The 121,896-nt window shown below is 33.3% G+C and overlaps 17 protein-coding genes, 1 long non-coding RNA gene and 1 other non-coding gene across 27 annotated transcripts; 9 read left to right on the forward strand and 10 right to left on the reverse strand.

Moving 5' to 3' along the window:
• The first annotated feature begins 5,584 nt into the window (after positions 1-5,584).
• LOC133694940 (uncharacterized) lies at positions 5,585-8,169 on the forward strand. Its single transcript, XM_062116630.1, has one exon. The coding sequence runs from the start codon at positions 5,999-6,001 to the stop codon at positions 7,976-7,978; it is 1,980 nt and encodes a 659-aa protein (XP_061972614.1). The 5' UTR covers positions 5,585-5,998; the 3' UTR covers positions 7,979-8,169.
• Positions 8,170-12,042: 3,873 nt separating this feature from the next.
• LOC133695420 (ferredoxin--NADP reductase, leaf isozyme, chloroplastic) lies at positions 12,043-14,769 on the forward strand. The gene is made up of 9 exons (XM_062117412.1): positions 12,043-12,299; positions 12,399-12,633; positions 12,910-13,043; positions 13,283-13,361; positions 13,536-13,627; positions 13,775-13,852; positions 13,960-14,022; positions 14,132-14,366; positions 14,462-14,769. Exons 1-9 carry the CDS (start codon positions 12,192-12,194, stop codon positions 14,527-14,529), a joined length of 1,092 nt encoding a protein of 363 aa, XP_061973396.1. The 5' UTR covers positions 12,043-12,191; the 3' UTR covers positions 14,530-14,769.
• Positions 14,770-18,609: 3,840 nt separating this feature from the next.
• Positions 18,610-19,687, forward strand: LOC133693934 (cold shock domain-containing protein 3-like). Its single transcript, XM_062115318.1, has one exon. The coding sequence runs from the start codon at positions 18,706-18,708 to the stop codon at positions 19,411-19,413; it is 708 nt and encodes a 235-aa protein (XP_061971302.1). The 5' UTR covers positions 18,610-18,705; the 3' UTR covers positions 19,414-19,687.
• Positions 19,688-23,905: 4,218 nt separating this feature from the next.
• Positions 23,906-26,168, forward strand: LOC133694121 (thaumatin-like protein 1). Its single transcript, XM_062115569.1, has 3 exons — positions 23,906-24,084; positions 24,200-24,896; positions 25,596-26,168. Exons 1-3 carry the CDS (start codon positions 24,024-24,026, stop codon positions 25,720-25,722), a joined length of 885 nt encoding a protein of 294 aa, XP_061971553.1. The 5' UTR covers positions 23,906-24,023; the 3' UTR covers positions 25,723-26,168.
• Positions 26,169-36,974: 10,806 nt separating this feature from the next.
• On the forward strand, positions 36,975-38,925 carry LOC133695336 (thaumatin-like protein 1). Its single transcript, XM_062117277.1, has 3 exons — positions 36,975-37,500; positions 37,589-38,249; positions 38,477-38,925. The coding sequence occupies exons 1-3, from the start codon at positions 37,425-37,427 to the stop codon at positions 38,715-38,717; spliced, it is 978 nt and encodes a 325-aa protein (XP_061973261.1). The 5' UTR covers positions 36,975-37,424; the 3' UTR covers positions 38,718-38,925.
• Positions 38,926-41,633: 2,708 nt separating this feature from the next.
• Positions 41,634-45,183, reverse strand: LOC133693641 (calmodulin-lysine N-methyltransferase-like). Of its 4 annotated transcripts, none has more exons than XR_009842146.1 (3): positions 44,861-45,040; positions 43,334-44,711; positions 41,634-42,193 (listed from the first exon to the last, which is right to left on the reverse strand). XR_009842146.1 is itself a non-coding variant. In XM_062114891.1 (3 exons), the coding sequence occupies exons 1-3, from the start codon at positions 44,961-44,963 to the stop codon at positions 42,190-42,192; spliced, it is 240 nt and encodes a 79-aa protein (XP_061970875.1). In that variant the 5' UTR covers positions 44,964-45,107; the 3' UTR covers positions 41,634-42,189. The 4 variants fall into 4 exon arrangements, 2 of the variants coding, with proteins under 2 accessions (XP_061970875.1, XP_061970874.1); XM_062114891.1 differs by having other exon boundaries at positions 43,334-43,466; positions 44,861-45,107; XM_062114890.1 differs by lacking the exon at positions 41,634-42,193 and adding an exon at positions 42,233-42,833 and having other exon boundaries at positions 43,334-43,466; positions 44,861-45,149.
• A 504-nt stretch (positions 45,184-45,687) lies between these two features.
• On the reverse strand, positions 45,688-47,720 carry LOC133693326 (protein NUCLEAR FUSION DEFECTIVE 4-like). Its single transcript, XM_062114519.1, has 3 exons — positions 47,321-47,720; positions 46,353-47,191; positions 45,688-46,251 (listed from the first exon to the last, which is right to left on the reverse strand). The coding sequence occupies exons 1-3, from the start codon at positions 47,648-47,650 to the stop codon at positions 45,780-45,782; spliced, it is 1,641 nt and encodes a 546-aa protein (XP_061970503.1). The 5' UTR covers positions 47,651-47,720; the 3' UTR covers positions 45,688-45,779.
• Positions 47,721-50,248: 2,528 nt separating this feature from the next.
• On the reverse strand, positions 50,249-54,142 carry LOC133693745 (protein ALTERED PHOSPHATE STARVATION RESPONSE 1-like). The gene is made up of 4 exons (XM_062115033.1): positions 53,046-54,142; positions 52,686-52,888; positions 52,250-52,473; positions 50,249-51,406 (listed from the first exon to the last, which is right to left on the reverse strand). The coding sequence occupies exons 1-4, from the start codon at positions 53,728-53,730 to the stop codon at positions 50,623-50,625; spliced, it is 1,896 nt and encodes a 631-aa protein (XP_061971017.1). The 5' UTR covers positions 53,731-54,142; the 3' UTR covers positions 50,249-50,622.
• Positions 54,143-61,571: 7,429 nt separating this feature from the next.
• LOC133694156 (L-ascorbate peroxidase 3-like) lies at positions 61,572-63,991 on the forward strand. Of its 2 annotated transcripts, XM_062115616.1 has the most exons (10): positions 61,572-61,957; positions 62,135-62,259; positions 62,395-62,444; positions 62,648-62,713; positions 62,784-62,832; positions 62,923-63,005; positions 63,082-63,161; positions 63,271-63,373; positions 63,469-63,515; positions 63,623-63,855. In XM_062115616.1, the coding sequence occupies exons 1-9, from the start codon at positions 61,845-61,847 to the stop codon at positions 63,493-63,495; spliced, it is 696 nt and encodes a 231-aa protein (XP_061971600.1). In that variant the 5' UTR covers positions 61,572-61,844; the 3' UTR covers positions 63,496-63,515; positions 63,623-63,855. The 2 variants fall into 2 exon arrangements, with proteins under 2 accessions (XP_061971600.1, XP_061971599.1); XM_062115615.1 differs by lacking the exon at positions 63,469-63,515 and having other exon boundaries at positions 61,576-61,957; positions 63,623-63,991.
• A 1,603-nt stretch (positions 63,992-65,594) lies between these two features.
• LOC133693981 (protein POLLENLESS 3-LIKE 2-like) lies at positions 65,595-67,760 on the reverse strand. The gene is made up of 4 exons (XM_062115375.1): positions 67,486-67,760; positions 67,154-67,366; positions 66,894-67,049; positions 65,595-66,802 (listed from the first exon to the last, which is right to left on the reverse strand). The coding sequence occupies exons 1-4, from the start codon at positions 67,651-67,653 to the stop codon at positions 65,888-65,890; spliced, it is 1,452 nt and encodes a 483-aa protein (XP_061971359.1). The 5' UTR covers positions 67,654-67,760; the 3' UTR covers positions 65,595-65,887.
• A 2,202-nt stretch (positions 67,761-69,962) lies between these two features.
• LOC133693481 (MYB-like transcription factor 4) lies at positions 69,963-71,136 on the forward strand. Its single transcript, XM_062114701.1, has 2 exons — positions 69,963-70,454; positions 70,538-71,136. The coding sequence occupies exons 1-2, from the start codon at positions 70,192-70,194 to the stop codon at positions 70,962-70,964; spliced, it is 690 nt and encodes a 229-aa protein (XP_061970685.1). The 5' UTR covers positions 69,963-70,191; the 3' UTR covers positions 70,965-71,136.
• Positions 71,137-72,610: 1,474 nt separating this feature from the next.
• LOC133693482 (uncharacterized) lies at positions 72,611-74,354 on the reverse strand. 2 transcript variants are annotated; one of them, XM_062114702.1, is made up of 3 exons: positions 74,216-74,354; positions 73,349-73,462; positions 72,611-72,982 (listed from the first exon to the last, which is right to left on the reverse strand). In XM_062114702.1, the coding sequence occupies exons 1-3, from the start codon at positions 74,231-74,233 to the stop codon at positions 72,851-72,853; spliced, it is 264 nt and encodes an 87-aa protein (XP_061970686.1). In that variant the 5' UTR covers positions 74,234-74,354; the 3' UTR covers positions 72,611-72,850. The 2 variants fall into 2 exon arrangements, with proteins under 2 accessions (XP_061970686.1, XP_061970687.1); XM_062114703.1 differs by having other exon boundaries at positions 74,209-74,251.
• Positions 74,355-74,358: 4 nt separating this feature from the next.
• Positions 74,359-74,432, forward strand: TRNAI-AAU (transfer RNA isoleucine (anticodon AAU)). The gene has a single exon. It is a non-coding gene; the product is annotated as a tRNA-Ile (tRNA).
• Positions 74,433-79,682: 5,250 nt separating this feature from the next.
• On the forward strand, positions 79,683-81,051 carry LOC133694827 (probable indole-3-pyruvate monooxygenase YUCCA11). The gene is made up of 3 exons (XM_062116529.1): positions 79,683-80,531; positions 80,632-80,754; positions 80,848-81,051. The coding sequence occupies exons 1-3, from the start codon at positions 79,683-79,685 to the stop codon at positions 81,049-81,051; spliced, it is 1,176 nt and encodes a 391-aa protein (XP_061972513.1).
• Positions 81,052-88,952: 7,901 nt separating this feature from the next.
• On the reverse strand, positions 88,953-95,426 carry LOC133693393 (histidine kinase 1-like). Of its 2 annotated transcripts, none has more exons than XM_062114598.1 (13): positions 94,731-95,426; positions 94,062-94,304; positions 93,151-93,948; positions 92,759-93,006; positions 92,438-92,597; positions 92,162-92,288; positions 91,962-92,051; positions 91,614-91,805; positions 91,459-91,528; positions 91,231-91,273; positions 90,783-90,923; positions 89,452-90,627; positions 88,953-89,353 (listed from the first exon to the last, which is right to left on the reverse strand). In XM_062114598.1, exons 1-13 carry the CDS (start codon positions 95,001-95,003, stop codon positions 89,138-89,140), a joined length of 3,777 nt encoding a protein of 1,258 aa, XP_061970582.1. In that variant the 5' UTR covers positions 95,004-95,426; the 3' UTR covers positions 88,953-89,137. The 2 variants fall into 2 exon arrangements, with proteins under 2 accessions (XP_061970582.1, XP_061970580.1); XM_062114596.1 differs by having other exon boundaries at positions 94,059-94,304.
• Positions 95,427-99,316: 3,890 nt separating this feature from the next.
• On the reverse strand, positions 99,317-103,598 carry LOC133694500 (protein EARLY-RESPONSIVE TO DEHYDRATION 7, chloroplastic). 2 transcript variants are annotated; one of them, XM_062116035.1, is made up of 4 exons: positions 102,380-103,592; positions 101,926-102,092; positions 100,472-100,556; positions 99,317-99,694 (listed from the first exon to the last, which is right to left on the reverse strand). In XM_062116035.1, the coding sequence occupies exons 1-4, from the start codon at positions 103,336-103,338 to the stop codon at positions 99,505-99,507; spliced, it is 1,401 nt and encodes a 466-aa protein (XP_061972019.1). In that variant the 5' UTR covers positions 103,339-103,592; the 3' UTR covers positions 99,317-99,504. The 2 variants fall into 2 exon arrangements, with proteins under 2 accessions (XP_061972019.1, XP_061972020.1); XM_062116036.1 differs by lacking the exons at positions 99,317-99,694; positions 100,472-100,556 and having other exon boundaries at positions 101,960-102,109; positions 102,380-103,598.
• A 3,464-nt stretch (positions 103,599-107,062) lies between these two features.
• LOC133693555 (MLO-like protein 4) lies at positions 107,063-112,269 on the reverse strand. 2 transcript variants are annotated; one of them, XM_062114787.1, is made up of 15 exons: positions 111,633-112,268; positions 111,404-111,461; positions 111,078-111,301; positions 110,785-110,901; positions 110,627-110,687; positions 110,396-110,496; positions 109,860-109,934; positions 109,591-109,676; positions 109,183-109,232; positions 108,875-108,915; positions 108,604-108,774; positions 108,487-108,522; positions 108,160-108,227; positions 108,006-108,066; positions 107,063-107,922 (listed from the first exon to the last, which is right to left on the reverse strand). In XM_062114787.1, exons 1-15 carry the CDS (start codon positions 111,744-111,746, stop codon positions 107,548-107,550), a joined length of 1,638 nt encoding a protein of 545 aa, XP_061970771.1. In that variant the 5' UTR covers positions 111,747-112,268; the 3' UTR covers positions 107,063-107,547. The 2 variants fall into 2 exon arrangements, with proteins under 2 accessions (XP_061970771.1, XP_061970772.1); XM_062114788.1 differs by lacking the exon at positions 109,860-109,934 and having other exon boundaries at positions 111,633-112,269.
• Positions 112,270-113,242: 973 nt separating this feature from the next.
• LOC133694828 (receptor homology region, transmembrane domain- and RING domain-containing protein 1) lies at positions 113,243-119,691 on the reverse strand. Its single transcript, XM_062116530.1, has 13 exons — positions 119,500-119,691; positions 119,174-119,398; positions 118,144-118,539; positions 117,860-117,957; positions 116,780-116,840; positions 116,647-116,714; positions 116,246-116,347; positions 115,041-115,114; positions 114,838-114,918; positions 114,633-114,712; positions 114,455-114,525; positions 114,317-114,370; positions 113,243-113,674 (listed from the first exon to the last, which is right to left on the reverse strand). Exons 1-13 carry the CDS (start codon positions 119,621-119,623, stop codon positions 113,576-113,578), a joined length of 1,533 nt encoding a protein of 510 aa, XP_061972514.1. The 5' UTR covers positions 119,624-119,691; the 3' UTR covers positions 113,243-113,575.
• On the reverse strand, positions 116,088-116,640 carry LOC133694075 (uncharacterized). The gene is made up of 2 exons (XR_009842230.1): positions 116,504-116,640; positions 116,088-116,347 (listed from the first exon to the last, which is right to left on the reverse strand). It is a non-coding gene; the product is annotated as an uncharacterized LOC133694075 (long non-coding RNA).
• Positions 119,692-121,896: the final 2,205 nt, after the last annotated feature.

Here is a 121,896-nt window from a genome sequence, read left to right on the forward strand (position 1 = left end):
TTAAGCTTAATTTATAGTTAGTGCAGTAGAAAGATAAAATCAAAAACAAATATTGATAGTGAAATAGAGAAAATTAGAGGATAGATAAAAAACAAAAAAACACCTTTATTACAATCCACAAACCCCCCCCCCCCCCACCCACAGTGAAAATGCATGCACACCTTCCAGCCTTATCTATGAAACTTAAAAATATCGTTGTCCTTTTTAACAAAAAGAAGATTTGCTAAGCATGTATAAGAAAATAAGAAGATTAAAGCTTAAATATAACACCTAAAAATACCTCGCTTGTGATAGATTGTTCGATCTTTTTCGTTCAATAGCCATTTGCAAAAAATTAACTTTTATGATCTGTTTATGTATTAAGATAAGTATTTACTTAAATGGTAGCCTTCCTTCAAGTACCATGCATGCATGGTTTGTCAAAATTCCTGATTTTTCTTGAGGAAATTTCTCAGTGAGGTAGAAGTGTTGTTTTTTGTGGAGGTAATGTCTGGCGAAGAATGATTATCAAATTTCGTATGCACCATTCGAGTAACAGAAGCATAGCTCTCCCTCGATTGGGATGTTTCCTTCTTGTATAATACAGATAGCTTGTAGAGCTCGATCGATTTCTAAACATATACACAAATTTCGTATGCACCATTCGAGTAACAGAAGCATAGCTCTCTCTCGATTGGGATGTTTCCTTCTTGTATAATACAGATAGCTTGTAGAGCACAAATACACAAATACGTCAAGATGATTAATGGATTTTTCCCCCTTCATTTATATATATATATATATATATATATATATATATATATATATATATATATATATAAAAGAAAATTAAAAAACTGTCTCCTACGCAGAGAATTGTGGAAAATCAGAATAGGTTCGTGAGAAGCACAACGCAGGAGCACACCATGAAGTTGCCAACTCATATCTTTGAGTCCTCTCTCCGAAAGAAATAAATTAACCAAAAACATAAGAATCGAACTGAGAATAGGACTAAACAATGATCAGTGGAGACCCATTCCTGCAGCAGAATTGTTCCTAAATCTCGAACATACTTATATCTATTCTTGTGGGACTGCCAAGCTTTTTTAGGTGGGAAAAAAACAAAAAAGAAAGGGGCATGAGCCAGCTCCTTTGACAAGCCCACGTATTTCATGCCTGCTGCTATCATGTTCTCAAGAACTGAAAGGAAAGATCTTAATTTCTCCAAAATAATGTTTATATATCTCAAATTGATTCTTTCAATATTTGAACAGGACAGGAGAAGGAACAAGAAGCCTCATTGGGTGTGCGGGCTGTTGCGGACTGACTGAGCCCGTGGTCTAATAATGCCTAACTCTATAAAGTTCGGGCTATTTAAATTGTTAGATAGGTTTAATATATAATAATTTCAAACAATTTTTTTTTTATTCAAGCTGCAGTGTTGGAGTCCTTGTAAACCAGTAAAAATCTAATGTGATTGTAGGTATTTATTCTTGCAATGATGAACTTCAACAAAGAAATTAAAAAAAGCTAACTATCCATTGGTCACATAAAAAAGAATTCAACCAAAAAATTGAATATGATAGTGTCTCATACACCTTTTTTAACATAAAAAAATTTAATCATAAATTTAACAGAATGTGTATATATCTAATTAAATAAATCAAAAATTATGTATACAATTGAAATAAATTATGAAACTCAATTCTTAACCAATAAAAACTAAAATTGTTTATTTTTTAACCCCGAGTAAACCAGACACATCAGCGGTCTAGATCATTCATTCTATTCAAATTAAACAGTTTATTTTTTTTCAAAATTGTTTTTCATTTAACTATACCCCTTAACTAGTGCATGGGGTTTTTTTTTCATGCAAAAGAAAAAATAGAAAAAATAGGAGTGTCTCGGGGGACTAAAATAAAAGACATGCCTAATCTTTTTAAAGTTTAATAGAAAAAAAAGGATATGTTTAGGTCCAAGAGGCTGAAAATACCAAAATAAAAAAACAACAAGGACAATTAAATACCAAATAAAGGATGCGATATTTTTTTTAAGTCCAAGAGGTTGAAAATATCAGTGCTATAAAACTCAAGCCAACTCGGCAGGCTGACTTATGACTTGGAGCCTAGACCAGGTCGGATTTAAAAACAAGAAAGGAATTGACTTGATGTAACACGCTCAAAAACCGAGGTTGACTTATTACCTAGCCGTCTCAAGTAAAACCTGGTCAAAATTCAATACAAAACCTATTGCTTTTTTATAAGAAAAAACTAAAAATAATATCATTTTGATTTCAAAAAAGCTTTTCTTTTTGTAGCCAAAATCTGGTTGATTTCTCTCTCTCTCTCTTCTCCAACTAGGAACCGAGAAATATGAAAAAAATAAAGCTTGTATATTCATTTTTATTTTTAATCCTAAATATATTCATTTTATGAAGATTAGTATGAATAATAATGACCATTTTATCTAGTTATATACTATATATTATTGATATGAAATACATAAATAAGTTCTCCTTTATAGGATTTTTAAATTGAAATAAATACAAGTATCAAATTACTATTAGATTAATATTACATTTCAAATTTAAAAATAAGATAAATGTTTTAATTAATTTAGCAACTAAAAATCTTATAATTAGTTTACATATTTTATTATAAATATTAACCTTGTAAGTAAAAAAAATATTAACTTTTGTCAAGTGGCTTTTAGAAATTTTTATTTTCCAAGCACAATTAAATTATTAAACTGTCATGGGAAGAAATAAAAATAAAGTTTCATTCTAAGGGATTTTTTTTTATTTTTTTTATAATCAAGTTGACAGGAGAATAAATTGGTTTTTCTTAGATATTAAAATATTAATAGACAAGAAAAGTGGTTGGCCAAATTATTGGACTATCCTACCATATATATTTCATATCCAATTTAGTCATCATTATTTTTATTGCTATTTTTTTATTGATTTTTTTTTTCAATTTCATCCCTGATCATTAGGTTTTATTTGATTTTTAATTGAAGTTTGATGCTTATTTTTTAAAATATTTTTATATTCATTCAATAATTAAATTTTGTTTCAATTTTATCCCTTATCATTTGATTTTAAATTTTTTTCATGTCGAATTTGACCTCATTATATTTAATGATGTTTATTTTTTTTTGGATCTTTATTTTATTTTAATTTTTTAAATTTTATCCCTTGATATTTTTTTATTAGATTACAAGTTTCGAAAGTTAACACGATTTGACTTTAGTTTTTAGATCCTTTTATAAAATTATTTTTTTTCAATTTTATTATTAAATATTTAATTTTTCTGGAATTGATCTTTGTTCTTTTTTTTTCTATAAGATTATCCAAATTTTATGTCCGTGGTCACGAGGTCGATGGGTTAACACGAGTTGACTTGGATTTTTTTTTATTTTTGTTTAAGTTATTTTTTTCAATTTCATGCCTCAACATTTTTTATTGAGTATTTTATTTTGTTATTTTTTGGATTTGCTTTCTATGTGCTTAGTCTCAGCTTCATGACGACAATCACGAGTTTCGAAGGTTAAAACCAGTTAGCTTTGGTCTGTTTTATGTCCTTTTTTAATATTATTTTTCAATTTCATCCTTCAATATTTATTTTTTTAAGAGTTGGTCTATGCTTTTTTTTTTCTCTCTTTGCTTTTTATAGGGTTATCCCAATCATATTCCCATAGGTTGACTCAAATCTTTTTTTTTCTGTTGTTTTTTTCTTAGAATTTTTTATTGAGAATTTTTCGTCATTGTTTGTTTGGGTTTTCCTTCTACACAATTAGTCTCTAGCTCATGATCAAGGTCACAAGTTTCAAAAGTTAACATGAGTTGATATTAGTTTTTTTAGGTTATTTTTTCAAATTGTTTTTAATTTCATCCTTCAATTTTTATTTTTATTTTTGGTATTGGTCATCTTTTTTTTTCTTATCTATAGGGTTATGCTAATTATGTACTCATTATCGCAGGGTTAACAGGTTAACACGGGTTAACCCATATTTTTTTTAATTATTTATTTTTTAGTTTCATCGTTCAACTTTAAATTGTTTTACAGTTGAGTTTCATAATTTGATTTAATTTGCTTTTATTTAGGGGTTTTTTTTTACCTTTCATTGACATAGATAATTATGTGATGAAATAATAAATTAACAAAAAACTAAAAGAGGTGTTGTTTTTACTTTGCACCACCTCACAAAATATTATTCATTGTAATAATGTTTTGTTTTTTTTTATTTTTCTTTGTTTTTTATTTGTTATATCTGTGTTTTTAATTTTATCATTTAATATTTAATTTATTAAAAATTAGGCTTTATGATTTATTGTGTTTGCTTTTCTGTATTATTATCTTAGTCTCCCAACCTGTGTTGCGGGTATGACGTGTTAACCTAATTGACTCGAGTTTTTTTTAATTAGCATCTTTTTCCAACATCATCATTCAACATTGAGTTTATTATGAATTAAGCTTCATGATTTGTTTTGGTAATTGAGTTTCATGATTTGTTTTAATTTATTTTCTATAGAGTTATCCCAATTTCATGACCCGAGTAACGGGTTTGGCATGTTAACCTAAATTGACTCAAATCATTGTTTTTTTATTTACTTTCTATAAGATTATCTCAATCTCATGATCCAGGTCTTGAGTTTGGCAGGTTAATGTAAGTTAACTCGAGTCTTTTTTGTTTCTTTTTTTTAATTGATTTCTTCCCAGTTTCATCATTCAACATTATGCTAATTAGGAATTAGTCTTCAAAATTTATTTCAATTTATTTTATATGGGGTTATCTGGTATCATGACCTAAGTTGTTGGTTTGACAAGTATATTAGGGTTGTTTTTTTATCTATTTTTTAATTTTATCTTTAAATGAATGAGAATTGAGTTTTTAAAAGATATCATTTTGAAAAAAACATTGTTTTGAATTTTTTTTAGTTAAACTATATTTTATTGCTCATTTAGGTTGCCTTTAAACTATCAAGTCAGTCAGGTTATGTTAAATACATCAATAATGATTAAATAATTTTTTATGATTAAAATAATTTATCTGACTCATCACAATATAGCAAAGGTAAACAATCTAGTTAAACTACTAAAATTATAGAGGCTATGGTTTTTTTTTTATCTGATTTTTTTTATAGGGAATTTTGCATACGCGTTTTTTTATTTGTACAAAAGAGGAATATGAATCCAAGTATACATAGTAATTTCTCTCAAATAAATTTTTGGATGATTTTTGTATATTAAGATTGATTGTTTTTTTATTCAAAGATGGGCATTGTATTTAAATTAACTTACTAAGTATTTTTTCTATACAAAAAAACATCTCACGTTATTTTTCCAAGTATTGATATAAACTCAAGAAGTCAAACCTCTTCAATCACCAAGTGAATTAGGATTGATTTCCTAGATGATGAATTCAATATTTTTTGAGAAAATCCAAAACTATTTAACTATCAAAATGTATATTCCTTTTCAAAAAAAAAAAACAAAGTTTAAATCAACTAATGTGTTCCATTTAGAAAGAGGAAAAAAAAAAAACTAAGCAAATAGGGTGGCTATGTATGCCTTGGGGGTGGGGGGGCGGCGTTTGTATAAGAAGAAAGAAGAGGGCGAGAAAGGAAAAACGCGTTTGACCTTGGTAAAACCCATCCACCATTAAACAAGTCTGGACTCTCTTCCTTAATTCTACAGCTCACAAACCTGTCTTTCCCTCTATCATCTCCTTCAATCAAGCCAATCATACTCCTCTCCTTCTCTCTCTCTTCCTTGATCTAGTTCAACAAATATTGTGTGGGGGGGTGTTTCTCTTGCTTTCCTTCCTTTTCTTTTCGTTTTTTCACTTCAAGATTGCTTTAGCTTTCTTGATTTGATCAAAGATTTTGTGGGGGTGTTGTGTTTCTCTTTATTTGTCTGTTGGGGAGATTAGATTTGTACTAGGAAGTCTTTCGTAGTTTTTCGCAGTTTTCTTGATAGGTTCAGATTTGTGTTTGTTTTAATAGTCCGCCGTGCCCATGGCGGACTTAGTGAAGCAAATCTTGGCAAAACCAATCCAGTTAGCTGACCAAGTGATCAAAGTCGCTGATGAGGCTAGTTCTTTTAAGCAAGAATGTGGAGAACTCAAATCCAAGACTGAAAAATTAGCAACCCTTCTTCGTCAAGCAGCAAGAGCTAGTTCTGATCTCTATGAGCGCCCCGCACGCAGAATCATAGAGGATACTGAACAAGTTCTTGACAAGGCCTTGATTCTCGTTATCAAATGCCGAGCGAATGGTCTGATGAAACGTGTTTTTACTATCATTCCTGCGGCTGCTTTTCGGAAAATGGGCTCTCAGTTGGAGAATTCTATTGGAGATGTGTCTTGGCTGTTGCGAGTGTCTGCATCAGCTGATGATCGTGATGATGAGTACTTGGGGCTCCCTCCTATTGCTGCAAATGAGCCAATTTTGTGTTTGATATGGGAGCAGATTGCAATTCTTTATACTGGGTCTGTTGAAGATAGATCTGATGCTGCTGCTTCCCTTGTTTCGCTTGCTAGAGACAACGATCGGTATGGGAAGTTGATTATTGAAGAGGGTGGAGTTCCTCCTTTGTTAAAGTTGGTGAAAGAAGGGAAATTGGAAGGTCAAGAGAATGCTGCAAGAGCAATTGGGTTGTTGGGTCGTGACCCGGAAAGCGTGGAGCATATGATTGTTGCTGGTGTTTGTTCAGTGTTTGCGAAAATACTCAAAGAAGGTCCTATGAAGGTCCAGGTTGTTGTCGCTTGGGCTGTGTCGGAGTTTGCTGCTAATTATCCTAAATGTCAAGATCTTTTTGCTCAGCATAATATAATCCGGTTGCTGGTGGGTCATATTGCGTTCGAGACGGTTCAAGAGCATAGTAAGTATGCTATTGTTAGTAAGGCTACTTCAATCCATGCTCTTGTTATTGCTAGCAATAATTCGAATGTTACTAATGATGTAAATAAGCAAGTAGTTGATGAGGATCAAAGTCGAATTCCTTATCCTACGCGGGATAAGAGCCCGAATCAATTGCATACTGTGGTCACCAATACTATGGCAATGAATGCTGCGACCAAGCGGCCTCTACAAAAGCCAGGGGCCAATACTAATGGTGCTACTGTTGTAAACTTTGCCAAGAGTAATGGTAGCAACAATTTGAAGCAAAATTATCAGCCCCATCATCAGCATAATCATTCAATTTCGGGGGTTAGTGTTAAGGGGAGGGAGCTTGAAGATCCTGCTACGAAGGCCAATATGAAAGCAGTGGCAGCAAGAGCACTTTGGCATCTTGCCAAGGGAAACTCTCCAATTTGCCGCAGCATAACTGAATCTAGAGCGCTCTTGTGTTTTGCGGTGTTATTAGAGAAGGGACCTGAAGATGTTCAATACAATTGTGCCATGGCTTTGATGGAAATCACAGCGGTTGCAGAGAAAGATGCTGATTTGAGAAGATCAGCGTTCAAGCCTAATTCACCGGCTTGCAAAGCTGTTATTGATCAAATGTTGAAGATTATTGAAAAAGCTGACTCTGAACTCCTCATTCCTTGCATCAGAGCTATTGGGAATTTGGCAAGGACATTTCGAGCAACAGAGACAAGGATGATCTCCCCATTGGTTAGACTTCTTGACGAGAGAGAAGCAGAGGTCTCTAGGGAAGCTGCAATTGCCCTCACAAAGTTTGCCTGCAAAGAAAACTACCTCCACCTCGACCACTCCAAGGCCATTATAAGTGCTGGAGGGGCGAAGCACTTAATCCAGCTTGTTTACTTTGGTGAAATAATTGTTCAGCTCGCAGCATTGCCTCTCCTATGCTATATTGCACTTCATGTCCCGGATAGCGAGGAGCTTGCCCAGGCAGAGGTTCTCACTGTCCTAGAATGGGCATCCAAGCACTCTTCCATGGTTCAAGACGAAAAATTGGAAGCATTGTTGCCAGAGGCTAAAAGTAGATTGGAGCTTTATCAATCCAGAGGTTCAAGGGGATTCCATTGATTCATATTAATGTTTAATGTAGTTTGTTGCTGCATTGATTTTTCTCTTATTTATGTTCAGTCTTTGCAATGGAGTGTACATAAATGGTAGCTGCATTTCGTTCTTTTACAAAGCTGCTATTGCTTTATTATGTGTTATCTTCATTTGTTAACACCCATTATTCAATATTTATATTCATGTTCATTTGTTAACACCCATTATTCAATATTTATATTCATGTTCACGGTTAATCTCAAGGCCAGCAGATCCCAGATGAATTTATGGGTTATCTTGGTTCTTCACTGTCTATTCGCGTTTCCACCATGTATTCCACCATTGTTTAGGTTTTATTATTGAAACGCCTCAGATAATTCACTGCTGCCTCAGCATAGTTGTTGTATGCGCATACTCGCTGGCAGTCGATCCTGTTCTTGGGATTCGGCCTTGTTACGATTCTCTTCTCTATAATGACCGACCACATTCCGTTCTGCTGTTCGCAGCAAATTTGTTCATTTTCTTTAAAAAAAAAATAAAAAAAATTGATGATTGATGGAATTATTGGCATGTTGGTGATAAAGCAGCTTAGCTGGAATTGCCATAAAAGGAGACAAGGTGGGGAAAACACGTCTAAAATGGTTAGGATACGAGTAGAAGGCGGGGAAATGACTTTTAAGAAATTGATCAGAAAGTGAACTAGGTATGGTTTTATTGACCTGAGATTTTTACTCTGGTTTTTGGCCTCCATGGAAGAATTATTCAACCTCGTGTCTTGGACAATTTCAAACAAGCTACTATATAAATTATACACAGATATCTGCTTCTGTCATGTGATGCTCAACAGATTTTCTATTTTTTTTTTACAGGCTGTTTATTGTTCAACGTATGCGAAAAGTAATGTGACTTTAGCATTTAATTCTTGAAACCCAGTCGAGAAATGAACTAGTTCACCTTGCTACTCAATTCCACCAAATTAACATGATAATTACAGTTAATTTCATGAAGCTGCTTCCCATATTCAGTTAGTTTAATTTGTTTTATAGCTAATTATTTGGTTATACGTGACATTATTATATTTATATAAATACATATTCATGATTAATAAAAACTTAACTTACCTTCAATATTCATATAATATTAGATTAATAAATTTAATATTTCATTTATGAATTTAGAGTAAAGAAAAGTTCATATAACAAAAATATTTTGCATATGAAATTATTATAATTATGAAATTCTTATTGCATCAAAACATCATTTCTAAAATGTTTCTAGCCGATATTCTTAAATACTAGATATTCAATAGAGTCGTAGAGATTGATACATATTATATTCTTTTCTTTATAAAAGGTAACAAATGTTCTCATAAGCTGAGGTATAGGAGATACCTAGAACTAATATGTAGGTGCTTCTCATAAAACATATACACTAAACTGACTCGCATGAAAATTTCATGCAGGTAATCCTTAGACTTAATATCACTAAATTATCTTATATAAAGAATGTTATGTTTTGATCTAGTTACATGTTATAGTAAAGGTAACAAATGAACAGACAACTATATAAAAGTATTTGAGTGATCAGGAGATGATTCATCACTATAGGTTAATTGAGTAAAATGTTCCAAATGTTCTCAAAAAAAGTTTCAAATTATACTCAAATGATCAATGATTATAATGCTGCGAATAAATATGATTTGACATGAAAAATAAACTTCATGCTAAAATATCTAAATTGAAACATTATTGATGAAAGGATAATAATTACACAAAGAAACTGGTCACTAAAAGGTTAAGTCAAACTACTTATAACTTTTCTGATATTTGGAGAATCATGACAAGTTGTTAGACGGTACACTTTATCTTTAAATATAAATTAATCAATTATTAAATTGATAATAAATTAAATTGTTTGATTTATTTAATTCTATTTATTTAGAATTATAATTTATATTTGGGTCAATATATTAAAAACCTAATGGGTCACACACATTAAGAACTATTAATCAGAAATTAAACTGAGACAATAAATTAAATGTAACTTGATTGAAAATAATTTTAGAAATTAAACACTAGAATGTATTTAATTCAGGGATTATAATTTTAATCCTAAAATAATCAAGTAGAGACTTGATTGATTAAATTTCTAAAATTATTTTTATATAATATATGAATATTATTTAAGGGGAAAATAAATATTTTGTTATTTATAGAGTTTTTAGGATTCCCTATAAATATAAAGATACGCATCTTATTTTTTAAAAAAGTTTTTTGTTAGACAGAAAAAAAACTACATAAATCACAAAATAAAGAGTTAGCATTCTAAGCATAGCAATTCCTCTCTTCTAATTAAATAGGGATTTAGGAGATTTTTTTACTGATGGTTCGTGTGGATTACAGTTGGAAGTCAAACAATTTGATGATTTGTGATTTGCGATAATCCTACCTTTAAAAAATTATTTAAAACTAGAGAAGATTAGATTTTCAGGTAATAAATCTCTAAACAACTCTAGATCTGTCTAACGAGATTCTAAAAAATTCCAAATATTATTTTAAATTTATTCTTTTCACTGTATATATATATATGTATAATGGGAATCCAACATATTCATCTTTTTCCTTTTATCTCCCAACAAATTCATTCACTTGTCACTATGTTTTGGGCTAGATTGTCTTCCATAAATTATTATTCACCTCATTCTGAACTCCTTGTTTTATTATGCTTTTAATGTTATTTAAGAAAACCTTAAAATGTATCGAGACGGCTAGTGATAAAAATCCATTACATGGGCCACAATGTTTCTGGGTATCTAGTACTTCTGCCTCTAGTCTAGGGTTACCACAAATCGAGCATGATACGAAGTCTCTACAAAGGCATGTGTTATCGGGGTTCCACTCCCCACCAAGTGCCTAGAATAAAATATTGCATTTGAAAATCTCTGTGCCTGAGACTGCCCATATAAACATAACTGAAAACAATTCATGTGTTAACCTGTCTGTCATATGGGACACTCTTGTTCATAGACATAGGTATCATATTGCAAAATCTCTTGTCTAATGAGCATCTCCATGAAAATATAAAAGCAAATAATTGCGTGTTATTGTTTACGATAGAGAGTATTTTTCAAAATAATTTTTATTTAATATATAAAAATAATTTTTTTATCCTTTCAAAATGATTTTTTTTTTTAAATCAAAACTTTTCAAAAATATATATAAAAAAAAGACAGTTCAACTAATCCGTTGACAGCATACCATGAATATTCCCAATTTCCCGTAGTCGTGAAACAAGTTTCTAAATGCTTGACGATAACCAGTTGACAGGTAGTTTTGCATTGGAACTTGTCATGAACAAGACCAAATCTCACATTTTTTATTCAACTTGTGCATAACAAAGACATTAGAAAAAGACTGGTTGAACTAATCCACAGGACGCTGAATAGAACTAATAATACAACCATGGCTAGTGGCGTGTAGAAAGAACTTGTGCCTATGTTCTAAGAAGCCTGTTATAATATCACCACAGAAAATTAAATGATATTTAAGAAAATAATATCTAAATCATATCCTTAAAAAGAAATTCTAAGGCAATGTTTCCAGAAGAGGTGCTGAGAACATAGTAACTAGAAAAAAGGGTTATACATTTGTTTTATTGTTGAATTTGATCCTCAAATATTCAATTTTTTAGCCAATAAACTCCAACTCAATCTTGCTAAATCAAGCAGCTTGAACTATCAGAGTACCATTGCACTCCAATGACTCCAGAGTCCATAGACACAGCAAATTTCTCCCTTTCCAAACCACCACAGGCCTTCACATCTTGAACCCTTCTATGGGCTAACATCTGAAAGTTGTAGTAAGCCCATCAGCAACACAATCCATTTATTTTCACTTTGTTGGGAGGCCTCAAGGCTTCTACATCTTGGACCCTCCATGGGCACAGAAACATTTTCCGTAGGTGTTGTAAATCGAAAGGTCAAAACAGGACAAGTGGCAGGCAGGAAGACTACAATGGATCGTTGGAGGGAATGAGAGTCATTCATTACACCGAACACTTATCCTCACTTCAACCACTGCATTTGCTTCCAAATCTCATCCATTCATCCCATAATCCATTACCAGCCTAGAAAACAAGAAGATCATACTGCTTACACTCTTCTGTCACTAATACAACTTCGCTCTCTTTCCTCTTCTTCTTTTTACCTCTTTCTTTCTTTAGCCTCGTCATCATCACAACCATGGCAGCTGCAGTAACTGCTGCAGTCTCCTTTCCTTCCTCTACCAAGTCTACCTCTCTTTCTTCAAGAACCACTCTCATTGCACCAGAAAGAATCACCTTGAAAAAGGTACTGGCTTATTTGATATAGCACTTCTTTTTTTTTTATATGGAGCTTGTCTGAGGTGAAGTTTTTTTTTTTTTTTTCTGGCTTCGGCCGTATCTTCAGGCGCCAGTTTACTACAGAGATGCGTCTGCTAGTGGAAGAGTGATTTCCATCAGAGCCCAAGTCACCACAGAGGCTCCAGCTAAGGTTCAGAAGGTATCAAAGAAGGATGATGAGGGAGTGGTTGTTAACAAGTTCAAGCCTAAGAACCCTTACACTGGAAGATGTCTTTTGAACACTAAGATCACTGGTGATGATGCTCCTGGTGAAACTTGGCACATGGTCTTCAGCACTGAAGGTATGCCTGGCCTCCAATTCTCATCTAGCTAAATCATCCACCTTATAAATGTATAGTTAGTTAAAATCAAACAGTTGGTTTATATATGGAAAATGCATCGATATTGGACTGACTCATTTATGATATGGTAATTGAATGTCGGAAATGACTGATAAATTGCTCGATTGTCAATGTCTTATATGCAAATTAACAAAATAAACTTCGCACATTTTAGCTAAATCATTAGTACTATATGAATTGATCTTCTTGGTTGATTGGTTACTTGGGGTGGTTTAGGAGAGGTACCCTATAGAGAAGGGCAATCAATTGGAGTAATTCCAGATGGTATTGATAAGAACGGGAAGCCTCATAAACTAAGATTATATTCAATTGCCAGCAGTGCTATTGGTGACTTTGGAGACTCCAAAACTGTGAGTTTTTCATCCGATTTTCCTTTCATATTTTTCTTGCACGTACGAGTTTCTAGCATATTCTAAAAAAATGATCTTGAGTTCATGTAAAATTGATGCGTATTTGCTCTCATGTTTAACAGATGCCAAATTAGCAAGTTCAATTAATTGTCAGAATGTTCCGCTTGCTATCCTTTTTCTTAGCAATGCCAGGTTTTAAGTTTAACTCATTTTGGTGAGGATGATTCATCCTCGTTCAGGTTTCTTTGTGTGTGAAGAGGCTTGTCTACACCAATGAACAAGGAGAAATTGTAAAAGGAGTTTGCTCAAATTTCTTGTGTAAGGCTCCAGGACACTCTATAAGCATTTTTTTTGTCCAAATTTAAAAAGTAGGCTACCTGTGTTAAAGATCATTGGCATATGGGACGAGAGAGAGAATTGTGACAAATCAGTAACAATGAATCAAGAGACCTCAGCTAACATCCAGAATTGGATGAATGGCATACATTTCAGGTGACTTGAAACCTGGAGCTGAAGTACAGATTACAGGGCCTGTTGGGAAAGAAATGCTTATGCCAAAAGATCCAAATGCCACTATCATTATGGTATTATCCACTTATATATATATATATATATATATATATATATATATATATATATATTAAGCAAATTCATAATCATCCTTTTGAATATAACTCCATTGTGGTCAATACTATTCCTTGAACTAAAATTCTTATGCATTGAATCTGCAGCTTGGAACTGGAACTGGTATTGCTCCTTTCCGATCGTTCTTGTGGAAAATGTTCTTTGAGAAGCACGATGACTACAAGGTAAAACAAAAGCAACCATTTCCTGCTCTTTGCGAATATGAGGATTTCGTCAATTAGCTGATAAACGTCATACGATTAACTTGGTTAAAAATCGCAATGGTTTGTAGTTCAATGGTCTGGCATGGCTCTTCCTGGGTGTCCCGACAAGTAGCTCATTGCTCTACAAGGAGGTGAGGCAAACAAATCATTTCACTACTCTAGCTGCTTTAATCCTTGGACTCCAGGAGCGAAATAAACATTGGAATAGTGTTAGTGAAATTCCCTTTATTCGGTGGACAGGAATTTGAGAAAATGAAGGAGAAAGCCCCCGACAACTTCAGGCTGGACTTCGCAGTCAGTAGAGAGCAAACAAACGACAAAGGAGAAAAGATGTACATCCAAACCCGGATGGCAGAATACGCAGAAGAGCTGTGGGAATTACTAAAGAAAGACAACACTTATGTCTATATGTGTGGGTTGAAGGGAATGGAGAAGGGAATTGATGAAATAATGGTGTCATTGGCTGCTAAAGATGGTAAGAAATAACAAATCATTTCGCTTAATTCTATAGCGATGATTTATTTGAATCATGCTTCCGATTCCACTGCTGTCTTTTGCTTTGTTTTGCAGGCATTGATTGGCTTGAGTACAAAAGAAGTTTGAAGAAAGCAGAGCAATGGAATGTGGAAGTCTATTGATGCTTTGATTACTTGTACAGATATTTCCCCTCTTTTCTGGTTATTACAAGCAATCATCTTCCTGTAATGATTTCCACTGCATTGTTGTAGATAGGTAATATGCATGGTTTGTAGTTTTTGGCTAGAAAATCCTTTTCGTTTTTTTCTTTTTTAATGAATGAAGCGAATGTATTTTATGGCATTTGGAAACAAGAGTTATTATTTCTTGAGCAATCACAGTATGCAAAACATTTATATGCATGAGTCAGCTTCTATGATCTCTGCTGTATGATTGTTCTGATTTCTTCTGAATCTGTCAATTTCAAGCACACTTTTTTGTTGATTTCCTCTAATTTGGGATGAGTTCAGGATACCTAAGTTTTGGGCACAGACACAATCAGCCAGAACTCCTAGCCTAGCCATGCACGTCATGATATTTAATATTTCTTTATCCCTAAAATTATTTTTATTTAATTATTCAATAATAAAACGCATGGGAATTCTTTTGCATGGAATATTGTTTTTTTTAAAAAAAAAAAATAACTAGGACAGGCGCTTGATAGATCGCAAAAATAGACTTATTTTTTTTTAAGCTAAATAAAAATAAAGGCTTTTTTTAATTTTAAGTTAAATAAAAAAAATTGACCATTTAGTTATAAATGGTGAAATTGTATTTTTTTAAAAAAAATTAAGAGACAAAAATGCATTAATTAACAAAAAAAATTATGCTAAAGGGTAAAATGTGAGAAACAAAGAAAAAAAAGGCAAGTTAGGCACCCTTTAGCCCCTTTAGCCCTTTTTGGCACACAAGTCTCTTATTGTGTTTTGATTTAAATTGAAAAAAATAAAAAAAAAACAACTGCAACCCCAAAATTTAAATATTGAAGGGTTGCCAAAAAATCAAGCCAGAGGTTTTTTATGCTCAAAACCTTGATTTTCAATTTATTTAGATAAAAAATACCTAATAAACACTCTATGGACTTCCATTAACCAATTTGTGGATTTAAACAACTCAAAAAATGATTAAAAAACCCAAAACACTTTGAATTCAAAAAAAATCTCAAGCTTAGATCTATCATCTCAGCGATATTGATGGCAAAGAACACTCTAATGGAAACATCTTCATTGAATAGAATTATTTAACATCAAAATCTACCATTTTGATCATCGAAGTCGGTATCAACCAAAACTTTTTTTCTTTATCGACTGGAAAGCATATCCAATGATCTAGATGAGTATAGATATTACTTACACTACTAAAACACTTAGGTTTGGTCATGGAGCTTCATTGTCATATGAACAGTGAAGCTCCTTTAAGAAAAAAATTCTATTTTTTTTTGTTTAATTTTCATCCTTTATTTCTTATTTTTTTTCTTATATAGCCTTTTTATGCCCTAATTAGATGAGATTAAGTTTGAAATTGTATTAGGAAAAAAATGTTTAAATAAAGAGAACTTATTTTGTTTAATTTTAATCCTCCAATGTTTTTTAATTTTTCTTGATTTAGTCCTTTTATGGCCTAATTAGATGAGATTAAGTTTGAAATTGTGTTAAAAAGAAAATATTTAAAGAAAAAGGACTTAGATTTAAAACATGAAGAAAATACATGACCAGTCATAAATTCATGACAATTTCCATTTTGATCCATAAACTCATTTTATTTATTTTCTAGTGCATGAGTTAGAAAGAGGAGAGAGACTTTCTAGATAATGATAAGGAGAGAGAAAGTTATCAGTTGATCACAATTCAACCATAAAAGAAGAAGAAGAAGAAAGATCTTTGTGTTAACGGGTTCTTCTTTTCGAGAGGAGTTTCATTAGAGGTGTTTTTTCCCTTTAAAAATGGCAAAAATGGCAAACTGAGTTTCATTTGGATTTTTTGAATTCATTTGATTTTTTTTATAGTAATTTTGAGTTGTTTTACGGTTATCTGATGGTTTAAATAAATTTTTTATGGTTTTTTGAAGTGTTTTTGATTGAAAATAGGTTTGAAAATGAAATTTTAGAGCCATCTCCCTTCTAATTTTCTAAACACCACAATGGTGACCGAATCCTAAGTAATAGCAGATAATGTATTACATGTTTTTTTATATAAAAAAAAATTAGTATGAGTGGACTGCATGTTGTTCACCTTTTTTTTAAAAAAAAAAAAAAAGTAACTCCTCAGCCATGAGATATACCAAAATTTCCATTTCATGTTCCTTAAACCCCTCCAGGAGGTGCTTCTCCTTCAACTCAAGCTCTTTATCTTTGTATGAACAGTAAAAACACTAAATCATTTAGTTTATTTGTAATTTGACACACGTTTATTCATTTTTTTTCATTTTCTTACCATTATATCACAATTCATTTGGTTTTTGTTGGTTTTTGCAATGGATAAATCTTCAATCCACAAAGCAAGATTCGTCAAAAGATGTATCTTTTTAAAGATCACCAATTCGAGTCTCACAAATCTCAGGACCACTGGAGGTTTACATGGTCATTAATTTCAGGACTCATGAAATTAATCGAGGTGCACGCAAGTTAACCCGGATACCTACGTTAAAAAAAAAAAAAATGTATCCCCCTTGACTTTCTTCTATGTTAACATTTTAGACAATATGCTATTTGAAAAGGAGATTTATATATATATATAATCTACTAGAGATTTAATAGTGAAATTTAGATTGTTTTTATGTGATGTCAAGGTTTGACTTGGTTTTTATTGCTATTGTTAACTATGGATAAGACATAGCTAAAAATATCACAACAAATAATTAAAAAATACATTTCATGATTGTATTAAAAATTAACCCTTTACCTGATTCATAGTTGTAGAAACTTGAACTTAAACAATGGAAGTGACTTTGTGAACATATTAGCTAGATTATTCATAGTATTAATCTTTTCTATAATAATATCATTCAAAGTAATAATATCTTAAATAAAATGATGTTTAATTTCAGTGTGTTTTATCTTTTCATGAAACATATAGATACCTGACATTTTTATTATCACAATACGAAACAATCGTTGTAATGGAGCTCATTCAATATATCTCTTAGTCAAATAGTTTTTTTTTTAAAAAAAAAACAATATCTTTAACTTTTAAATATTTTTCTAAGTGTGTGTTTGATAATAGAGATGTTTTTGTAAAATTATTATTTAAAAAAAATACATTAAATTAATAATTTTTTAATTTTTAATATGAGCACACTAAAACTATTAAAAAAACATTTTAAAAAATAAGTTAAACTGCATAAACAAACACCCCCTCGAATAAACAATGCTACTACTGCCAAGTATTTTTCCTTATCAAACAATTAGGATTCCATATCCTTATATTAAAGGAACTCTCCTCCCTTTGTGTAAAAATCATTGTCATTAAACCCGCCTTCTTGCAATAGATTGATACAGAACTTGACTAACTTTTTCCAAGATTAATGTCAAAAAATATCAACTTAAAATTGACTCAAACAACTCATTATGACCTGTTTGTTTAATAAAAAATAACTTAATAGAAATTACTTTTTAAACTTTTTCATATTTATTTATTTTTAGAAAATTAATTAATGAAAAATAAAAAATACAATGTTATATTAAATATAGTTTTCAATCTTTTGATTGCTATATATTTTGTTTTTAATCTTTTATTTTCGTTCAATTTTATCCTTTAAAATTTGATTTAATTTGAATTTTATATTAATTTTAGTTCTTATTTTTTTAATTGTTATTTTTTCTCTTCTTGTTTTCTTAATTAAATTTTATTTTATCTATCATGTTTTGTTTTTATTTTTTATTACTATTTATTTTATTTAAAATAATTTATGAAACTGGAGTTTTTTTAAATTCCATCATCTTTCAACTTTTTTATCTATCAGATTTGATCTCAATTCTTTTTATTACTATTTGTTTATTTAAAATAATTTATTTTTTATAAAGCACTTAAAAAACTATTTTTTTGGCAAACAAATAAATTCTAAATTAACTCTTTGCATAGTCAAAATTCAACTTCACCCTTTATAATATTGTTTTGATATTTTATTTATTAACCCGGGTCACCTAAGGTGAATTTACCCGACTCGGACCCGAACCTCACGCTGAATAATAACTATGATTAAAAACACCCCTGGCGCCCTTACAAATCTTCTGGGTCTGAGAGAAAAAGAAAAAAGAAAAAAGGAAGCCCTACTATCTCTCTCGAATTAATCAATCATAAATGGCGGAGGAGCAAGTGGCGGCGACCAAGGAGGAGAGATCGACCGGCAGGGTGGTTCGTTTCAGCGACAAGAAAGGATTTGGATTCATCAAACCTGATGCCGGCGACAAAGATCTCTTCGTTCACCACTCCGCCATCAAATCCGACGGTGGATACCGTACTCTTTACGAAGACGACGTCGTCGAGTTCACCATTCTACTGAACGACGAAAAGTACCAAGCGGTTGACGTCACTGCCCCCGGTGGCGGACCTATAAAACGCCGCACTACCTTCTCCGGTGGATTCAACCGCCGCAACAGCAATACCAACGGTGGTGGCTGCTTCAATTGTGGGAATCCTGGCCACATAGCTAGGGAGTGCAACAATAACAGTAGTAAGAGTTACAATTACAATAATAATAACAATCGCACCGGCGGCGGCGGCGGCGATTTTGGTTGCTACAAGTGTGGGAACAGTGGGCATTTTGCGAGGGAGTGTACGAAGGGGAATAATAATAATGGGTGTTACAGTTGTGGAGGGTTTGGACATGTTGCGAGGGACTGCCCGGGTGGGAGTGGAGCTTGCTATAACTGCGGTGGGCATGGACATTTGGCTAGGGATTGCACCAGTGCGAGAGGAAGTGGTGGAGGAAGGTTTGGTAGTGGTAATACCGGCGGGTGTTTTAATTGTGGGAAGGATGGGCATTTTGCTAGGGATTGTCCTGAATGAAAGATGGATGATGGTAATTGTTGCTGTTACTTATGGGTTTATCTATGCTGGTTGCTTCTTTTTTGGGTTCATGATATAGATAGGATTGTGTTGCGGTTCCACCCAGTTTTGACACAATATATGTGATAAATTCGGATTAAAAGTTAGGTTTTTTTCTTTTCTTTTCTAATTTCTATCATTGTGACATTGGAGTAGTTCTCTAATTGAGCGGTTCTATTTTTTGTCAAGTGTTAATTATGGGATTTTAATGTGATGGTTTGATGCTTTTTTGGTATTGCTGTTATGGGAAGTCGATGGTTCTTATTCTGTCATTGTTTGGTTCGATGATGAATTCTCCAACTGCAGCTTCTCCTTTTAGTGTGGGACTTTTGCAATGTGTTCCATATTCAGGTTGATATGTTGTTTATGCAATAGACTCTTTGGTCGGAATCTTTAACGTAGTGCTTTTCTGATGTGAGTATATGACTGAGAGTTTGGAATAATGATTTAGAAGTACTGATGTCCCACTCTGATATGAATTCGTCTTTCTGTTCGCTGGTTGATTGGGTTAGGAGAGATATCAGGGAATTCCTGATCTCTGTCTCTTTCAGATTAGCTTTAACGTGAAAGGGTTGTGTTTAGAGAAACTTGATTTCACAACCATGTCCCTTCTTAAAGCATGTCGAAGTTCAAGTCCATGGCAGTCTGCTTTGGATGGTTTGCCTTGTATTTCTCCCATGTTTCAAAAGGAATGTTTGTTCCTGGGTGACATCGTCGATTGCTTGATGTGATGTTTTGATATGAATCAAAGTTTTATGATTCCTCATTTAAGATTTTCTTACTTCCATCGAGGCTTTCTTTACTGAATCCCAAACTGCCAAACGCTACAAGTAGAGAAGCTTTTAGGGCAGTTGAGTTTGGCTTTAGTTGAGAGTTGAGAGTTGAGCTTGGGCTGTGAAATTGTACAAGGATCATAAGATCATGAGAGCTGCCACTTGTGGCTGTATGTAGTTCAGCGGCGTGTGTGATAGGCCAGTAAAGTTGTGAAGATATCATGATTTCAGTTTTTTATACTTCACAATTTTTGGGAATGGGGTTGTTATTGATGAAGTTTTAGGTTGCCACTGATATAGGAATTGTTGTGGCGTAAAGGTAAGCTCTTGTATAAGCACAACTTTGTTTATGGATCGCCACTCCCAATGCATAGATGATGCCATCCTTAACTTCAACACTAAAATTTAATTATGTTCGAGATTTAGACCAAAGAAATTCAAGAAAATAATTAATGAATTTCTTACGATACATGGGTTAAGTAAGTTAGATTTTAAAAGGATATTAAAGAATAAAAAACAAGTTTTAATTAATTTGATTCGCTTGTAAAGAAGCTTTCAGAAATTATAAAAACAACATTGGAATAAGATGATTTAAATATGCTAATTTTGACCTTTTGTCATTGTATTGGTCATAATTGGAGCTACACAATGAATTTTGACGCGATTTCAGTTGTATTGAAAGCTAAACATTCATATATTTTCAATGGCATATGATAAACCTTCTATTTCATTAAGATGATGGAGAATCTTTTGTTTGAAGTTGGGCTTCAATTCTACCAGCAAATTACAAAATTAGCTTGTTTTAATTAGTTGAGTTATTTATCTTTGAGATTGTTATAGGGTTTGCGTCATTTAAGGGTTATTTAGGTTAGATTTTATTTTATTATTTTAGTTATTTTTTGCTTTTAATGTATTAATGTCATTTATAAAGTTTTGATTCATTAAATCAAATTAGGGTTGACTTTCTATTATATAAACCACATGTTAATATTATTTTGAGATTGATGAATTTTATCTACAAGTTGTCGCATATTGTGTGTTTATTTCTCTTTGTGTGGTTGAATGATTCTCACACTAAGTTCTTGATTGAACTTGCAAACTTTTCGAATTATTAATCAAATTTGTTGTGATTTATACTTCTCATTCGTGTCTTATTATAGGCATAGGGTGAGGGTGATCAATTGTATATAACTTTAGTTTTTCAAGGCAAGGTTTTTATTGAGTCAAGTTGCAAACTTTTCTTCAAACCTCTAATTAGCAATTTAAGAAACAATTCTGCATCAGTTTGGTATCAGAGCACAACTAATTTTAGGTTATATCTCTTTAATTTTCATTGTTACAAGTAATTCTAGGGTTTTCTTTAGATCTTGCCATATCTAGGGTTTGTTTTCTTGTTTTTTGTAGTTTCTTTCTCTTTAGGGTTTTGACAAATAACCAAAAAAAAAAGAAGAAGAGAGATTGGTTCTTGATTAATCTTTGTGGTGATTAAGTTTTTTTTCTAAAAAAAGAAGAAGATAATCGGTTTCTTACAAGGAAAAAGTATTGAAGTTGTTGAAAAATTTGTATACAAATAACAAATTATATTCATCTTTGTGACTTGAAAATTTTAAGATGTATTTTTAAAAAAAAGAAAGGAAAAAAATTGCAAATCTTGAAAGGGGATCCTTGGAGAAGCAATTTGAAAATTTTAGATCTTATATGAACAAGGATTTAGCCGAAACTTATCTTGAAATTTATTGATGGTCTTAATTGAACTTGCAAACTCTTTGAAGTATTGATCAATTCCGTTGTGATTTATACTTTTTATTCGCGTCTTATTATAGATGCAGAGTGAGAATAATCAATTGTATATAACTTTGGTTCTCCAAGACAATGTTCTTATTTAGGCAAGTCTTTGAATCTTAAATTAATAATCTAAAGGAAAATTTTGCATCAATTGAATAACTTTTTCACTTGTCATCAAATATTTCTTTGGCTTTTGAATGTTGATGATAAAGTGGGTTTCTTACATTTTGGATACAGGGGGATTGTTTTTAGCTAAATGTAACCTTCTTTACTAGAAATTTAGTTGTGTGGAAGTGGAAATTGTTGTTGTCATTTTGCACATGTAATTGCAGGGGCATGTTAGCGGTACAGGACTCCTTAGCGAAGCTGCAGGAAAAGAACTTCACTGTAGATTTGATGATCTCTGCCCTTATGCAATACGGGGATATTGCAGGTATGGAGAAGCCTTTCCTATATTGGATAGCCTGTAAGTGATATTTCTCGTTTTTGAGAACAGTTATGTGGACTTGATTGGGACGAGTCTTCCATATAAAAAAAGCTTCAACATGAAGCACTTTTGCCACTTATTTCTTTCATGAGAATGACCGTAACGACCTTTTCGTGTCTGGCAGTGGGCAGTGCAATTTGAATACGAATACAGTAATGGAAGAATTATCTTCCCAAAGTATTTTCCATTAAGAAGTTGTGTCTAAAACATGAGTTCAGCTCTATGTCCATGGAATCTTGGAGATTTCAGGTGAGGATTCGCGAGCTGAAGTTCTCAAATTTGCACCTTCTGTTAGGTGGAACCCAAGCAGTCCCATGTTTGACTGGCTTCGAATTTCAGGCCTTTCTGCTGGGCTTATGAAGTATCAACGTTCAGGGCTTTTGATGATTTAAGCAGTCACCATGGTGGGTTGGGTTTAGATTCATGCATTGCTGTCTGCTTTAGGATTTTCGTTGATCAACGCAAGAACCATTGAACAACAAGTTTCTCAAACCCAGAAAAGAGAAGAAAAAAAAAGATATCCTATGAGTGTCAAGTTGCTAACTTGTGCAAGTGAAACAATAGCACCGTGATAGATTAATATAGACGTCTTATATTTATCGATTGAGACGAGCCCTTTCCATTCTCCCAAGAGACACCATAAACAAAATTGACAAAGGACTTCATTTCCTTTTTACGATGATATGGGTTTCCACTTGCCAGAGGATAAGATTTCTAGATGAAATGGAATTTAAGAATATTTAAAAACCACAAGGGCTGCATTAGAGTATGAACAGTGGTAGTCACACATGTCCCATCTCACTGGGCATCATCCTTCCTCCCGTGTGAGCCATGCACGGCTCAAACGGGGTAATGGAAGCCCTGATCAGTTTGTACGAGGTCAATGGTAAAAGAAAACTTTAGACTGGTGTTGACCTTTGAAGACTAAAGAAACCGGCGGTCTGAACTTCAAGGGCATTGTAATCCTAGTATATCTACAGTCAATCAATCATGTGCACAATCGCGCAGCACTTATTGAATTGTTTCCGATTTCATCATACCTTTGTAGGTATTGAAATTTGGAATCTTCTGCCTGCCGCCCCTTCTGTAACTATACAAGATGGAGTTAAAATCCATAAGAGTGCAGAACCCCAACGCATCCTTTGCTAACATCCAAGAGCCTATAAATAATAATAATAATATTCATCGCCATTACTTTATTGTTATTATTCACACTCTGGCAGTACCCTGGCATTGGCTCAACCTCCCCTCAGAATACGATGTTTCCCTTTGCCCTAAGCAAGCTTGGCAATTTGTACACGATAACCGACCTCTTACTGTGACGGCCTCTGTGCACGTGCTCGTATATTGGGCCCTAGACGCGTATATATACTGCCCCACAGTCCTTGCTGCTAGCACATGATACTCACTTTCTTTATATATAGGACGACAGGTTTCTCCCCAGACAAACCAATCCTTACAAACTTCCAAGTTCCACCAATCAAAACAAACAGAAAACCTCTCTAAATTCTCAAATTCATTCATCAATGGCTAGGCCTCAACCTTACATTTCTCTATTCTTTTTCGGTTTCCTTCTCATTGTTTCAGGTAACAGCAATATGAACAATCTTTGATTCCTCTTTCTTTATTGTGTAGTCAAATGCTCTGAAACTTTTTTTTTTTTTTGTCACGTATTTATGTGGTGAACTTATGTGTCACGCAGGTGGCTATTCATCAACGTTTACGATAATAAACAAGTGCAATTACCAAGTTTGGCCTGGCATGCTATCAAACGCGGGTACCCCACAACTTCCCACTACAGGTTTTGTTCTCCAACCCGGTGAATCAAATTCAATTTCCTTCCCAGAGTCTTGGTCCGGCCGCTTATGGGGCCGAACCCTATGCACCCAGGATTCCACCGCGGGCAAATTCTCTTGCCTCACAGGCGATTGTGGCTCTTCTACTCTAGAATGTTCCGGTGGAGGCGCTGCCCCTCCTGCCACTCTGGCTGAATTCACTCTGAATGGCGCGGACGGACTAGATTTTTACGATGTTAGCCTTGTGGATGGCTATAATCTCCCAATGTTAATAACCCCACAGAGTGGCACAGGAGGGAATTGCACGGCAACCGGCTGTGTAGTAGACTTGAACAATGCCTGTCCGAACGAGCTTAAAGTTATTGATAGTGGTAATGGTGAGAATTTAGCGTGCAGAAGTGCATGTGATGCGTTCGGAGATCCGGAATATTGCTGCAGTGGTGCATATGCAACTCCTGATGCATGCAAGCCAAGCTCATACTCCCAATTTTTCAAAAATGCCTGCCCCCGAGCTTACAGTTATGCTTATGATGATGGAACAAGCACTTTCACTTGTGCCGGGGCCGATTATGTTATCACTTTCTGCCCAGCTCCTACAACCAGGTAACATTGCCATTTCAATTCAATCGAACTTTTTTTTTTTTTTTTTATCACATTAAGACCCTTCTAGTCGGCTTGACATATATACACAGCTGTTTTTTACCCCCCAGTCATTAGGAAATTGGAGTTGATCATGTCAGTCTTTCAGACATCTTGTAGCATTTATTAATGTCTTTGTTTTCAGTTGGAAAAATGAAGACTTTGTTTCTGAATGCTTCGGATATTTAAGGCTAGTTGACCTTTAGAAGGTCGGCTCTTGTTTAGATATTCCAAGGGGGACCGATTTATAGTTTTTTATTCAAGAATATGCTCTGCTTCACACTTTTTCTTAAAAAAAAATAAAAAAAATCACGAGTGCTACTCCGCGTTGTCGACATAGGAAGCTTTAAATTTATTTATTTTAATTATTTTTTTTGATGTTTTTAAATAATATTAAAAATAAGTTTTAAAAAATATTATTTTGATATATTTTTAAATAAAAAATACTTTAAAAAATAATTACTAACACGATACCAAACACCCGTAACATCTAATTATTGGGACACCACTCATCCTAAAATCCTTTCCCTTATCTCTTAATTAGAATTTCTTCACGTTGAAATTGGTGATATGCATGTTGTTTCTCCTTGTGTCAATTCTTTTCATCGATGGTATATTAGAGTGAATATTTATTGATGACCGGTGGTTCGTGGCTGTTTGCAGTCAAAAGTCGGCAAATGGGCAGCAGAATCTGCTGGCAGCGCACGTCTCAGCCGGCTCGCACAACACGTCACCCTATTTCATTGGCGGTTTCATCACAATTGCAGTAGCAATTTGGCAGCTCTTCTGATCACACCAGGGAACATGACCACCGCTAGGTGCCATATCCAGGAATAACATTTCCCAGAGCCACATGAAAATAATCTGGAGCATGGGATGTTTCCATTGGGGCCCACTTTCTGGGGGCCACAGTTTTGTCTTTGGAGCCTGATGGAGTTAAGTTGCTAGCCTGCAGAATTTTGGATCTCTTCAAGTGTGAAAACAGGGAATGGAAATGGTGACCGGAAGGGGCAGATCATCATGCATCAGCAGCCACATTTATGGCCCGGACAAGCAAGAGAAAATAAAAGGACAGAAGATCAGATGCTGGCATGTTGATTTTGTTTTCATTTTTTTGTATTTTGTGATAAAAATAATACAAGTAGAGGAGGTTTCTTGGATTGATTCGTGTATTTTCTCTTCTTTTCTTCGATTACTTCATATTTTTTTAAGTCATTTCTCTTGTTTTCTTTCTTTGATGACAGTTGCAATTTTATTTAACGCTAAGCTTGTTGGTGGTGGGTTACGCGGTAGGAAGTTGTATCTATCATGCAACCATATCAGATGATCTCTCTCTTGAGTGTTTATTTTTTTTTTATTTTTTAATTTGTGGCTGTGCTTTTATAAAAAAACATACTGGCCGCTGATGGGTATTTGATTTTCAGTTATTTGTTTCTTGCTGAAAGCTTCGTAGGGTTGGTTAGCAGGTGGATTTAGAATCTAGATGCCTTTTTCTTTTCCATGTAGACGCAAGAAATTTAGAATTGAAGAATTGGTTTGCCATAGGTTTTTAGTTTAAAACTTTAATTTAGGGAAATCTAATCAAATAATTGGGTTTTTAGTGGTTTTGTTCGTCTGGTTAAACTAAACTCCATATATTTATATAGATTATTTTTCAAAATATTTTATACTTAAAGATATATCAAAATAATATTTTTTATCAGTATATTAAAACGATCAAAAAATATCAAAAATTTAATTTGAAATAAATAAAAAAAATTAAAATTTTATAAAAAATATATTTTAAAACACAAAAACAAATATGTTAAATTTACAAATTCATTTTGACTTGCACGCAAGACTATCCTCCCTGTTTATGTAAGGTTTCATGATATAATTTATATTATTCTCTAATATATCTTCTTAAGTAAAAACTCTTTGGGTTTGAAACTTGTTTAGGCTCATATTATTTCGTGTTTAATTTTATTAAATAAATAGAGATGGTGAGATTCAAACTCGTGATCACTTGATCATCAAAACTCTAATACCATATCAAAAAACTATTTTAATTATTAAATAAAATAACATAATATAATTTATATTATTATACGATAACCCCCTCCTCCTAATCGTCTCTCTGATTGCTAAGTTGAACAAAGCTTGCTAGAGTTCGTCTTCTCTCCCTCGTCCTTGAGTCGTAAATAATGAGGGATACGGTTAGACATTTTTGTTTGATTCCATTTGACCTCCATTGGAAGAGTATCTGTCATGATCTATCCACCATTGACGAGTGTAAGGCATGATAGCCTCGTTTGTGATCGATCTTGCCAAATTTCCAAGGAAAACCACGTTTTAATTCACGGCCTCCAAAAATCGAAAAGCTTTTTCGCTTCATTTTTTCCTTCTTTCTTTTCTTTGGTAGCTTCATGTTCTGGTGGTTGTCAACTCGTATCATCCGTCATTCATACAGTGGTGGACCAGCAGGACGGAGTTATGTAGAAGAGAATGGAGCAATTCCCTCCTCAATATTTTCAAAATATTCATTTTAGTCCTCTTTGATTTTATCTCTTCAAATTTGCCCTCTTCTTTTTAGATTTTTGCCCCCCTTTTGATTCCCAAGTTCACATAAGCTGTGGCTCTGCCACCCCCACAGTCCATTTTCAATGCCATGGTCATGGTTGTACTAGAGAACAAAACTATTGACAATTTCACATCGAAGTAGCATAGGACCATCTATAGAAGCCGACGATAAATTAAAGAGAGTAGTTGTTTTTTTTAATTAAGTTTTTTAAAAATACTATGGTATCAAGAGTTCACAAAGTGACCATAATGTTTAGCCTTATTCAAAGTAATAATTTTCAATAAATTAAATTGATTGGTGTTATAAATAAGTTAGTGTTCACGTAATTATCAAAAGAAGATAAGATAGAGTTTAATTTGTATAATGATTTATCATCTACTCTTCTTATCTGATATAAATTTAGATTTAATTATTATATGAAACCTTAACTATGTAACAATATAAATGTGTTTTTTTTTTTTTTTTACAAATTCCCTTTATTTTCTACACTTTAATTCCTGAAATTTTGTTTTCTTTGGAGACGTGTAATTAAGGGTTCAAGATTTGAAGCCTTATATAGTATTATTTGATTAGACGTATTGGGTCTAATGTAAGAATTATTTGAGCAAGTTGTACACCAATTTTCAACCATGGACCAAACATATGACCATGACTTTTCCCTTTAATTAATCCTTGCCTTTGAATTATAGAGTATGGTACGTAGCTGTCATTTTAGATACACGTATCTATGTGTTGTCGTGTTGAATTGCAGACAGCATTCCCAGAGTTCTTCCAAACAAGATTAGAGAGACTGCCCGTAAAACAGTCAAAGAGACGCCAATATTTAAGGTTTTTTTTTAAAAAAAGGCCTTTAATCACGTGGATTGTTAAAATTAATAGCTTTCAACTAAAATTGCCACAGTGCACCTCAGGCTGGTCCCTCCTTTAATTTTGGTCCTTGAACAATTATCACCTCGGTTAATAGATCCCTTTTTTCTTTTTAATTTCATCCTTTTATCTTATATATGTTCGCACGGTTTAAAACCTGACAATTTGTTTTGGTTCATATGTAACATCGTATTTGCGATGTCGAAAAATATCCCACAAATATTTGATTTTATTGATTGGAAAAACCAAAACATCAAGGATCAAAATTGACAGAGCAAAATAAACACCTTTGTTTTCCTTTTTTTTTTTCTATTCACGAGGTGCAAAAAATTACAATTTAAGCCTTAAAGTATTTACCTTTTCATTTTAGGTCCCTTTTAAGGGTTTTATTTGTTCATGAATATTTTTCATAGAAATGCGTGAAAATAATTGATTCACATTTTTTTAATTTTATAATTAAGACTTCCTTTCATTATCATAATAAGGTTTTACTTAAAAAACAACAGTTAAAATAAAAAGTTTTTTCTAGAATAAAAAGAGATGCTTGAATAAGAAAATAGATTTTGGATTAAAAATATATGTTTTTTCCTTTTTAGTTCATATCATTATGATTTTTTTAATAGTTTTTTGGAATGTTATTGATTTTTATTCAATTAACTATGTTTTTAATAAAAAAAATATCTTATTATCAAAAATATATTACACGAATCAAAAAAAGATATTTTTATGAAAAAATACATGTCTCTTTTATAATGTTATTCATTTTCTTTCCTGAGAATTGAGAATGTATGTTTTTATTAGTATATAATTAAATAAAAATTAATTTTAAAAAATAAAGTTATTAAAATTAATCTTATAATTAAAATCCAAATTTTATTTCAATCAATTCAAAATATTATTATTTTAATATTAAAATAATATCATCTTAAATAATCATACAAGATTTTAATCTATCTACCTAGTCACACGAAATCAACTCCTACTCTATTTATCCTGACACTTAGCCCATGTTAGATCCGAAAGTTTAATAATAACATTATCATGAAATCTCAGCGGCATCACACGCAACCATTACGAGTTACGTCCAGTTTAACATAACTTCACTTGCTAATAAAAGTGTAATGATGACACCATCAGCGGCGAAGATAGGCGGCTGCAACGGGCTCCGACTGCCGCAAGAATTTATTATTTATTATTGTTAAAATGATGTCGCCTTGAGCAATTCTAAGTTTTGGCCCTAAATATAGTAAAATCTAAATTCTGCCCTCCTGAATTTGTTTTCCCTAATCTGGCCCCTGGATATCATGATCGAGCAACATTTAGTGTAAAATAAAATCACTAGCATTGAAGGCAATTTGGGTAGGTTAATCTAGACAGAGATAAAAGGAGAATAAAATTAGAAAAGTTAAAAAAAAAAAAAAAGCACTTTCAACAACCATATCTTGATAAGGCATAAAACCTAAAGCCATTTTTACACCACTTTGTCCCTCGACGCAGCTTCCACATCACATTTCTATCCTTTGACCTCCTCCCCATATTTTAATCCCTTGTTTTCTCTTTCTTTTTCACCACACACTGTCTCATTGAGATGCGAAGCCTCCCGTTCATCGTTAATTATGCGCATAAAACAAGCCCTTTCTGGATTTATGAACAAGTTGCTGGCAAAGAAAGAAAAGCTTCAAGAAACAAAGGATTCGGCAACCCTTTTCGAAAAGAATGTTTTTTCTATCGAGACAGCGGTGGTGGGATGACGCAAAACTTTAATAAAGAAACGATGGATTGGAGGAAGAAAAGCGGTAAAGGGGAGAAGATGCTGCTCATAAAAAAGGAAGAAAGATCGATCAGACACCTTATCCAAATATTCTTTACACGACATGGAGGGGCCTGAAGATGTTGATAGAAGTATCGGCATCCAAAAGGGAGGAAGCAGCAGCCTTCTTGTTGATATGAAGGCTGGAATTTGCACTAAAATCTATGATAACTCCATGAAATTATCACAAGTTTCTCTTATGAATGAAACTCTCTGTTTGCGCGCTTTACAATAACGAAACACACTAATATTGTCAATTTTCACAGAAAAACAATAAAACCTTTTTTTTTTTTTTTTTTTGAGAACCATCGTTATTCACTTGATCTGATAAGGTATGCATTTCTTTTCCCTCTTTTAATTAATTCGAAACATGAATGCAAACCATTTTTCTAATTAGCCAAGGATGCTATTAGACTGGACGTTCTGTGGTTATGTTTCAGTGGGGGGTGTTTCGTGTTTGGGATTGATAAACCAAAAAAAAAAAATAAAAAAAAATTATTATTTTTTTATTATTTTGATATGCTAATATTAAAATTAAAATTTAAAAATTAAACCTAGAAGGCCATGCCTAGACAATTGTTTAGTTATGTTTTTACTCAAAAAAGCAACTTCAGTAACTTTATTTTCAACACTAAAATACTTTAAAATCAGTCTAAAAACCAAAACTCATACTAAATTAAAAAAAAAAAACTTTTATGAGTAGCAATTTGTTTTCTTATAGGCACGGTTAAAGAAAAAAATCAAGTATATTGAACTTCTATCTCCAAGATAAACCTATGAATACCAAAATCATCTTTCTTTCTTTTTTATGTTTGGAAAGTGACGAATTAAACTTTTCTTTTTTTGACAACTTTTTTCACCTTTCTTAACATTCAAGCATTTAAACATAATAGATATAAAGTTTAAGAATGAAACATAAATACCTCAAACTATATAAATCAAATATGAAAAATTCAAAAAATTGAGGGATCAAATTATAGTTTTACACATTTAAAAATAATTAAATTAAATTATGAATGAATTATAGTAATCCGCAACACGTCCATGTTTACTTCTATAATAGCTAGCTAAATAAATGTGCTACCTCTTTTAGTTTTTTTTTATTTAAAAAAAAACAAATTTAATATATACTATTATGTTGTCTACATGAGTGTTTTGGCTACATTACAGGCACTAATTAATAACATAAATACCTCATTTCTTTTCTTTACCATACCCTTCTCTCTTTATATTTTATAATAGAAAAATAATCTAAATATAATTAATATCTAGATTTATATTACACGTATAATATTACTATTTTTTTTTATCTTTGAAAAGTCAATTAATAGCAAATTATTATTTTTTTGGGAGAAAAGGATTGAACAAGAATGAGAAAATAGCTTTATTGATATATGATATATGTTCATAAAGTTTATGTATTGTTATATAAATCTAGATATGATAGCATGTGATGTATAATTGGAAGTAGACAATAAAAGAACATGACAGCATGTGACTTGCCCGCTGCTTTCAAAACAACGTTGCTGCGAAGGTATAGCTTATGGCAATGACCACAGCCTCCGATGAACAAAACGCCGTGTTGGTTAGCTGACCCAATGGCCGGATTTTGAAGTGCTTTTTAAGACGCACATCATGTTCTTTAAATGGAAGGAGAATCTGCTTTAATAAAAGCGGGCAGTGCTTTGGGATTGTTTGATTGAGAATGTAATAATAATTATATTTTAAAATGTGTTTTATTTGTAAATATATTAAAATAATTTTTTATTTTTTAAAAATTATTTTTAATATCACCGTATCAAAATAATTTTAAAATATTAAAATAATATTAATTTAAAATAAATAAAATAATTTTTTTTATTTTTTTCAAAAACTCTTTAGACGTGGTGTTACGTGGGCCCGGATTCCAATTGTCTCCTTCCACGTTGCTCCCACATCCACGTGTTTCTGTTCTTGAATGGAATTAGGATATATTTAGTTTATGAATTCTTTTTTATTTTCGCAAGAAATGCATTGCAAAAAAAAGAAAAAATTATATAGCCAAAGATAGACAACAACAACAACATCATCACAGATTCAAGGCAATATTATCAACACAAAAGCAGTCAAGTCTCTTATAATCCCAGCAAATCTTGTTCCTGAGTGAGAAAGGTTTGAGCACCAAACATGCTCAGACCAGCCGCAACAGGTCTAAAAGAATGTATTTTCATAAGCTCAGTCGTAACGAAGTGTATCCAATATACCACAAAAAGGCGAGACATCAAGAAATCCCATATAAATCCGAAGAACAAAATTCTAGTTTGTAACAATGCAAAGCAGAACACCGTAGTAAACTGGAAATGAAAAGGCGTACGAGGAGAAAATGAAAAAAAATAATTATTATTTTTCCTTTTTTTTGCACTTATTTATAACTCTGATCAGTCCTGGTATTCTAATTTTTTCTGGTTTGCAAGATGGCAAGAAAAAAAAAAAAAGGTTGAGAGGTCCGCACCTATAAATTCTTGGAAATAACCAGAACCTGCTTACGGCTACAAATGTACTAGAAAGCGAGAGTAACGTTAAAAGAAAAGCTTGACAAGCAATGCAAAGTAACCTAAAAATATTTCTTGATTTCCAAGTTTTCTTAGTGGCTATGGCACGCGAGGATTACACGTTCATTTCTAAACTAAAAACTTCCTCTCTTTTTTTTTTTTTTGGTCAATTCGTTTTGGTTCATCAAAAGAAATTATTCAGTTATTTTAAGTTTTACAATTATATAAAAGTGAACTTCTTAAATTAAATTTCAGATTTATCAATATTGAAGCTGCTTGTTTCATCCCTTCTATAATAAAATAGTTATTTGAATAATCTTTGTTTCAAAAGAGTCAATTTCATAACTATCATGAATGGATGTGTGTGTGTGTGTGATAGATACTTGGTGGTAAAATGTTAAGGTTAGATAAATAATCTATAATTTGTTTTAAGAAAAATTTACAATGCACTCAATATTCAATTAACAAAATAAAAATAAAAAATCTCATGGTTCAATGAGCAAACACACTGGAGGAGGGATTCGGTTTATCCATCACGTAAAATGCCTAGTAAGAGCTCATTGTTATATATTTTATTATTTTTCTTGAAGTTTTAATTATGTATTTATCAATGAGACTTCTAACAAATTATTTAATTTGTAGAAAAAATAGCATAAGTTAGAACCAACTCAAATTGAGTTATACGAGAAAACTAATATAAAGAAAGGGATATGGGAGAACGAGAAAACATGTGTTAATACAAGAGCAAAAGCATTAGTTGTAAGTATTTTGATAGTAAATAAGCAATTAAGATTGTTTATTTGCATCAACAATATAAAATGTAATTGAATTTAGAAATTTGACTTTTTGTATTTTATTAACACCAACATGGTTGCAAAAGTTAACGATGACATTTCCACTCATCCTCCTTACGATCCTCAAATATGGTTGGAAGCTCTTATAAGTGATAAACCCGATAGAAATCAGGTTTATGATTTATCCATGACATTAGCCTGGGAACTTAATTAGGGCGAACTGCACTATTTCAACTATAGGCACACCACATTCTAGCCCAAGTTATAAATCAGAGGACTTTGATGAGATTGTGCAGAAAAGGATTCATGAACAATGATTGTTGAGATGAAGAGTATGAGAGCAGAAATACGTACTATAACAAAATAAGATATATCGGGCTCAACTAAATGCAATTATGGTGTACTTTTTCCTCCCCCTTCTTAACCTTGTAGTTCAGGTTTTTTTCTTCCCTCTCTATCTTCTTTAGCACCTCTGATGTGTTATATCAAGTATATATACTTTACATTGTTGATTTGATTGTATTTTAATTGGAATTTTAATGGTTTCTTACTGGAATTTTAATGTAGTGTTCATTTCTATTTTTTTTTTTTTAATGTTTGTGCATGAAATTCTACCTATCTCATTGTTATGTATTATTTATATAAATTTGCTACTTAAATCTTTTAATTGTGAAAACTCATAGGTCTATGTAATCCATTTAGCATTATTCATTATGAAATTTGTATAAGTCAATTTTCAAGAATGCTTTTTTGTTATTGTTGTAGGTTTATTATGAGCATGCAATTGTTGACTTAGGGATCATAACAAAAAAATAATATTTAAAATCTTTGATGGAATCTCCAATGAAAAAGCTATTCCATTGGTATTTTCAACGGAAATCTTGCACTCATTTTAAAATTTTTTTGTAAAACTTATAAAATATGCAGCAGCTTTCCAACAAAATAGGCAATGAAAAACTCTATCAAGAAAATAAACAACGATAGAATTCTTGATGAAAAATGAGCGATAAAAATTGATTTTTAGACATGAATATTTCATCGACAATTCTATTGCTAATTCTAAATCTCAACTAAATTATTGACAAAATTAACAAGATATTTTCTGACAATAATATTTTGTTGCTAATTCTGATGATATTTTTCAAAGTGGACAGAATCTTTACTATATGCTTTCATAATATTCCATCAATATATTTTAATTTTCTTGTAGGGAGAAATATTGAATTTGTAAAATGAAGGATCTTGAAGTTAAATACACATATAAAAGCATTTCCAAATATCTAAAAGCGAAGTTTTGTTATTATTGTTAATTTTTAATGCCTTTGATAAATATTCAGTTATATAATATGATATGAATACATTAAATATTCACAGTTAGATTTATTCATGTATATGATATGATATGATATTAAGTAATAAGCTAAAAGGTGTGGAGAATTCACTGTTCACCCATACCCAATACACCGTGGATTACAATAGTAATCCACAGTGTATTGCTATTTTTTTTACTTTTTTGTTTTATTTTTCACTTTCTCTATTTTTTTTCCTCAAAATTATCTTTGTCAATTTTACTTTTTTAATATTGAACTAGTTAAAAATTTTGCTTTGTAATTTTTTTCCTTTAAAATACTGTGGATTGCTATGGTGTTTTTTCACATGGTTTTTCTATTTTATTTTTTTATTTTTCAAAATTATATTTTTTGATTTTATTTTTTAAATATTGAATTGATTGAGAATTTAGTTTTGTAATTTTTTTTCTTTAAAACATTGTTGATTGCTATAGTGTTTCTCCACATGGTTTTTTTTTATAATTTTCTTCAAAATTATCTTTTTTGATTTTATTTTTTAATATTGAACTGGTTAAGAATTATAGTTACAATATGTGAGGAAAGCACTGTAGCTTTCCTCGCAAATTACTGTGGATTGTTACAGTGTTTTTTTCCAGATGATTTTTTTTCTAAAATTGTCTTTATTAATTTTATTTCTTAAATATTAAGCTGGTTAAGAATTACAATTACAAGTAAATACAAGTAAAACTAACTTATATGGGGAAAACACTGTAACTTTCATCACAAAACACTATGGATTGATACAGTTTTTCCTCACATGGTTTTGTGTCTTTTGTGTTTTCTTTTTTTGGAATATTTTTTTTCTAAAATTATCTTTGTCGATTTTATTTTTCTTTCACGTGATTGTTTTTATGATTTTTTAAAAAATTATCTTTGTCGATTTTTTTTAATATTGAGTTAGTTAAGAATTATAATTACAATAAAACTAAATCATATGGGAAAAGCGTTGTTGGTTTACTCACAAAACACTGTGGATTGCTACAATATTTTTCTAAATGGTTTTTTTATGATTTTTTCTAAAATTGTTTTTGTCGATTTTTTTGAAGAAAGCATTGTAGTTTTCCTCACAAAACATTATCAATTGCTACAATGTTTTTTCTCATGGGTGTTTTTCCCTTCCTAAAGTATCTTTGTCGATTTTTTTTAATATTAAGTTGGTGGAGAATTTAGCTTTGTAATTTTTTTTTATTTTTTATTAACAGAAAAGCTAAATCATATGGCAAAAGCATTGTATCTTTCCTCACAAAACACTGTGGATTACTACAAATCATTTTATTCAATCTCTAAGTTTTTTATCACCAACACAACTTTTTTTTCGTCATAAAATATTGGCTCCATCATACTTTTAGTTTTTATTACTTATCTAGCGCTGGTTCATAATTATAATACTATTAAATATATTTGTTTTATAAACTCGTGAATGTGGAAGCACATGCCATCTCGTGAATATATAAAAGAACTAGTATTGATGTAGAACTGGTTCGGTTAGATCAATGAAAAGACTTGCTTAGTTTTTTTATTAAAATATCATTTAGGTTTATTTTTTCTTAAAGTAAAAAATTGGATAAGCATCCAGCTCGTGACCTGACCCGAGCTTTGGGTCAAGTCAAGCTCCTAATTGGTTCATTTTATCTTCAAAAGCTGAACAAGAGGTGGGGAGAGAAGATATTGGGTAACTTGGCAATTTTTTCTCCTCCACAAACTCATTGCAGGTTTGTTTGACATTTCTTGTAGCAAAGATCAAATTTTCTGGATCACCAATTAAGCATGAACAATTCGGGTCATGATCGTATTCATTATTTGTCAACACTTAGCCAAGTAAGAGTATAGAGCAACTGGTGCTCTCTAGAGGTTAATTAGTTAATTAGTTAATTAGTTAGATCATGAGTTTGTTTTATAGAAATTATTAGTTTGAGTCTCATAAATCTCTGAAATATTAGAGATTTACATGGTTATTAACTTTAAAATCTGTAAAATTAGTTGAGATATGTATAAACTGGTCCAAATATCTATATTAATTTAAAAAAAAATACATAGAGCAAGAGAAAATAGAGAGAACTAAGGCTTTAAATGGTAGGTGAGGATTCCTGCAGTGACTATTTAGTGATGTGTCTTTTTTTCTCTGCTTTGCAAATAGTTCTTTGTAAATAAATAAGAAATGGAACAAGTGCATGACTGATGATTGAGATTCTCCACCACTACTAGCTTAGCCGCCCGTCATCCATTCTTTTAAAAAACAAAAAAGAAAGCAAGTGAAGGTGTGGGTGATTAGCCAAATTTAGTGGAGGTTTTATGGGTGGTAATCACAAGCATTTCTTGCTTTCATCCTCCATCTATCAAAGCAAAAAAACCTGTACTGGCTATTGTTCTTCTTCTCCTTCCTATTTAATTGATCCTTTCTTTACTTGTCTCCGAGAAATGTATCACCAAATTTTATTAGTCCATTGCCAATAATTGAGCTAATCTTTCTACTATTAGTACAAATAGCAAAATTTCATCTCTCTCAGTCAAAACAAAGGCCACCCTATTCTTGTTACTGTCCTTTGATTCTATCAGAACATAGGAGAGAAAGAAAGCTCAAATGGATTTACTCTCATTCTCACAAAATCACCCCCATTATTGTGCTGCTTTCCTAAGCCTGCTCTTCATTTTTGAAGGTAAAGAAAGTCGGTTTGATTTCCTGAATTGCATTGAAACTACATTAAATTAAATGCTGAGAAGATTTGTTCATGCTTTCCTTTTCAGGTGTTTCAGGCGCTAAATTCACATTTGTTAACAAATGTGATTTCTCAGTCTGGCCAGGAATCCTAGGCAGTCCAGAACTAGATAGCACTGGCTTTGAGCTTAGGAAAGGTAGTTCTCGCTCCTTCCAAGCCCCAACAGGCTGGTCTGGTCGCTTCTGGGGCCGAACAGGCTGCAATTTCGACTCCTCAGGCCATGGTTCCTGTGTTACTGCAGACTGTGGCTCTGGCCAAGTGGAGTGCAATGGTGCAGGAGCCACACCGCCTGCCACTTTAGCTGAATTCACTCTGGGCTCAGGCTCCCAGGATTTTTATGATGTTAGTCTTGTTGATGGATACAATTTGCCAATGATTGTAGAAGTGAGTGGGGGTTCAGGGGAGTGCGCGTCGACAGGGTGTGTCACGGACCTTAATAGGAAGTGCCCGACGGAGCTGAGAACTGAGGGCGGCAGTGCTTGTAGGAGCGCCTGTGAGGCATTTGGGAAGCCTGAGTACTGCTGCAGCGGCGAGTACAACTCACCAGCATCTTGCAAGCCTTCCATGTATTCTCAAGTGTTCAAGAGTGCCTGTCCGAAGTCGTATAGCTACGCGTACGATGATGCGACTAGCACTTTTACATGTACAGGCGCAGATTACACCATCACATTCTGCCCCAATTTCCATAGGTAAAATCGTTATTATCTGCTATTGGAGAATTATTGAAAGCATTTGGATAATCGTTCACGATTCTTGTCTGTTTATGTGAGTCTGCTCCGTGACAATTAATAAACAGGCGGCGACTGCTTTAAGTATTTTAATTAATCAATGTTCATGATTGGATATTTTAATTAATCTATGTTCATGATTGGATATGACGTTTTGATTAATTTGGAATATATTCTTCTTGTTGCAGTCTAAAGTCTTCAAGTGATGCGTCTCCACAAGCAATCGGGGGCACAGCCATTGGTGGGTCAGGGACAGAGATAGGAGGGACGGTCACCGGATCCTCAGCACAGGGAGCTGAATTACAAAGTTCATGGCTGGCAAGTTTGGCCATTGGAGAGTCAACAGGAACCCAAACCCACCATTCTTTTGTTCTCCAATTTGCATTAGTTTTGGCCACATCTCTCATTCTTTCCTACTCTCACTTGTAGTCACTACTTGTCTCTCACGTTCCAAGCTGTTCAGCTGAGAATCAGTAACATGGAGACCGATTGAGAAAGCTGACGAAACCCAGATTGCAAAAACACCCATCCTCCAAATTCAGCATCTTTAGTGTTAAACACATGTTTTAGTGTTTAGAATATGTACCGTAAAGCATATTAGTTATATTTCAGAAATATAATGTGTTCCTTTCTTACCTGTTCCGGGATCTTTTGGTTGTATTTTTGGTAACGAGGTAGAAACAATATTTTTTATCATTTTGATGAAAGAATATCTAAAATAATTTTTAAAAAATAAAAAAATATATTATCTTAATATATTTTTAAATAAAATATAATTTAAAAGACAACCATTATCACACTCATAACTATTACTTTAAAAAACAAATATTATATTAAAAAATATAATCTTCATATATTTTCTTGCCGTTTCTATTGCCATGTAGCCTAAAAACTAAAAAAAAAAAAAAAAAGAATACAAGAAAGTGAAAGAAAGAAAGAAAGAAAGAGGCTTTGTGGGTTGAGGTTGTGGACAAAAAGGACAACCTTTAAGGTTGACGTGAATACCAGAAAAAAAATATTCGAAGTGGAAGGCCACTTTACGGGAATCCCATGCTTGGCAATTTGTTTGCAGTTGAAAAAAGTACTTAGGTTTCTTATTTTTCTTTTTCTTTTTCTTTTTCTTTTTTTTTTTGCTTTAAGCTTTGTTTTGGTACTTTTAACATTTGGTTAAGATAATAAATAAGTTTGTTTCTCATCGTATTATATTAAATTTAAGAAATAAATATCTTGTGAGTACATTAATTCATGTATAGAGTACGAGTTCCAATTCTAAGAAATAAATATAAATAAAATCATGATCCAATAGCATACGCGATGAGATCTGAACTTTCTGAAGTGTTTGGAATTGTGGTTGGAAAATATTTTAAAAAAAAATTGAAATTTTTTTATTTTTTTTACTTTAAATTAATATATTTTTGATATTTTCAGATTATTTTGATGTGTTAATATCAAAAATAATTTTTTAAAAAAAAATTAACATTATTTTAATATATTTTAAAATAAAAAACATTTTAAAAAACAATCATTATCACACTCCCAAACAACTAAGACAAAATAACTTAACGAATGGCTCACATGATAGGAAGAAACTTGATTTTGATATTCAAGAACCAGTAAAGGTGGGGGTTTTTTTTCTAAAAAAAAAAAAGATTTATATGCATAAAATGCATATAAAATGAAGTAATAAAGTTGAAAAGCAAAATGAATCACGTTACATAAAGTAAATAAATGAACTAACTAAGAAGCAACGGGAAAGCAAAATCTGCAAATATCTGTCTGGGTTTGGGATGCTGATAACCTTGTGGACAGATGGGCTCCGGCGGTGTTTCGTGACAGTGAGTCTTAGTGTGTTTGGCAACATGGTAATTTGATTTTTTTTTTTATATTTTTAAATATTAATATGAAAAATAATTTAAAAAAAAATAAAAATATACTATTTTAATATATTTATAAGTAATTCGTTACCACATAAGGTGCTCGATGTATTTTAAGGGAAATGATGGACGGCCTAAGGAACTATGATGTTGAAGAACAATCATATCGTGACGTTCTTGAACTGTGTTGAGAGATTGATGACGAATAGTTGCATTTCAGCAGTACAAAGTCAGCAACGAAAGATTTGCTTTCTTTTTTCAAAGATTTCATTTTAGGTCTCAGAAAAAACAGTGAAGAATTTGAGTTACAATATTACCCGACTGATAGGGCAAATGGTTTTTATATTGCTCAATAAATAAGATATAAATATAATAAAAAATTAATCCATTGGTGTTCATTATCGTCCCTATTCTTGATTTGAATACAGTTGCAATTTGATATGACTCGATGGCCTTGTGATAAATCGACATTTTAGGGTATGGACTGCTCGTCATCTTTCAAGAAATAATTGAAATCTTGTATTCAAAAATTCACAGCCAACACTTCAAAAAAAAAAAAAAAAAACCTGTTGTAAATGGGAAATGGAAGTGTTTGATGTCGCCATACTAGCATGATTCACTGGATTTAGATTTCTATTATAATTATTAAAGTCAGCCCAGATTGACATGGGCGAGGAGCCGGTCTTCCCAAAAAAGATAAAAAAAACAAATATTTAATATTTTAATATCTAACATGAAAAAAAAACATTTCATGTATACATGTAATTTATATATATAATTAGGTTAAAAAACATTTCATCAAAATATATGCTATAAATATAGTTATTCTTCAATTGATGTAGGCTATAAAACATATATATATATATATATATATATATATATATAACGAAGTATTCATAAATTAATTTTTTGGGGGGTTTATTAAAAAAATATCAAAACTATTTAAAACTTGATTAAGATCTCAAGTCAGTCTATTAGACCAAGTCGGGTTTTATATCTACGATTTCTACAACCCAAACTTGTAAATTACTGAAGATGTTGAGAAAATTGCTTCAAATGGATAGTAGCTTCCTGACCTGGAGATTTTGACATTAAATCCCAACATTTCTTAGACAAGTAGCACTTGCATTGCACCCTTATTTTCAAGAACTGGCGAGATGTCACAGATTGCAAAATAGATGATTGGACACCGGAAGTGGAGATTGCTATCAAACAGCAAAATATATGTGATGATCAGGCTAATTTGCATGGTCCTATAAAAAGAGAATTTGTGGGCATCACAATTATTAGGGAAGGAAACAAAAGCTGAAGAAGCCAATATCCAAATTGCCGCCCATAGGCCATTGTAGATTAGCGCTCGGAGAACATCAGATGTGATGCTTAACCAACTTGTGTGGTGGAGCCACACCAACGTATCTAACTTTATTTTTTCCTGAAGATAAGAGAAGATTGGACTGCATTTGCAGGGTGCTTTTCAAGATGTAAAGGTTTGTGCCGAATGATGCATTATTAAGACATTAGGAAAGAAAGATTACATCCGACCAGAGCATCCTTGCTAAATGATCCCCAGCCTACAGTCTCAAAAAAGGCAAGGAGAAGTAGCAGGAATGCAAGCGTGACCAAGCTTGTATGCAAACTAAAGAAGGGTTTTAACTATACCAAACTCGAAAATGCAAAATACATAGATCCAGAAGAATAATGGTTTTCATGGAAGGGGGAAAATCGAGAGAATGATAAACGAGCAAAACCTTAAAAGAGCAAGAAAGCAGTTACTTCACCGTGATCGATAAGAATTCAAGTCATGGCATGTTCATTTTGTGCCACAATATTAAAAAGCAAGCAGTTCAATTCCTCCAATAAACGTTAGTTTATGATCCACAGAGCATCATATAGCTTTTGCGCTGTTTGTGATTGTCCTCTACGCAGACAGTCTTCGTTTAGTCAAGGACAGCCATACGTAGATACTTTCAAACTAATGTTGATGCTCAGATGAAGATAAGGAATCTTTTGTCAAAAGCTTCATGCCCTCACCTATAGCAGAAGTTCAAAAAGGAAATCATAAGAAGCAACTAAAGCCAATCAAAAACAGCATCTTTATGTTAAGCCAAGATAATAATAATAATTATTAAAAACGGCATCTCCAGGCTTTCCTTTCCAGTTGGCGAATCATCAACCAATCAGACCCACACAATTTAGTTCCTAGGATTGCACAATATAAGGGACTTCGGACCCACCACTATAGTAGGCTACTATACTGCATCCAGCAAGTAAAAAAAGTCCGCTACATACTGCTGCATGACACAGATAAATGGAGTACCCTTTACCTAAAAATACTGGATACGAACGAAAAATAAAAGGCCGCGAGAGTTTATAATGTATTCTAACAAATAACGGGTAGCAATGATGCTTTTCATAGCTGGGCCAGGAGTCGTCACCGGCCATACAACCTTGATGACACTTCCAAACTTCAGAGTCATAGTTCTCTATAATAGAGAAATTCAGCCCATTTTCTTCAACTTTCTTTAGGAGTTTGTCCAACGTATCTCCTCTTTTAGGGCTAAAGAATATTGCTTCCAAAGGCCCAGAATTTCTTAACAAGAGTTTGACGGTACAAGCAAGGGCACTGTGGAACTCTTCAAAAAAAGGTGCTGTCAAATGGCACATCCATTTACTGAGTATAGAAGAAGACGAGACGAGTTTAGCAGGAAAAGGAGAAAACACATCAGTGTGTGCTAGCCATATATTAGTATAAGTGCATTTAGAAATGGTTGCAGGCACCATTTGCCAACTGGTGAAGAAAACTTATGAATCTAGACAGCCTCAGACTGATAACAAATTGTCAATGACATAAGAATTCCTCATCAGATTGCATCAAGCATTTGATTTAAACTTTGTTGTTGGGAAAAAAAAACACTGGTCAGGTGGATAACAGGATGTGAATTGAGGTATTGACACAATTTGGATAAATAATTTGGATAAATTATGACTGCCACTCTAGTTTTGTCAAGGTAGAAATGTATCCAAGAATATATTACAGTTGCAAAAAATTTGGTGGCCATTGAGTATAAGATTTACTGATCCAAATTTAGTGATTCTTGACTTAAAAAAATGGGAAGGTAAGACATGCAGCATAAATAATTGAAACAGAAAGTTAACAGAAACATAACTTACAAGTCACAGGCAACTATGACATCAAAAGTGTTGGAGATATTATAAGTTACTTCCTCATCCCAATGCAATGTCATACTCTTCAATTCTGTATTGCCAAATGCTGTGGAGCTGGCATCTATGCTATGCTGAATGTCTGGATGTCAAAGAACATAAAAGAGAAAGAGAAAGTGGAGCAATGCCACGCTCATACTCAAAGTGAATATAAAAGTTTTGAATCATAACCCAGCAACCCAACAAAAATTTAGTTCTAAACTGATGTTCCCATTGCAAAGCTAATGACCAGCAACAACCAAAGAGCTAAGCCTCTGATATGGCTATGTGATGACTTATGCATCCTTATATCTCTAATTGACACACCAAAAACAAACATATTTAAACTTTATTCAAAAGCACTATTGTTATCTTCAAATAACCTTTCTTTTCATAAATGAGAAAATACAAAACAATGTAAGACATCTTGAATCTCAATGACAGAAAGTAAATGTTTACAATAACTTCAAATCTTAAAGAAGATGCAAGCAAGGGCTAGCCCAGGATGAAGACCGTCCAACCTGATTCATATTCTGATTACTAGAGCAGGCCTTGAAACCAATTCTAGGCTCATCACTAACAATTTGAGAAACTTAGAGCTTTACATTAACTGAAATCTAAACAAGTATATATTGAATCATGGGCAACTTGAAATTCTCAGAAGATAATGCAAACAGACTTCAATTCCACAATCTATGTACATGCTTCCAATTGACATGTTAATTTTTCAATGTGGTACAGACGTGAAATCTTCTTATGACTCTTATTCAATGAATAACCCCAATCAGACAATAGCACGCCACTGCCTTAGGTTTAGAAAAGATTCAACCATCTAAACTTCCCACATCATATCTTACCAAGTTAACCTAACTTATCATGAAATCTGAACATGTCTGCATGTGACAAGCAAAAATATGAAAGGACATCTTCAGATGGCCACTGACCTGGATAACAACACCTTTATAGTGAAAGTAACAAAGATAACAAAGAAGATGCTCATGCCATTTAAATTTTCTCCCACAAGTATTCAAGTTTCAGTCTTCCCACCAATCCAAAACCGTGTTAAACAACTAACAATTGTGGTGCATATCAACTGCCATTATGAAATCAAATGTAACCACATAACCATGTTCTATCAAAAGTGTCTTCCAGAATCTGTATAAATGATAAACTTATCTTAAAATCAACATTCTTGAAGAAGCTGAATAAATGATGAACTCCACAAATGCAAACATCTATAAAGTTTGATTCTTCATTGACATGGTCTTCAACTGCTTGGCCTGGTATCAAGTTAAATCCTAGATGGGTTTTCTAGAAATTCGCTTGATAGCACTGGGTGATTGATTATCTGCAAAATAATTGGTTTTCGACATTGTCCCAAACTAACATACAAGCTACAAAAACTAATCAATCCCAAACTAACATACAAGCTACAAAAACTAATCAAGTTACAAAAACATGTCATAATTGACGTGTTGGGAGAGATTAAGGAAGCACCAGGATTTTCATGGGATTTGCGAAGAAGGAAGGGCTTGGCGTAAGATTGCCCATCTGAGAGTGAGAGATGATGGTTTTGTATTTGCTCTGGCTTCCATTTCATTCTTGTTTTTAACCAAGTTGGCTCCTTTGTTATATTTCAGGATAATCACATTTCTGATCCTTCAACCTTATTTTGTTTTTGTTTTTAGTACTCATAACATTTTTGTTTTATAGATTAAAAAGATCATCTCCCTAACTTTCGTGTATCAAATTCAAAACTATTTAAAATTTTCTAATCAAGATTTTGAGTATAACCCAATATGCATGTTCATGCCTTATTCAGTGTAAATGCTTATAAGAATAGAATTTATTTTCTCTTTTTTTTGGAATTTATATTTACATAAACCACAGTGCTGCTATCATGGATGCAAAATCCAAATCTTGAAATACAAAATCCTTAATTAAGGTTCTAGTGAAAATTTTGAAACCATAGGAACTGAAGGAGTATATTGTTAAAATTGCAGAACCAAAATATACTTTACCCTTAGCAACAATTGAATTTAGGGGCAAGCAATGGATATTTTGGTTATAGGAATGAAAATTGATCGAACATATATGAACAAGAAGAATAATAGGTTATTTTTTTAAGTATTTTTTATTTAAAAATATATTAAAATAATATTTTTTATTTTTAAAAAATTAATTTTAATATTATTACATTAAAAAAATCCAAAATTATATAAAAACAATCTAAAACGAAAATAATAATTTAAAAACACGGTTGATTAGAAAAACAACTACCACTTGATACAAAAATCAAATGTTTTAATCCAAGAAACGTGATATGAGAACTACAGCAACAAGCAACAAACTTTACCAGCTGGAAATCTAAAAATTGAAGTTACTAAACAATAAATCTTTGATTGATAAACAATCCCTAAGCAACTGTTGAAGCTGGACTAAATTTCCTGTCTGTGTAAATCTTGGAGTATACCTTCTTTGTTCTAATTGCTAGGAGCACATCTAACCCAAACCCAATAACACAGGCAAGAGCCATTATCAGGAAGACAAGGAAATAGCAATGGGGACCAACACAGGTATTGCCACCACCAGCAGGGCTTCTAGCGGCTTGAGCATCGTAAAGATAACCAGCAAGCAGGCCAGAGAAGAGGAAGGAACCCAGTGGAAGATTAAGAATGAGAATGTTGTATAACAAGCCATAATATTTGAGACCAAATAGTTCTGAGGCTACTGCGACAGTTATTGTCAGACGAACTCCATAGCATATTCCAACCAAGATTGAACCAATATATAGAGATCCGGGCAAGGCCAATGCCATGATGACAAATCCTAGTGTCATTAGGACTTGAGAAGCTGCATTCCATAGAGGTCTTGGTGTCCCAAATTTCCTGCAAATAACATGATGGATATGTGAAATATCAAAAGCTGAACTGTGAAGTTCGAAACGTGAGGAGTTCAGAAACTGAAATAGAGAGTGACAAAAACATACCAGAGGAGCTGTTCTGATACCAGACCGGAAATAATACGTCCAAAAAATCCCCAAATGCTGGTGAGAGAAACAAAAATGGATACATCAATGTATCCAAGAGCCAGGCCCATCTGCCCCAAGTTGTTCATTACACACATTCCAGTACCCACACCACAGAGGAATGATATGAACAAAATCCAGAAATCATATGTCCGTATCATTTCGATGATTGTGTGATCCTCCCCAATCATTGGTCGTTGCTTGATTCCAGCATTCTCCACTTCAACACTGACTGTTGTTGCTGGCTCTGGCTTCTGTGGCTTTGCTGGTGAATCTTCTGGGCCGACAAGTAATGGTTCCTTAATCTGCTGCTCAGTATCCGAATTGGACTTAAGCTTCAACAGAACCGAATATAAAGGAACAAATAATGGACTTGCTAGAAGGAATATTAGTCCTGCAACAAATACAAGGGAGACAACATGACCATGATTTCCAGTGATGTCAAATGCCAAGAGATAGGCAGCTGCTATAATGGCAATGGCATTAAAGATGTTGAAAAATCTGGCTTCTTCCTTTTCCTCTATAGGACCAGCAGCAGATGTGGTTTCGCGGAGGAAAAGAATAGCAGCAAGGCAAATGATAGCAGGAACAATAGCAAGAATTAGGAGAAATGCAGAAGGATTGGAGGAGAAAAGAGCTGTGCAAATATCAGTAAATATTGCTGTGCTGAGTCCTACATAACCCTTCAGGATTCCGGAGACTGGGCCGCGATTTTTTGGAAAGTTCCGCATGCAAGTTACAAGAACTGCCGTGTTCATCCATGTTGTGCTGTTGCCTCCAAAGCACAAAAATATACACATCTGTAGCAGAAAACAAGCATTAGTTAATTTGGTTATGAAGCGCCCTTACTCGAAAGGATTGATGACCCTGTGACACTACAACTAGATGGATTTAATGGCTGGACAGTATATGGTAAATGCTTTGAATACCTGCCAGTAAGGAAGAGGATGGATACGCTGGCTAACAACAAGCCATTGAACTCCATATCCTATGAGCCCTTCAAATGATCCAACAAGGAGCATTACAGAAGTTGACCAACGATCTGAAGCAATGCCAGACAATAGACCAAAGGCCTTTCCAACGTCTTTAGCAACAGATAGAGTATTGAGCTCCAGCTGAGTAAGAGCCATGATTGATTTTAAAGCATCAGAGTAGTTGGAAAAGGTGTAGTTGTTACCGCAGATTGCCTGCACCCATATTGCAGTAACAAATCCTAACCATTTTCCAGCAGGACATGCAGGAGATAACAATGGACACATGACTAAGAATAGTGCAGAAGAACAAGAGAGAGCTTGAAGTATTTGCTTTGGGTTTGAACTCCATGAGGGATTGAGCTGTCGCAATAAATACTTTTTGTTTTGCAGTCATTAAGAGCCATCCTTGGTTAGACCCTGGTTTTAGAATTCCACAACTGGTGTTACAAGACCAGATCAATGGTGGCTCATGCTTAAAATATTTTTAAAAACAGGTGAAAGCAATGTTGCCAGCTTAAGCTGGGCTGCTGGGACCTTGTGAATATCTGTAGATCAAGAAAAAAAACACTTATTATGTTAATTTGATGGATATTAAATTAAGTTGAGCGCCACAAGCAACACAAAGGGGTGTATTGAGAAAGTATAAACATTAAGGACCTGTCAAAATCGAAGGAGTGGATGAGAACAAGGCCTACCAGAGCTCATCTATACGGCTTCCTAAACCAAGTGAATCCTACGATTCATGCGCCAACCATTTCCATTTTTGTCATAAATCAGCAGGCTTATCTAAAACTAGATCTGTAACCTACGATACGTCGTGGACCATATCAAACTTTTTTATTGTAAAAAAATGCTTAAATAATAATAGTATTTAAAAAAAAACAAGAGAAATACAAGAGTTAGGTGATTATCTTTATTAAATTTAATAAGTTTTATGGTGAAAAAAAATAAAATGTTTTCTGCATATTAGGTTTATATATAATAATTAATGAAATGGTTGCTAGTATTATTAAAATAAATGCTATAATCTTATTTGAATATAAAGGTAAAATTGAATGATATGTAATGGAATAATATTTTAATTATTTTATTTATAATAAATTTCAATTAAAAATAAATTAAAAAAACTACAGGGTTGCATAAAAAAAAAACCAAGTATTATGCTTAGATGGGCTAGAACACTAGCCTAATACAAAGAAGGTCATTAGTGTCTAAGCTTACAATTTCAAGCTTTTTTCTTTTTTTTTATTGTTTAATAGTTGTCTGTCCTATTTATAAAAAAAACAAAATATATAGCGTTGTCTACTAATAAAGATTTTGTCCATCAAATGTGGTTGGAAAGTTGAAATTCAGGTTTTTAGACTTTTAAAATTTATTTTTTAATTATTTTTCACCTGAAAATATTTAAGAATTACTTTAAAAAGCCTCAATAAACCCATTTTTAACCTTAAAACAACCTTTAATCAATAAAAAGATTTAAAATTAAACCGAGTATTTTTCCAACAAGATGAGAGTTTTAAAACATATCAATGAAAAACTCTCTCATAAAATAAAATAGAACATATTCATATCAAAATTGATTATTTTTTTTGTTAGAATGTAGCTAAGCGATTATATTCTTTTATTTTCTTTATTTTCCAACAACTTGGTCTTTCCTCTTTTATTCTTAGAAACTAAAACATATATAAATAAAATGGAGTTTATGACCAAAACATATTATACTAAACTTAAATGGAACAAAAATAAGAAAATGGAGAATCTTTGGATGAACATGAGTTAACAACCTCTCCTCTTTTTTTTGTTTTGTCCTTCTTGTTTGAAGGCACAACAAATTTAAATCATATTTCATCAAAATGATCTGTATTTTAATTCTAAGATTTTATCAAACACTTTGAGTTGTCAAGAGTATGTAAAGAGAAAAAAAAATATCAACAAGTAAAATATCACAAACAGCACATAATAAAAATAGAAGAAAGAAATTCAATGAAAAAACAAAAAAAGAAGCATTGTTACTTGAAATGTGCCGTTCATAATTAATGAAATCATGTAAATGAACAGCAATACCTAGTACAATAACATATTTTTTTAGTCTATTACTAATTATTTGATTTACAATTCATCATGGCATGTCAAATAGTTTATTTTTTTAAATAGATCAATGAAGAATTGTAAGTTTTCGTATGAATTAAAACGAATAAATCAAACAATTTAAAATATAAAAAAATTTATCTTAAAGTCTTGTTTCTTGTTAGATCATATCTTAGATAAGTTATAAAAAAATTTTATAGTGAAATTATAATGTTGTAAATTTATTTTAAAAAACTATAATATTTAGGTGTATATATAAACATATAATGAATTAGATTTCAGAGTGTAGTTTGCCACTCTTGTTTATGAAAATATCCCTATAAAATAGAAATTTTTAAATTTTTATCCCATAATATTTTATTTATTAAAAAATATTTAAACAAGATTATATTTTTTTTTAATTCTTGAACTATTGATTAAAAAACAATCAATGAATTCAAGCGTTTACCAGCGTTTACGAGCTTATACGTTAGTGAGTAAATATAAAAGTAAAAGATTACAATTGAAAATTTGAAATCATTATAATATTATAAAATCAATAGTTAAATCACGTTTTTACATGATTTTAGTTCAATTTTATTATTTTTAAATTTTTTTACATGATTTTAGACAATAAATATTTTTCAATTTTATTATTTTTCAATAAATATGTTAACCTGTAAAATCTAGTATGCACGCGATTTTAAGAAGCATGGTGCCAAGTCCTCCCTCATATACCAAGTTAAATCGTATTAATTCTTTTTCTTTTTTTTATCCAGGACAAGCCCGCTTTTGAATTTGGGACAGGGATGAAAAGATCGTAACCATGCATGAATTCTCATTCAAGAAATAAGTCATCCTTTAAACACTCAACAAAATTAACAGTTCTGTGCTTCCAAATCAGATCGAAGGAAATTTCAAAACCATTCACACACTCTCCTATGATAGATTAACAATACTGGTTCAAAACCCTAATACAAAGCTTCCAGTTCCATTACCTTTCAAAGCCTCCAATCACAAACTGCACCAAGGATCTATCTGCTGCCCTCCATGTGTGCTCATGTAGTTTACCGTTGCTGGACCCGGATAATTTTTCCATCTCTTGGAGGTTTAATAATACAAAATCTTTCCAGGCTTGATCAATCTATATATACAGGATAATAATTACCAATATTTTCTTTATCCTAAATCTAGTTCTGTTCTCTCTTCACATCATGTTCCTGGTCAGCATTCTTGGCTTGATTGTATACCGATTCAAAAACATTCATACACACACTCGAAAAACCCACCATTGCCTGAAAAGCATGTGGGAATCCCATCTGGAGATTATTCGATGTCATTGACCTTGTTACGCTAATCAACTTTTCATGCTTACTCTTTTCTTCCTCTGCCCTTGCCCGCAAGATCTCAACCTTCGCTCGTTTCTCCGTAACTGGGTCCTTGATGCGTGTTGTGCTCGAAGTTTCAGGCATTGAATACGGACCATACTTGCTCTCCAAAGCTCTAAGCTCAGCAACCTTCTTCTCAAACTCCTTGAATGCAGATTCTGACTTCTTCTTTTGCTTATGCTCTTCTGCTTGTTGAACTACAATAGCATGAATTACTGTTAAGAAGCTCTTGATTCCTTCAGATGCCACTTTGTCAGGAATTCTATCAACTGCATGGTTCCATTCTTCGCAAAGGGAGTAAATTCTTGATTCCTGACTGGTTCTGGAAATTGGGTTTTTGCTAAACTGGAAAAGGCTGAGCCGGAGCCAGCCTGTGAGGGACTGGATGTAGTCCCGCTGAGCCTTGACAACATTGCAGAATGAATGGTGCCATTGCTGGACCTCAAGCTCAAGCTGAAGAGTCGACTGTCTATGAATCTCTGACGTCGGCTCAGTAGATGGGATAGCGTTGAGATATTTGAGCTGCTGAACAATGTGTGTCTGGACCTGGTGCGACTCGTACATGCCTCTCCACATGCACATTAAACTGCAGAGGAACAGAGGACTTTTAAAGCATCTAATGTGAAGCTTACACCTCATATATGAATTCAATAAACTACATCAGGATAATTTAGCAGGATGTTTTATTAGGCTACTATCGTCAATTCAGCAGGATGTTTATTAAGCCCATGTCCTCTACAGACCTTAAAACCTAAAATTGTTCATCACTGTATTTATTTGGATTGCTTGCTCTCCATTTAATAGTGGAAAAATTGTATTAGTTTTGCGAGATTGCAAGGAGATAACGACACAGTGCAAAAGATTTGCAAGGTTGGTATACTTCAACCTGCCACCAGCCCCACCATAGTAGAGCTATAATTACACACTGTTGACTTAAAGCCCACATCAATCAGGGCCGTTTATCTGTGAGTACCTCCCCGAAGTACACTGCCACAAGATTCTTCCTTGCCAACACAATTGAGGTCATAGCCCCCCTTAACCATCGTACATAGCACAGTTAGAACCCTATCTCTTTGAAACAAAAGCAAACTAGAGAGACAAAATGACTGTTTGAAAGTATGGTAGCTTGTTCATGGGTGTTGTGTTTTTTAAAAATCGATTTTTTTACTTGAAAATGCACGGAAAACAAGCCAATAAAAGCAGTCAAAAGTAAAACTCTGTATTGCAATATATACAAGCAAAAACTCTCCATGGCCAAAAATCCAAATGTAAAATTCTGCACTGCAATACTCTCCCTAGGAATGGGAAATCATGTAACAAGGATCGCATGAAAACTTTGGGGTTTCTTGTTACTTGCTTCAGCTCTTAAAAGCAGCAAGCTCATTGGCTTACAAAAAGTACTAATACAAAAACAAAAGATGATACTAACCCTTTCACAAGCTCAAGGAGTTGAGGGTAAAGCTCTGTCTCCCTTAATTTGATGATTTCAGCAGAGGTAGTCTCAATGCCCTGAGTAGCAACTATCATTTGGGACTCCAATTTCTCTACTTCTTTCTTGATCTTCTCCGTCTTTACATAGTCAGCCCTCCTCGCCTCTATCTTCCTAAGCAATGCCACCTTCTTCTCATGCTCAATTTTCAAACTCTCAGCATTCTACAGAACAAACATAATGTCTCAAATAAATCAAAAGGGAAAAGAGCTTATACATAACATAGAATATCATCTTTTAATAGATATATAGTGATGGGATAGCCAGTGCCCAACTTTTTTTACGCTTTTTGACTCACCAAGTACCATCAGAGATAATCCAAAGTGTAAGCAACAAAATATGCCTACAAACAAAATATGATCCATAAGGGCCATACCTTGACCTCTATGAATAGTTTCTTCTCCCAAGCATATAGTCTCTCCACAGTGGAACAGTGGCTAACATGAGCGACACCCCCACTTCCTACATGACTAACCACCATTTCTTCACTCATCTTTCCAAACCCATCAAGTTTTGGGCTTGAACCCCATGTCCACGATGATGGGCTAGTCAAATTGCATCCATAATTATAAACTCTACCTGCAACATCAACAAACAAATCGAATAAAAGACAAAGAACTCATTTCCCCCTTGTTTTACTTAGTTTTCTCATCAACCAAACAAGTCAAAACAAGAAAATGGGGCTATAATAAAACAAATGTATAAAACTAACAAATCGAAGACTAACTACTCTAACCTCCTTTGCCTTGTCTTGCTGACAAGTTAGGGCTCGAGACTTCTAAAACACGAGAAAGTTGACCGCCAGCATCAGCAGCTTTAAGAAAATATTCATCAACTTCTTTAATGATCTCCACTAAATCTTTGCTATTTCTTGAAACCACCATAGCAAGCTCACTTCCACTTCCACTAGCGTTCTCTTTAGGAAACCGACTAGCTACCGAAGGTGGCGCAACCGCCACCATTTCCGATGTCGTGATGGTGGTGGTCACCTCCTCCCACTCCTCCTCCTCCTCCACTGATATCGGCGGAGGAGGGACAAAGGGGTCCCAGAAATCCCAACCCGACCCCGCCACTGGCGGAGGCGGAGGAGGCGGGGGAAGAGGAGAGGCGGCGGTTGTGGTGGTGGTGGTGGTCGTCCAGGTGTCTGAACTTGGACTCATTGGAGGTGGTGGAGGTGGTGGAGGGGTGGGTGGAAGTGGTGGTGGAGAGGGGTGAATGGGTGGCAGGCGGAGGTGGTGGTCTGATTCATTGTTGGAGAACTGAAGGAGGGCTGATCCAGTACTACGAAGTGAACGGATGTACATTGCATGTGAAGCAGAAAGCGATTGTCTTGCTTTAACATATTGTTTCATGTATCTCTTTCTTGCTTTGCATCTTGACACCATTTCCTCTCTCTCTATTCTTGAGTAACAACAGCCCATGTTGCTGTCGTTGTTTCCTGCTCTTGTTGTTGTCTCTGTCCACTCTCTAGATCAAGTGAGTCTTTACTCCTCAGGTGGTGCTATCGGGTTCTTGATTTGGAGGAAAAAGGGAAAGTAAAGCACTTTTCGAAAGTAAAAGAGTGGGAGATCTTACAGTACTTTGATCAATATTGGATGGTCTTTCATGGGCATTGATTACTATTTGATCTCTAAAGAAAACGCGCACACACAATAAGGTTATTTTCAAAACGCCCCGTCTAAGCTTCTTGCCAATCTCTGTCAAACACTGTAATCTGTCTGCGTGCGTGTTCCTAGGTTTGGGATATACTTCGGTTTCGTTGAGGTGGTGGAGGAACAGTGTTCCAAGACAATGAACATTGGGCGAAGAGCCAGCCAAGTAATTTTATATTTAAGATTTTAAGAGTCGAAAAATGCCCCTCTAGGTATATTTAAGTAGCTACAACATACCCTCCAGCATGCAGGACACAATCCATCCGAATTGTTAGTTGGGCTTAGCAGGGAGGCCATGTTGAGAAGATTCTCTTTAGATTCTTGATGGTTGTAAATTGCCAAATTTGCCATAAGATTTGGCTTCGGAAAGACAATGGAGGGTGTTTTGGTAACTTGAGATTCCAACGGTCATAAAGGGACTTGAATGGCTATCGGTTCAAATATTAGAGAGAGAGTAATAAATGGTGGTAGTATTAACTAACAGGAGTTGGAACCGGAATGAATTGAATTCGATTTATATATATTTGAATTTAATTGATAATTTATTATAATTTTTATATTTATAATAAAATAGTAAATTATAGAATTAAATTTAATTATACTGTTTAAAACATTTATAAAATTAAATTGAAACAGAAATCTTGATTATTTATCATTAATTTAGAAATCATTTTTGTTATGTAAATAATTCCATTTTATTACAAATACCCTTATATTTATTTCAAATGACTTTTTTCTATAAAAATTCCAATAAAAAATCTCGATTTTTTCTCATATCAAACTTAATAAAATAAATATCAAACTAACACAAATAACATTACCAAAATGAAGTTCTGGATATCCAAGCTCACTTGTATGTTTTTTTATAAATAACGAATGATATTTTGTCAATCCTTTCATATATTTTTAAAAATAATACGACATTTCGGTCGTTCAGGCAAACAACTCTTCTTAAATTTATAACATTTTTCAATCATCAGATATGGCTCTAGTGACTAGAAAATCAAGATCCAAGTATTTAGATATAAAAAAAACTAAAATTTCAACTTTTTTTTATCAAAAATATAAAAAGAAATTAAAACTCAATTTTGAGCAACAAAACACATTTTAATTGGACAAAAAAATCAAAATCAAATGAAATTTTAAAAAAATCAAGTCCTGCTCTACCCTTTTTGACATTATTGAAGATATAAACCATCTTCGTTAAGTTTCCCTCTCAAAACAAATCCAGATACATCAAAATCACAATTTATTTGTAGTTGGAATTTGCTAATCCAAGAGTTTTCTGTCTTTATATTTTTTTTGTGGTGACTTTTTTTTCTCTTTTCTAGAGATCTAGGGGCCGGAATAAAAATAAATGAACTAAAAGATCAAGTTGTTAAAAACCTAAAAGAACAATAACCAAATAATGAAAAGAGCTAAATAGGGGATCAAAACGAACATTTCCATGTCATCGGAACAACTAGCGCACTGAAAGGTATTTTTAATATCAATTTCAATCCTAAATCTTTCAAATTCAGTTTTATGAACAGCTTGAGATTTAATTTTGTAAAATTGGTTTTGAATCTAACGTTGGAATATTTAATGACATATATATTACGCATGCAAGAAAATGTAAATCAATAATGATATATATAAAAAAATAGATTCATATCAACTGTAAGGATATAATTAAAAATAAACAAGTAGAAAAGCCAATCTCTTTGTTTCTTTTATGTTTATTAATTTTCTTTAGTTTTTAGTTTTGACCATCAGAATATTTTCAATCAGTTTCTCGCATGTTGATATTAATTAATATTTTACGTTTTCAATTAAGTTTTAAACAAATCATCTTATATTAGTATTATTATCTTTATAAATAAAAAAAGAAAGAAATTTCTTGCAAATCCATCCCTGAAATTTAATGAATATGAAAAACAAATCCACTTTGTTGATAAATAGTCAATGTTACGACTTTTCATTATCCGACAACTTGGTATTTTTGTCGGGTTAGATCTCATTTCGGGTCTATTAACTGTAGGTTGATTGGAGTTTTATACTAAAAACAATGCAGCTGGACGGTGTCGTTCATGGAGCTTGTATCTGTGAAAAGAATCCCTTGGCAGAATTCAGTTTGCATTGGGAATTGAATTATACCATACCATATATTTACCTTTGGACTTTCTCAGGGAAATGCGACAGTGGAATCTCGTTGTCTGAACAAATCCGCTTCTCAAAATTCTTACACATTAATTGACAAATGAGACTAGTAACACCCTTCAATAACCTTCGATATTAGATATTTCAATATTATATTGTTTTGAAAATTGTACTTTGAGAATCTTTTTTACTAATTTAAAGTTTTTTTTTTATCATTTTCAATATTCAATATTATTAAATTGGTTAGAAATGAAATTTTGTGATTTTTTTATATAAATTTACTATAATTTCATGATTTAGATAACAAGTTTAATATGTTAATTCAGGTTAATTTAAATCTTTTTGGGGTTGTTTTTTCTATTTGATTTTTCCTTCGATTTTCTCTTTCAATATTGTGTTGGTTGGAAATTAAAATTTATATTTTTTTCAATTTACTTTTTATGAGATTATTTTAATCTCATGACCCGAGTCACGTGTTTGACAAGTTAAGCTAGATTGACTTTGTTCATTTTTGATATCTTTTTTATTTGAACTTTGTAATTTTTTTCAATTTGATTTTTATGAGATTATCTCAATTTCATTGATCCAAATCATTTTCTGGATCATTTTTTAATTAAAAAATTATTTTTTTCAATTTCACCCTCCAACAATTCAATTTTTCTTCTTCTTTTTTCAGATTCATCATTGAATATTAGGTTATTTGGGAATTAAGCCTTATAATTCTTTTTAATTTTATTTATGTAGAGTTATCCTGATCTCATGGATTTAGTTTTTTTTTAACCTTTAACATCGGACATGTTATAAATGAAGCTTGGTAATTTATTTATTTATTTATTATGAAGTTATCTCAGTCTTATCATCTAGGTCACGAGTTTAATAGGTTAGCCTAAGTTGACTTGATTTGAATTTTTGTTTTGTTTTAATTAAATTTTTTTTCCGATTTCATCATTTAACATTATGTTAGCTGGAAACTGAGCTTCTTAATTTTTTTATTTGCTTCATAATCTCATGACCCAGTTGTTGGTTTAACAGATTAACTCGGGTTGACTCAGATGTTTTTTTTTTTAATTTTGCCCTTTAATTTTGGGTTGATTAGGAATTGACCTTCATAATTTATTTTGATTTTTTTATATATATGGTTATCACAATCTTATAACTTCGATCATAGATTCGACAAGTTAACTTAAGTTGATTCAATATGTTGCAGTCTCAATATTTTTAAAAAAAATTAATACATTGTTGTATTAATATTTTTTTAAAAAATATCATTCAAGCATCATATTTTAAGCTCGTAATTATTTTTTAATTAAAAAATACATTGAAAATACTTGATTTTTTTTATATATTAAAAAAATAATCTAACACAAAGCGCATCATGAAACAATAATCAGTATATGATATTAGAGGAAGGGTGTAGACAAGCATGGAAGGGACCATATGCGTTGGGGTCATTTTCCTATTCTTCATTTCTGTTTAGGACAAAATTACAAAGTCTCCCAATTATACAAGGATTCTCAATTGAGCTTCCTATAATTTATTATCTCATTGATCAGGTCTCGGATTCAAATATATACTCTCTTGTTTAATTTAAGGTTCATTCTCTTGTTCATCTATGACAAAGAAACTACAAAATATATGCACTTGAGGTCATGGCCTGGTAGGAAAAGAGATTTGTTTCCTTTCTTTGCATCTTGGTTCGATCTTTTCTGTGCATGTTTGTCATCCCCGTGGTATCTTACCTACTCGCTGGGTTTGTAGGGTGTTCAGTGGGCCCAGAGATTGGTCGTGGTGCTCATAAGCTGACCCGCACATCTCGGGTTATTAAAAAAAAAAAACTTCAAAATATTTTAGAAGCAGTACTATTTCTATAACTTGTACTATAAAATTAATTCTTAACATAAAAGAAGGGGTTGGTGATATGAATATATTTTCAGGTATTATTAGATTTTTAGTTAAGAAACAAAAAGATAGTATTTACACTTAATAAAATAAATAAAAAGATATATAAATTGATAAATAAAAAAAAATCAACACTAATTAAATACTAACTTGGAAAGTTGATTCTCCCGCTAAAAGAAAAGGATAGATATTGTCCATACAAACATTTTACTCATATGTCTTTTTTATAGGTTTTGATTTATTCTATCCTAGAGGTGGATTCTGTTTGCTATGAACAAATGATTTTCATTTCTATAATATACCATGCAAATAAAAGCTATTTATATAAATTATAAGATGAAAAATCTATAGATAAATTACAATAATCTCTTTTAAGTATAATAAGATTATAAAAATAATTTAATATATTAATTACTCATTAAAAAAATTTAAACTAAAAAATTTAAAACATAAAAGAGAGGGTATTAATTGAAATTCAAATAAAAAAATAATAATAAAAAGTAAAAAAAAAAAAAAAAGTCATGATCGCGCGATTAGCCAAGCATGAAAAAGCTTAAGTGCATCGAATAGAAAAATTGCGGCGCAAGGTTTTCGAAAAAATGGGGCCGCAAGGTTTTGTACTCTAAATTCCATTATTTAACTTGTTTCTACATTATAACATTTTAAAAATATCTTATAAATCACGATAAATTTATTCTCAATCTTAAAATATAAATTCTAAAAAAATTAAATTAATAAAAAAAATACTTTTACATACTCTGATCTATTTCTTCTAGCATGATAAAAAAAAACACTACCTTTATTTAAATTTTCTTGCAAAGACAAACACATTAATTAATATCAAGATTGACTTTTTTTTGTGTCCAAAATGTGGTCCATCCAAGCCTTTTTTAAAAGTATTTTTCATAAATTAATTATGATTAAATAAATATAATAAAATTTAAGATATTATCTCATTGGATATCATTGAATTTGATATTTATTTTTGAAAAAGACTTTACCATTTTTTATAATATTAGCAATTATTTTGTTAATTATTATATTTAAACCTAATATTTAGATTTTTTTTTATGTTTGTGTTCGTGAATATTCTATAAAAATAAAGTTCATGTTATTATACTTATTGCTTTTTTTATTGCTCTCACTTTTTTTTCAATCACACCATGCTTTTTTGTTTTTAAAAATAATTTTTGTAAAAAACTTACATGAATAAAAAACATCATTTGGATGAAAAATAAATTTTCTTCCATAAATCTATTATCTTCTTTCATCCAAAAATAGTTTTATATTATTGTATAATTAATTATAAAATAGGTTATGAAAACTTTTCTGTGACATCACACACACAATAATTTTTTTTTTGTAATACATCCGCGTCAAAATTGCTAGAACATATTATTTTTATTATAACTTTTTTTATGGTTTTGTTAAGTTGTTATTTAAAAAATAATTATTCTAGTATAATTTTTTTTTTAAAAGGGAGCACATTAATAAAATTAAGGGTTTGTAATTAAAAGGATAACTTGGTATTTTTATTTCAAATAATTCAATTTTTGTTTTTGATATTAATTATAACTACTTTATGTTTTTATTGGATGAACAACATTGCTAAGAAAACTATATTTTTTTTTATATATAAAAACATACACTAATAAGAAAGAAGGAATTAGACTACAAAATTATTTTGATCAAATAGAATTTAAATTATTATTTTTCTTGAAAAAATAAAAAAGATATCATATAATTAGATAAAAAAATAAAAAACTCCTCGTGGTACAATATGGTCAATTGATTAAAAATTTTTTTTCTTCTAAATACATCAAAATAATATAACTTGAAAAAATATCAAAATAAATTAATTTAAAATAAAAAATAATAATTTCAAAGAAAATAAAAAAATTATGGTTCAACACAGCTATAATTTTAGCTCGTTGTTTTGGAAAAAGTTAAAAAGACAGATTTTGTTAACTCCAAAGTTAGATTATGAGGGTGATTGAGGGTGTAATACTGATTGTTTTTTAAAGTATTTCTCGCTTGAAAATATATCAAAATCATGTTTTTTTAAAAAATTATTTTTGACATCAGTCTATTAAAATGATATAAAAATATTAATTTAAAGTAAAAAAATAAAAATAAAAATAAAAATAAAATTTTTTTAAAACATTTTTAAAATATAAAATCAAACCGTCCTTAAATAGAAAATTAAAGTACCATAGAGGCAGCCTTTTCTTCAAGTACATCATGTCAGTCAGTGCTTCACTTAGACTCTTGTCACATGGAACATGCTGTCACAAGTTTACAACATCGTGGTGCAGACGTGGGATTACCTGGATATGCATCGGCCTAGCTATAATAAGATATTTTTTTTTTGTCCTCTCAAGCAAAAGCTAGGGTAAGATTTAGGGGGTTATTCTATACTATTTAATAGTTTATTTAATGGTAATGCCCTTCAAGATCACAATTATCAATGTGAATTAGCTCTAACAATCTAATATTTTTTTAATATTTAATGGTAATTTTTTTATTTGATATTGCATTCAAACATGATTGAATAAATTTTAATTTTTTAATTTTAATTTATTTTTTATATATTTTCAGATTATTTTAATATTCTAATATCCAAAATAATTTTTTTAAAAAAAATTATTTTGATATATTTATGAAAAAAATACTTTAAAAAATAACTATTATCTTATAAAATCTTTATTTAACCTTGGGACTACTCATGGTTCTATTATTTATGTGACATAAACGTAAATTAATAAAAAAGAACATGTAAATTGAATTAACATATCTATTATTATTTTCAATATTCAATTTGAAAATGTCACTACAAGCATAATTCCTCACCAACAAATACCATTTTTATATCTATCATTGTCATCATAGAATGACTTTTGGATTACATTGGCCCGAAATTCAAGCTATTTAATCTAGAAATTGCAAGCTCAAGCAATATGCCTACTCTTACCATAGATAAAATATCCACTGAATTTTTGGATAATTTATGCATGATTCCTATTCCCACTACCAATTCTTTTTATATATATTTTTCTTCTTAGGGTTTTATTGAGAATTTCTAGTGTATTATTTTTAAATATATCTTTATTTTCAGAAATTAAATTTACCTTGTGGGAAGGTGTCCATAACTTTCTTGTGTCATTAAACTTTCTTGAACGAGAATGGATGAAGGCAGTTGTCACAGAGACGAATCATCCATGGTAGCAAAAGGGGGAAGAGAGGGTGAGAAAATCAATTGTATTTAATTGAATGAGATTGACAAAACCAGGGACTAAAATGACCAATCATTTTCTTTTTTCTAAGGGTAAAGATGCTATTTTTAGACTCGGTCCAAAGTTTATTTAAGTGGGCCAAAATAACGATAGTTAGTTCACAGGACGAGGATGACGACGGCGAACCAAATCCATGGTTTCTTTCCACGAGACAATGAAAGGCCCAAACTTCAATGAAGATAAGAATCCTTTCAGCTCCACAACGGCTCCCATAGCAACAAAAAGCTCACAAGAACCCAACACCGTTTGATCAAAACTTAATCATGCTCCTTTGATCGAGTAGTAATCACGCGCTACAGACAGGAAGCTTTGTAAACATCTGCATTTGCTAAACCCAAAAGCTTACCTTCCCTCCTACACAGCAAAACACAATCCCTTGCTTCTCTTCGACGAACCTCATTGCTTATATCCTGTTACTACCCAATCTGTCTGAATTGATGTATAAATATTTGAGACATTAAAAGGGAACCTTAAATCAATATCGGGTTGCTGGTTTTTACTTTTTGGCTGTCGAAAAAGTTATATACTTCGTTTTTTCTTGGGTTTGTTTTCATGGCTGGAAAAGTTGTAGATGCCGAGTACTCAAAGGAGATTGAGAAGGCTCGTCGAGACCTTCGTGCTCTCATTGCTAGCAAAAGTTGTGCTCCCATCATGCTTCGTTTAGCGTAAGTACAATCTCTGCATTTATCTGTTTATAACAAAAGTCCTGTGTACATTAAATTGGTATTTGCGTGTACAAATATATATTTTGTTTGGATGGTTGATATTGGATAGTAAGGACTGCGTAGCAATAGCTTTTTCTCGAAATTTTTTAATGGTGTTTTTTGGAATGTTTATTGCAGGTGGCATGATGCAGGGACTTATGATGCAAAAACAAAGACAGGAGGGCCCGATGGTTCCATCAGGAATGAGAAAGAGCTGGCACATGCTGCAAACAATGGTATCAAAATTGCTATTGATTTTTGTGGTGAGTTTCTTACCCCCTTCTGTGAATCATTTTATCTGATATTATTAGTAATTTAGTGAAGATTCAAAGAAACTGTAAGGAAAAAACAGATTTTTCTTCCTGCTAATGGCCTACTTGGTTATGTTATCGTTTCAGAGGGAATCAAGGCCAAACACCCCAAAATCACATATGCTGACTTATATCAGGTGATTATCTTTTTCTTAACGATTTCTTATAGTCAAAGAACCATCTCTATTCTCATAATGTTAATTAGCTTCACTGCTGAGAATACTTGATCGGATAGGCTAAGAACACTTTTGAAATCACAGTGGTTAGTTGTTTATGATAGGAAAACTATGGTGTTATGATTCCATCTTTAACTTATTCTCAATCATTCTCGAATGTTTAGCTTGCTGGGGTTGTTGCAGTTGAGGTAACCGGAGGCCCTACTATTGACTTTGTTCCAGGAAGAAAGGTAATGTTCATGGTAGAACTTCATTAACTTTTACTTACTACTGTGAAGTAAAATTTTGTTTTTCAATTAGGATTCGCTGGAATCTCCTGAAGAAGGGCGTCTTCCTGATGCAAAACAAGGTTTTTCTCTATAATGACTCGGTTAATTCATTCCTTTATAGCTTTTCTATGACATGGAAACTATTCTATTCTGATTCATTCTGGTTGCAGGAGCATCACATTTAAGGGATGTGTTCTATCGCATGGGTCTATCGGACAAGGACATTGTGGCACTGTCTGGAGGCCACACATTGGTACTTTTTGACCGATGCAGTTCTTTTCTGGGTCATCAAAACATACCTAAAGTTGATGTTTCTTTGGGTTTTGTAGGGAAGGGCTCATCGAGATAGATCAGGCTTTGATGGCCCTTGGACAAAGGAGCCTTTGAAGTTTGACAACTCTTACTTCCAGTAAGGACATATTTAATTTTGAGCTCATTCCATATGCCAGCTAACTAGCATAGTTTGCAAAGTCATGGTGAAAGCAGATATAAAGAATCTCTTTTTTTATTGCAATCAGGGAGCTCTTGAAAGGGGATTCAGAGGGACTGCTAAAACTGCAGACAGACAGGGTTCTTGTTGAAGATCCCGAGTTCTGCAAATATGTCTTGCTGTACGCAGGGGTAATATTCTCATGAACTTTGAAAGATTACATATTCTCCATGTTGTGTTGCCTTGCTGTGACATATTTTAGCAGCCAACTTAAGGTTTTCTTCAGTTTCAGTTGCATGTCGTTCGTCATTAATATGTCAGGCAATTCCAGAGGTAGTTTCCATTTGATGTGTTCTTGTTAGATGGAGATTAATTTAGGAAAGTTACGAATCAGCTGCTGATTAGAAAGTAAACTGAGAAAGTTGTTGGTTAAATGGCAGGATGAGGATGCATTCTTTTCAGATTATGCAGCATCACACAAGAAGTTATCAGAGCTGGGCTTTACTCCTCCTTCCTCGAGTCTCAAAGCAATTACAAAGAGCCGTACCTTGCTAGCTCAAAGTGCTGTGGGAGTCGCCGTTGCTGCAACTGTAATAATCCTAAGTTACTTCTATGAAATCAACAGAAGAGTGTAGTGAACTTGAAGAGTCATGTTTGGACTTCTTAAAGATCAGCAGAACAAGTGACTTTGCAAAACATACAGATTATAGGAACTATTGACAAATATTTAATTAAAAACATTGTCAAAATGAGTTACTTATTGAAGATATCCTCACAAAAAATCAATGATGTTATTGTCAAGGATTAAATCATTTGTGTTTAAAACTAGATTTCTCGTTCATTGATACAAACAATCTTTGTTGCAGATAGTCTTTTAGGATTTCAAGAACTTGACTTCCAAAGGATTTACTTTCTTTTAAGAGTTCACAAACCAAAAGTATAAATTAATTCAATCTCTCTTACAAAAGACTAAAACCTAAACTCTAGAATAGAGGGAAAAGACAACAAAAAACTAATAGAAATTGGAGGCAATATAAATTAGAAAACAAAGAGGAAGACTATAAATGTGTTTCAAAGTGGTTAGAACTCCTCCACTTCCACCCATATTTATACAGATTTTTTATAAGCTTTACTACTTTGTTGAGGATCATTTATAAGCTTTCAACTTTTTGTTATATTAATTATAAGAAAATCTCATTTCTTTTTCATATGAACTAAAGGGTTCTGATTTACATAAAAAATGCTAACTTAGAGTTATTTGAGATTAATTTCTCATTCACTTACAATTTATTTTAATCATATTAATGTTAATTTAATCTTCAATATAAGCTATTTATTATAGAACTTTAATATGATTTAAAAAAATATAAATGCATTAGAAATTGATCTAAAAACTCCTTGGTTTGCACGTTTTAGAGGAATTCAAAACCCAATAAAAGCTTCTATCCTACATAAAGAAGAAACCTATTTTGCTTGTTGTTTATATAGTAGGAATGTGAACGTTAAAATTAAAGCCAAAGAACATAAGTTTTTAAAGGAAAAAGAACCTAAGTAAAGTGAACTTTGGGCTTAAATCTTCACACATGCACGCAAGCGGTTCAACCTGGCTTGGTTTGGGACTGAACTTGAGTTTATTGTAAAATAGTTTTTTGAGCTACAAAAAAATATTTTTTACCAGTTTAATTTGAGTTTAAGTCTGGGCTATAAATCATCTCTTTTTAATTTTTCTTCTCTCTTCTTTTTTTCTATAACAAAATTCCCCAATCTTATTGTTTTTTTACTTTCAAAAACTTATTTGAGAAAATTCTTTCAATTTCCAATTCTCAATTTTTTTAATTGTTTTTTGAAAGCCTTACATCAAACTCTAATTTCTCAAATAAATAGGCAATAAAGAAAAAAAATATTCTAGAAACCCTTAAGGTAGCAGTATCTCATCCCGTCAATTGAAATCTTATAATGTATTATTGTGAATCTTGAATAAATACAAATTATTAGAGTATGACTTTTGCTATTTTTTTGTGCCAGATTGGTGGGATGAATTATCTGGTTTTAGATGGGTTTTTGTGTACGAATGGGATCTCATTTGATGGGAAATAGGAAAAATAGGACAATCTAAGTGCGGTGGTGGAGACCAATGGATGGCTTGCTTTCTTAAGATGAATCAGATGGGAAGAGGAGGAGGAGGAGGAGGAGGAGGGATATATCAAAATTTACCCTAAAAATTCATCAACCAAACTTTGTACACTGGCAGCATTTCTTCATTGATTATGGATGACATTGTTGGAATTATTAATTAAGATGATATTTTTATTATTTTGAGGCATTAAAGGCTATTTAGTTATTAAATTAAATAGCAGTTTTAGTTATTTAACATGATGTAAACTGCTATTTTGATTCTTGACAATAATAATATTTAGGATTGATCAAATTCTTGAGTTTCAATAAGTAAATGATTTTCATTATACATATTGAAGAGGCTTACTTAAATAAATGAAATAAATAGACAACAACATGCGTGTCGTGGGAAAACCCACAAAAAATCTAGCTTGCTACTACCTTCTACTGCCACCGTGCTGCGCCACTCCTTCCCTCTGAAGCGGAGCGGGTTTAAGGAGAACAAGTTTATCTCCATTCTAGAATTAAATTATTGACTCTTGAAATTGAAATTAGTTAAGGGTAATTGTAATTAATTAAACTAAGTTCAGTCAGGCTCTTGGGCTGAGAGATAGAGTGATGTCCTGAAAAACCTTAAGTCGCTTTTCAATCTTCTTCTGCTGAAAGATCCCAGAGGAGGCAGTTTCAACTACCTTCACTGCTGTCTTTCTTGAATTGCTTGCAGGACCTAGAATCGCCGCAAGAATGGCCTCGTCGAAGTCATCATTATCTGGCAACAATTGTGACAACTTGTCTTCTGTTTCATCAGATAGCCTCCTCGTCTTTGGTTTGGGTTTTCCTGGTTCCACAGATTGTGTGGTGAACAACCCCATTTCAATCTTTCTGTTTGAAGTAGCAGTTTTTCCCGACCTTGTCCTCTTAAGGGTCTCATGGAATTCATGACTTGGTTCTTTAATTGGCTCCTTTACCAATTTGGAGGAATAGAATGGAGGTGCATCAACATTCCATAAATTCCCAAAAGGAGCAAACTGTTTGACACTATTCTGTTGAGGAAACAACATCTGGTTTTGGTTCGATACTATATTGGAATCAACATTCTCATTGGCGAAATCATCATGATGAGATTTTGTACTGGTTGCTTGCAGGTGATCCTTGCAAGGTTGAGGCTGCCAAATTGATGAAGAACCAAGGAAGGCATCGAAGAGCCTCCTTTGTTCAACCCGATCGCCTCCTTTGCTCATCATCTCAGATTCAAGGTCCTTGAGCATTTGCTGTGCCCTTTCATAGGCTTTGAGATGGGAATCTACACCTCTTGGCCCGTCGGCCACTGCTGGTTTCACTCGCCGCAATGTCTCTTTAGCCTCACCAATTCTCCCCTGCTTCATCAAACAAATCCCAAGATTGCACATCTTGTTGTTGTCCGGTGCTGTAGCAAGTGCCCTTCTATAGGCATCTTCTGCTTCAATGTAGTTGTTTTGTTGCATCAATGCCCATCCCAAGTTCCCCTAAAGCAAAACAATCAAACCTAATAAGTAACAATTACATAATATTTCAGAGATAACATAGGTACAGAAAAAAAGAATTCAGTTTAAGTACCAGTAATCTGGTTGCTTCTTGTTCCACAGAAACCTGAAATTTCTTCCCTTGAGACCTTGCAGTCTTTGTTCGTTTTCCATTGAAAGCAAGCCCTTGTTGAATTAAGAACAGCTTGTGCTTCAGCAATGCTATTTGGTCATCCAATCTTCCACATCTCTATATGTCAGGGAATCAAACTTAATAAGTATTTTCTATGTTACAGAAAAATCAAATTGACCACAGTGTAGGACACAACGTCGAATCAGTTACCAGTGACAAACCTTGTAAAGATCTAAAAGAATATTATCAAGAGACTCTTGGGCTTGATCAGAACATCGATGTCGCAATGATTTGATAGCCTCAATGGCTTCCTCGGCCCTATTTTGTTGCTTCATAACAATAGCCATATCTTTCAATGCACTATCCACTCTATCCCCAGCATTTATTGCTGCCCAAAACAAAGGTACTGCCTTTTCTGGATCTTTATCAACCAACTAATCAGAACAAAACAATCAAACCCATTAATAAAATCAGTCATCGTACCTATTAATACCGAAAGAAGAACAAATCTCAATCAATTTGAAGATGACCCAATAATGAGTAACTAATTTACCTGAACATTCTTGGCTCTAACATAAGGAGAGTCACCAACAGGGACTTTGTGGATAGCTTGAAATGACTCAGATCGAGTTCTTGAAACACCAAGTGGTTTTGCTGGTGAAGTTGGAGCAGATTTTGTTGGTCTAAAACCAGGTGGTGCGTTCCACATATCCTGCATCATGTCGAAAAACAAAGGGTGGTCCTCTTTTTCTTTCCTTTTATTTTTTTTGTGCTCCTTTTTGGTTTATTGATGGATAAATTGAAGTGACGTATCTTGCAGAGATGAGAAGGGATTTTTAGAGGGGACGGGGGAGAGAGAGACTTTCGAATTTTTCGACCGTTGAGGTTACCGTTTTACATACTAGCCGTTGCGCCTCGCTCTCTATCAATAATTTGAGATTTGGCGGATATTAGAGAACTTTTATTTTCATACTGACCCTTAGGGTTTGTTATAATTGTTTTATAATTTATATTCTTAGAATTGTTTGCACTGGTGTCCTTTTCTATTCAAGGAAGTAGGCATCTCTTGCTACTAAAATTGCCGTTGTAGACAATTTTCTGTTAATAATTGTTATAGAATGATAACGCTTTGATTGATTGTTGGACGAATGTTTTCTTATTTTCATTTTCATAAATGTTGCAATTTTTAATAATATTTTTTTAAAAATTGGAATAACAATGAAATTAAAAATAAAAGAAAAACTATAGTCAATTCTTTTTAACAATGATATTAGACTTGCTGATTAATAAATAATTAGTCTTCATATGTGAAAAAAGAGAATATTTGGAAAATAATTTTTTTTTTGATATGATTTAATGTAATTTAATATGCATGTAATGAAAAAAAAAGTAATTTAAATGATTCATTATTGCAATTCATTATTGAAAAAAAGTAATTTAAAATCCTTTTGTTTTATTGCAAAACTTTTAGTAATTTAAGTGAGGCCTTGACAAAGTTTTATTTTAATCTTTAATCTTGAGAAGTTAATTTAATCCTTATATATATATATTTTTAGTTAGAAACCGGTCCTTGTATTTAAGAAAAGTTATAATTTAGTCCTTATGATAAATGTTTTACAATTAGGTACTTATACAATTACTCTTAATATTTTCAGCTTAAAAATATTTGATACTAACATATTGACACCATTATATGAATTGATTAATAAGCACATGGAGTTTAGGCCAGAGCTAGCCTTCAGAATAGAGAAAGGGTATAGAGTAAAGCAACATGCTTGGCTTTTTTCTTTTTCTTTTTTTCACTATCATTATCAAAGATGACTTGCATCTTTGATCAAGAAATAATTTACGTAGGATGACGACTATGATTTCATGACTGTTCTCTACAGAAAGAACTCTCCATGCCATCTTTAATTTGGTGTCAATATTGTTGGAGTGATGGGTACTACATGCTTTTCGTTCCTTGTTTAATTCTATATATCCACATTGATTTCGAGATTCGAACTAGAAAATCAAGATAAAGAGAGACATGTTTGTATGGGATTAGCATGCCTTGACGATCAAGCTCTTACTGGGAATATTCAAGTTTTTCAATTTGTATGGTCCTTATCTCGATCTTGGGTTTCGCTCCTAGGGTCGCCGACTGTAATGCTACCGGTGATTTCGAGAAGAAAGCAACACGTACGGTCTAATATGTGAACTTCTTCTTCTATATCACACACACACAAGTCCGCTAGGTGCCTAGAACCTGCATTACTTACAGGTTGCTGCTGTCAACTGTGCTTCGCACTGCTGGACACGGAAATTACACAAGAAAGAAAAGAGCTCTTCTACCAAACCTAACCAAGATGAAGATCTTGTTACAACATACCATGGTCAGTTGAACTTGATGCTACTGGGCCTTGTGGTCCTCTCCTCTAAAGCCAGTCCTCCTCCTCCAAGTTGCGCATCTGACTTCCATGCCATGTATCCGTGTTAGTCTTCGTGTGCAATTCATGCACAGACGTTAGAATATGAAGCGAGATGTGACAATTCGCAATATGCTCAACCGCCACCGGCATTTCTCTTTGCAACGTAGATTTACTAATCTTGTACATTATTTATTCGGATCCCTTTGCATGTCTTCGAGTCTTGATCACCTAATCATACCCTTGCATTATTTATTGAAGTAACAGAAAAGTAGATCCCTCCCTTGTCAAAATGCATTTATGTTTTATGATATGTTGATGAAGGGTCTTCTTTGCTTGCAGCAACTTGCAGTTCTAATTGGTTGACCTTGACATAGTGTGGCATGATCCCTACTCATAGCTAGAAGCTAATCTCTTGAACGTTACAGGTAGAGAGGACCCATTTCATTCACTCTCTCACCCCACTTGTAGATTACTTACCTGACAGTGACTCGAGGGGCTGGGCACAACTAACCTATTTGTTGTCAAGGGACCAGTGCTCCATTTCTGTAGATGCTGACAACCATAAATATCAGCCAGCCAGGAAGAGAGAGGGAGAGAGAGGTTCATGCCACCAGGTGGACCCTCCAAAACCCTTTTCTTCTACCAACTCAATCTAGAAGCGATTACTGCGAGGACACATTGTCCACCCAGCGAAGTACTATAAAACATCCCCAACTCCACTCGAAGGCTAAGTTCCAAAGAACCGAAGCTCTCACATCCCAATGACTAGGTAACACCAATATCCACTAACCAACATCAATCACTCTAAAGTTGCTAACTCTCCTGCAAGCAAGCAAGCACAAAAACAGATGGGGAGATCTCCATGCTGTGAGAGAGCGCACACCAACAAAGGGGCATGGACTAGAGAAGAAGATAAGCGTCTCGTTGCTTATATCGAAGCTCATGGTGAGGGTTGCTGGAGGTCCCTGCCAAAATCAGCTGGCCTTCTTCGTTGTGGAAAGAGTTGCCGTCTTCGATGGATCAACTATCTACGCCCTGATCTTAAGCGTGGGAATTTTACTGAAGAAGAGGATGAGCTCATTATCAAACTCCACAGCCTCCTTGGTAACAGGTAAGGCTCTAATTCCTAAACCCGCCATATGTAGCTAGTTTTAATGGAAAAATCAGTAACAAAGGTTTTATTCTTCTGTCAAGGTGGTCTCTCATAGCGGGGAGGCTACCAGGAAGGACAGATAACGAGATCAAGAACTATTGGAATACCCATATAAGAAAAAAGCTGCTGATCAGAGGAATTGACCCTTCGACTCATCGACCAATCAATGAATCAGCCATTGACAGCATGACCACCTCTCTCGGTGCAGTTCTGAAAGATGAGATCACTTCTGGCTTTGGGTGCAAAAACCAGAAGAACCCAAATGGAGAAAAGTGTCAGGAATTGAATCTTGAGCTGAGGATATGCCCTCCCTATCAGCACCCACCTCAGTCAATGGAGAGCATAGGCAGGAAAATAATGTGTTTCTACTGCAGCTTAGGATTGAAAAACAGCAAGGATTGCAGTTGCAGTAATGACAGTGACGATTTCCTTGTTATGAAGAACGGTGCTCTGGATTACAGAAGGTAGAAAGCGAAGAGAGATTCTGAAGTAGGCTTATTTATTGTGAATAGATAAAGACAGATTTTTAATATGAAATATCTTTTCTCAGCTTGAAAGCAATGATGCTTAAGCTTAATGACCTATGAAACTGTCCACCTAAGTCCATAAATTAAACAGCCAACCCCCCCTTCTGTTATCATCAACATTGTCAGTTTTTTGATGCAGATAGATTGTTTTATTTTTCTCCATCTTTCCTTATCCTCCCCTGTAAATTCCGATGGATAAGAGATGATTATGGATAAGCAGTGAGAGGAGGAGAATCAAAAGGAATCAGATGGAAGTGGGTAACCTATCCGAGTCATGCATTAAAGAAGAGAGAGAGAGAGAGAGAGAGAGAGAGAGAGACAGAAGGACGGCACATTGTTGATGGCTCAATATTCATTTAAAGCATGCCTACCACCTACATAACAATTGTCCCAATACATCAAAAACAAAATTAGATTCTGTGAAATGTTTGTGATATGTTCTATCTCTCTCTCTCTCTCTCTCGTCTTTATCAATCTTCAATGAGGACAATTTAGCATACAATGTTAGTTGTACCTAGCTATACCAGTCCTTAAATGTTCGAATGCAAGTAATACATGTGCAGTAGGGCACTAATCAATGTTAATTAGTTGACAACAGCCACGCTCTGAACATATATAGCAGGAGTAAACAAATATGGAACCAAGTAGTTATAATCCACAATCATCTTCAAAAAATCTTTACAGCCTGCTGGGAAACGGTAAATACCAACCCACACAAGATTACATCATACATGGCATTGACTGAGAAAAAGAGGACTTCCTTACACTTGCCATTTGTTACCAGCGACAATGCCCCAGAGCATGCTAGTTAAGAAGGGTGGGAAATGTTTATCAATGGAAAGATGGTAACAGTCTCAAACCTCTGCTTTTCCTCCTAGTGTCTTCCCTCAATAGTGAAAAGAACAGTAACCTATTTATTGATGAAATAATATTTACGATGGAAAGACATTACTGGTACGATGGTTTCTGGATCGACCTCATTCTTTCACTGGTGTTTTAGATAGTTGGAATTTACGTGACAGTTATGGTAACTTGGAAGCTGGAGGACTTTTATATATAACACCGTAGACCTTGAGGGTTTTCATGTGATAGATAAGAAAGCATGATAAGCAAACGGAAACTGAAGCATGCAACAAATGGCAAGTCACCATGAATCGAATCATCACTGTCATTACTCATGAGTCCTGACTACAAATTTCTTGCACAGACCGACTCCCAAACAAAGAGGTCATTATTGCAATGACAATGACCAGGCTATTGCATTTGTTGCATAACCACAATTTCTATCCACAAGGAGAGCTTACCAAGACTATTCCCTGCATTAACAAATGGAAGAGATGCTTCTGTTCCAAGCTACTAATTAGTAGAGGTCAGAAAGATTTTGCTGAATCTACTAAGTCTGCTATCAACAACTCAGGTCTCACATCTATAGAAAGACAACCAATTCTCTTAAATCGAGGCCGAACAAAGATACCTATCCCCTTTATTTTAGCAAGATATACAAAATTCATATAATAGCATGTAAACGCTGTAAATTCTAAAGCAAGATATAGAGTTCAAGATTGCTGAGACAAGCAGAACTCCATGTGAAGAGAATGATATCGATGATTAAGAAGGTAGAAATAAATTATTATTTTGTAGACATCTCTGTATTATACATCATATGAGGATGGACAATTTCCTATATCACATTAATAATATTCGCCCATAATAGAATAAAGGCCATAAACCCATAAGCTAATAATAAAACAGAAACAGGGATTTATGTGGCTCGGCAAATATACCGAAGACTCCAAACATCAAAAACTCCATATCGCTTCCTGAAAACTATAATGCACGAAAACTGTCTGCTTTATCTAGTCTGGCAGTACCTGAACTTGATGATTCACCCATTGCATCAGGTGAAGCCGCTACATGGGATGATTCTCTCTTCAGAGAAGTTGGTAAACCTGAAATCTCCTGAAACATGAAAGACAAGAACAGCGTTTGATCAGATTCATTGCTTTTGTGCACTGACCACAGACCTAGCTAGAACATTTCTGATATGGTCCAGGGTTCGCATCAATTTCTTAGATAAACAAATTAAACATCTAGAACATAATAACCATACCAAAAACCTTCCCCTGAGAATCTAAATCATTGAATTTGTGGAATTACCAGTCACATCCACTCATTCAATTGATGAGATTTTCCAAGAAGAAACATTAGGCAAAACTAGCACAAGTCATCTAGAAATTGCTCCCATCATCCTTTATTCATATGAACTTAAAGAATTATGGCTGCTAAGTTATTCCAACTAACCAGAAACCAGCTGTAGTGTATTACCTTCATTAAATGCAACCTCAAGCCAGCAGGTCGAACTTGATTTCCTATACATGCCATGACAAACTTTGAATACTGAAACAAGACATCAGCAGCAGCTTGCTTTTTCTCTTCAATCTGCAAAACATCATTACAATTAGACTTGAAATAAAGAAAGCAGCCAACAGCTGGGAAGATTTTAGGGATTATTCTAAATTTCCAATATTGACACAATTACAAACGCAGCTACATAAAAAAAAATTTGTTATTAAGAAGCAGGAACACAAACGGCATTTTTTACAAATTCGACAAGGTATTCAACTTCCAGTAAAACAGACAGAGGTAACCTTAGGTTTAAATAAAGGCAGCTTGCATCGATAATCTACACATATCTGCGCAGCTAGGGCACACTATTTTCCTCTGCTTTGTAATTTTGATTACAGATAAAGTAAACCAGCACTCCAACTACATATGTTCTAAACACGGAGCAGAAAGAGCATTATGTACGGCCATCAAACTACGCATCGTGTTAGTAGACGAAATAAATCGGTAAAATTAAAGATTATGATTTTCAGTAGACATACAATCATTGAATTAACAAATTATTCGAAACCCTAACTGGAAACGGAACAGAGCCTAGATCATTAGGAAATTAATTAACATCAAAATCATAGATAATCAACTAATTTATTTAATTAAGAAGATGCATATAACAAGATAGATAAGCAGCCAAAGTTTTGGTATCATTTCGATCAGAATTCGAAGTACCTAATGATTAAGGAAAAGATAACTGATTTAGAGATAATCAAGAGATAAACATGAAATTAAATAGAAGTAGAAGGAAAAAAAAAAAAAAAAGAGGAATCTGAAGCAGAGAACAATACCGCGTACCTCATAATCTTCTTTCATGGCCTAAACCGTTGCGGGATAGGATTGATTGAGCAAGACGGTGTTAGTTTTGAAATTATACTTTTTTTTGCGTTCTTAACGTTTAACATATATAAATATCAATTCAGAGACCCCGCAAATGTATTGGCCTATTAGCTCAGCTGGTTAGAGCGTCGTGCTAATAACGCGAAGGTCGCAGGTTCGAGACCTGCATGGGCCATTCCATTTTCATTTTTTTTGGCTTCAAGATTATGCTAAATTAAGACAACTTGCATTAAAAAAAAAAACTAGATATCTTGTTCACTGCTTTTACATATATTTATTTTAAGGTCTTTTTTTTTATAGTAATTATATTTACAGTATTTTTATATAGGTAATTAATATGATTATTTCATGTGTATATTGAAAAACAAAACTTGTTTATCAATAACCAACATCTAATTAAATAACTTTATAGAAAAAATATATCACCTAAATTTCATGAATGCCATTAAGATTGTAGTTTACGAATTATTTTTAATCTTGTAGAGTACTATATGCTTTTTATATTTTATTTTTAATACTGAAAAAGTAATAATTAATAATTAAATTTATTTAAATAATACATAATTTCAGTGAAGTTGAAATTAATTAACTTTTTAAACACTTTCAATATCTTTTAACTATGAGAATCGTGTCTTGTACCATGAATAAGATTATTATAATTGTTATTATGGTCATAATAGTTTAACAGTAGAAAAGGATCTACAATATTACATAAATATAAATAACTTAAATTATTACTGTAATAATAGTTGGTTTACAACTATAAAATTAATACAATACAAATATCAAAGAAATTATATCAATATAAAGTATAAAGGATAATTTACATTAACTATTAGTATTATTTACAAACACAAAAGTTATGTTACTTTTCAAAATCCAATTAATTTTGCTTCATTAAATATAAAATAACAATTTACAGCCACTACTTGGAAATTACTTTAAATTGAGCTACCTAGTTAAAAATTAATTAAATTAACTATATATTATCACAAAATAAGATATCAGCTGTTTTGCCTCAATCAAGGTGATCATACAGTGGAGATCGGAGAGTGGAAGAGGGAGAAGCTGACGATTCTGGAAGAAAAACTAGTGAGGACACACCTACAAACTTTAAGATCGATTGGATAAGAATATATATAACGATTCTTGAGGATATGCAGCAGAAGTTTGCCGATCGGATCCCTCATATGCAAGCTAAATGAAAGGATTCCCCTCCATGGAAAGCAATCTACAAAGTTTGTCCTCAAGTGATTGATGGTGGATCAGGTTGGTCTATTAATTGGAAGTGGATATGCTGCATGCATGGTTTTGGATGGGTTGACCGTTAATCCAGCATGCAGTGCAAGAGATTCCAGAGGTTTTGAGATCGAGACATGTCTGTTGCTGATCTGCTGGTTCTTCCTGACAATCAATGGAGATGGGAGACGTCCTTTGCTGATTTGCTTCCCATGCAGGTGTGCATGTTAATGGCAATCTACCCTCATTCCTCTATGAATATGGGTGTAGATTCAATTTTCTGGCACCACTCTACAAGTGATAGTTTTTAGATACAATCATCAGCTTATAATGTGCTATGCGACACCACCATGACATGGCTCCTTTATGGAAATTTATTTGGAAATGGAATGGTTATCAGGGCATTTCCATGTACTGCTGCTCACAATATTCTTATTACAAATGAAATGGAAATTTATCGGGGCATTTTAACTAAAATCTTGTCTAAAAAAACCGACAACGAGGTAGTAACCCACTAAAATGTGGATTTGATGAGATGTCAAATCAAATATGTTAATTTAGTTTTAACCACATGTTGGACCCAAATAAATTTGAATCTAGTAAGCTGTCAGAACCAATATCTTTTTGCATAAAACTATATTGTCCGAACTTCTATTTTAATGTAAAAAATGGACAGGTCGAGTTGAACTCTTTGATATTGTTACTAGACCTCACCTATACCTGAAACTTCTCAATTCGATTTATTGCTGAGCTCAAGCTTCAAATTAAACCATATAAAAATTGTCACAACGTGACCTAGCTAATTGATGATAAGTACAAATGCAATATAGATGATCAGTTAAAATATAGTTGGTTAAAAAAAATTTAAGATGGTATCTATTTTTTTTTTAATATTGAGAGTGACATATTGGATCACCCTCAGTCAACTCTGGTTATAATCATGACCACAATGTGATAACTTGGTTTGTTAATCGTCATTTTCTTTTCCCTTCGCTTGTTCTCTCATTGGTTAGACTTAAGCTCAAGTGGGATGGAATAATTCAAGATTCAATTCAAGAGCTTTAAAAGCCATTGTTTTTTTTTTTTTAACATAAGAAAAAATGAGCAACACATGAGGAACTCTTTGATGATGTCATTAAATTTGGTCTAGAGGTTCCATCTTTAAACTTTTTGACCCAAATCCTTTTCTAGCTGGAGTTTCAAACTAAACAGTGTGGGAGTTGCCACGCACCCAGATTACTAATAAAAATATGAATTGACTTTATTTTTTTTCTTCAAAGTGACATTTGAAATAGTAACATATTTGATCACCCTTGTTCAACCAATGTTAACCATCAAATTTGTAACCTCTATAATATAATATGACAACCACAAGACGCTAACCTGATTGATTAGTTGTCCTTTTCTTTTCCCTTCCATACTTCTCTCCCTAATTGATCCTTTATTGGGCTTAGGTGGGATAAAATTCAAGAGTAAATTGAAGAATTATTAAATAATTAAGAACTAAATTGAAAGAAGAGGGTTTACACTCCAGTGGGATGAAATTTGAGACTCAATTGAAGAGTTATTATAGAATAGGGGATTAAATTGAACAAATAGGGCACAAGATTTTTCGGTGTGTGTAAAATACGTGCCATGTGTGAGAGTTTCCATGATGTAGCTAAGTTGATTTGGTAGGTCCAAGAACAATCCGAACGTTTGATAAAAATATGGGTTAACTTTAAAAAGAATTTAGGGTGGTATTTTTTTTTTAATATTGAGACAACAACTTATTGAATCATATCTAGTCAACATGATTTAACTACTAAATTCATGAACCGGGTCTTGAACATGATAACAATATGCTAACCTAGTAGGCCAACTATCTCTTTCTTTTCCCTTTTTTTCTTCTCTTCATAGTCCCTTCTTCTCATCCTAGTTGGACTTTTATTGGACTTGGATGGGATTAAAGTTGGCACGAAATTGAAGAGTTATTAGAGAATTATGGATTAAAAAAAAAAAAAGGCTTGGGCGTCATGAAATTGAGGACTCAATTTAAGAGTCACGGTAGAATCATCATGTACTAAAATGAAGGGGGTTAAAAAGTGTCACACATGACACTGTGTAAGAGATACCACTGTCTAAAATAATTAATAATTATGTTTACATTCACTTCCAAAAAAAAAAAAACTTTTCAAATATACATAATTATCTTCATAATCCTTCTTTCATATGTTTACATTTTCCTTTATATTAAATATCACCTATTTCATTAATACATTGATTTTTGTAATAGTATATGTATATCATTGAATAAAGAGATGAGCTTGAAAATAATACAAAAAACTGTAAGAAAAAAATGATTTACATAAATATATCCATAGGATATAAATTTAGTAAAATGATTAAGAAAGCAATTGAAAGCCAACAGCAATAATCACCAATTTGAGCATCGAGTTCTAAAGCCCATCTTAAGAAACAAATTAAAAAGCTCTAAAGTATATCCCTATAGTTTGAATTTGGCATAAATTTATACATTAATTAGTAGAAGGCCAAGTTACAGTTCTTTGTTAAATTAAGAGGCAAAGTTCACATACATAGTTGTTGTTGCAAATATATTAGAAAGTGACCAAATTATTAACCTTAGAAAAGCACGGTGGGAGATTAGAAAGAGATAAATCTCTAATATTAGAAGCATGCGTGGTAGTTTTCAACGAAAAAGCCAATTTAATATTTTATTATAATTCCTATCTTAGCCTATAAGTTAATATACAAATATTTATATTGAATAGAATATTCATTCTACTATAAAATTGATAAATATAAACAAAAATACTAATAGGTTTTTTTTACCGATATATTACGGTGACATTTATCAATCGAATTTTTTTATCGCTAAATCCATTAGTAAATACCAACAGGAATATGCCACTGGTATATACCAAGGGATTCGCTATAGGAATAGAAGGGATAAAAAAAAGTAAAATAGTACGATAATATGTAAGTTTTACAGAAGAAGTTACCGATGGAATTAGACTGGCAGTATAATTCGTCTGTGAATATCTCGACAAAAAACTTTCATCGGTATAGACCTTTGATATTACAAATGATATTACAGTAAGATTCAAAAAAGAAAATTGTACAATGACATGATATTTATACCCACAGAATTACCGATAAAGTTACCATCAGAATAATTCTGTCAATCAATCCATCGATTATATTTAATTTATGACCTGGTGCTTGACCATTCTCTCCCCCTCCCCCCATTTCTACTTCTTCCTTGTCAAATTTTTCTATGCAATAAACATCCACACTTAATCTCTCACAACTTTTTTAGTCATCATAACACTCAGTTTGTCAGTATATATATGTTCTGATTCAAATTTTATTAATGATTCTTCACCTTAAATAAATAAATCTACTCTTTTTTAATTTAACCATAATTTTAAAATGTTAATTTTTTTTTGCATATAGAAATATTTTTATAGAATATATATTTTATTTGGGTGTTAATAAAAAAAAAACTTTTAATGCCCATAATTATATATAATCATAGTAACGTACTTATATAACATTCACAACAACAATACTATCTAAAAACAACTTAATTTTCTAAAAAAGACGAACAGATAGTATCAAAGACAAGAAAAAGGTAATCTAGTTATGGATTGCATCTAATATAGAAATAATTTTGCCCAATGCGGATAGTATTATCAAACATTGAACTGGCTTAAAATCCCATACACATGACACCAAAGAAATCCATGCATTTTAGCCACGTATATGCACCAGCATTCTTAATTTCGGAAGTAGCTAGTACCAGTGACCAGATAAGAAATAAAATCTAGCAAGGTTCAATTGGTTTTAGGAATTACCATAAACTGCTCTTCATAACCCTAATGTTTATTATCTATCCCTTTTTACACTAGCTTTTTAAGATTAGGATACCTGTAACCTTCTCCCTCTTCAATAAATGATCACTGTGGTAAAAGGTTGTATTTGGAAATGATAAGAAAACTCATGCGGATAAGGAAAAAAAGAAGAAGCTTTCCCTTGCTGGATAAAGTTTGAGTGAGAATATCACATTCATGCTCTTGTATAAACGCATGAAATTGAGCAGCCACATTTCTATTTCTCACACTCAAAATATATATATTAAGCAGATTAATCTCAAGGTTTCTAAGCCCTTGTTTTAGTTTTTCTAATGGAAGCCGTTGATGTGGTCATTGTAGGTGCAGGACCTGCTGGGCTAGCAACATCTGCATGCCTCAACCGTCTCTCCATCCCTAACATTGTCCTTGAAAGAGAGGATTGTTATGCCTCTCTGTGGCAAAAGAGGGCTTATGACCGTCTAAAGTTGCACCTCGCGAAGGAATACTGTGAACTTCCCTTCATGCCTTTCCCATCTGATGCACCCACATTTGTCCCAAGGAGGGGTTTCATTGATTACTTGCACAGCTATGTGTCTCATTTTAGGATTAATCCGCGATGCAATACGGCTGTTGAGTCTGCCTATCATGATGAAGAAAGTGGAAAGTGGCATATCAAGGCTAAGAAAGCAGATCTAAACGTGCATGAAGAATACGTCGCAAAGTTTCTTGTGGTCGCAACCGGTGAGAATAGTAAAGGGTTTATTCCTGAGGTGTCCGGGCTTGATAGTTTTGGTGGAGAGTTCATTCACTCAAGCAAGTACGAAAATGGCCAAAAATACAAGGGCAAAGCTGTATTAGTTGTTGGTTGTGGGAATTCAGGAATGGAGATTGCTTATGATTTGTCAAACTGGGGCGTCAAGACTTCGATCGTTGTTCGCAGTCCAGTGCATGTCCTCACCACAAATATTGTGTATATTGGTATGCGTTTGTTGAGCTTTGGCGTCCCATGCAACATAGTGGACTTCATAGTTGTCTTACTAAGCAAGCTGAAGCATGGAGATATTTCAAATTACGGCTTTCCAAGACCCACAAGAGGACCGTTTTATATAAAACAAAGAGTCGGTCGAACCCCTACAATCGATGTTGGGGCTGTGGAAAAGATTAGAAGAAAAGAGGTTCAGGTAAATGTTAAATTTACGTACAAAACTAGCTCTTAATTAATTTCCATAACAGATGATCATTTTGTTGTATTTCAATGATGACACTAATTATGCCCTCTAGGTATTTCCATCCATAAGAGGCATCCAAGGAAGCAAAATCGAGTTTGCCAATGGGGAAGTTAAACAATTTGATGCCATTATCTTCGCTACTGGCTACAAAAGTACTGTGAGACACTGGCTCAAGGTATTGCATTTATTTTTCAAAAATATGTTGACCGTACGTGTGCTCTAATCTTGTTTAATTAGCTTCTAAAAATGTCTTTCATCATCGTTGCAGGGTGGCCAAGACCTTTTTGATGGAAGTGGAATGCCAAAACTTTGCTTCCCTAACATCTGGAAAGGAAAAAATGGCCTTTATTGTTCTGGGTTTGCTAGAAGAGGACTGTTTGGTATCTCAGTTGACTCACAAAATATCGCAAAAGACATTGACTTGGCATTGAGAAGTGAACGAATATTAATTGGAATTAATTCCGGACGCTAGGGTTTGTTGAATCTTGCAATACCAATCAATGGCGTTGTAGTGTTGTGTCGTTGATCTTCCAAACTTTTGCCCCAATATACCGGTCATTTGGTAGGGAAGTACGTACGTTTACTAAATTAACCTATATTTGGAGCTATAGTCTTCTGTTTTTTTACTATAAAATAAGATATGTTATGATTTTTTGTCTTTTAAAAAGCTCCAATCCGGGAGAATCCAAGTTGTTATGTCAAACTCTTCGTAATATTGCTCTCGCAAATGAAGATCAATATCCTTTTTGTTCACCGCATCAATTTTGATAGTGTTTTTCTTTAAAATTTTCATATATTGTTATTACTTAAAATAGTTTTTTTTCTTTATTTGTATTTTATTTTTGATCTTGTTTGTCGCGGATGACAATGAATATCCACAACATCGGATTCCTATATTATATTTGTATTTTATCAATTATTTAATTTGTCGTTTAATTTGATGTTTATTTTCAACATAATAAAAAAGAATAAAAAAATAAACAATAAGCTTGAGAGAAATGAAGAATCAAAATGATGGAAGATTATACAAATGAGGAAAATAGAAATAAAGATTTAAACAAAATTGGAAAATAATTGTACAAAGAGAGATCTCATTCACTGAGAAAATAATATAAAAATCTTTATGTTTTGATTTTTTTTTTGGATAACCATCAAGAATATATTGAAAAGACCATAAAGGCAATAGTCAAAGTAAAATACAAGGATATATAAAAAAAAAACAGCCTTAGGAAAAAAAGAAAAAAAAATTAATCTACTACAACAAACAATAAAGAAACTACCTAAGATTTCTTATTACACCACAATTTTATGCCATCAGAAGATCTTAAAAGATCATTTCCTGTATAAGTGAAGTTTAAATTCAGAATATGCAACTAAATAGCAACCCGATAAAAGATGGTAAAGAAACAATCAAACAAGCTTATAGTTCCCTCCTCAAAAACAATTTTGTTCCTCATGTTTTGATTTTTCTTGTTTTGACAAAAACCCTAACACTATAAATAGAGAACAGATTAGCACACCAGGCCGAAGACACAAAAACACTCCAAAGAAAAAAGATAAAAATCCTTAAGCAAAAAGGCCAAAATAAAAATAAAGCAAAAGAAGTTTCGGTCAAAAAAAGATGTCAAACTAAATCAACCACCCTTCACCCCATTAGAATCCGAACAAAGTAATGGCGAGAGTAACCATAACAACCAACACCTCACATTAGTCATCTCTCCTTCCTCGTAGATGAAGCACACTAATACCAGCCTCATTAATAACCAACAAGTAGAGAGAGAAAAGAGACTTATCGAAGCTTCCCGGTATTGCTCGATGTCCCACCATGAACAACGATGAACCACACTACTAGTGTAAAGAGGCAGATGAAGAGGTGGCGCACCCGATCTAGTAGGTCACACACCCTTCCAATCATTAGAGTGTGTAACACAACACCCACAACCTGCCTTGCTTCCAGCGTCTGTAAGACACACACCACCATTGATTCTGTTTTCTGAACTCCTAGAGCACGTGCTTGGCATGCATCGCTATTTTTTCATGTGTTTTTGTTTTTTATGACTTTAAGCTTAAAGATGTTATTTTTTCTTCCATTTATTATTTAGATACTTATTTGAGTGATTTTCATATTTAAAGTGTTTTCAAGTATGTGTGACAATAGTATATGTGATTTTTTTTTCTTTGTATCATCATGTGTTGATTGTCTTTTAAAAAACAAAAATTATTTCATTTTCTTTTTTTTTTCAATGAATCAACCCTATGGATGGTAAGATTCTTAAAAAGAGTCATGCCCTTTAGATATTGAGATTTTCTATTTTTTTAAAAAAATAATTTTTATCCCTATTTTTTTATCAAATAACCAACATATGGATGGTAAGATACTTAAAAAGATCTTGTCTTTGAAAGTTGAGTCTTTGTTTTTTTTTTTTAATACAAATCATATAAATATTTTCTTTGTAATATCTAATTGTGAATATCATTCTTGTTATATATTTTTCTTTATCTTTGTGAGAGGATTTGGGTTAAGTCAATATGACCATGTAAAGATCCACACTTTAAAGGTGAGGATTAGGCTCTATTGTAGGACATGGATCTCGAATCATTGTTTTAAGTATAGATAGTCTATCATGTTTAACAACAAACACATATATGAGTATTTTTTTTTTTTAACATGGAAGCATCATATGAGTATTTTATTATTAAAACAAATGAAAGTAGCTTACCTTATATAAGATATTTTGGAGCGATTTTAATATATTTTTTAGTATAATCAGCCCCTTATATAAGAAACTCTAAAGACCAATTAGAGCTTCTAGTTACTATAAAACTAGATAGTGACTTTTTTTCTATTTTACCCTATCAATCTTAACCAGCTCATTGAGATGACCCCTACCACATATTCATTACATAAAAAATTAGATATTTATACTCAATTCATCAAGTTTTGAGTATTTATTATTCGAGTACTATTTATTATTCAATATAAAATAAAAAAAGTAATATTATATATTTGAGCTATTTGTTTTTGTGTGTGTGTGTGTGTGTGATATAAATGAATATGTTTTGGGTCGAGTTCGGATCAAGTTTAATGTTAGTTTTGATAATATTCATATTCTATCTATTATGGATATGATAAAATAACTATCCAAGAAAAATTAGATCGTTGGTTCTGTATCTGTTAGTTCGAGTTAAATTATCATCTTTATTATTTGTATGCTCTCCTTTCTTGCTTTTGTATTTGTTTTCTCTTCTTATTACTAGGATATCAATTTTCAATGATAACTCCATAGCAAGCAAATAAAAAATAAATATGAAACTCAATTTCTAATCAATCTAATATTGAAGGATGAAGTTGAGAAAAAAATAAATTAAAAAAAAATTCCAAGTTGACTCAAGTTATGAGACTGGAATAACTACATAGAAAATAAATCAAAATAAATTATAAAATTCAATATCCATTAAACCTAACATTAGAGGATGAAATTGGTGATTTTAATGAATCCTCTAGGCTATTAAAAATAAAGAAAGAAAATTTAATAATATATATTTCTCTTTCTATTTTTCAGTCCTTTCAAATAACATATTTCATTAATACATTAATATGTGATAGTCTCTAAGCAATTCAATAATGTTTTTTTATTATTTTAATATATATGTTGATTCTTTCTATTATTTTTCTTATCTCTCTTTCAGTGTACTTTATTTTCTTTTTTATATCAGGAATTTCTCATTATTTATCCTTAAATGACATTTGATATCCTTCTATATTTTGTCTTTCTTTATACTTTTATTATTATCTTTTATTTGTATTTTCTTACTATAACTTATAGTCCCCATACTACTATTATTTTTATTTTCTTTGTTGTTTATTATTGTCATTATTCATCGTTATTCTCATCATTCATTTTTTATTTTTCAATTAATTCTTTAGACATAACTAGATTGGTGCCCGCAATACGTTGTAGGTCTGTTCTACTTTCATTTTCTAATGAAAGTGTGCTATCATTTGGCTCAATCGGTCGACCGGTTCATAATGGTCAGTGAAACTAGTTAACCGGTTCCAAAAAATAACATGGAAAATCTTAAAAGTGTCAAAATTGAGGAGGTATTGGCAATATTTTTTATATCTAAAGATTTAAAGGTCTGCGTAGTGACACAATGGCTACTATAAGAAAAAAAAACCTCTGGAAACTCTTGTAAAAATTTAAGTGTGACCCAATGATCGGATCAAAAGTAATGACCATTTTGATATGTTATTCTAGTTTGTCGCGACTATACCTCCTCGTAGGCCTACACCTGTCTCATTGGTCTATAAATATATCTGTTAGGTCATCCATGTAATCTGTTTAGGACAGATTCTTATTTAGTTATGGCATACTCAAACCTGAATGCTCAGAATCACCTATTATTATAAGCTCAAATATATTATTGACATTGAAAAATAGTGGACAACTACTGTCTGAATAATAACTTTTTGAAATTTTAATTGGAGTCTATTTTTTAGCGTACAAGTTAGATAAAGATATATATTTTGACTCATAAAATATATTTAGAAGAAAATGTTCATAAAATTATGGTTTTTATAGAAAACAGTGACCGGTTTATACAACTGGATTCAACTTTCACCTTGTCACGCTTTAAATGTGCGACAAGGTGAAAGTATGTTATTTTATTAAATCTTTTTCAAATGATGTTATTCTACCATTTTATGTTTGTTGTGCTAATTTGACAAAAAAAAACCTTTCTATTTATCCTTCTTCTTTCTTCCTTATTCATCCTCTCGCTTCCTTTTTTACTTCATTTTCTTTATCACAACTAACAAATTTCTGTTTGACTTGCTCATGCGTCCATTGCTTCTTTGAACTCCCATTTAGTATGTTTTCGTTTTCTCATTTTTAGTTTCCATTTTGACCATTTTTTCAAGATGGGTGAGATAGGGATAAAAACCTAGACTTCTTAGATAATTCAAACTTAGAACTTTCATCCTTAAATCTTCCTTTTCCTGCTACTTTAGATAATATGACTAGATGATTTTCTACTCTATGTTGTGGGTTGAATCATTTTCTTAATGTAAAAAAAATATCTAAGTGTTGTTAATGTATATTTTAGAAGAAGAAAATTAAATTTTATAGAGATTTACCTTATATAACCTAGTCGACTTGACATATTCAAAGACAACCTGAATGATTGATAAAAATATAGTTTAACTTGAAAAAAATCATAACATTTTTTTTTAAATATTGAAAAAATAACATATTATATCAACTCAGATTAACTTGTTAAATCCGCTACTCAGGTCATGAGACTCTGATAACCCTATAGAAAGCAAATAATAAAAAAATTATTAAACTTAATTCTTAATCAACCTGATATTGAATGATGAAATTGAAAGAAAAACTCAACTAAAAAAATAAGTCGAGTCAACTCGGGTTAACTAGTTAAACATGGGTCATAAGACCACAATAACACCATATAAAGCAAATTGAAATAAATTATGAAACTCAGTTCCCAATCAACTCAATATTGAAGCAAGAAATTTTTTTTAAAAAAAGAATATAAAAACCACCTAAGTCAATCGACCAAACTCGTAACCCAGGTCATGAGACCGAGATAACCTCATAAAATACAAACCGAAATAAATTATGAAGCTTAACACCTAATCAACCTAATATTGAAGGATGAGATTAAAAAGAAATCAAGTAAAAAAACTAAATAAACTTGAGTCAACCGGCCTAACCCACAACTTGGGTCATAAGACCATGATAACTCTATAGAAAAAATAAATAAATCTCAATTGCCAATCAATTCAATTTTGAAAGATTAAATTATAAAAAAAATCATATAAAACATGACTCGAATCAACCCAGTTTAACTTGCAAAACTTGGGTTAGAAGACCAGAATAAGTCTATAGAAAGTGAATTGAAAAAAATTATGATGTTTGATTCCCAATTAACTCAATTTTAAAGGATGAAGTTGAAAAAAAATAATTAAAAAAATAGATAAAAAATGATCCAAGTCAACATTGCTAACTCGTAAAACTTGCGATCCAAGTCATAAGATTGTGATAGCTTTATAGAAAATAAATTAAAATAAATTATGAAACCCTATACCCAGTAAACCTAATATTGATTAATAAAATTAAATAAATATATAAAATAAAAAAAAATCATCAAAACCTTTGAATATCAAAAGTAATTGGCTTTTCACTAGTGAAACGCCAAACTCTTTTAATTACATTTTAATAATAATTTTGATGACCTTTCTTTATATTTAGATTTTTCAAGCAGTTCTGAATCTTCACCTTCTAAAAAAAGAATCCAAGTCCCCTCACCTACTCAACCAGATATAGAAAATGATCATTGGTGCCCGTTTGTTTACGCAGTTGCAGTAGCGTTTCAAGTAAATCGTGGATTTAAGCTGTTTGGTAAAGAAAAAAACAGGATTTACTATTCATGGGTCCCATTGTTTACTGTGTTTGCAACGCAGGGCGAGAAGAAGCAGCTCCAAGCTGTTTTTTTTTGCAAACTGTGTTACAACACAGTACCAGAGGCGCCCAACTTTTTCTTTTTTCTTCTAGTAATCAGAGGCGTATAACTTCTTCTTCTTCTGCACTTCCATGTCTCCACTGTTCACGTGAACAGTGGAGATATGGAAGTGTAGAAAAAGGAGGAAGAGAATGAGGGGCTGGGGAAAAACACAGAAAGAGTAGCTAGCTTTGTCCAATCAACACGTCTGCACTGTTGTGTTTGTCATCCAACTCCAGCACAAAGCAGACACTGAAAGCAGAAGGAGCAGAACAGAGGAATAGCTAGAAAAGCGCTCAACTTTCATCTTCATTCCCTCCTGCTTTGCTTCATTATCAACATTACACTATTCAAGTGAATTTTAATTCACTTGAACAATGTAGCAACACGCGTGTTGCTTTGCCTAGTCGAGTCACTGGCTTGGGTCAATGATCGGGCCGGGCTAGCTGGGCTAAACCCATCCCATATGGGTCGGATCGGGTTCGGCCCAAACCTAAATGCATTGACTCGGGTTCGTTCCAAACTTAAATGCATTGAACCGGGTGTGATCCAGTAAAATAAAAAAAATCCAAAACAATTTCACAAATATTGTGTTTTATTTGAAAAACTAATGTTTAACATGATTTAATGGCACTACATAATTACATTTGAAGGAGATCGTATGATGACGTAGCATTTGCAGAATTTGATCGCAATCCCAATTTTGTTCCTGATGTTGTTGCACGCTTAGGAAACCTTGGAAATTGTAATTCTTGTTGGATAGATTTCATACGTGATGAAATTGTACATAGTTTAATACAATAATAAAATATACTTTATATAAAGTATTGTTTATCTCATGATGTAATAGCAGTAGTTAAATCGATAATATTTCAATGAAAAACCATCAATATTAATATATATCTTTTTTTAATTACTTTATAACCTCAATTTGAAAAACATTTTTTGACCAAACACATTAAATTATTTTTTGTTTAATCTTAATTTCAACTACAGTTTTAACCAAATATATATTTTTTTAAATCAACCACAACTAAAAGTATTTTTTATAAAATAATTTTTTTTGAAACCATAACCACAAGAACTATCACAATACTAAACACATTAGAAAATAACCAACCTGAGATGACCTAAACTAATTCCATAGAGGGTAAAAGATGATCCTTTACAACTTCCTATATGACAACATTTTGATTTTCCCTCCTCTAAGAGCTGGTTTGCCATAAGATACTCTATCTAACCGGCTCGGAATCCACGAAGATTCTTTGGAAGCCGGATAATGTTTCTCACTTCCTCTGTTATGTTATGAGTTTATATAAATCTACCAGCTTCTACCTGCCCAACTTCCTCCAAATTCTTGGAGTTTTTCTGAGGAAAATTGATGGATCTGGTTTAGCAGTTCTATTTCAGCTGTGGTTGATGTTTTGGAAGGTGTTATGGAAATTGAAAGTAACCTAGACTACAAATTATCCAGTCCACTACAATGTTTGCAGAATTTACTCGATTGCTGCCTTCTGTTCTATCTGGACCAAAGTGACATCATTTCTTTAAGTTGGCAGGCATGGCGTACCTACTAGAAGTACATTATGGTGTTGTTTGTCGACATTTGTGCTTCATTTTCACCTTCCGAATTCTCTCATGTCCGACAAGGAACTCGACTAGTCATGTTCCTTTCAAACATGAGAACAACCAAATCTGATTGATTGGATGTTAATTCTAGTATCATCCTTATGGTTTCTTGAATCAGAGAGACTTAAGTATAGATCTTCATGTCTTTTCTTTTTCTTTTTTTCGGAATTCTTAACTCTATAACTTGCATGCAATACAAAATCAAGGGCCTAAAACCGTGAGTTACAAGCTGTACAACTATTATGTTATTGCAAACAAGAACTCGAAAACGAAACAAAAACCCTTGATCTAAAAAACTACAAGGACAAAGGGGTAATATATACTTGTACATTTGACTAGCATGTTATATTGCTTTTATAGTGCTGCCATTCTGTGGTTAGCTTTTGCATGGCAAGTGACAAGAAAGGTTAGGTTGTTCTTTTAGTGAGTGATAGAATGGTGGAAACCATCAACTTGTAGTCAATTGGCTTTGTTAGATAAGCATCCATGCCAACCTCCAAGCATTTGGCTTCATCTGACGACATTGCGTGGGCTGTCAATGCAACAATGGGAACGTGGAAGCCAGTTCCTGCTTCTGATTTCCTTATGGCTTTTGTTGCTTCATAACCGTCCATCTTTGGCATCTGGCACAAAATCAATCAGAATTAGTTTATAGACTAAATTTAAGTACATGATCAATGTTAGACAGACAAATTTATCACTTTCTGTTATCATTTCTTACCTGACAGTCCATTAGGATCAAGTCATATGGTGGGGATTCCTGAATATCAGTTTGTAAACCTCTCTCTCCATCATCTCCAGGGGATTCCCTTTTGAGATCCTTTTCACTCAAAACGCAATTTAGAGCTTCTACTGCTTGCAGTCCATCTCCGACTGCAATAACTTTAGCCCCCATTTTTTCTAGCATGATGGTTGCAACTCTCTGAAGAACAGGAGTATCTTCTGCAAGCAGAATCCGTAAGCCATCAAGAGCCTTCTGTTGATTCCCTGCTTTGCTTGAATATGAATTGCCTTGTTCTTTATGACTACTGCTTTCTGAAATTCGTTCTTCGTGTTTAGAACTCTCATTTTGAGTTGCAGTTGAGAAGGGTGCTTGCTTGTTGCAGACTAGCATATCTTTTCCATATTGGGTACTTGGTAAATTGGGCCTAATTTGACATGGATCTTCTCTTGCTTCTGCATCAACATCAGCCAATTCAACTAAGCACTTCTTAAATGATTGGCACTGTGATTCAGTTGCGATCTTTTCTGTTTCCTTTTGTTTTTCTCTGAGATGAAATATGCTTGGAGAATTGGATTTGCCCATTTCAGCCGTATCAGATTCTTCAGAGCTGGCAGTGTCAAAATGAGTGGAATCAATCTCAAGACATTCATGCATGTCACCATCCTTCGTCGTAGCTCTTGTAGCATTCGAACTTTTCTTTTGATTCTCAAGATCTTTCTCCTTTATGACAGTTTCCAAAATGTGAATCATTTTGGCCTTGTAAAGCGGTTTATTAACCATCAGTAAATGCCCCTTCTTGCGAAGCTCCATCTTTATTGCATTTGAAGTATCATGATTGAGCATCCATGCAAACTTGGCTTTTCCAGAGAATTTATCGACGAAGTTTATTTGTTCCTTCCATATGTCTGTGCTCAAGTCAAGCAACCCTATATCAACAACTATGATGAATATAGGGTCCTTCATGTCTTCAATATTAAGCACTTCAGATTTTAATGGTTCATTCAAAGAACAATTAACATCAAAGCCATTCTCACGTCTTCTGACATGAAAGAGTTTCCGAAGAACTTGTGTCAGTTCATTCCAATCAGAAACTCCTAAAGTGGCCAATCCAGTTTTATGCAACCATTGGGACATAATAACTCTGCCCATGCTGCCATATAGTGCCAACAGAACCTACAATTATAGTTATGCAATATAAGCACGCCGGATTTGGTGATTGCTGAGGAGAGAGTAACAAGCCCGGGTGTTTTTTTTTTTAAATTATCTGTAAAATATCATCAAAACATTGACGAAGAAGAAGCTTACAATTTGTTTGAAAGCTTACTCACCACGATATTTTGACTGGAAAAATCTACTTGGCATTGTAGGTCTGCACCATCTGCAGCTGTATTGAGAAGCAAGTATAGTCGCATTAGAGTTCCGGATCCATTCTTCTTCACAACCTTTATTTCTCCACCCATCTTGTTAACCTGTCCTCCCCAACAATTAGGAAAAGTTAAAGAAGTCAATCACAGTAAGCTGCTATAGACTTGGAAGCATAAAAAGGATTAGGATGGTAATTTTTCTCTTCAAAAATTCTGCAAGATATTAGTTAATAGCTGTACACGGGTACCTAAACATTACTAGGACCTTTATCTAATCAAGTTTTAGGCATGCAGCTGGTAGTCTAAAGATAATCTTTGCAGAGTCCGGGAATCTTTGTTTGTTTGTGTGCATATTTAATTTGATTTTCTGTTTAATGCTTCGGAATCTTATATGTATGTGGAGTTTACTCACCAAAGTTCTAACTATGCATAGTCCAAGACCAGTGCCGCCATGCCTGAAATGGAGAATTGTTAAAATATGTAAGAAATTCAGTTATGGATCTTAGATTTGCTTAATATATTCATATGCCTATTTTGGCAGTTCAACTATCAAGTATCAACTTCAATACAACTTTGGTAAAATATTCAATCGATGAATCAAACCAGTTGTGGCCAATTAAAACTTGTTTCATCTACTTACAATCGAGTTGTTGATGGATCAGCTTGTTCAAAGCTTTCGAATACAGACTCCCATTTGCTTGGATCAATTCCTGCAGATACGCAGAAAAACATTGTTAGAAATACTATATAAATGGAAGAGATTTTTATATGGTTTACATTTTTCGAGGTTCATACCGCAGCCCGTGTCATCAATTTCAAACCAAAGAATCGTTTTGTTGTCCTTCTTCCAGGCCTTCTTCATATGATTCCCTTGTTGCCTAAGTTTTGGCTTGGGTGCACAGCGCATTTTCTTCTGATCTAGATGAAACCGTGCGTCATTATATGTATTGAAGTTCTCACACCAACCACGCAGAATAATGTGACCCGCTGAAAGTCATTTTTGAGAGTTAAGTTATGCAAGACGAAGTTGAATACACATTGTTATTTGATCATAATGAGATGAATTTGTCCCGTGTTCAATTACAGTTTTCTGGTACGCATGATAAAATCTAGGAAAGTTAGCAGTGCAATTGTTGAACTTACTTGTCGTAAACTTCATAGAATTGCTTATCAGATTTGCAAATATTTGAACAACTCTGGCAGAGTCTCCTCGGACTAATTTCGGCATATCATCTGCATACAGAAAATGTAAATAGCAATGAACATCAGAAATAGAAAGAGGTTAATGATCATGTGATTGATACATGATAGTTAATGAACAATGAACATTATTAAACACGTACCAGAGAGATCCAAAACAGCCTCAACATTGTGGTTAATGCACTGAACAGAGAACATGTCAATAAGTCCTTCAAGTTCCCTTCCCAAGTCAAACTCAGCATCTTCCAAAACCAATTTTCCAGATTCAACCTATACAATTTCGAAATGGTTCGTGAAAATGACTTTCTGTGACTTATTGAGTATTGGATGTTCTGGTTTGTGTTGGTTTAGCAACCATCTTAACATCTTTGTCACTGTTAGAAGTGTTCACAATTGCTTGGCTATTGTTAGTATCTCACCTTGCTAAGATCCAGTATGTTGTTAAGAAGCCGGAGTAGAGCTGTGGAGCATTTTCTGATCTGCGTAACAGTTGCATATTGTTCATTTGTGAGACAATCATCACAGATAAGAATGTCCAGCAGGCCAATCACTGCAGCCATAGGAGTCCTCAATTCGTGACTGTAGTTCAAAAATGAAACGAATATTTACTTCCGTTAATGCTCAAGAACAAAAAACATCTTCAGGGTACTCAAACTTTGTTGAAGTCATCCAAATTTGAGGGGCCTAATTGAATATTTAAGCTCATAAACAGATTACTATTGTGACAAGAAGTCATTTACCTCATGTTTGCCAGAAACTGACTTTTGTAGTTGTTTGATGCCTCTGCCCTTCTCCTTGCATCAAGATGGCTTATCAGTTCTGCTCTTAGTTTCATCTCCTTCGATACTCCATTAGTGAGAATCAAAATGCAGACACATCCAATGACTAGGATGCATAGAGATGCAGAAATGAGTATAACCAATGTTTTGAATGCTCTCTCATCTACCTTTCCCATTATATATCTTCTTGGAATGATGATCACCCCCACCTGTACAAATTGTAGTAAGCTTGCTAAATGCTAAGACAAACAATAAGCATAAAATCAAATAAAATAAACAAGATCATTTTAGTCTGTTTTTCACTCTACTTGGGCATAATGAGGAATTTAAAGGAAAGTCGGGTTGATACTTACGATAGGGAGTCTCTTTAAATTTAGAAAAAACGAGTCGATGTAATACTGTTGGTTGCCAAGTTTTGCGTTCTCCACTTGAACAATTTGACCTGGAGTTAACTTGTTTCCATAGTCTTTCTCCAGCCATCGAGCTCCCATTCTTATAATTGGTTCCTCAGTATCGACAGCCATTATAAGATTTGGTCTTGTTGTTGAGTTTGTTAGTAGAGGAGCATTTGTGGAAGTTGCCAGTAAATAACCCTCTTGAGAGGTCAAATATATGTATCCACTATGTACTTCAACAAGCTCTCTCATCAATTGGCCAACACTGTAGAGGGAAGTAGTAACACCTACAACGGCCACGATGCTTTTATTGGAAGCATCCCACACAGGCAATGCTGCTTGAAGCAGAGGTGAATCTGTATACTTGCTTACTGCCACATGCCATGAAGCCACACCATCAGGTACTTGTGAAAGGCCTGCGATGTTGATAAGATCATCTGGTGGAATTGGACTTGCTTTCCCTTTCTTTTCACCTGAGATAGGATCAAGTGGTTCACGATACCAAATTGCTGAAAAGTTACTGTGGATGGATTGATCATCCCATGCTTGATGCGACGAGAACATATTTGTATCATAAGGTCCCTTGGCATTGATAGAGTAGTTCACAAGATCAGAGTAGATGTAGAACGTGTTGTTACTCCTATGATCCCTGTGGAAAGCCTGGACAAAACCATTTCTATAATTTATGGTTATTGCATTGAGAGCTTTTCGGCTGGCAAACAGTGCCCATGTTACATCCCTCATCACTTCATACAGCTGTAGAAAAAACAGAAAGAAAGACGAGTTAAATACAACAATTCAAAATAATCCAGAGACTAATTCTATGATCAGATTTGGCAGCACTTTAAGATCATCATAAACACAACAACCTCCACTTGCTCTGCTTGATTCGTCGGCTTGCTGTACCGTCTGATTACATACTCTGATAGCTTAACCTGGGCTGCAGTTATTTCAGCTGTGGAATTCAAAATGTTCCACATTCTTAATATCGGGCGTTGCAGAATTTCATATCGAAGGCCAGAAGCTAAGGTATCCAACGACTTTTTTGTATAGCTTCTTGTGAAATGCCATGTTAGTATTGTTAGCAGACCAATCAAAATTGCGAGCATGGCCTGCAAAAGGTCATTAACAGAAAATTAACAATGTACTCATTGACCAAAACAGCAGTTTCTGGCATACAAAAAACTTCTCTGATTGCCAGTTCATAGTTTCTTACCATAATCATGCAACATAAACGAAGATTGAATATGAAGCAAGGATTTTGGAAGAGAAAGGCTTATCTAGTTGACATAGGCAATGAATTCCATTTCAATCTCACTTTCCAGTTCTTTATATAGCAAGGGTAGGATTAGAACCTGAGTCGTCATTACTTTCCCCATCTGGACTAAACAACCATTGCTAATTTATCCCCTTTCTTTCAATGTTCTTATGCCTAATGTTACTGAATTGATCAATAAACTTGATTGATTTTTTCATAATTCTGTGATGGAGGTTATAAGGAATACAGCAGTAAAAAGAAAGAGAGAGATTAGACAAACCATGATAGCCAGGCGAACTACAAAAACACTGTAGTAAGAGGAGAGACAGTGAGTGTTTCCATACTGGAACTCATCTTGTTCAACATCTCTATAGAAAATTCTTCTACCGTAAGGAGCTGTATTCTTTCTGCAAGAACTGGCGAAACCCAGAATTCTGGCACACACTTTCCTCAAAGGAGTTGCCATTATTGGTGTGTCAGTGCCTATAGTAGGTGAACAATCATTAGAACTAGCAGTACTAGAGTAGTTCCTACGATCTCCTTCCTCTGCCATATCTAAAAGAGCATAAAGTGTGACACATTAGCAAGAACTTATGCTTTGTCTTTGCATGAGAGACACAGAAGGAGGAGAGAGAAACTGTAAGTGTCTATGATTAATGGGGTGTGGTGTTCAATATGCCGTGGTACATGTGTCATTCCCCACCTCTTGAAGGTAAGGCACATTTTCTAAAGTGGGTTTTTATTCGTCGTCCACAACAACCTTGCCACTTATCTCAACTCTGTTCCTCTTTTTTGCCCTCGGTACATTCCAAACAGTAAAGTGGCCTGGTAATTTAAGCTTGAGGAGGGAAGACAAATGGGTGAAACTCTTTGATAGATGTGGGAAAGCCAGTCATGTTTCTTGAGGTGAAAATTGCTTGTGTTGGAGAGGGTCAGCTTGGACCTAGAACATTTCGTTCCATGCGTACAGCCTCTAAAACACCAAAGCACTTTATATATCTTCTTCTTTGAGGAAGGAAATAATGCCTCAAATTATGGGCACAGTTGAAGTTGAAGAACACTATCAACAGTGACAGAGGTGTGGCACATTCTTAAGGCCCGTAGTGCTCTTGACTTTTTGAGATTCAAATTTATATTTCTTTTTCAAATAGCTTTTGGATTTCTCTAAACAAACATTTGGATTCAGATGGAAAACATTAAAAATACAACTGTTCTGGATTAGCATTGGAGCCAATATTGAAGGGTTCATACATGATAGTCACTGCTGTTACTGGAGGAGGATACAACCCAATTCATGCCAGAATTACTGGAGTAGGATAGAGACCGAAAGAGATGGCATCCTCGTACTTCACACCATTGACTCCCGGAATGGGTCCATTGTTGGAGAGTGGATTCGAGATTGAGCGCAGTGGAGTGGACTCACCTCTTTCTACTGAGGTGACTAAATATTGCAGGCCCAAAAAATAAAAAATAAAAAATAAACCAGACAGGAATAAAGTGCTATTTTGGTTCGGTTGAAGAGACCGTTTGTTGGTTTCTGCGGTGGAAAAATGTTGTGCCATTTTGGTTTAGTTGAAGAGACAGTTTTTGTTTATTTTTGCCGTGGAAAATATTTAAAAACAAATTAAATTATTTATTATTAGTATGTCTTTTAAATCATTTGATATACTGAATTTAAAAATAAATTTTAAAAAATAAAAAAATATTATTAAAAAAAAAATATGCTGAACCAAAAGAAAGGAACGGTGTGCAATTTCAAGAAAAAAAGAAAAAAAACAAGCCAAGGATTCCAAAAGACAAGAATAAAGTAGTATGTGCTGGTTGAAGCTAAAATGGCAAGAGGGCTGCAATGGAGCTTACGTGTGATAAGGATGAGCTTCAAAACAAGTGTGATTTTTTCATGTAATTATTTGTTAATTGACTCTCACGGTAACTTCTGCCATTGGAGACACCACAGTTTTGCTTTTACCGAATTCTACCACTCTACTGAATATTATTATCAATTCGATTAATAAACACCTCAATTTTACTTTTATCATTCAATTTATTCTTTTTTTTTATTTTTTTTCATCCAAATCAGGTCTTTTGCTTCTCCTTTAGCAAATCTCAACTTTTTTTTTTATCATTTCTGTTTTTTTATTAGAATTTTTTTTTATTTTCCATAGAAAAATTATAATTCGGTTTCATAAAATAATAATCGGTAAAATAAATACTATGTAATTTTATTGTACTCGAACAAACCATGTTATATGAAACTATGTTTTTCAGTATATTATCTCAAAGAAAGGATTTCACATTAAAACATTTGAGGTAGAAAACACTTCATATGAGTGAACCGCCTTAATTTTATTTATTTTCATTTAAGTTTTTTTTTTTAATATGATCCTTTTTCTTTTTCATTTAACAAACATCAACCTTTTTTTATTTGCATCCTTTTTTATTTTATTTTTCATTTAACAACTATATTTTGGTTTCATAAAATAGTATTTGGAATTTTTAACACGCAATACAATACGAAATGGATGAAATATTAAAATAAAGATATAATTTATTGTGGGTTGCAATGGTTACCCGTAATGTTTTCTTTTTTTTAATTTTTTTGTTACATGACTTTTTTTTTTCAATCTAATCCTTTCACTTGAAATGTACTTGGGATTATATTTGATGTTTTGTTTCGATTGATTTTATATAGGACCCTCGCAATTTTAAAAATAAATTTTGACGTTGAGTTAAGATTTAATTTGGAAAAATGAAATTTAATTTTATTGATTTAAACCAAATAAAACTTTCAAGATCCAATTTCAAACTAAAATAAATGTTCAATCTTTCTTTTTAAGAAATAATATTTTTATCTCAGTTTTCTGACTCAATCTTTGATTAAAATCAACAAATTTATTATCATTTATTAACCCATATAATTTTATATTTATTTTATTAACTCGCAGGAAACTTTTTAGTTCATATTAAAAAAATCTCTTAATAAAAAAAAAACATTGACATGATAAAAAAGAAAAAAGCATTGACAACGCAAGCATGTGTGTTTGTTCGCGCGCATGCGCGGATGCATAGAAAAATACTTGATCTCCATGAACAACACATGAACAATTAGGTAAACATGCAAGCTTTTTCTTTAATTAAAAGAAATAGTTTGCTAAAGTTGAACTAATTAGGTATCGGGGGATCGAACATAGAATCATTAAAGCCCAGGATAAAAGAATTTAAAGAAGGGGTAGTGAAAATATAAGCTGGCGATAACGTTGTTTTTTGTTCAAGTTGGGGTAGCTGGGATCATCAATCCATCATGGATAAAGACGAGTGTGAGGACGGCTATAGATAATTAATTTACACGCAAAGCAGGGGCGTGCTCTCTCTCTCTCTCTGGCTTGACTTCATCCTCTAGAACAAGCTTTTGTGACTCCACTTCACCAATCCACCAATATTATTGATTTCCCATGCTCAAATGTCAAGGTACGGTAGATTATGGCTTGCTTTCCCTCAACAACCACTATTCTAGAAGATGAGGTCATGAGTTTAGGCTTAAAGCAGACAATGGCTTCAGTGCCCACAGCACACCATCACGTTTGTCGTACTCTGTTTTGAGCTCCACTATGAGGAACTAGCCAGCGGCACATTTCTTCCCTTGAAGTTCAACGATCATAATTTCTAGAATTAATCTGTCTGTGTTATTGATTTGAGAAAGTATAGTTCCTGCTAGTAAGATAGGATAGGACTGCAGGATCATCACCTACTCCTGTGTTCATCATAAACTTTTTTTTTTAAAAAAAAAAGAAGAAAAAATGCAAGTGGAGTAAAATATCTGAGACAACTCGTTATCAGGATCAGACAGAGAATCAAGCAAAAGAAGGCCGTAGCCCAGATGCATGAACCGTTCGATATTTCATTGGTTAGCATGCTAGAAAACATGATTCGTTTGTTATGACATAAAAAGCTTTTGCAAGTTCGTGTGGTCATGGCGAGCGAGGTAGTGGTGCCAATTGAAAGTTGAATTACCACAGTCACATCCATCCTTCCACGATGGTGCTCCATCCATAAGAAAATATTATCGGAGTAGGAAAGGTAATGGACTTGTTTGTGCTGGTGATGTGTCTGAAAATATGGTGCGCTTGGCAATCTTCCTGAGCTGTTAGGATCCACCATGATTCGGTGTGGTTTGTTTGTTAATTGCTATCCCAAATATGTTGTTATCTCATTGGTAATCCTAGATCACTTTGAGGATATGACCCACCATTCGATTAGTGACTGGCACACAAATGGTAGGATAGGAAGGTGGATGCTGATGCCAACGCCCATGCCCTGCCAATGCCATGAAGAGGCTGAGACTTCCAAGGCCATTTTAAGCACATGGCATGCTTTGTGTGTCTGTCTGTCTCGCATGAACCAGTGGATTTGTGTGAAATTCGTCTTCCAGGAGCTTGAAGAGCTAGCTGTGTGAGAGAGAAAGAGAGTGCCAATAAACACCTATATTTTCCTGTCTGGCTACATGCGTGGTAAAAGCTAAAAGGGTAGGAAAATATCCGCGGAAGAGAATGGTGTTTAACTAATTCTACTGGCTAGCACTTGAAAAAAGGAACACGATGAATCTTTTAAGGATAGAATTTGTTGGTAACTTGTTTAATTACGATATCTTCAGGAATGGTTGTGGAATCATCTTCAAATGATTGCAAGAGCGAGCTGAACAATAGGGAGCTGATAACCCAGTAAAGGGCCACAGATTTTCAAATCTGCCAAATGAAAATGCCATTCCAAAATGTTATAGATTCCTACATTCGAAATGCCACACGGAGGCGAAGCCAGAGGAACAATTCTATGGTAATTTCAGAACGCACCTGCAAAGCCGAGAACCCATTCAGGAAAGGAGCTACCTTAGAAAAGCCGGCGCTGCATGTTCAAGTTTAGTATTTCACATCATGTTTGCTATGAATTGTTACATAAATTATATAAAATTAATAAATAAATCCAGCTACAGACAAACTACATTTCTATTTAATGTCGCATCTTAACAGTAAGTAAAAGTGGAGACTGGAGCATCCCAGTCACTTGGAATTTTTTGCCTTCATCTCGGCGGCGGCAGCTTTAGCAGCAGACTTGGCCAGTGAACTGGGCTTCAGTACACTTTTTGGATTAAATGCCTTTCGGATTTTGAATGCAGCCCATGCAGTCCCAATTGCATGCCCTGTAGCACCAAGCCCTTCATTTGTAGCTTTGGCTGCTTCTTCACCATACCTGCAAGAGCAACATACAATAACTTCACACTTCAATTCTCCCCCCACCCCCCCTCCTCAAGGGCTATAGCTCTTTTACATTGAACACCTCCTTCACACACATACCACTGCTATTTCAGAGGAATGAATTGTGGTATCAAAAAACTTATTGAGAAGTCGATGTCTTACTTCATGACTTTAACGAAACAAGAGACCAATAGCCTAACAAAAGATTTGGTCCAATTCAGGTGCCTTTTTAGATTTTAGGCCACCAAAAGACCCCATTACTGATTTAAGATAATATTGATATTGGGAGTACTCAGTCTATTGAATGCCAGACACAATGAGATTAACGCACAACAGTTACATAAAGCATAATTGTATAATTTGTTTCCTTTGTCTCCAAACAGGTGTTGAAAACTGCTGACAGGTTACAGGCCCAGTTTCTACACAAAGCATAATTGTATAATTGGTTCTCCAATCACATGCTGATAATTGCTGACAGGTTACAGGCCAAGTTTATACTCTCGTCATTTCTGATTAAAAGAAGATGCGAAAAAAAAAAAAATGATTCTTGACACTCATACTGGAATAAAAACCTATTACCTCTCCATACTATCTGTCCAAACAGATCTGCCTTATGATAGGACTCTAAATTTTTGTTACCCATCCTTTCATTAATAAACAGGAGAGTCAGGTTAGATCCTTTCATTAATAAACAGTAAGAGAGTCAGGTTAGATCGAAGAGTTCCTTGATTTTTTATACATGTCACCATTTTATCTTTGATGCAAACTCTACCTGTGGGAGACAAGTTCAGTTGTCACAGTAGACGATGTTGACATCACATTTCGTCCAGCTACTTCAAGAGCATCGCACACCTTGTCTGTTTACATGAAAATGGAAATATGATGAAGTACAGAGGGAGATTCAATACAGATGTGCAAATTGCCAATAAAAGTTCACTCTAGAAAGATCACAAACAAAATCATATATATCTGATCAGCAAAAGCTCAACGCTGAACAAATTTATTGCCTAACAGACAAGCACAGTTAATGAAAATTATTTTTTTCTTTTTTCTTTTTCGAAAAATACAGCAATGTCAAATTTGGCGTTTAAAGAATGAAGGAATAGGAAATGAACTTCCATGATTTTCCAGTGAAAGGAAAAAAACACAGCATTAACGCGGGGATTAACGGCAAACTGATAGCAGTCTCCAAATATCTACCAATGGACAGTCAAGGCATTGAGATAATGACCCACCATCATGGGAGTTAACAAGAACAGAATCTAATCTAACAGTTCAAAATTACATCCCTTTCTTGGGTCCAATTGCCATTCATGAATGAAAACCTTTGTGACCTCCCAACTATGCATCCATTCAATGTTGTTAACTGTCTAATAAATGGTAGGTTTCAATGTTGACCTAAGATATATTCAACTTTATGTTGAAACAGAAAGCTAAAGGCCTCAAGAGAGCACAATTCAATGTTGTACCATGGACCTGAAATCTAGCTAGCTAGCAGAACAACCAAAATATGAGGCATTTTGCAATTGAAATGGGACAAGATGCATGCAGTAGAATAGCCATCACAATGAACAGACAACTTGAACATTCAACAATGTGTGTCAATTTAATAAATGGTAGTCAGGAAAATTCATATCACCTCATCCTTATGTGATATGGATATAAAATAAAACTGCTGCCTAAAATCTGTTACCCATTCATTATGATGAATAAACCTCAAAGAGGAGAAAACTAATGCACTGATCTGTTAAGGTTAAAGCCGAAATTGGCCATAATCACTCCTATGTTACTGTCCACATCTACCTTAGACCCGCAAAATTTATCTAAAAGACTGATCTGATGCGTGAAAACTAATTGAATGCGGAGCTACTTTCACATCAGTGTAATGATCTCCATCAATAAAAATTACTCCAGAAATACTTCTATGCAGAAGGTTCAGTATATTATTCCCTTCCTTTTTTCTATCAACGTTTACAAACATACCTAGAGAAATATGAGACCAGAGACTCAACAATATGACAAGTAATGGAAACAAGAGGAAAAACCACAGAAATTTAGCAGAAAAAAAGGGAAATGTTGATTTATGAAGCAGGTGCAGTGATCCAACTTTCACAGAAATTACCAACATTTAAAAGTAAAGCTGCAGTTAGGAGTAAAGAAAGCACATTCAACCTTATCTATTATACAATAAACACTCAATATTAAGGTTCAAGATGATACACGTACTAAATCCATCAAAGGATGCAAGGACAATTTCCCCTGGCAGAAGGCCAAAGAATTTCTTGCCAACTTTTGAGTTCACAAGCGAACTTGTGAAAAATCCAGATACTTTCAGCACCCCGGAGAGAAGCCCATTTGCTACTTTCTCGGTCATTTTTGTCATCCTCTTAGCCCTGCATGCATACGCAAACTAAGGTATCCTTGAAGTGATTATTTTGATTTAAGACAATACCAATCAAAAGAACTGTAGAAACCCAGTTTTCTTTGCTATAACCATGTTGCATGTGAAAGCACACACTAGTTTTACATCCATTGCTTTCTAATCTAGAATATGATTCGAGGTAAAGGACTATAATCTGAAGACTACACAATAAGAAAGAAAATCAGGCAAATTCAAGGTAAAAACAGTAACCAAAGACAGAAAAGCAGATAGACCAGCATCATATTATAATCTCCACACCTTTTGATCCTCTTCAAAGTAGCAGGACTAATCTCTGATTTCTCCTTCGGGTCCATCCTCTTCTTCATAACCTCATTCCCCCACTTCAACCTATCCATAGTTACATCACCACACCACAAAATCCCCTTAATCAGCTGCCCTGACCCCGCAGCAATCAACTTACCAGCAGTCCCACTATAATCCTCCACATTAGGAGCCAATGTAGTCCAATAGGCAGCACATTTCCCCTCCATAATCTCCTTCTTCTCCCCTCCTAACTTCATATCCATCGGCGAAGTATCCTTGGCCGCATTTCCACCCAAGAATTCCTTAGCATTCTCCGATACTTTCTGCACCGAAAAACAACTATAACTCCCCAAGATCTGATCAAACTCCGACAACAATCTCTCTTGCCCTTTCGACGCAATCGTCAATCCATAATTCAATATATTCTCCCCATCAACCCTTTTCTCCCTCTTATCATCCTCCTCGTCGCTCGAATCTGACGAGTAATTCTCATTAGGAAATCTAAGGGAGAAAAAATAATGAGAATCATCAAGCTTAACAGCAGCCTCATCCTTAGCCAATGGCCATTGGATCTCATCAGCAACACGGGCCAGAACAGCCACAACATTATTTCCTTGACTGAGCCTAACGATGTAGAGATCGCCGGAAGCGAGTTCTACACTATAGTTTTTATCAATTAGATTAACAATAGCACCTGCGATCTTTATCAAGACTTCTTCAACAACCTCCGGTGGGGCGGAGGGTGGCGCTTGAGTGTGTGACTGCGCGCGTGGATACTCGTGTTGTGAATGATCATGTCCAGGAAAAAGGTTTTCGACGAGGTCTTCTGGATCAATTTTGGGGTAGAGATTTGAGGATGGAGATGGGGAGGAGGAGGTGAATAAAGGGTCGGGTTTTGATTGGATAATTTGTGGGTAGAGGGACGAATTTTGATTAGGGTTTTGAGATGCCATTTTTGTGCGTGTGAACCCTTCTTCTTCTGCTATGTTTCGAGCGTGGGGGGTAGCTATGTACACAAGGAGATAAACTGTCTTGGTTCCCGCGCTAAAACTTCGCTGCAAAGGAAATCCGGGGTTCCTTCAAGTGTAATGTCGCCAAGCCGGAAGAAACCACCGACCTTTCATTTCCTTTGGATGGATTGATTTATCGTGTTGTGTACCTTCGATATTAGTACGAGTGCAAGATGGAAATCTAACTTTGATTTATTTAAATAATAGCCTTTAAGAAAGAGCGTGTTTGTGTGTATTATTATATTATGACAGAAAACATTAAAAGGATTTTTTATTTTTTTTTACTATAGATGGACACTCTTCACGCGCTCATAGAATACTCCTCATTTTTTAATAATTTATCTTGGTATTCAAAGTTTTATTTTATGAGATAGGGTACTTATAAAAGGCTAACTAGACAGTGGTGGAATTCAATAGAAAAAAATCAACATCAACATGAATATACATTTGGATACTTTATCTTTAAAATATCATAACTTATATAATTAAAGTCCATTTAAATCTCCAAAAATCATTTCTAGAAAGTGATTGTTTAGAGTATCAATGGTATTGAAAAAACATATCCAGGTTGAGGAATCCAAAACTAACTCGTTTTGATTTCCAGCTTTTGGATTGTTTTTTAGTATTTTGATTAATGAGTTGGTTTGTAGGTATTCTAAAGATGTTGGTGAGGTATTTTTTTTTATTATTAAAATAGCTTTAAAAATAGGTTTTTTGGGCAAAATAATATTGCAATGATTTTCCAACTACACCCCAGTAGTGCCTATAATCCAGGCAAGCAGACAACACATTAAGTACTTTTGCTAGTGATGTATTGCCTACTTTTTTTATAAAAACATAGAGATAAATGATAGGTTTTTTGTCCTTTTAAAAAACAAAACAAACACATGTCTTCAGCCCTAGGCTTGAAGGCCCACCTACGAGCCTAGGCTTTTCATTACAGCGACTCAGACATGTATCTATTATTTTTTTGTCCTCTTTTGATGGTATTTTTTTCTAGGTTAAATATAAATTTAAAAAGAAAAAAAATTATTGAACCTAGTTGAGTCCACAGTCTGAATCATAAGTTTGAGGAATTATATCATAACACCCGGACTATTTTTTTTCCTTCTAATATTCTTTTTTTTAATTGAAATTTTTCTTAATGTCTCTTTTAAAATGATTTTCAAATTTGTGTTTCAATTAATTCTATTTGAATTTTTTTTTGTTCATTATTTAACCCTTTTTGGATAGAGAATTTTTTTTTAACGGTGTTATGTGTATTTAATTTTTGAAAAACTTATTCTGATTCATCTATATATTTTTTTATCCTTTGCATATATTAAATTTATTTTTTAAAATAAAAAATATTTATTTTCAAATAATATTTCTAATATATGCAACTTTACATAATATATATATATTATTTTGTTCAATTAATTTAATGCATGTGTTTATTTTCATTATTATCTGATTGAATAAAAATTAATTTAATAAACAAATTAAACAAACACAACCAGATAAATATCATGTCTTTTAATATTAAATATCTTAATTTATATTTGTCTCTTGATTTTTCTAGTTTTATTTTTAGTTATCATTAATGACTTTTTTTCTAGTTTTTTAAGGCACATAATTTTTTTATTTAATTACATGTATAAATGAGTGTTTTTATTTACACTTAGAATTTTTTTTATATAAAAATATATCAGAAAAGCCTATATATGTATTTTTTTATTGGAGAAAAACTTTTCTAGCTCACGATAAAATACAAGTCAAATAACTAGGGTGTGTATTAAAGCATAAATTTAGATAAATTTTTTTGAAAATTTTCATAATTTAAAAAAAAATTGTCAAACTAGTACCAATAAATCTTTTTGAAAAATAGTATAGTTTGGTAGAAACAATACTTAAAAAGTGCACATTTTAATTTTAGATGGGAAAAGAAAAAAAAATCTCATAATCACATCATCAAAAGCTATGATGATAATATTATAAATATAATTAGAAAAATGAGATGAATACGTGAACATAAAGAAAAGATACAAACGATGGTTGCACGTGAGCCACATATGACAGGTGGACTTGCCTTTGATGTGACACGTTTGGTATCATTTGAAAGAGTTTAAAGAGACAAACAGATTCACACAACTCAAGGAAAGTTAACAATGATGGTCGGCGTGAGCCACGCGCTCCGCACAAAAGTGAGAAAGTACAACATTCATGCCACAAGAACGAATCAAAACCAGATACAACCTACTGTTCCGAAGTTCACTTGGATAATGAAACAACAGAGAAGACACAGTTCCATGTTTTGCACATTCTTGCTAACCGTATAATGTCTGTTGTTGTCCAGGTGCCATTGAAGTGCACATTCTCGTGATTGAACCATTGAGGTGCACGTGTACAGCCAGAATGACCTGCAGGAGAACTGTTGATCCAAAAGCCAGCCTGAAAGCTCGAGGAGTGGCAAGCTTTGATAGATTGGCTTGATGCCGTTAAAATTGGAAGCATCTCCCCATAAGCTGAGAACAGATCCTGATCCTGGCAGAAGAGAAAACAACACAGAAATATCACTTCTCTCCTCCTATGGTTGTTTGTCTTCATCCTTCTTCTCCTGGGGCTACAAAACAAGAAAGCAGGAAAAAAAACAGATGTTTTTAGAATACATGGGTATCATCAGAATGTTCATCACTTACTTAATTAGATTCAAAAGATAGAAATCTATATTGATCATCGCTAGCTGATTGATCAGCACTTCAACGAGAGGCATAGGGTAGGTGAAAAGTCAAAGGTGACAAATCATCTAGAGTTGGAGATCAGTTATTAAGAAAGTCTTGTTTTCGAGGAAAGTATAGCTTTCCTGATTTAGTCAAGGCTTTCTTCCTAGTTAGAACTTAGAAGCAGGGCCTAGACAACAATGAATTGGTTTCATTCTATGAATGAAATTTGATGGTAGTTGTTTTTTCTTGTAAATTCTGGTTGGTCTTCATTTTTTTAGTGATTTTAGGGTATTTTGGAATTGGTATATCTATACATTATATCAAATTCTTCCTTAAATATTAAAAATGAAACAATAATTTTGAAGGAAAAAAATAATATAATCTCATATGGTTAGAATAATAACATGAGAATTAATGGTAAATCTTCAAACCCCATTGATCATGTTGAAGGTGTCTTTTGACGATATCATCAAAGAAAGAAGAAGAAGATATGATAGACTGAGAATGGTAATGTTTATGGCAAAAGAAAAAAAATTAAGGAAAAAAGCTAAATTTATTTGTGATTAGATACTGCTTGATTTTGCATGTAAAAAGTATTTTAAAAAATTTAATTTTTTTTTTATTTTTTTATTTTAAATTAATATTTTTTTAGTGTTTTAGATTATTTTGACGTGTTGATATCAAAAATAATTTTTAAAAAATAAAAAAAAATTATTTTAATATATTTCTAAATTAAAAACACTTTGAAAAAACAATTATAACCTCAACCACACTTTAAATTTAAATATTCATTTAAATGAATAGTACAGCATAGAAATTTGAGATTTTCCTAAAAAACAAACCCCCTCAAAATTTTTCACATTTGCTATATTAAAAACAACTCCTTAATCAGCTTTTTCCCTCTTGAACATAAGGATGTATATGCTTTGATCCATATTTTTTTCTTGATTTGACATGGATCCAAATAAGGAAGGAAGATTGACTTGATAGACTCTAAGTAAGGTCTGCCTCGTTCCTTATAACATAAATTAGCTATAATCTTAGTAATTAACAAGATTTTCCTTCCACTGTAAATACCAACCTCACACTATTTAACCTATGCTAAGAAAACCCTCTCGCACGAAGGCCAAAATCATTCATCAACTGGTATTCATTCTGCACGCGAACTGCAGCAAGATTTATGAAATGCATCTTCACAAGCATCTTTGCTACGGATTCTGTATTTGAACGTATTTTGTGTGTGCTAGAACTGCTGCCATCACCGCCACTTTTGGTAGAAGCACAGCTCTGCCAGGCCAAACTCCTTCAAAAACCCCTGCCTTCTAATTATAAAGATGTATTGATCCATAGTTGTTTGTTAGACTGCAGTCTCACCACTTGCAACCCAATTTCATTCTAATTATAAAATTACGAGGGATCATTGATGGTACCGGGTATTGAGATATACCGGTTAATGACCAAGATCATGAACACCAGCATCGTCTTCATCACTAGAAGTGTCATAGCAAGGAGTACCAGAACCAAGTGAAACCTCAAGCGTTTCATTATCTTCTGATATTCCATTAGTAACTGCTTGTGAAGTAGAGGCCTCTTGATGTTGCAAGGTTGCTGATTTATCCGCGACTCTCGAGGAGCTCCTGCCTATGCTGCTAAAGTTGGTATTGAGTTTGCTATCTGTCATCGAAAACCCCAAAGATGTAGTTGATGGAAGAGCCAGAAGGTTTGGAGTAGATGAACTTTGCTTGGCCTTTACTCTCCTTTGCCACCCATGCAGTGATTTCCTCACATTTTCGGATACTACCGTTTTCTTGAACTTTGCGCCCATCTGTAACAAAAAAATAAGCAACCTTTTCAGAACAGAGACCTAGAAATAGATAGGAACCAAAAGAAGATAAAGCTAAACCAGACCTGTGTGATGATTACATAGAGTGGGAACGTGATAAAGCTAAACCAGAATTGTGTGACCACCCTGCAGTAATACAAAGGCACCAATACTATAAAATTTATTTGATCAGATATATATCTAAAATGTTTGGATAAACAAGAATATTAAAGAATTTACCCGCAAGCCAAGCGGATAGCAATGTACGTCTCATTGTCCATAAAACAAGAAGACTCTTTGATTTCCCACTGGTAACAGGAACCATTATCAGCATCACAAACGACAAGTGAGAAAAGAAGACTTTTTTCCATATCAAGGAAAGACTAATGAAGCCCAAAATAAGCAGACATTTTAAAGAAGCCAAGATATGAAGAATTCGTCATGCAGAATATCTGATAAAGTTTATGTAGCATAGCTGCATGCTAGAGATTCCCCTCCTCAACATTTAGCCTATATCTATGTGATATCGAACTGTCTGTTGTGCTACAATGAGAACTAAAATCTTACCAGGGACCATAGGAATGTTGACATCTCAAAAGCGTTCTGCCACAGTAATGGTCATCAAAGTATATGAGATTTTGATTCTGTAACACAAATTTTGTATAATGTTTTTGCTTCACTTACCTGAAATGATATGAATTGTATCAACCACAGAAGAAGTCTAGGCTTTCCAAACCAGAAGAGCTCATCCCTCAGGTTGAACTGACGGTTTTCCAGCCATGGAAATGAATTCATAATTTCAACAGCCAATTTCACCACCACCCGGTGCAGTTTTGTACCAATTAGCAGGATTAACTTTGACATTCCCATCAAGAAGGAAAAGAACGGCATCAAATGGGCTATTAAGAACAATTAAGTACGGGAAGGAAATGAAAGTGGAACTTAGTGGACTTACAATGGCTGGAAGAAAGGAAAGCCAAAAGTAAAGATCAGTTCCTGAACCAGAAAACAGATAGTTCGAGGTTTCAGGAATGAAGCAAGCAGGAGTTGCAAACATACAAGAGAAAAAAAAAGTTATATGCAACTAAGATGGTGTTTGGTTGCGTCAGCAGAACTGCTAAGCTCTTGAGTTAGCTCAACTGGGAGGTTCTAGAAAAACAAGTTTCAGGCGTGGTTGAATTTTGAATAACTGCCGTGTTTTCCAGAGACAAAACTGTCCCAGCTCTTCAGTTTGCTACCTTATCATGACTTATGGAAAATTACCGTGAAACTCGAGGAAAATGCAACATATGCCATAAATCCACAGAGGCACACTGCAAAAGAAGCCCAAGCACTGGAAATCAATATGACTTGCCGTTTTGCAGGAGTTATGTTGCTAAAGCATAAAGACAGCGGTCTTCAGACAAAAATTGCTTGGACTGCCAACATTTTCATTATCTTGCTCATTGCATTCAGACAACATGAAATGCAGCATATAGCTCACATTCGTTCTGTTAGCTATAATGCAGTACTCCGACACTTACAATTAGCTTGTTTGATCATTCAGACTGTATATACTCAATATTACCATGACATAATCATGCAAGTAAAAATTACTGTTGGAAAAAGTAAATGGCTCAACTAACAACAATATTTTGCACATTAATTCATGGAATGCCATTAGGGTATTACCTGATGCCAACAATATCACGGAATTCCTCCTCCATGCTTCGAAGCATATAATTATGGAAATCATATGTCAGAGGAAGTTGGTGTTTCTGAAAATAGGAAAAGAAAAATAAACCAAAATAAGAATGTAATGTTTGGAGCCAACAATTAGTAATGCTGATTTGTTCTGATAATCTTTCTTGTATGTTGAGATGCTATATGATAGATATTTAGTTTTTCCTTGATAGAATCTATGAGAAAGAGAAGCTCCATTTAGATCACAAAGAGCATACGCTGATGAAACCCAAGCGCAAAGCCATATAGTCAGCTTGGTTTATGGAACTCCAGAACTGGCGGCTGAAACAAAGCTGCAAATTCATATATGATCACTCAAATGCTAGAAACAAAACCAGAATAAAAAAGAGAGTTCATCAATATGCAACCATGCAACCAGAATGTATGGAAATGATCTGCATAATATTTACTATATCAATTTTATGAAAGGACTGACTTTAAGCAACATCTGTAACATCTATTGGAAGATGGTCTTCCAAATTTCCCGATTTTCATGTTGAGCCAATAGATGGCCCTAAAGAAAACCAAACATTCAGAACGACTGGAATTCGATTCTCAAAGGAATCAACATTAATCTTAAAAAAGGTGTTCATAGAGTGATTTAATCCGTACAATCAATGATTTGGAAAATCAGAAGTAAATGCTACGAGGTTTAGCAACCAATTACAGTCAAGCCATGCATATCATTATTATTTTGCTTAAATTAGACCTGCAACAGCATGTGCCATAAAGGTACATGGTTTTCTGATATTACCAGCCAAACAAGAACTCGGTGCTGGCTCCATGGATGGGATGTGTGGTGACAAATGAAGGTAGATAGTTGCCTTGTTTCGTCAAATGCAGCTTCAGGTGATCCTGGAATTCAGAAATTGTATTCATGGCCAAAAAGAGATTCTCATTTATGAGGGTTTTCATGGTAACTCTAAGCAAAGAAATCCAGGAAAAAAATTAACACGATGCTATCTTGGACTATAAAATTCTGCACCTAGTACACTTTGAAGAGCCATAGTCTTAGCCTGGTTTTCCCATGTTCTCCAGCTATAAATCTGCACTCATTAAAAACAAAGCCTCAGAGCTCTCTTTATGAATATCAAGCTTCAATTGTTATCAACAGAAATTGTAATGGTAAGGGGGCGGTCAGACCTTGATCATGGCCAAGGCTATGGCAATAAAGCTGTAAGAAACATGGGTAACTCCCAGGACAAAAATCAAACGATGAAGCTGTTCGAGACTTTCATGTGAAACGAAGGATTCATGACCCTTGACGACATATAAGTTCAAAAACAATCAGTGTTTCGATTAATAAAAACAGAATAATAGCAGACCCCACCTCTCACTGCATAGCGGTAAAGTTCGATATAAAAACAAAAATCATCAATGCAAACCAAGAAAAAAAAATTGCCATGTAAACATTGCACTTTGAAGAAGAGAGTCACCTCGGGACAATATTCATTCTTTTGTTTGTGCACCAGCTCTTTAACAAATGAATCGTTTGGGTACTTTACTCTTGAAAGAACATGTTGTCCTGGTGTTAAATTATTCTTCTTCACCACGCATGGATAAAATGTGCTGTTCAAAGTTGATGATTTAACACAAATCTTGGCCACAAAAACAATCCAATGACCCATCAACAACGATAGAAGCCCAAAAACCATTAGCTCTGCTCACAGATTGACAAAACCAAACAATGAGCATCAAAACTACTACTTTTCTTTTGAACTGACCCAATAATTTGGATTTTCAATCGATTCTTGTTGCTTACCTTCTTTGATCTTGTCTAGTGCTGAAAGTAGTGCTTTTCTCTTGGTCCTATCCAGCCACTATTGAAAAGAAAGACAAAAAAGGATCACAACAGATGATTATAACATCAAAGTACCACTCCAGACATGAGAGAACTGAGACAAAGAGACACGTGTTTATGGCATCAAAAGGTTGAAAATTGAACTTATTAAGAAATAAGAACTACCAACATTTGTGAGAAAATCTTATACCTTTGCAAGCTGTTTCAAGGAGCCTTGAAAGAAGAAACCAAGAGAAACCATAACCACCACCACAGTGACCACAGCCCATGTAGGGGTCAACTCCAAAGATACCTCTTTATCCATCTCTCCTTCCAATACCAAGATCCCGATTAGCTTCAGATATCAGTATATAAAATCATCAAATCGCCAACATGAAGAAACAAAGGTGACCCAATTGGTCATTTTCATCGCTTCTTATGCAAAGCTGATTTGACCAGATCAGTGATGTGAACATTCTCATGTTGGTGGGCTTAGGTTTGCTCCTTGAAATAGAGACCAGAACTCGGAGAGAATTTAAGAAACCATGCAAGGATGTTATAAGCCAAATGGAATAATGGGACACCTTAACACAACATCTTGACAACCAGACTTATGCATGTTGGGAAACAGACACCAACGTGCCTTTGTCCTTTGTCTTCCATTTTCCCCCTTTTCATGTGGAAGTTTAAGAATCAAATGAACATTGCACAAGACTGCATCGATACAGATCACTTCCCATTATTTTTAAAAAAAAGTAGAATGCATACGCTAATAATAAGCATGAGAATGTTCAAGGCCGGTTGGTGAATCTCATAAATATAGGGTAACAGGTTAGGTGATCCACAAGGAGAATACAAATGTCTGCAAATGGCAACATGTTGCTTAACCATGTTTAAATTGATTAGCATTATAAAATTACATTCATTAACTATATTTATGTATATTAAATTAGGTGCTATTCAGATAATTAGAAGTCTTAAATGTTTCCAAGACTCTGATTTTGTTAGAAATAGAAGTTAATCATATCCGAAACATGCAAAATTGTCTGCTCGGAACACGGTTTTACCCTGTTTTTAAAAAAAATATTGAATTTTATATTTTTAAATAAATCTTAAAATATATAGATACTTTGCTGCCTGTTGAATAACAAGGTTGCTTTTAAAGTGCAATTACAGAAAAATTAAATGCTTCGCAGAGCTACAACTAGTTTTCTGACAAAATGATCTGCTAGCCTTCACAGTTAAAGGATTTTTTTAAAATTAAAAAAATTAATGAATTAATACAGGTTAAAATTTTTTTGGTGAAATAATGGATTTTATATTCTAGATTTGACCAGATCAGTGATGCGAACAGTTTCATGTTGGTGGGCTTAGGTTTGTTCCTTGACAGACTCTAAATAAATTCTTAAAAAGTTATTCTTCCGGGTAATTTTAAATAGTCAAATTTTATCATAATTAAATAAAAATTTATCTCGAATAGATTATATAAATAATCTAATATATACATTTATAAACTAGTAAAATAGATTAAGATTCAAGAAGAAATCTAATCAGACAGATCAAAATAATAATTAAAAAAAACCATAAATTTTAATATAATTATTGGATTGTATTTAAATTTTTTAAGTATTTTCTTTACATTAGTGACTCGATATGCAAATAATCAAATTTTAATCTTAGTAAGGCTCCCACTTTTAATAATTGAGATTTTTTCTATTATTTTTGGAACCAATAAACGAATTTCACCGACTATTAGAAATTAGTCAACCATTTAAATTAGAAATGAGACATTTTAATTATATCAGAATTAAAAACACGATATTTACTGAATATTATTATTATTCTGAAAAGTGACACGATCACCTTATTTATCCAAAGTTCAAAGCCTGCTTAGCTTCCACATGTTGCAATAAAAGCCCTAGCATGGGGCGGATGGCAACGGTTCACCAACTTTGACAGGTCCAATCTGGTCTGTCTCATTGATGATACCTTGTTTCACTAGCCTGGCTTTACAACCGGCTAGGGATCGGGACATGTCCATCACTGACCTGTTTCATCTGGCTATTATAATAATTATCGATATTAACATTAATATTGCATCCACAAGGCTGTGCCATCTGGGCACACAACCATTTAAATGACTGGATTTACAAATCAGAGTTCATCTCTCTCTGCCTTCTCTATCTTCACCGGAAAAACATTCTCCGTCCAGGCAAGATAGCCTCCTCCCACGTTGCTTACATCTTTGAAACCCTGCCCAATTCAACAACAATTCAGTTTTCTCACCCCTTCAACCTCTCTCACTCTTCAATCCTTTGAAAAAGCATGTAACCCATTTATTAACTTTTATAAATCATGAGTTCATCATAACTTGGATGGATACTTGTAGAGTGTTCTTGGAAATTCGGTTGAATTTTGTTTTTAAAAAATTTTGAGATTTTTTTTATTTTAGATTATTTTTTTTATTTTGATACTTAATATTAAAAATAAATTTTAAAAAATAAAAAAATATTATTTTAATATATTTCTGAACAAAATACACTTAAAAATATGCCATATTCTAACAAAACTCAGTCTCATGAACAATTAAGATGGAAAAACTTCGTGAGGAAAGATGGCGTCGGTTTTTGGAAGAAAATAATGGTTAATACTAGTCGAATTAATTTTTTGTTTTTACGTTTTAAAAATATTTATTTTTTTATTTTTAATTAATATTTTTTCGTTTTTTATTAAAAATAAATTTTAAAAATAAAAAAAATAAACATTATTTTAATATATTTTAAAAACAACAAAGCTGCAATACGAATCATGCTCTTGAGTGTTCAAAAAATGAGGCACAAAACAAAACGAGAACCAGGGCAGGGACACTTGTCGAATGAATTTAGATGAACTTACAGCACTAAGAAGATCAGCAGTTGCATACAGGGATCTGACTCCACTTTGACAGCCCTATCATCAAGGAAAGGTGGATTAAAGTTTTTCTATTCACATTTAATTTGTTGAGAGATTTATGGTAAGTTAATGAATGCTTACCACAAGAAGTTTATCTTCCTCCTTGCACACACCTGAGACCTCCTTCAGAAAGTTGGGATTTTTAACCCTCCCTGTGGCCCAAAATCACATCAAATCTTGTTTATTTTCCAAGCACAAATGAACTAGCTATGGAATCTTGAGAGAGATGAACAAATGTTTGTTGATTTCTAGATCTTACCCTCTGGTGTATTGAACAAGTAAGGAATATTGAATATCTTCTCTCCATCCACGTGTCCTTTATTGTACTCTTCCACTGTCCTGTTGGTATGAGGGACAAAAAGACAAGAACTCTGAGAAACCCTAGAATGTCAATATAATTAACAATCTAGAGAGAGGGAGAGAGAGAGAGCACCATAAAAGTTATGAAACAGAGAGCCATTTACCTAACATCTAGATAAGTATAGCCTGACTCAAGCAAACCCTTTGTTGCCTTGACATCAACGGTGACAACTTCAGCTCCTGTGCTAAAATAGATCAAAGAAAGAAGAAACAGCCCACGAAGGAACAAACCCATATCAAGTTATGCAAAATAAAGAAAGAAAATGAGGAGAACTATATGTTGTTCCAAAAAGAGAAAAACTGGAACCTTTTATCTAGGGAGCCCATGAAGACCAATTCGTGTCTATGCAAGTTGAATATAGTTGACCTGACTCTCTTTTTTCAAAATCCAGTGGCTGTTTGAGTGGTTTGCCTGAGAAAACCAGCTGCAGATACCATTACCACAGCAGTGGCAGCTGTTTATAGCGCCCAATTGTTTTGTTTGGAATTTCGGAAAAGGTACATAAGCACACGTAGCCGTCCCATCACATAGGACCCAATTACACGTAACAGTCCTATATCACGTGGAATCACGACAAGTAGGCGTGAAAAGACATTGATGGGATAGTACACTGTACAACTACCTTTCAGTGCTAGAAGGGCGGTTTTACTTGAGCAGGCACTAGGAATCCACTTCACATTTCTGTCGGCATCATCCAGCATGGGTGATCCAGAATGTAGGGGTGATATTTCTTGTTCGGTATAGTTTTTACTATAGAAATAATTAAATTAAAATTTTATAAAACATAGAAAGTAAAATTAAAATAAGTTCAAATTCATCATTTTAGATTTAATTCAATTATTTTATATTAAAAATTAAAAACTATATTATTTTTTAAAAAGTTTACATTTTTTAATAAGTTTGGTTTTAGTTTGGTTTTTTAGTTTGATTTTTTTATTGTTTTTATTTTAGACTTATAAAATCAAAACCAAATTAAATTTAAAATATTCTAATCGTTTAACTTGATTTAATAATTTGATTTTTTTAGTTTTTTTTTAATTTTCATAATTTAATCAGTTTTTTTCTCACCCCTGTAAAAAAAAAAACAAAAAAAAAAAACCATCAGGATATCGGACAGAGTGTCAACTCCCAATACAAACTTGCAAGCGCCTATTATAGATTGCCCTCACAGAAGCCATATCAATCCTTAATAAAGAGGTTACTAGAATAATCTCATTCTTTATATCAACTTTCAAAACTAAAGCATGCACTGTAGTTGTTGCGCTTGCAAGGCTTTGGCAAAGATCTTAATAAAGAGAACTTGAATGGTGCAAAAGAAAGATGATTGTCAATCCATGACACCGAGGGAGAACATTCTGTGAATCATTCTCGTTAGCTTAGTCATGGTATATACATTAACAAATTTCAAAGACAAACATGGTAAAAAATAAAATTCACAATACAGTAGAATATACATTTGGAACATTGAGATTTTAACACTGGCTCAATCCGCAGACAATCAGTATATAAACGCGGAGTAGAGCACCATCCTTCACTCTCCTTCCTATCAAGACAGTACAAATGAGACCATCATGGCCTTGGTTTGAAACAGCAAATGAGCTTCCATGGAAGTTCTACAGACAGAATTTTACAATAACACATCAAAATGTGCAGCGGCATCTAATATGTCAATTTAAGACTTTGTAGAGATAAACAACTTTAGAAAACAGCAGAAGGCCTGAAACAGAAAGGAAGAGGGAAAATATGGGAGTTAGCCATGAGTTGCTCACCACTGAAGATATAGAGCATAAGCTTTTTATAGTCAACGATTCCCCCAAAATCAACCAGTTTTAAATGCACCACGACGATGATGTATTGCTGAAGTTTCAAGATTCAAAACACTAGATTTTTTATACAGTGCTAACCCCCATACCTGATTATCAAAGCTAGGCAAACTGCCAGATGTATTTACAGATTCTGAAGCCGGATTCACCTCTTGATCTGCAAAGAAGATAACCACTTTCACTGAGAATTGACATATTTTGCATAAAGGCAGTATGGCACACCTATTCTGTCTAGAATCTTTCCAAGAATTAAGGCAAACTGTATTTTGTTTAGCTTCAATATCTGTTTAAAAATAGATAAATTCATTACCATCTATTATTTCCATCTAAGACTACCACTCTTGATATTTGTGATTCTTCTATTATTTTCCCTTTCGATTGCAAGAAAAAAATCAAGGAACTTCATGTAAGGGCAACAGCATATGACTTCTTAAACTTAGCAGACAACATAATCCATTTCATTGTATAAAATAAATCCAGCCCCACACCACTCAATCTCTATCAACCAGTTGCTAACAGCTATAACTGGTACACCACCATAAGAAACAAGAATGTGTCAAAATATTTGCAAAATCCGCAATACACAACCAATGGTCGTTGCTAAAACAATCCTTTCTAGTGCTTATCACCCTCCATGTTCCTATCACCAGAAAGGATACCTTTCTCAAGAAAGCTACACAGAAATCCCCCGTCCAATGTGCACTCTACTAGGGAAATTGGAGATAAAAAACTTCTATAAATGCTGAACTAACTCCTTCTGGACTGCCCATAAGCACTTTACTTGAATGTACCACCGCACACAGAAATACAACGAAGTGATAACCCTTGCTAGACATTAGCTAATGTGTTTTGATGGTCAATGATAATAATAATAATAAACCATGTCCCTGGTTCCTCGTATATAGGGGCGTTGCTTCAATTTAATTTCTACACAATCTGATCCTTTCCTACCTCAAAATATAAGAAGTGAAAGCAAAATAAACAATTTGAAAAACAGCCCAACAGCATGCACTAGTGAATGAGCACCATGTCAGCTATTTTGGAAGTAATTTGAAGTAGGCAATGAAGACATTTCCATTATTCGCGCCAGTTTGGGGGGGGGGGGGGTTATTTACATAATCACTGTAATGCCTAAAGGACACGGCTATGCTTTCAACTTTCACAAGCTAATCTAGAGAAACATTATGGTGTACCACATACAGTAAGATATTGATGAATGTGCAAATAGTCACTTCCACTTAACCAGCAAAGAGTCACCCCACATATAGAATAGATTGAAAAGCATGAGGTTGGCGCACTCACCCCAAAATATGCAGATTTGTCTTTCATATCAAGCTTGCACACAGGACAGAAGGTCCCCCACTTAGTCAGCCACGAGTCAACACAGGTTGAATGAAATTCTGCAAGTCTTATCAACACACAATCAACAAAATAGTGCGTAGAAGTTGAACTTTCTACCTAATAAATTTGTTTTTTGTAACATATCTAATAAGGATGATGGAATGACAAAAAAGTTGTCTACGACCTAAAAGCAGTGTGCCTAAATCCGTTTTAAACATGTTGCAAATATATGAGCAAGTTCCTACCATGCTGACAAGGGAGAACTTTAAGAACTTCCCCATCTTTATAATCCTCAAGGCAAATCGCACAAGTTTCACCAACATGACACTGACTTAAACTGGCATTCCTGAATGTGAAGCACGGAAGGGCTTCAACCATCTTACTATCCACACTTTTACAGCAATTATTTGTTCGCTGCCAATGCAACCAGTGTCTGGGAGTAACAAAAACAATGATAAGGAGACCTAAAATAACAACAACAGATATCAATGATATTGCCAACACAGTCCATGCTGCATCAGTACGAGATGAATTAATGCAACATTCCCCTTCTTTCCCTCGTGCACGCTCCTTCAATATTTCCCCAGCATACTTTGAAACAAAAACCGCATGGACCTTAATTCCCTCAGGATTCACCATCACTGCACACAGGTAATAGCATATTAAATTACATACCAATCTCAAAACAAGAAATTTAACTTTTTTATTAGTTTTGATATAAAAAATACAAAACAGAGTAATTCCAAGGATCAATACTAACTGAAACTGCATGGGCTTCACAACATTGAATTTTTAAGCAACTGCCATCAAGATTGCTCTAAAAATAAACTATTTTCTAGTAACTTTTGCTACATCCCTAAAAATCTCCATAAAAATCACAAATTTGAATACAATAGCATGAGGAACAATTAGTTATACAGTACACCCTCTACATTTATTTACATTAGGAATAGGAAAGTAAACAGCAATAGACATTTACACTGTGTTTGCTAGGAGGGATTGGAGGAAGGATGGATAAGAGGGGAGGGATTGGGTATATCCATCGTTCGGCTGGCGGGAAGGATAAGGAGGGAATGGAGGGATCCCTCCCTTAAAAATACTTCCTCCCAGTTTCTAAATTTTTAAAACTAGATGGACAGTAAGCCATCCATCCTTTCTCCTCTCAATCAAGTATGCAAATAAATAAAATATCTGCTGGAAATGAAAAAAAATAAAACAATACGAATGCAAATACGACTTGATTAAGATAAAAGAGAGAGAGAGAGAGGACTTAACTGTAAATCAAATTCCTGTTATCTTTATCATCAAAAACAATGGCAGCACGAAAACCAGCACTTTGGGCATTCTTAATCTTATCTTCGAAAGCACATTCACCTCTCACTATCAAAGCAAACCTCCCACTTTCATTGAACTCGAAACGATTGCGTAGCGGAGAACAAGCGTCCAGAGGGTTTGCCACGTGTAACGACCCACACACACGAGAGCCATTGAGGCTGAGAGCTAAGAAAACACAGAATGACAGCAAATTTTATTAATTAATTAAAAGAAAAGGTAAAACAAATTCTGAGCCCCAATTTTGAAGAGAAGTGAAGGGAAAGTACCGGATTTAGCAGGAAGGTCTGGGAAGGAAATGGAGGATGGTTTTATAAGGACAGTCGCTGAACTTCCTTCAATTATCATTATAGCGTAAAAGAGTGATAGTATAAGAAACAAACCCTCTCTCATTTCTCTTCCTTCTATCTTCTATTTCGATTTAATTTCCTGTTTCCTTCTCTGGCTCTCAAAATTCAAGGAAAAAGGATAGCTGGAGCTGGAGGATGCTTATGCCTAATGCTACGTTGTTGGGCTACACAATGGTCCCTAATTTATCAAGTTTTATCAAATCAAATCCCTTACTTTCAATTAGATAAAATCAGCGACTTTATTTCCAATTGAAGGCGATTTGACTTGATATTCTCTGTCAGCTCATAGCATATCGCTTTCTATTCGTGTATCCATTGAGGTTGAAACCAAATTTAATTATAATTAAAACTGATGACTTTGATCCAATTTAAACCAGAGGACTTGATTGAACAAAGTAGAGAGATATCATGTATGATTTTAGCCAATACTGTTAATGACACGGCGGCTGAATGTCTGGACGACGACGCGTCGTTCAAATAGTGAAGCAGCTGGAAGGAAGGTCGAAACTTGAAGAGAGTATTTTTTTAAAAAAAAATTTAAGTCTTTGTACGTTAATAATAAAAAAATAAATTATTTTATTTATTTTCAAATAAAAAATATTTTCTACCAAACATGTAATTAGATTACAGAGTTAAAAATTTTAGTTTGGAAGAGTAAAAAAATATTAAGTATCAAGATTTAGAATTTTCTATTTTAACATTAAAAAATTAATTTATTGAATGAGGAGGCTAAAAATAACTTTTCTTGAAGTAGATTATCCTAGCAGTTTTTTTTTTTCCCGAGTATTTTCACATCCTTTACATGGTAAGATTAATTTTTTTTGGAATTCGTGATCATTTCTCTTAATAAATATATTTTTTAGAGATCAAACTCGTATTCTCACCCTTACATGAATATAAAAATATCTTAGTAACTACTAGATTAATATTTTATTAATACCCTTGCAGCCCTTCTAATTCCGCCCATGCACATTCTTAAAATAGTCTAGGTTCTAGTTGATTTTTTTAATTGTAAGAAAAAATCATAATATTAGATCTAGGAACTAAATTAAAATTTTCCAACATTATAAGAACTAATCAAAAAATTAAAAAAAAAACAGCATCAGGTTACTTTAGAAAAACTAAAAAGAATATGATTGGCTATCTCAATCCATTACATTATTCATTTAATTACGTTACATGATTCCCTGTATCAAATTACATGTCGTAGTCATACGTGATGCTTCTTTTTCTTTTTCTTTTTTAATGAAGGGGGAGGTCTTCTTCTTCAAGAAACAACATTATCAGAAGATTAAACAATGAATCCATCAACCAAATATCACAGAGCATTTAAAAATTAGGAAACCTGTCATAATCTTCAACTTATCCCTGCTCAAATACGCCCCTGGCTGGAAAATGCAAAGCTATGATTATAAAACTATTCCTTTTAATCAAATTAAATTTCCAAGATAAAATTGAAGACGATATAAGTTTAGATTATAAGCTTGTCAACATTTTCCATCATAACTGCAATTGGATTTTAACATCATTACTATATATATAAAAGCAGAAAAACAGAAATTCCTTACTCATTATCAGCAATCATTTATTTACAAACTTCATGTGGGGTGAATAGTTTTCATTTCTCATCTCATAAAAAACTATTTTCGCTCTGCTTAGCCTTATTCCTCTCAAGGGATATTTTAGTAATAGGTTCTATAAGAACTGGACAGTTGTATTTGGTCAAAAAACTAGCGACAAACTCCTATGTTTCTTTCATTACAGTATTTCTGAACAAGTTCCTTGATAACAAGTCTAAGAGTTTTCTTATTGATGATAGGGACGATATATACATACATATATATCCAAACTTGTAATTGATTTCAAGTCATGCATAATAATAAATAAAATATCTATGTTTAAATTAAAAAACAATATAAATACTTATTTGTTAAAACACTTTAAAATAATAAAATTTAGCATTAGATGGCTTAAAGAAAGCTTTAAGGAAGACACTAATTTTGGCCTTACTAGACTTTAATATACTATATTGGATTCATATTGGATTAGGAGCTGTGTTTAGTCATAATAGAAGACCCTTATCATACTTTAATAAAGCATTATGCCTAATGAATCTTGGTTTATCCATAAATGCAAAGGAATATATGGTTATTCTCATGGTAGTGGAGAGATGGAGATATATTATTTGGAACATGTTTAGTTTATTATCAAAACTGATTATAGAAGTCTGAAGTTTTTTCCAGAAAAAAACTCCATACACCTGTCTAAAGGAAAGGACTAGCTAAAATGTTGGGATTGAGATACATTATCCAATAC

The sequence above is a fragment of the Populus nigra genome, chromosome 5 (genome assembly GCF_951802175.1).
Source record: "Populus nigra chromosome 5, ddPopNigr1.1, whole genome shotgun sequence".
Lineage (NCBI taxonomy): Eukaryota > Viridiplantae > Streptophyta > Magnoliopsida > Malpighiales > Salicaceae > Populus > Populus nigra.

Coding starts and splice junctions, on each gene's coding strand:
- LOC133694940 (XM_062116630.1), top strand. CDS start 5,999: ATGGCGGACTTAGTGAAGCAAATCTTGGCAAAACCAATCCAGTTAGCT.
- LOC133695420 (XM_062117412.1), top strand. CDS start 12,192: ATGGCAGCTGCAGTAACTGCTGCAGTCTCCTTTCCTTCCTCTACCAAG. Junction 13,044..13,282: donor ACTTTGGAGACTCCAAAACT/GTGAGTTTTTCA, acceptor ATCCTCGTTCAG/GTTTCTTTGTGTGTGAAGAG. Junction 13,853..13,959: donor AGAAGCACGATGACTACAAG/GTAAAACAAAAG, acceptor AATGGTTTGTAG/TTCAATGGTCTGGCATGGCT.
- LOC133693934 (XM_062115318.1), top strand. CDS start 18,706: ATGGCGGAGGAGCAAGTGGCGGCGACCAAGGAGGAGAGATCGACCGGC.
- LOC133694121 (XM_062115569.1), top strand. CDS start 24,024: ATGGCTAGGCCTCAACCTTACATTTCTCTATTCTTTTTCGGTTTCCTT. Junction 24,085..24,199: donor TTTCCTTCTCATTGTTTCAG/GTAACAGCAATA, acceptor TGTGTCACGCAG/GTGGCTATTCATCAACGTTT. Junction 24,897..25,595: donor TGCCCAGCTCCTACAACCAG/GTAACATTGCCA, acceptor GGCTGTTTGCAG/TCAAAAGTCGGCAAATGGGC.
- LOC133695336 (XM_062117277.1), top strand. CDS start 37,425: ATGGATTTACTCTCATTCTCACAAAATCACCCCCATTATTGTGCTGCT. Junction 37,501..37,588: donor CCTGCTCTTCATTTTTGAAG/GTAAAGAAAGTC, acceptor TTTCCTTTTCAG/GTGTTTCAGGCGCTAAATTC. Junction 38,250..38,476: donor TTCTGCCCCAATTTCCATAG/GTAAAATCGTTA, acceptor TTCTTGTTGCAG/TCTAAAGTCTTCAAGTGATG.
- LOC133693641 (XM_062114890.1), bottom strand. CDS start 44,963: ATGAAATGGAAGCCAGAGCAAATACAAAACCATCATCTCTCACTCTCA. Junction 43,467..44,860: donor CAAATCCCATGAAAATCCTG/GTGCTTCCTTAA, acceptor TTTGACATCCAG/ACATTCAGCATAGCATAGAT. Junction 42,834..43,333: donor GTCATAGTTGCCTGTGACTT/GTAAGTTATGTT, acceptor TTCTATACTCAG/TAAATGGATGTGCCATTTGA.
- LOC133693326 (XM_062114519.1), bottom strand. CDS start 47,650: ATGTGTCCATTGTTATCTCCTGCATGTCCTGCTGGAAAATGGTTAGGA. Junction 47,192..47,320: donor ATCCTCTTCCTTACTGGCAG/GTATTCAAAGCA, acceptor TTTCTGCTACAG/ATGTGTATATTTTTGTGCTT. Junction 46,252..46,352: donor GTATCAGAACAGCTCCTCTG/GTATGTTTTTGT, acceptor TGTTATTTGCAG/GAAATTTGGGACACCAAGAC.
- LOC133693745 (XM_062115033.1), bottom strand. CDS start 53,730: ATGGGCTGTTGTTACTCAAGAATAGAGAGAGAGGAAATGGTGTCAAGA. Junction 52,889..53,045: donor AGCAAGACAAGGCAAAGGAG/GTTAGAGTAGTT, acceptor TTGATGTTGCAG/GTAGAGTTTATAATTATGGA. Junction 51,407..52,249: donor CTCCTTGAGCTTGTGAAAGG/GTTAGTATCATC, acceptor GTTCCTCTGCAG/TTTAATGTGCATGTGGAGAG.
- LOC133694156 (XM_062115615.1), top strand. CDS start 61,845: ATGGCTGGAAAAGTTGTAGATGCCGAGTACTCAAAGGAGATTGAGAAG. Junction 62,260..62,394: donor AATTGCTATTGATTTTTGTG/GTGAGTTTCTTA, acceptor TTATCGTTTCAG/AGGGAATCAAGGCCAAACAC. Junction 63,374..63,622: donor ATGTCTTGCTGTACGCAGGG/GTAATATTCTCA, acceptor GTTAAATGGCAG/GATGAGGATGCATTCTTTTC.
- LOC133693981 (XM_062115375.1), bottom strand. CDS start 67,653: ATGATGCAGGATATGTGGAACGCACCACCTGGTTTTAGACCAACAAAA. Junction 67,367..67,485: donor TTAGAGCCAAGAATGTTCAG/GTAAATTAGTTA, acceptor TGTTCTGATTAG/TTGGTTGATAAAGATCCAGA. Junction 66,803..66,893: donor AAGAAGCAACCAGATTACTG/GTACTTAAACTG, acceptor GTTTTGCTTTAG/GGGAACTTGGGATGGGCATT.
- LOC133693481 (XM_062114701.1), top strand. CDS start 70,192: ATGGGGAGATCTCCATGCTGTGAGAGAGCGCACACCAACAAAGGGGCA. Junction 70,455..70,537: donor CACAGCCTCCTTGGTAACAG/GTAAGGCTCTAA, acceptor TCTTCTGTCAAG/GTGGTCTCTCATAGCGGGGA.
- LOC133693482 (XM_062114702.1), bottom strand. Junction 72,983..73,348: donor TGAGGTTGCATTTAATGAAG/GTAATACACTAC, acceptor TTCATGTTTCAG/GAGATTTCAGGTTTACCAAC.
- LOC133694827 (XM_062116529.1), top strand. CDS start 79,683: ATGGAAGCCGTTGATGTGGTCATTGTAGGTGCAGGACCTGCTGGGCTA. Junction 80,532..80,631: donor TTAGAAGAAAAGAGGTTCAG/GTAAATGTTAAA, acceptor TATGCCCTCTAG/GTATTTCCATCCATAAGAGG. Junction 80,755..80,847: donor CTGTGAGACACTGGCTCAAG/GTATTGCATTTA, acceptor TCATCGTTGCAG/GGTGGCCAAGACCTTTTTGA.
- LOC133693393 (XM_062114596.1), bottom strand. CDS start 95,003: ATGGCAGAGGAAGGAGATCGTAGGAACTACTCTAGTACTGCTAGTTCT. Junction 92,598..92,758: donor CAGTTTCTGGCAAACATGAG/GTAAATGACTTC, acceptor TTTGAACTACAG/TCACGAATTGAGGACTCCTA. Junction 91,806..91,961: donor TTCTATGAAGTTTACGACAA/GTAAGTTCAACA, acceptor AATGACTTTCAG/CGGGTCACATTATTCTGCGT.
- LOC133694500 (XM_062116035.1), bottom strand. CDS start 103,338: ATGGCATCTCAAAACCCTAATCAAAATTCGTCCCTCTACCCACAAATT. Junction 102,093..102,379: donor ACTTTGAAGAGGATCAAAAG/GTGTGGAGATTA, acceptor GTATGCATGCAG/GGCTAAGAGGATGACAAAAA. Junction 100,557..101,925: donor TGCATCCTTTGATGGATTTA/GTACGTGTATCA, acceptor TCATGTAAACAG/ACAAGGTGTGCGATGCTCTT.
- LOC133693555 (XM_062114787.1), bottom strand. CDS start 111,746: ATGGATAAAGAGGTATCTTTGGAGTTGACCCCTACATGGGCTGTGGTC. Junction 111,302..111,403: donor ACTAGACAAGATCAAAGAAG/GTAAGCAACAAG, acceptor ATCTGTGAGCAG/AGCTAATGGTTTTTGGGCTT. Junction 108,775..108,874: donor TTTCCTTTCTTCCAGCCATT/GTAAGTCCACTA, acceptor GGAATGTCAAAG/TTAATCCTGCTAATTGGTAC.
- LOC133694828 (XM_062116530.1), bottom strand. CDS start 119,623: ATGAGAGAGGGTTTGTTTCTTATACTATCACTCTTTTACGCTATAATG. Junction 118,540..119,173: donor TAACAGGAATTTGATTTACA/GTTAAGTCCTCT, acceptor ACCTGTGTGCAG/TGATGGTGAATCCTGAGGGA. Junction 114,713..114,837: donor TATACTTATCTAGATGTTAG/GTAAATGGCTCT, acceptor TCATACCAACAG/GACAGTGGAAGAGTACAATA.